Below are 144,179 nucleotides of genomic sequence, written 5' to 3'. Positions count from 1 at the left end.
GGGAAACAAAGTCAGAAGGAAATGGCAGATAAAACTAAATTTACTTATAATCTGCAGCCCATTGACAAATACTTGAGGCAGGCAAAGTAAAAGGTTTCTACAGGAACTCCTTACTGTCTTAATGTTAATGCTTTGCTAGAGGGAAAACCACCTTAGTTTGACAATTGCTAAGCCTCCAGTATCCTGTGAGTCTTCTTTAGCATGTGAAAATCTGACTAGAAAATTCCCCTGGACTTTACCTTCCCCAACCCCATAATATATAACCAGTCTCTCCCCATGGTCCCTGGGCAGCTCTTCCTGCCCACAGGTCCTGTCTCCATTCTTCAATAAAATCATCTTTTTGCACTAAATATGTCTTCAAGAATTCTTTCTTTCGGGGCGCCTGGGTGGCGCAGTCGGTTAAGCGTCCGACTTCAGCCAGGTCATGATCTTGGGGTCCGTGAGTTCAAGCCCCACATCAGGCTCTGGGCTGATGGCTCAGAGCCTGGAGCCTGTTTCCGATTCTGTGTCTCCCTCTCTCTGCCCCTCCCCCGTTCATGCTCTGTCTCTCTCTGTCCCAAAAATAAATAAACGTTGAAAAAAAAAATTAAAAAAAAAAAAAAGAATTCTTTCTTTGTCGTTGGCTCCAGACCCCAAAACCCCCACCATTACCCAAAAAAACTCATCAGGAATATAATTTTCAAATTACAAAAAAATCAAAGATAAAGAAAAGAACACTGAAAAAAATAGGAAAAAAATTCTTACCTATAAGGAAAAAAAAAAAAAAAAGAATTATTCTCCACTTCTCCTCAGAAACCATCCAAGCAAAAATAGAGTGGAGTAAAATATTTAAATTGTGAGTGAAAAAGTGTTACCAGCCTTGAATTCTATACCTTGTGAAATTATCCTTGAAAAATGAAGGAGAAATAAAGATGTTCTTGAAAGGGCGGGCCTACGCCGGCCGACTCCATCTTGTTCTGTGTCCTTCACCTTGACCACACTTCCTCCCCTTGAGCAACCTCCCGCTCACCTGCCTAACAGGACTCGGACCCTTCCCCAGCCAATCGGCTGAGGCCAAGCCATTACCTCACCAACTGCCCCTAGGCCCCAATAAAACCTTTGTCCTTTTGAAACTGGCTCTCTCTTCCTGGTATCTCACCGCTGTGTCGGTGCAGGTAGGGGATTGAGCTCGAGCTAGCTCGAATAAAGGCTCTTTTGCTTTTACATCGGACTCGGCTCCCTGGTGGTATTTGGGGATCATGAATTCTGGGCATAACAGTTCTCAAACAAAAATTGAGGAAATTTTTTGCAAGGAGACATGCCATTCAAGAAGTATTAAATTATTTAAAGAAAAGGAAAATGATATAGGTCAGAAACTTTAATTTATTTATTTATGACAAAGGAAGAGTACCAGAGAAGGCATAAGTGAAGGTAAAATAAAACCTTTATTTATTTTTTTAATTGATCTAATAGAAATATTTGTTCAAATTAATAATAGTAACAATGTGTTCAATTATATATGCTTATAAATGTGTGTATATATTCTTATGTAAGATTATATATAAGTGAAATGAGTAACAGTAATGATATAAGAGACAGAAGGAAAAATACAATTTTGTTAATATAAGATACTCATGTTATCATAAAGTGAAGTATTATTATTTGAAAGTAAATTTGGGTTAGACATAAATGTACATTGCAAACTTTAGGACAGTAATATATATATATATATATATATATATATATATATATATATGAGTAAATATATATATATAAATAACATGCCAAGAAAGAAGAGAAAGTTGTATAAAATGCTTAAGAAAATTAAAAAATAAAATACTTAAAATCAGAAAAGGCAGTAAAAGAGACACACAGAGAAACAAAGGACAAGGGCAACAAATAGTAAACAGTAATGAATATGACAGATATTAATTCAACTATATCAATAATCACTTTGAATGTCAATAGTATAAATGCACCAATTAAAAGACAGAGATTGTCAGAGTGGATCAAACAATATTACCCAACTCTATGTTATCTAAAAGAAAATCACTTTGTTAGGGGCACCTGGGTGGCTCAATTGGTTAAGCAGCCAATTCAGCTCAGGTGATGATCTCACGGTCTGTGGGTTCGAGCCCCATGTCGGGCTCTGTGCTGACAGCTTGGAGCCTGGAGCCTGTTTCAGATTCTGTGTCTTTCTCTCTCTCTCTTTTCCTTCCCTGCTTGCACTGTGTCTCTCTCTGTCTCTCAAAAATGAATAAACGTTATTTTTTTTTTAAATAAGAAAAAAGAAAACCAGTTTAAATATAAAGGCATATGAATTAAAAGTGAATAGTTGGAGAAATATACACCATGCTAATGGTAATCAAAAGAAAGAGGAGTAGCAATATTAATTTCAGACAAGGCAGACTAAAAGTTAAGGAAAATTAACAAAGACAAAGAAGGGCATTACATAATGATAATGAAGCCAATTCTCCAAAAAGACTTAAATCTGAATGTACCTAACAACAGAGCATCAAGCTCCATGAGGCAAAATCTACATAACTGCCAGGAGAAAATGCTAAATCCACCATCGTAGTTGGAGACTTTAATACTACTCTATCAGAAACAGGATAGACAGAAAATTAGTAAGAACACAGTTGACCTCAACAACACCATCAATCAACTGGATAGGATTAACATCTGTAGACTACTTTATCCAGCAACAGTGGCAAGCATCCTCAACAGAATACTAGCAAATTGAACCAAACAATGTGTAAAAAGATTTATACATCATGATCAAGTGGGTTTACCCCAGGTATGCAAGGCTGGTTCAACCTTCAAAAAATAATTAATATAATCCATCACATTAACAGACAAAAAAGAAAGAAAAATCATGTGATCATATCAATAGATGTGGAAAAAATTATTTGAGAAAATCTAGCACATTTGTGATATAAACTCTCAGTAATTTAAAAATAGAGGGGAACTCTTTCAATTTGACAGAGTACGTACAAAAACCTACTGTACCTAATGGTGAGAAACTTGAAGCTTTCTCACTGTGATCAGGAATTAAGCAAAGATGTCTCCCCTCACCAATCCTTTTCAACATCATACTGAAAGTCCTTGCTAATGTAATAAGGCAGAAAAAAAGAATGAAAGGTGTGTAGATTCAGAAGGAAGACATAAAACTGTTTATTTAGAAGATATGATCGCCTATGTAGAAAATCCAAAGAATTAATTTAAAAAACAACGCTCTTAGAACTAATAAGTAATTATAGCAGGTTTGCAGGGTGCAAGATCAATACACAAAAGTCAATTGCTGTCCTATATATCTATAATAAACAAGTGGAATTTGAAATGAGAAACATAATAACATATTAGCAATCAAAAACAAATACTTTGGTACAAATCTAACAAAATTTATACAGGATCTATAGGAGGAAAACTACAAAACTGTGGTGAAAGAAATTGAGGAGCTAAATAAATGGAGAAATATTCTTTGTTCATGAATAGGAAGACTCAATAAGACTCAGGATGTCAGTTCTTTCCCATTTGATCTATAGATTCAATGCAATATGAAAAGGCAAAAAACCTGGAATAATCAATATTGAAAGAGAAGAACAAATTTGGAAGACTGATGCTTCCTGATTTCAAGAGATATAAAACTACAGTAATTAAGGCAGTGTGGAGTGGATTAGAGAATAGATAAATAAATCAAATAGAACAGAATAGGGAGCCCAGAAATAGACTTCCATAAATATAGTCACTGACATTTGACAACGAATAAAATATAATAAAATGGAATGAAGACACCCTCTTCAACAAATGGTACTGGAACAAGTGAACATTCATGTGCCAAATAAATAAATAAATAAATAAATAAATAAATAAATAATTGACCTTACACCCTTCACAAAAATTAACTCAAAGTGGATCTAAGGGTAAAATGCAAAACTATAAAATTCCTAGATATGAGAAAACCTAGATGATCCTGGGTATAGCCATGCCTTTTTCAGATACAAAGGAACAACCCATGAAAGAAAGAGTTGATAATCTGGACTTCATTATAATTAAAAACTTTTTCTCTTTGAAAGACATTATCAAAATAATAGAAGAGAAGACACAGACTGGAAGACTTGTAGAAGACACAACTGATAAAGAATTTCCATCCAAAATATGCAAAGATTCTTAAAACTCAAAAATTAAAAAAAAACAATTAAAAACCCAATTAAAAAAAAACAAAACAAATCCTAACAGAAGACATACAGATAGCATTAACGTGAAAAAATGCTCCACACCATTTGCCATCAGGGAAAATGAAATTAAAACAAGGTACCACTACACACATATTAGGGTGGTAAAATCTGGAACATTGACAACATTCTGACAAGGATGTGGAGAAACAGGAACTTTCACAGATTGCTGGAGGGAATGCATAATGGTATAACCACTTTGGTAGACAGTTTGGCAGTTTCTTATAAAATTAGACACTCTTAACCAAATGATCCAGCAACTGCATTCCTGAGTATTTCTCCAAAGGAGCTGAAAGTGTATGTCTACTCAAAAACTTGCACATAGATGTTTATAGCAGCTTTATTCATAATTGTAAAATAATGGAAGCAATGAAGATGTTATTCATTAGGTAAATGGATAAACTATGGTCTATCCAGACAATGCAATATTATTTTTTTTTAATTTTTTTTTCAACGTTTATTTATTTTGGGGAGAGAGAGAGAGAGGGAGACACAGAATCGGAAACAGGCTCCAGGCTCTGAGCCATCAGCCCAGAGCCCGACGCGGGGCTCGAACTCCTGGACTGTGAGATCGTGACCTGGCTGAAGTCGGATGCTTAACCGACTGCGCCACCCAGGCGCCCCAACAATGCAATATTATTGATCCCTATAAATAAATTAGCCATGAAGCCATGAATGACATGGAGTAAACTTAAATACATATTACTAAGTGAAAGAAGTCAATCTGGGGGCATCTAGGTGGCTCAGTGGAGTAACTGTCCGACTCCTTATTTCAGCTCAAGTCATGATCTCATGGTTTGTGAGTCTAAGCCCCTCATCAGGCTCTTTGCTGTTAGCATGGAGCCCACTTCAGATCCTCTGTATTCCTCTCTCTCTGTATCCCTTCTTCCTCTCCCTCTCTCTCTCTCTCTCTCTCAAAAATAAATAAAAATTAAAAAAAAAAAGAAGTCAATCTGAAAGACTACATACTGTATGATTCCAACTGTACAACATTCTGGAAAAAGGCAAAACTATGGAGACTATGGAGACAATAAATATTAGTATTTGCCAGGATTGGGAGGGAGGAAAGGACGAATAAATGGAGCACAGAGGCTTTTTAGGGCAGTGAAATTTAATGATATTATAGCATATGCCATTATGTGTTTTCCCAGACCCATAGAATGTACAACACCAGGAGTGACCCTTAATGTAAAGTATGGGAGTTGAGTAATTATGATGTGCCAATGTACTTTCATTCTGGATTTAAAATTTTGATGAATGATGTTGATGGAGGAGGAAGCTATTAATCTGTGGGGGCAAGAAATACATGAGAAATCCCTGTACCACACTCTCAATTTTATTAAAAAGTTAAATTGCTTTAGAAAAAGAGGGGTTTTTTTTCTAAAATTAAAAAAAAGCATAATCAAAAAAAAAGTACAAGAAAGGAAGATTACATAAAAACTCATGGTTAAATTTAGGTGCAAAATTTTTAAACAAAACATAGACAAACTGAATCAATCAAGCTTTTAATAAAAGGCAAAAGAAACATGACAAAATTGGATTTATTTTTGCAATAAAAGTGTGGTGTTATCTTTTAAAAAATCAATACAAAACACCGCATCAGCATATTAATGGGGAAAAATTATATGGTCCCCTCAAAAGATATGCTGGTAAAACTAAACATCCATCCAGGATTTCTTAAAAAGAAAACTCTTGGTGAATACAATAATAAATTAACTCCCTAAATTTAATAAAAGCATGCAAAATAAATAAACAACTTCCAGACAAAAATATAATTGAGACATTTTCTTTGAGACAAAGGACAAGATAATTCTCATTTCTTATTAGAAGTGTACAGGAGTTAAAGCTTTTGCAGTAGGCAAGAAAAATAAATAATGTTTAAGAACTGGGGAGAAAAACCTAGGCTTTTACTCACAGATGAAAAGATAGGTTATATAAAAAATACAAATGAAATTATAGAAAAAATTATATAATTAACACAATTCATAAACGTTGCCAAATCCATATATAACCAACAGAATCTACAGAACAAAATGACCTTCTTCAAATAAACGGTTTTTAAAATTCAATGGGAAAATAAATAAAGTGTATGAACAAGCTCTTTACACATAAAGTAACATAAAGGGCCAGTATATATAAACAGAACCATATATATTTTACATATATAATATATATACATATATATTAAATACGTATGTATTATATATGAAATACTTGAATGTACCAGTCATCAAAGAAATGCAAATTAAATCAATAGGATTTTTTTCACATATGGACTGACAATAAAACTAAGGCCATGTATTAGGAAGAATTTGTGGAAATGAGTATTCTCATACATATTTGATGAAAATGTCCATTAGCAAAATCCATTTGTAGGACAATTAGATGGTACTTCATAAAATTAAAATGTCCATAAATTTAGACAAAGCAATTCAAATTTCTGGAAACCTATCCCATATTAACATTCACATAGAAGCATGCAGATATAGTCATTGTTTCACTGATTGATTGATTCATTCATTCATTCATTCAGTAATCATTTATTAAGTGTCTCTGATAGTAGGACCTATTTTAGGCACTACAAAATTACCAAAGAATAAGATAAAGAAGGCTTACCTTATTAATCCAGAAATCTTAGAAGGATGGGGGTGTTAACAAACAAACCAATAAATAGCACAATTACTAATGATCATGAAAGAAAAAAAAACAAATAATAATTGGGGGTTTTCTTTTTTTGGAGGCATTAATAAATATATTGATGAGGAAGGCAACACTATCTATGAAGAAATTATGGCAGCTGTCCTGTGAGGGATACTCCAAGAAAATTGGGTTCACTGTTTATAATGGGAAAAATGGAATCCCAGTATAGTATTGGCCAGATGAAGAAGGCATATGGAACTAATATAAAACCACAAGGAAAGGGTAGTAATCAGAGTATTGCAGGAAACTTGCAGGAAACTGAAGCAGTTGGCATTTTCTTATGATATCCCTAGAATGCAATAAATAAGCAACCTGTATGTGCTTGACATTAATAAAGAAAAAAAAATCAGTTCAGTGGGTAAAAAATTACCATAGTAGAATAGACTTAAGTCAATTTATGGCCTTAAGTCAATTCATAGATGATGAGTCCTTTGACTAGAGGCTTTGTGGAAGATCCCTGCAGTGGTACTCGTAGGTATGTTAAATGAACATGTGTACAAGCCTTCTCCAGGGAGATATACAGCCATTTATTTGGATGCCTTATAACTGGATACAGATAAATAACCAAATCTCCAAATCTAAGTATAGGATGAATTAACACTGAAGTTCAGAACACAAGTACATCTGAGACCCAACTGACAGAATGGGAGGTCAAATGACAGAATTATGGTATATGTCTCCCCATGGATACTATTGATCCACAACCAATCCTGTGGTTATTTTTTCAGTCCCTGAATGCAAAGTTAGAATTCTTACATTGACCTCCCACTATTAGGGTAATAAAAACTTAAAAAAAAAAAAAAGGAAAGAAAAAAGAAAACCTCTTGGAACTGCCTTCCCCCTTTTTACAAATAGAAGATAAAAAGCAATACTACATCTGTAAGGAAACTGAGGATTTTTACTACTATTTGAATATTTAAGAGCTGAAGGGCTGGTGATTCCTATCCTACCCATTTTTACCTTTTCTGTTTGACAGTGGGAAAGCCTGATAAATCTCAGAAAATAACTGCAGATTATTATCAAAGCAATGTTGGACATGTACACAGACAATGACGATGGTATATGGAGTATCTGATAAATTTCAATAGGAGAATCACATGAAAGACTCATTAGTTTGGGAGGAAAGCTGTGTCTACTTCTGTCAAAAATTATTCTACTGTTGAGAAGCAACTCCTGGCAATTTACTGGGTTCTGGCAAATACCAAATGTCTAATTAAAGAACATCAAGTAAATATGCAGCATGAATTGCCCATCATGAACTAGTTTATATCTACTCCATCATTAAATGGAAATGCTATGTATGAGACCAGGTCCAAAAGCACCAAGCATTTAAATTGCATGAGCTGGTGGCTCAGAATGATGACTATTCATGCTGCTCTCCAACTCTTCCTAAACCCATAGCCGTGGCCTCAGTGGGGTTTCCCTGTGACCAGTTAACAGGAGATGAAAAATGCAGACCTGGTTAGAGGAATGTGGATGGCCATAGAATTACTGAATTACTGAGGATCAGTGGTGAGTGATATACTTTCAGGCAGCATATCTGGCTGTCCACTCTTCCTAGAAGAAAAGAAGTTTTGAGATATACTGACATTCGTACTCATGGGTAAGAGCTGAGGGTGGCTGCTGGACATATAATTGGAAAAGAAAGGTATGAAAACAGAATAAGTAGCCTAAAGGAGAAGTATGCATGAAACTTTCAGGATAACCATAGAGTGTGAAGATATTTGTGAATGGATGAGCAAAGTTCAGGAATCCTCAAAATCACCCTCACTTCTGACATGGATTTTAAGTTTCAGGGGATCCCAAGAACACTCTTAGGCTGAATAATTCAACAGAAGAACCAACAGAACTCATAAATGGCATTATACTCACAGATATATTTTATTACAGCAAAACTATACATATTAGTATCAACAAAGTCCAGGAGTCGCCAAACACAATCTTCCAGTTGTCCCCTCCCAGAGAAGTCATTCATACAGTACCTTTTTAATTTTTTTTCATAATAAATGACAATATGCACTGAGTAGTGCCAAACAGGGAAGCTCACCTGAGTCTGTGTTTATGGTGCATGCCAGACACAATTCAAAGTGTTTTAAAAATAAAAAGTAAAAACACATCCACTTGTCCCATATAGTAACCTGATGAGATAGTAGGATTTTTTTATCCCCATTTTATAGTTAAGGAAACTGAAGCATATAACCTTATCAAGGTCACAGGTAGTAGAGACAGAATTATAAACCCATGCCATCTGGCTAAAAAAAATCTTTATCTTAGCTACTATGGTATGCTGATTGAATTACTGGAGTGCTGCTCTCATTTTCTTGCAAATAGGCTTAGCTTCCTGGAACCACTTTGATAGAATCTTTCATTTTAGAAGAAACTTCTGCTTTGTATTTGGGTAACCGAAAAACTCAAGAGATTCCTCCTTTTTTTTTCAAAGAGGGGGTGGTATAAGAGAGGATTTTCCCCATAGTGTTTTTACATCGCAACCTTTAGAGAAATTATTTGCTTATTTAAAATGGAAATGCACAAAACAGCCATTGTCTAGATTGAAGTTTTAAAAGAGTATTGCTTTTTTCATTTGGCTGAAGAAAGTGTAACACAGCAGTGAAATTTAAGTATGTACAAAAAAAAGCCTCAATTCCACTAAATAATAGATTTTTTGATAATTGGAATTTTAATGATTATTTAAAATTTCTGAATATAACATTCATGTCTTAAAAATTCTCACTAGTCAGTGAAATATTTTTCATTCAAAGTAGTTGCGTGATCTGTCTTTTGAATAATAGTAAATATGGCTCACGTTTATTTTAAAATGTCAGAAAAGAGTCCAGTTGACAATATTAATAGAGTAGAAAATCCATGATCACAGAACCTTTTCTGTCAAACATGACAACCTTCCAAATTACTTGTCAAAGTGGATCTCCACGCAAGCTGACATGAACTAAGTAAGTTAGGCAAGTTAACAGTGAGTGTAAAAGTGAGATAAATCTCAGAATTTCAATGATACTCATCACTGTACATACCTTGGAGCTGAGTAAAGAAAACAGAGGAAAAGCTTACTTACTTCCTATAACCTCCTAAGAATGAAAAGTATATTAATACCAAGTTCAGAGAAAGGAGATTTTTAACACATAACTAATGTAATAATTCAAACAATACTACAGGGATTTATTTTATCATAAGTGAAAGAGACTGTTAACAAGATGTCAAATAAATCATGTTTATGATTAAACTACACTATAAAGATGGCATTTACAATTAGGAATATTAATTTCTTTTCTAAATTCAAACTTTAATTCCTGAAATCAAGGAGTAGGAAATAAATAAGGAATAGTTCCATGAGATAATCCATCATCCAAATATATTATAATTGCTCAGCATATTTTTTAAGTTTATTTATTTTGAGGGAGAGAGAGAGAGAGAGAGAGAGAGAGAGAGAATGAGTGGGGGAGGAGCAGAGAGAGAGAGAAAGAGAGAATCTCAAGAAGGCTCCCTGTGCTCAGTGCAGAGCCTGATGTGGAGCTTGAACTCATGAAACTGTGAGATCATGACCTGAGCTGAAATCAAGAACCAGATGCTAAACTGACTCAGGCATCCAGGCACCCCAGCAGCAGCATATTTTAGATGCAAGATGAAAGTAATTCTTAAAACTTAAATAATATTTCATGAAATATACAAATATAGGTTCTGAGACAGAGATTAGAAGATAGTTTATTATTATACTTAATATTTAATGAAGACTGACAATGTGCTAGATACTCTTTTGTCATCTTATATGAATTATTCACTTATTAATCACAATAAACCTATGACAAGTTCCTAATTCTAGTTCCAGTCTTATATGTGAAACTGGGGTATCAGAAAATATAAAAATTTGCTCACAGTGGCCAATGGAGAGCCAAGATCAAGATACAGATGTCACATCCTGCATTTTTAAGCGTCAACACAAGGAAGACTGATGTTAAAGATTTTACATTATTAGATTTTTGTTTTGAAAAAATTATCCAAACACATTCCCAGTCTGCAAATTCATCAAATATCTATAGAAGTTTTATAATAAATTTTAAATTTACCCTAAATCATTCTTCCTAAAATGCTTATTAAAAAGTTAGGGCAATTTGGGGCACTTGGGTGGCTCAGTCAGTTAAGCATCCAATTCCTGATTTCAGCTCAGGTCTTGATTTCATGGTCATGGGACTGAGCCCCACATTGGGCTCTGCACTGAGCTTGGACCCTGCCTGAGATTCTCTCTCTCCTTTTCTATTTGCCCCTCCCCTCCTTAAGCTCTCTCTCTCTCTGTGTCTCTTTCTTTCAAAATAAATAAATATTTTTTAAAGTTATGGAAATTCTTTCATTATATGATGAGGACTAAGTTTTATGCTGGAAGAGATCTTATGACTATTATTTCAAGAAACTGAGCATTATGTGTCATGTGAACACATACTGTGAGCTTATCCAGACATAGCAGAAATTGAGCACGCATAAAACACAGACAAATAAGTCATAAAAAAACTTTAAAAGTACTGGGAAATTCAGATTTCTTCCCACTGTCTCCTGTGAAGTACATTTCTAAGACATTACAGAATCATTTTGTCCCTCCCTTTTTCTGCTTGTATAATAGTTATTTTGTTATGCACATTAATTCGGCGAGAAGTCCAGATTTCTTCTTGGTGCAAAAAGAATTTACTGGCAGCAGGGAAAACGGGTACTTCTCAAAGCTGCATAATAGCTGTGCTTTAGACCCACAGGTCTATAGTCAGAGGGAAATAAAGCAAAGTAAATAGCTTCCATTTCCTGGGCATCACCTATGACAACTATGACATAGTGTACTAGCGATTTTAAAACATCATTTCATTTAGTGCTATAAGAAATTCCTGCGGACAAATGAATTAGTGTGCATACCTAAGTGTACCTACCAGATGGCTATAATTTTCCAACACTAAAGGAAATTTTAATTTATAAACAATTCTGAGTCAGAAGACACATTGTCTACTTATTGTGTATTTCCTCCCCAATGCCTCAATCTAGAGCTCTGCCTGGCATTGATAGTCAGTAAATGCTCTTGTTACACCCAGAACTTGTTTTAGTATGTTTAAATCCTTAATGAAAGGTATCAGTATTTTTTTTGCGTGGTCTTTAGCTTTTAATTCCTCAATTATAATAGTAAAGAACAAGAAGGCATAGTTTAGATTCTTTTTCAAAGAGAATTAAGATAAAATATATCGGTAAAGACCTAAGTTATGTATATTTTTTTAGATTGCTTTAACAAATATTTAGAAATTCTACAATATGCTGGTCATTGTGTGTGGCACTAGAAACTACCTATGTCAAGGCATTCACATCAACATCATGGATTGTGTGTGCATACATGTGTGTATGTGTGTTTGGGAGTGGGGTGCAAAGATAAAACTTAATAAAATAATCATGTCTAATACATGTAAGGATAGATACTATATTGTTTGATGAGTTAGTGTTGTCTTTTCCATCTCCCAGATTTTCTTCTTTTTTCTGCCTCCCCTTTAAGAAAGTAGAAAACGCCAAGCTTCATGTACTCAGGGCAAGTATATAACTGGAAGGAAAAGAATGATAGCCTGCCAGAATTCTCAACCCTTGTTTTGTAAATCCAAGATCCACTGAGCATAATGGGGTCAATTATAAATCAAAAAGAATCTTGCAAAAGCATGAGGCAAGTTGGGGTTTCCTTTAAACTACTGTTTGCCTTCGGTTGGTGGGGACCGGAACTAGAGACACAAGTGTGATGGGACAGTGCCCTATAGCCTCCAAAAAGAATGGCTGCATGGGAATGGAGAAACAAGTAACCATTGTCACTGTTCGTTGGTCATCAGATTCAGAAGACATTTTGTCACGAAAAGCATGGCATGGGAGCAGCTAAAACTTGGCAAGCAAGTAGATTTCTACCGTATGTGATGGCATTGGGACTGTCAGCATGTCCATCACAGTCACCAAATCCTGATATCCAGTCACTGGGTAACAAGTAGGCTCTCAGAGTATGGAGGAACATGAGGTCAGGGAAGGAGAAGCTACCATGTTGAAGATGGAATTTCCTGTGAAGTTAGAAAGTTAAAAAGTCAAAGTAAAGTAAATTAGAGAGGAAATAAAGTGGTATTTTGTACACATCTTGGCTTTTAGACTGCAAGTAACACCTGCATGACTATAAAATAATAAAAGTATGTATGAAGTACATAACAAGCAAGATAACAGGAATGATTAATGTGTTGCAGAGAAGGTGACTGATTATCCGAAAAAGACTTGCAAGATGAGTAAAAGCTTCCTCAGCAGTGAGAATAATACATGCAAAGTTAGAGACATCCCTAATACCAAACTAGATCTCAGTACCATGAGCAATCCATTACTGTAGGACTGGAATATAAAAATCCACAAGCAACTGGTTTTAAGAGATGTGGAATTTAGAGATAAACATAAATCGAATGAGCAGGATAATATTCTACAATAGCATTTGTTCTTAAAGTGTTCTTGACGTGTGGCCAAAGGACTCCTAGTGATTCCAACAATTTTCAAGGGGTCCACAAGGTCAAAATATTTTTTTTTCTCGTAATAATAAAGCCTTTATCACTCTATTTCTCTCACAAGAAAGTTTTTGATGCTTACTGTAAATGGGATTGATTGATTTCTTTTTTTGGAAATTTTTTGCTAGTGTATAAAAATGTTACTTATTTTTGTGTGTTAGTTTTGTATCCTACAAATTACTGAATTCACCGATTAGAGCCAACAGATTTTAGCTGGATCTTTCAGATTTTCTACACATAAAGTTGTGTTTTCTGCAAATAGAGACAATTTTATTTATCCCTTTCCAATTTTAATACATTTTATTTATTTTTCCTGTCTGACTGTTCTGGATAAGACTTCTAATACTATGTTGAATAGGAGGAGTGAAAGTGGACACACATTTCTTGTTCCTCATTTTAAATGAAAACCTTTCATCCTTTTACCAGTATGATGTTAGCCGTGGGCTTGTCATATGAGGCCTTCTTTATGTTGAGATATGTTCCTTGTATGCCTAATTTGTTACAAGTTTTTATCATAAATGGATGTTGAATTGTGTCAAGTGCTTTTTCTGCATCTGTTGAGGTGATCATATTATTTTCTTCTTTCACTCTATGAGCGCAATATATCACAGTCATTTACATATGTTGAACCATCTTTGCATGTAAGGGATAAATCACACTTGATCCTGGTGAATAATCTTTTTAACAAGCTACTAATTCTGTTTGCTAGTATTTTATTGAAAATCGTTGCATCTCTACTCATCAGAGATATTGGTCTACGGTTCTCTTTCTTAGTAGCATCCTTTTCTGTATTTAATACCAGGGTAATGCTGACCTTGTAAAGTCAATTTGGGAGTGAGTGCTCGTTCCTCTTTGACATTTTTGGAAGGCTTCAAGAGGATTAGTGTTAATTCTTTAAATGTTTGGTAAAATTCACCACAGAAAATAATTTGGCCCTGTGCTTTATTTCATTGGGAGATATTTGTTTCCTGAACCCATATCCTCAGTAGTAATTGGCTTACTCAGATTTTCTATTTCTTCTTGATGGAGTCATGGTAAGTTGTATGTTTTTAAGATTTTTTTTTCCCAATTCTTCTAGGTTATTCAATATGTTGACATATAGTTGTTCATAGAAGTCTTTTATGATCCTCTGAATTTCTATGGTATCAATTGTAATGTCTTTTTCAATTACAATTTTGCAGATTTAAGTCCTTTCTCTCTTTTCCTTGTTATCTAATTAAGGGTTTGTCAATTTTGTTCATCATTTTTAAGTTACAACTCTTAGTTTGGTTAAACTTTTGTTTTTCTGTTCTCTATTTCATTTATTTGTGCTCTAATATTTATTATTTCCTTCATCCTGATAACTTTCATGTCACATTGTTTTTAATTTTTCTAGTTCCTTAAGGTGTATGGTTAGACTGTTTATTTGGGACTGCTTTACCTCTTTTTTATAATTTTTTTTATTTTTTTTTAAATTTACTTTAAGTTTCAAGGCTGTATTTAACTTCCACTTAGTTAACGTAGAGTGTAATATTAGTTTCAGTGTAGAATTTAGTGATTCATCACTTACATACAACACATAGTGCTCATATGGGTTCCCTCCTTAATACCCATTACCCATTTTCACCCTGCCCACCTCCCCTCCAGCAACCCTGTTTGTTCTGTTTGGTTAAGAGACTGTTTTGTGGTTTGCCTTTCTCTTTTTTCCCCCATGTTCATGTGTTTTATTTCCACATACGAGTGAAAATTCCACATATGAGTGAAATCACATGGTATTTGTCTTTCTGTGACTGACTTATTTCTCTTAGCAAATACTCTCTAGCTTCGTCCACCTCATTAAAAATGCAACATTTCATTCGTTTGATGGCTGAGTAATATTCCATTGTTATGTGTACCACATTTTCTTTATCCATTAATCAGTCAATGGAAATTTGGTCTCTTTCCATAGTTTGGCTATTGTTGATAATGCTACTAAAAACATCAGGGGGTATGTATCCTTTTAAATCATTATATTTGTATCCTTTGTGTAAATACCTACTAGTGCAATTGCTGGTTCTGTTTTTAACTTTCTGAGGAAATTCCATACTGTTTTACACAGTGTCTGCACCATTTTGCATTCCCACCAGCAGTATAAAAGTTGTCCCCTTTCTCCACATGCTCATCTATTGTTTCCTGCATTGTTAATTTTAGTCATTCTGACAGGTATGACATAGTTTCTTATCATGGTTTTGATCTGTATTTCCCTGATGATGAGTGATGTTGAGCATCCTTTCATATGTCTGTTGGCCATCTGTACATCTTCTTTGGAAAAATGTCTATTCATGTCTTCTGCCCATTTTTTAGTTGCATTATTTTTTTCTTGAGTGTTGAGTTTTATACGTTTTTTATAGATTTTGAATGCAAACCGTTTATCAGATATGCCATTTGCAATTATCTTCTCCCATTCCATAGGCTGCCTTTTAGTTTTGTTGATTGTTTCCTTTGCTGTGCTAAGATTTTTATCATGATGAAGTCCCAATAATTTATTTTTGCTTTTGTTTCCTTTCCCTCAGGAGACATATCTAGTAAGAAGTTGCTACGGCCAATGTCAAAGGATTTTGATGGTTTCCTGTCTCAAATTAGGGCTTTCATCCATTTGGAATTTACTTTTGTGTATAGTGTAAGAAAATGGTCCAGTTTCATTATTCTGCATGTTGCTGTCCAGTTTTCCCAATGTCATTTCTTCAAGAGACTATCTTTTTTCCATTGGAAATTCTTTCCTCCTTTGTTGAAGATTAGTTGACTATGGAGTTGTGGTTACATTTATGGGTTTTATATTCTGTTCCATTGATCTATGTGTCTGTTTCTGTGCCAGTACCATATTGTCTTGATGATTACAGCTTTGTAACACAGCTTAAAGTCTGGAATTATGATGCTTCTAGCTTTGTTTTCTTGTTCAAGATTGTTTTGGGTATTTGGGGCTTTTGTTTTTTCCATTTATTTGTGTTATCTTCAATTTCTTTCATAAGTGTTTCATACTTCTCAGAGTGTAGAACTTTTACTTCTTTGGTTAGGTTTATTTCTAGGTATCTTATGTTTTTTGTTGCAACATTGATTTTGTATCCTGAAACTTTGCTGAAGTCATGTATCAATTCTAGCCATTTTTAAAATTTTTCTTTACATTTTATTTATTTTTGATATATAGACAGAGACAGAGCACAAGTGGGGGAAGGGCAGAGAGGGAGACACAGAATCCGAAGCAGGCTCCAGGCTCTGAGCTGTCAGCACAGAGCCCAATGCAGGGCTCGAACTCACAAACCGTGAGATCATGACCTGAGCTGAAGTCAGACGCTTAACCAAGTGAACCACCCAGGTGCCCCTATTCTAGCCATTTTTTGTTGACTCTTTGGGGTTTTCTACATAAAGTATCATGTCCTCTGCAATTAAAGTTTAATTTCTTCCTTTCCAATTCGGAAACATTTTCTTTCTTTTTGATGTCTGCTGAGACTAGAGCTTCCAGTACTATGTTAAATAACAGTGGTGAGAGTGGACATCCCTTTCATGTTCTTTACTGTAGATAAAAAGCTCTTGGTTTGTCCACTGAGGATGATATTAGCTGTGGGTTTTTCATATACAGCCTTTATGATGTTTAGGTATGTTCCCTCTTTCCTATCTTTCTGAGGGATTTTATCAAGAATGGATGCTGTACCAAATAGAAATGCTTTTTTTTCCATCTTTTCAGAGGATTATATGGTTCTCTTTTATTAATGTGGTGTATCATGTTGATTGATTTGTGAATATTGAACCACAATAGTGGTGAATGATTCTTTTAATGCACTGTTGGTTTTGATTTGCTAGTACTTTGTTGGGAATTTTTGCATCCATGTTCATCAGGGATATTGGCCTATAGTTCCCTTTTTGGTGGAGTCTTTGTCTGGTTTTGGAATCAGGATAATGCTGGCCTAGCATTGTGAGTTTGGAAGTTTTCCTTCCATTCCTGTTCTTTTTCAAATAATTTGAGAAGAATAGGTATTAACATTTCTTTAAATGTCTGGTAGACTATGATCCAGCAATAGCACTGCTAGGAATTACCCAAGGGATACAGGAGTACTGATGCATAGGGGCACTTGTACCCCAATGTTTATAGCAGCACTTTCAACAATAGCCAAATTATGGAAAGAGCCTAAATGTCCATTAACTGATGAATGGATAAAGAAGATGTGGTTTATGTATACAATGGAATACTACTTGGCAATGAGAAAGAATAAAATCTGGCCATTTGTAGCAACGTGGATGGAACTGGAGAGTGTTATGCTAAGTGAAATAAGTCAGGCGGAGAAAGACAGATACAATATGTTTTCACTCATATGTGGATCCTGAGAAACTTAACAGAAGACCGGGGGGAGGGGAAGGGGGAAAAAAAGTTACAGAGAGGGAAGGAGGCAAACCATAAGAGACTCTTAAATACTGTGAACAAACATTGGGTTGATGGGGGTGGGGGAGAGGGAAAAGTGGGTGATGGGCATTGAGGAGGGCACCTGTTGGGATGAGTACTGGGTGTCATATGGAAACCAATTTGACAATAAATTATATTTTTTAAAAAATGTCTGGTAGAATTCTCCCGTGAAGCCATCTGGCCCTGGTCTTTTGTTGGGAGATTTTTGATTACTGATTCAATTCCTTTGTGGACGGTTGGTCTGTTCAAGTTTTCTATTTTTTCTTGTTTTGGTTTTGGTAGTTTATATATCTCTAGGAATTTATCTATTTCTTCAAGGTTGCCCATTTTGTTGTCATATAATATTTCCTAATATTCTTTTATAATTGTTTGTATTTCTGTGGGGTGGTTGTGATTTCTCTCATTAGTGATATTACTTATTTGGGTCCTTTCTCTTTCCTTTTTGATAAGCTTGGCTAGAGGTTTATCAATTTTATTAAGTTTTTCAAAGAGCTGGTTCTTTGGTTTCATACATCTATTCTACTTCTTTTTGTTTTTGTTTTTGTTTTTTTTGTCTATCATTTATTTCTGCTCTCATCTTTATTATTTCCCTTTTTCTGCTGACTTTCGGCTTTTTTTGCTGTTCTTTTTCTAGCTCCTTTAGGTGTAATATTAGTTTGAAAATTTGAGTTTTCCTTGCTTCTTAAGGTAGTCCTTTATTGCTATATTCTTCCCTCTTATGACCACTTTTACTACACTCCAAAGGTTTTTGACCATCGTGATTTCACTGTCATTTATTTCCATGTATTTTTACATTTCTTCTTTAATTTCCTGGTGACCCATCAATTCATTAGTAGGATGTTCTTTAACCTCCATGTATTTGTGTTCTTTCCCAAATTTTTCCTGTGGTTGGCCTCAAGTTTCATAATGTTGTGGTCTGAAAATATGCATGGTATGATCTCAATATTTTTATACTTGTTGAAGTCTGATATGTGGCCTAGTATGTCATCTATTCTTGAGAATGTCCCATGTGCAATAGAAAAGAATGTATATTCTGTTGCTATAGGATGAAATCTTCTGAATATATCTCTTGAGTCCATCTGGTCCAGTGTGTCATTCAAAGCCATTGTTTCCCTATTGATTTTCTGCTTAGATGATCTGTCCATTGTTGTAACTGGCATGTTAAAGTCCCTTACTATTATTGTATTATTATCAATCAATACCTTTATGTGTGTTTTTTTTAATTAATTTATTTATTCTTGACAGACAGTGAGCACATGAGCAGGGGAAGGGAAGAGAAAGAGAGGAAGAGAAAGAATCCCAAGCAGACTTCTCACTGTTGGCGCAAAGCCTGATTCAGGGCTTGAACCTACAAACGGTGAGATCACGACCTGAGCCAAAATCGAGTTGGGTATTTAACCAACTAAGCCACCCAGGCGCCCCATGTTTTTTATTAATTGTTTTATATATTTGAGTGTTTTCAAGTTGGGGGCATAAATATTTATAATTGATAGATCTTGATAGACTCCTTTATTATGATATAGTGCCTTACTTCATCTCTTGTTACTGTCTTTGGTTTACAATCTAGTTTATCTGATATCAGTATTTCTACTCCTTTTCATGTCCTTTTTCATGTTCATTTTCTTTTCATATCCATTTTCCTGGTAATTGTTGTTCTATTCCCTCACTTCCAATCTGCAGCATATTCTAAAATGAGTCTCTCAGAGATTCAGCATATGAATAGGTCTTGTTTTTTTTATCCATGCTGACACTCTATGTCTTTTGATTGGATCATTTAGTCCATTTATAGTCAGAGTAATTAGTAATAGATGTGAAGTTAGTGCTGTGTTATTACTTGTTTTATCATTGTTTCTAGAGATTTTCTCTATTTCTTTCTAGTATTTGTAACTTTTGGTCTTTATTTCCCACACAATGAGTACCCTTTAATATTTCTTGCAGGGCTGGCTTAGTGGTCATGAACTCCTTTAGTTTTTGTTTGTCTGGGAAACTCTTTATCTCTCCTTCTATTCTGAATGGCAGTCTTGATGGATAGAATATTCTTGGCTACAGATTTTTCCCATTGAGCATGGTGAATATATCATGCCACTCCCTTTTGCCCTGCCAAGTTTTGTGGAGAGATTTGCTGCTAATCTTATTTGTCTTCCCTTAGGGACTTCTTTTGTCTTGTTGCTTTTAAGATTTTTTCTTTATCTCTATATTTTGCAAATTTAACTGTTATACGTCTTGGTGTGGACCTGCTTTTGTTGATTTTGAGGGGAGTTCTCTGTGATTCTTGGATTTGGAAGTCTGTTTCCTTCCCCAGATTAAGAAAGTTTTCAGCTATAATTTCCTCAAATAAACCTCTGCCCCCCTCTCTCCCTCTTCTTCTGGGACTCTTATGGTATGAATGTTATTAAGCTTAACTGACAGAGCAACCCAGGCACCCCAAGCAACCGACTCTTGATTTTGGCTCAGGTTGTGATCTCACAGTCATGAGATCAATCCCTGCGTGGGATTCTCTCTCCCCTTCTCTCTTTGCCCCTCCCTCACTTGCACTCTTTCTCTCTCAAAATAAATAAATAAACTTAAAAATCATGCATATTTCTTATGTCTGTTGTGGTTAGATCCCTGTTCATGACCTTTTCTTGCTCTTTCTTTTGAGATGAATTCCTCTGTCTCTGCTTTTTGTCTAGGTGTCTCTCTCCTTCTCTGTGTTAGGAAAACCTGTTATGTTTCCTGCCCCCGAGAGTATGGCTTTATGAAAAACAGACCATATATTGTCCAGGGCCTGGAGCTTCAGGAAGTGTCTCTGTTGTATGCTGCATGCACTCTGCTGCTATGTTATGGCTGCTCTGTCCCCAGGTCAGTCTCCTGCAGAGTTTCTCCTTGCCTGCAGTGGGGAGTGTTTAAACTTTGGCCAGAGGATGTAGGTTTTAACGAGGTGTGTTCTTGTCTGCTTTTTAAAAGAGACCTGATGTCGGGCGCCTGGGTGGCTCAGTCAGTTAAGCATCTGACTTCGGCTCAGGTCAGGATCTCACAGGTTGTGAGTTCGAGCCCCACATCAGGCTCTGTGCTTTCAGTTCAGAGCCTGCAACTTGCTTCGTATTCTGTGTCTCCCTCTCTCTCTGCCCCTCCCCCACTCTTGCTCTTTCTCTGTCTCTCAAAAAATGAATAAACGTTAAAGTAAAAGAGACCTGATGTTATTTCCACTAGAGCTGAAGCTTTGTAGAACTCTGTGGTCAGTATGGTCAGTAGCCATGGTGCATGGGAGGGGGGAGGGTGTGTGTGCTGCTCTTCTGGGAGAGGGGCCTGGGGTAGTGGTTCTCAGGCACACTTGCCTGAGAAAAGTAGTACCAGCAGAGCACTGTGGGGGTGGGGCTTGGTGTAAGCAGATTAGGCAGCCAGTGTTGGCACAGTGCTGTTCACTGAAGTTAGTTTATGCTGAGGGATGGGGTAGGGAAATGGCACCAGCCAGCCCCTTTGTGCCTGGAGACGGGGATTTGTGCTTGCTGCTGTCAGGAAAGCCCTCCTGGACGAGCAAACAAATGCCCTTCTTGTGTCCTAGGTGTTCTTCAGATTGCTGTTTTCATAATGTCTATGTCTGTGTCCAGGTTGCTTGCCTGCCTGGAACAGCACAGTGCGCTTTGGGCTCTCTCCCACCCAAGCCTGCTATCTTTTGTAACTTCAAACTTTAGGGACCTGGTGTGGCGGGACCTGTGCTGGTCTTCTCGGGGAGTGACTACCATGCTGGGATTGATGCAGGTTTGACCTAGAAGGGCAGTCACACTAGATAGCAGGAACGTGAGGGTTGGAGCAAAGCACACTAAAGAGCCAGTGTCCAGTTTAGCTGTCCTCAGCAGGTGTCTCTGTGCCTGTGATGAGGGGTGGGAGAGAGAAATGGTCCCTGTAGGCTCCTTTGTCCCCAGAGAGGCAATACTACCTCTGTCAGATGTGTTCCAGAAAGGGGGGGACTGTCTCTCCCACTGCATCCAAGGTGATCCTGAGACAATGCCGCCTATGCCCCACCCCCTGGGGTTACCTGTTTGCCTTCTCTACAGGAACATTGCAGTGCCCTCAGAGCTCTATACCAGCCATGCATCAGACCTCTAAAACTTTGAGCTCCACTCGTTGTAAAAACTCACAAAAATCAGCCTCTCCCCTTTACCCGGCCAATGGCTTCAGGAAAGCGTTTTCCTTGTGCAATTTCCTGTGTCCTTCTCTCTCTTCTCTCTCTTTCTCTCACTCTTTCTCATTGCCTCTCTCCCTGACCAGGGCTTGCTCTTCTCCATGGCACCCAAGATCCATTTTTCTCCATCTCTGTGCCTCTTACCTTCCATGACATGACCTTCTCTCTCCCTCTAGTTGTGCAGTTTGTTCTGTCAGTCCTCAGATCAATTTTTTGTGTATTCGGAGTGATTTGATACTTACATAGGGATAAATATCCCTCAAGGGAAGGGCAAGCCGAAGGTCCTCCTACTACTCTGCCATCTTAGCTGCTCTTGACTCTTGATGTAGGCATTTATTCCTATAAACTTCCCTCTTAGAATTGTTTTTGCTTCATTCCGTAAGTTCTGCTATGTGGGGCTTCCATTTTCATTGGTCTCAAGAAACTATTTCCCTTTTATTCTTTGATCCATCAGTTGTTCAGAGAGTGTTAATTTCAACGTGTTCATGAATTTTCCAGTTCTTCTCTCGCCATTCATTTCTAGATTTATGCCACTGTGTTCAGAGAAGATACTTGGGGTATAATTTCAATCTTATTGAATTTTATAAAAATTGTTTTGTGGTCTAATATGTGGTCTGTCTTGGAAAATGTTTCATGTGCACTTGAGAATGATGTGCATTTTGCTGTTGTTGTACAAAATGTTCTGTATATGTCTGTGAGGTCCATTTGGTCTATAGTGTTCAAGTCTACTGTTTCCTTATCGATTCTGTCTGAATGATCTAGCCATTGTTGAGAATGGGTATCAAGGTCCCTCATTATTATTCCATTACTCTTTATTTCTCCTTTTACTTCTGTTAGTTTTTGTTTTACATATTTAAGTGCTCTAATTTTGGGTGCATAAATATTACAACTGTTATATCTTCTTGATGTACTGACCCTTTTATTATATAATGACCTTCTTTGCCTCTTTTTACCATTTTGTTTAAAATCTGTTTTGTTTGATATAAGTATAGTTTATAGTTTTCTGATATAAATATACTTACATAAGTACAGGTATATTGCCTTTTTTTGGTTACCATTTGGTTGAAATGTCTTTTTCCATCCCTTTACTCTCAGTCTATGAGTGTTTTAACATTAAAGTGAGTCTCTTATAGACAGCATATTATTGGACTTTGATATATTTTTTTAGCCTATTTAACCATATGTCTTTTGATTGGAGAATTTAATTGATTTAAGTTTAAAGTGATTATTGACAGGTAAGGACTTACCTATTGGTATGTTGTTGTTTTCTGGTTGTTATGTAGACCCATTGTTCCCTATTTCTGGTCCTGTGTTCTTCCTTGCGTTTTCATGTCTTTTAGTATCAGTACACTTTGATTATTTCCTTGTGTTCTGTTGTGTAATTACTACCAAAGTTTTAACCATTATTGTTTTAAATATACTTTCTGTTCCTTACTTTCTCTTCTTCTGGAATTCCCATAGTGTAAATATTATTTATTTTCATGGTGCCCTCAAGTCCTTTAGGCTGTCTTCCCTCTTTTTCCTTCTTGTTTTCTTTGTGTTTCTTTGACTAGTTAATTTCCAATATCCTATTTTCCAGGTTGCTGATTCTTTCTTCTGCATGACAGAAGTCTACTTTGAAAACTCACTATTGAATTCTACAGTTCAATTATCATATTTTTCAACTCTAGGATTTCTTTTTTGTTTCTGTTTTTGATGGTTGCTATTTCCTTGTCAAAATTCTTATTTTGTTCAGGCATTGTTTTCTAAGTTTCTTAATTTATATATTCTTTGACAGTTCATAGATCTCCATTTCTTGAGGTTCAGTTAGTGAAGCTTTATTCATTTAGTTTGGTGGTATATTTACTTGATTTTGTGTGATCCCTGATCCCCTACATTGGTATTTGTGCCTTTAAGTAATGGGACTCCTCTTCCAGACTTTACAGGTTTGCTTTGGCAGAGGCCATTCTTCACCAGTCAGTTCAATTTGGGTTTCTGAGTATGTCTGCTGATAATGCCCTTGGGCATCTGAGGCCTGCTGGCATGGGCTGTTTTGAAGCTAGGCAACTGTTTGAGTTCTGAAGACAGGAATGGGGGGGGCGGTCTCACTGACAGAATAGTTAGATTAACACTACTCACTACCCAAGTGAGGCTGTAGGATAGACTCTACATTTGTGAATACTCTCATCAGACTTACTATATATTTGGGACTGAATACTATATTTAGTAGTAGATAGGGTTATGGATTAGCTTCCTTGCTAAGATAGCAAACCAGGGCCTACGGCCTGTACAGCTTGCTTTGGGATGGGCCCAAATCAGGGCTGAATGTGCACTGAGTTCTTTGGTCAGATGAGGCCACAAGTTTTGTTCTGCAGAGAGGAGAAGACAGGCAACACTCTCTGTTCAAGGACCCCTGTACAGAGTCCCACTGTTGAATTAGCAATGCAGCTTCCTGCGTGCTCTTACTAAGTGCTCTCTTTGGACAGGCTGAAGGCTATATTTAACAATAAGCAGGGCTATGAACTAGATTCCCTAACAAGGTGCAGGCAAAATAGCTCTAAATCTGGTGAAACTCTTTGTTGTCTAAAGTTAAGCTGACCTGCACCCCAATGTCCCTGGTTATAAAAGGCCACTGGCTTTGCTCTACAAACTACTGGCTCGGTCTGCATTTCTCTTGGCTTGAACACCGAACTGCATAGCTTTCAGGTGTTTTTGCCTGTTCTTCTGGCCAGAAGGGGCTGAAGACATTCTCCACAGCAGGTAGGACTATATATCAGCCTCCTTGTCTAGATGGGAGGGGAAGGAGCCATTCCAAGCTACTCACCCAAACAGGCTTTCTGTTTGGTTGGGGCCAGGAGCAATGCTCAGCCTTCTATGCATTAATTCTCCTGCCTATTCATAGCACAGGAAGCTGCAACATTGGGTACAAGTTTTGCTCTAGGAAAAAACAATTCTTCTTGTCTGCTTGTCAGCTCAAGTGCCACTGGGCTGAACAGCTTCATAAGTTGTCATCAAGCCTACTGGTCGTATGGGCCTAGAAGGCATTCTCTGTAGTGGGTTTAGCTACAGCTCATCATCACCTTGCTTGGCTGTAAGCATCTTGGGCTCTAGGCTAGCAAATGCCTCCTTTGATGACCTGAATCAGGCAGATCTGCACCCCCCCCTCAAGGTCTCTGGTCAGAGGGCACCCCTGACTAGGTTCTGCAAATGAACAGATGTGTTATCTGGGATTACTACTTGGGCACTACAGGTATGAGCTCAGTCTGCCAAGATCTATGTGCTGGTTGTTGTAAGCCCCTCCCCACCTTCTCTATAGCAATAGAGAAGACTCTCAGAGATGGCCCTGCAGATTCCCTTGCAATCTCCATGATGCAAGAGCAGAGTGAGGGCTCCCACAAAGCAACCTATAATGCTGGGGAAGGCTGGTTGACCTCCTTGTTGTCTTTTCCTACTGGAATAAACAGAGGCTCAAGGGAGAGCTATTTGTATGGTGTTCTGGTATCCTGGGGAAGAGACAAATGTGGTCAACGTGTGGCTGTTTCCATTACCCTTTTAATGTAGTTTGCCTTGGTCTCTAAAGTGCAAGGATACGCTTCGGCCTCACTGCCATGTTCTAGAATTCTCTCAATGATATCTTGTTCTTGAATAGCTGTCAATTGTTCTTCTTGTGATGGGGGAGCAAAATCAAGAATGACCTGTGTTGGTATATTGGTGATGGCATTCTCTTAAGCACGTAACTCAATACACATTCTCAGTAGCTGTAGTTTCGGTGCTGAAATATACTGTTTTCAAAATAATTAAATGAAGAGGCACCTTATGAGCTTACTATTAATTGACAATATAGTGAGTATAATAAAATTACACTACTAAACTATCAACCTTGAATAATGTGCCATGAACTTGCATTCTGCAAGAAGAGGAGACTTAGCCCTTACCTACCAAAGATGAGTTTAAGGTTTCTAATTCCTTAAAAATGTTCTAGAAAATTAAGTACTAGCCCACCCTCTATGTGAATTCTCAGAGCAATTCCTCAGGATGTCATTTGGAAAATAAGGCCTTAAATCAATTCAAATTATGCTAGTTGGGACCACACAAAAGGAGGTTTCCGTTTTTTTATGTATACACTGTGTGAACACAAAAACATCACATATAATTGATGGCAAAGAGATGTATACATATACATCTACCTTGTACAGAAACACATATATATGTGTATGTGTCATGTTTACAATGCTAAAAAATATTTTACAGCAGTGGTAAGCTAAAGTTTAAAAGACAACTAAATGTAGAAATAATTACAAATATGTGTCTGAACAATTAGATAGATTTGCAGTGTAAAAAGAAAAACAAATGGTTCATTTGAAATATCAATATCAACAAAATTCTGAAGGAAGCCAAAATAATATAAATATTTAAAGAAAAAGATTCTTTTTTTTTTTAAACATTTTTTTTTTCAACGTTTATTTATTTTTGGGACAGAGAGAGACAGAGCATGAACGGGGGAGGGGCAGAGAGAGAGAGGGAGACACAGAATCGGAAACAGGCTCCAGGCTCTGAGCCATCAGCCCAACGCGGGGCTCAAACTCACGGACCGCGAGATCGTGACCTGGCTGAAGTCGGATGCTTAACCGACTGCGCCACCCAGGCGCCCCAAGAAAAAGATTCTTAAAAGGTTCAAGAGGTCTTCCTCATTTTGATGTCATTATTTAGAAAACTCAGTCCTAAATAAGACAACAGTAGAGGCCAGGAGACTAGGTTCTAATCAACATTTTACCATTATTTCTCTTTGCCACTTAAAACAAATCAATTAGGTCTATCTGAATCTTAGCTACCTCCCCCTTAAGATTAGGAAATAGATTAGATGATTTCTTTTCTTTTTTTTTTATTTTTTCAATATATGAAGTTTATTGTCAAATTGGTTTCCATACAACACCCAGTGCTCATCCCAAAAGGTGCCCTCCTCAATACCACCCACCCTTCCCTCCCTCCCATCCCCCATCAACCCTCAGTTTGTTCTCAGTTTTTAAGAGTCTCTTATGCTTTGGCTCTCTCCCACTCTAACCTCCTTTTTTTTTTTTTTCCTTCCCCTCCCCCATGGGTTTCTGTTAAGTTTCTCAGGATCCACCTAAGAGTGAAACCATATGGTATCTGTCTTCCTCTGTATGGCTTATTTCACTTAGCATCACACTCTCCAGTTCCATCCATGTTGCCACAAAGGGCCATATTTCATGATTTCTATAGTTGCCTCTTGTTTTAGCAGTCTATGATCCCAATTACATCCTGACTTGACACCAAAAATCTTTAGAGCAAGATAAAGGCTACCAGTTAATGATGATGTGTCCTTTATAAATGATATTCCCACAAACATAAGAGGGGTAAAATCTTGAAGGTAATAGAATGAAAGACTTATACTTCCCCAGAGAGCTACATGATTCATTTCCTCAGTTCATTCAGGGTTGGCTGAAATACCCTTCAACAAAAAGACCTTACCTGAACACCCCATGTAAACACTCACCTATTGTTCACTGAACACTACCATTTTTATTTTTCTTCCTCGTGCCCCTTATCATGGCGCATTTTACATTTTTAATATTTTGGATGTTTATAATTTCCCCACTAATATAAACTCCATGAGAGAAGTCTTTTTTTGTCTTGTTTTAATCCATAGTAGTGCTGCCAATATAATGATGGCTAATATATCAAAGGAACTCAATGAAAGTTTGTAGATTGGATGGTTGATGCTTTCAACAATAAGTAGACCCATGACTGGATCATTGAGGTGTGTTGACACTGTGTAGAAGAAAATAAGGCTGAAAGGTAAGCTAGAACATATTATGGAAGGGTTTGTACAACATTCTAAGACAAAGTTGTTCAATAACAATTTCTGTGAGGATAGAAATATTCTAAATCAAGTAGATAACTCTAAACATTAGAATAGAATATTCTAAATATTCTAAATGTTAACCAATTCAGTAGTCAGTAGCCACAGTGGCTTTTGCATACATGAAATGAAGCTGTGATTGATGAACTTAATTTCTTTTACTTACATTTAATTAAGTTTACATTTAAATGTGAAGGCTTGCACGCGGCTGTGGCTACTGTCTTGAGCTGAGAAGTTTCTAAGGCACTTGAAACTTATTCCAAAATCAAAGATCTATGGAAAATTTGTAGCAGGGAAAATAATGGGATAAAAGCTATATTTTTGAAAAATAATAGTGAAGGTAATGTTTAGAATGAATTGGATAGAGAGAAATGGAAAAGTAAAATAGGCAGAAACTGCAAAAAACTGAATGTTAGCGACTGAGGACCCAAATAAGAGTGGTGATAGGATGAATGGAGGGGGAATAAATGATTGGGAAACATTGAAGAGACAAAATAAACTGGATTTTGAGGTTTGTTTTGTTTTGTTTTATGTCTGCATCTCAAACAAAGGTTAAGAGAGAGAGAATATCCATCATGATTTATGTTCAGGATGGAGATTTCTAGGAAGCCCTCTCAAGCTCACTCCTGCCATTCATGGGCAGTAGGGATGTTAGGATCTCCTAAGCGTTCTCTTCTTGTCTTCCCAAAGTGAGTGTGTAAAACAATTCACATCTTTCAACATCTCAAACCCCTCTTCACCGACATTTTGGTGTCCTTCCTCTATCAATGGAAAAAATAGCCTCCCCATTCCTTTTCTGTTGGGTTTTGAGACTTTAGAGGTCTCTTCCAGTAAAAGTACCATAACTCCTACAGCACAGGGAAAGGATGAAATAATAGCAACAAACGGCCTCAGAAAACAAAGGGGAGGGGAGTGTGGAGAAGCAGGAAGACTGGCCTTTTATCAAACGATGCCTGAAGCATGTGCATTTCAGCTCATCCAGAGTCTGCTTCTGTAACGGCTCAGGGATCAGGATTGTCATGATTCTCCCCAGGATTCGACTTTCATACTTTGGAGCAAATGATGGATGTCCTTCCTATCATTCTTCTAGACATCACCCATGAGCTATCTTCTGCCACTGCAGCACCATTGGGACTTCCCTTTTCAGTCATGCCTGCTGAGTCTTGGCTTCGCCAACTCCCAGCGTCTTGGGCAGGGAAGCTGTGAGCCAGGATTTTGATGTTTTTAACTGTGACCCCATGTTTGCTGCTACAGGTGATTAGAATGATAGCAACACGACTAACAAAGGAACACAGGTAGTAAAGAAAAAACATACTAATGTCAAGAAACATTCACTGCTAAAAATTCAGATCACTTTGAATAGTTTTTAAATCCACATGCCAAAGTATCAGTCACAGTCCAAAAAAACAAATCTATAAATTATAAAAAAAAAAAAAAATTGCTTGCTTGCCTAGTTGGTCAAAAAACAAGTCCAAAGAAATTCTGTATCCAATTTAAAGTTGACATTAAATTAAGACTATTTCTAACATTAGATATATATCTACATGTGTGTATACACACATACGCACACACACGTATATATATATATATATATATATATATATATATATGTTCATTTAAAATATGTTTGTAAGCACATACACATATAAGTTGAAAAGTAATTTAAGATTTAAGTTGTTATCAAATAAATCTTTGTTCCTAATTCCTGTAGAAAGCCATCTGGGACAAGCAGGCACATGCTTTTTTTTTTTTAAATGGAGGGATACATTTTTCTTTTAAGCTCACATCTAAACAGTGAAACCCTTTCTATCACAACACAAGGAAGACTTCTCCCATATTGGCAACTGTTTTTATACGGTTGGCAGGTTTCAATGGGTCTGAACTCATATGAATAAATTCCAGCTACTCCACTGGGTGAAAAGCTCTCACACTTCCGCTTTTAAAGATGAAGTAGAAAATAACTGTCAGATGTAAGAAGACCAAAGAGTGATTTAATATTTCATCAACAAAGAAGGCTTGACCCTTATTTGCATTATTAAAATCTTAATCTAACAAAGTCATATAATGGGACAGTGAGACTTTAGGAGCAAATAAAATTCCTTGGCAGACCAAGAATTCTTGCCACCTGTATCTGAAAGCGGGAGAGAGCATACTCTGCGTTCAGGCTCTATAATAAGTACATTAAAGTCAAAGGTGCATCTATATATCCCAAGCTAAGTAAAAATGAAAAGAAATGCCTGAGGGCTCATGTTCTGAATAAAGCTGTCTATATTTTGAGAAATTTCACTTTCTATGGACTTCTAATGATTACAACAGCAGGAGATTGAACCAAAGAGACTCAAAGGAAATTGAAAAGCATGATTTTAAGGGGAAACCCTAACACCCAGTAGAATGATGATATAGATTACTCAGATTTCAATCTATATCAACTAGTAATACAATGTATTTGTATTTAGACAACAGCAGCATGATAGAATATAATCCATCTGAGAGACTAGCATATAATAGCCAACTTTTCTATTGTTCTTTTTCTGAAAGAGATGTAATTATAATTACAAAGTACAAGTAATTTTTGAAAGAAGTACATATATTCTAAGATTTCAAACCTAGGAACTACAAAAGATTTTTCAAAATGAGAAATCATACTAAAAAACAACCATAGGTAGGAGCATGGGCAGAAGACAGCTTACAATTTAGTGGCTAATACTGGTCTAGGTTCAGTCTTATTTTAAATAACTAAATTATCATTAGAATTCAGCATTGTATGAATAATATAATGATTTCTAAGAATTAATTACACAATAAATTATGCATAGCCTTATTGCTAGAAGACAAATGGGGATTAGAACATCTCACAAATTGAGCACATTTATCTGAAGATACTCCATTAAACTAGATACTACACTTTAAATTTTTTCTCAACATTTATCAGTTAATTATTATATTTTCATCTCTTTGTGTTAATAGATTCAAAAGAGAGAGATTCCCACTTCATTTTACCACTTCCCTTGCCTATCCCATAACTTCAGACATGTAGCCTTCACCATTGGTTTGGAATTAGTAGAAGCATTTAGAATTACTGAATCTGTTTTTGAAGAATAATTCCTGAGATATAAGGTTGGAAGTCATCCCCTTACAAATCTATAAATATGATTTTCAAGGTTTTAAAGCAAATAAAACTTATGTATTCTAAAACTGTAATAACTTAACTGTAAATAAATATCTTCTTAGGAATAAACTTTCAAAACAGCAACCGTAGTCAAAAATCTACTGCAGACAAATGGTAAGTGAACTTCTCTAACTGGATCTTTTTTCTGGCCTTGACCATCTTACCTTTTTTTCTCTTATCTAAAATACTTGCTAAAAAGTATTAAACAAGGGAGAAAGTTTATTTGCTAAGCAAATTGTCCTCGAAAGACTCCCTATGACTCACCCCAAAATTCCTCAAAGAAAAAGAAAATACATTACATTAACTAACATGAAAAACAACAGGAATAACTTTCAAAAGGATTATAAATGTAAATAATTTTATTTGAATATGGATAAGGCAAGAATGCTCATAGGGAGAAATTTGGAAGTAGTTTAAATTAGAGCAGGGTTCTTTCACTTATTTTTAAATTGGCGATGTCATTTAAAATACGTGAATCTGTAACTTTAAAGTTTGAAATTGCATTTAAAGAGAGACATCGAAGGAATCTGAAAAAAATGAAGCTTCAGTACATATTTTTAATTTGTAACTTCTTCATTTGTCCTTGAGTATATTAGTTAATGTCATCACTCAATCTCGTAATCTCCATCAATAATATGATAATTATTATATATATATTAATAACTTTTATGATATATAATTGAAATATCACATGTCAAATATTTGGTAAAGGTAAATTTTCCATGTAGTCAGATACCTAATATGAAGTATGACCGACACTGAAATCAGTTGGGGAGATTCTTTATACAAAAAGCAGAGTAAAACCAATTTTAAAGCCAACCCACTTTTATCCATACTTACTGGATAGCTAAGGCCCACTGTAAACAAATTCCCCAAGAAGAGTAAAATGAGCAAATTAAGACTGGCCTCTAAGTTAGCCTAGAAAAATCAACAAACTAAATGTACAACACACCTGAAAATGAAAGAATTGCTTCTGATAAGCAAGGCTTGTTTAAAGTCGAAATATACCATGTCTAAAAAAGAATGCCAGTCAGAAAAGGATTTGGTTGTTTAAAGAAACAAACAAACAGACAAAAAAGGATTGCAAACAGAAACATTGGTAGAAAATAATAGAAAAATAAAAGTTTAAAGCCCTAATCATAAAGAAAAAGATAGATTCAAATGACTACATTAAAAAAGAACTTCTGTTCATCAAAACATACACTAAAAGAGAACAAAAACAACTATTATATGGTAGAAAAAATATTTACATTACATGTAATAAAAATGAGCTCCTATCCAGAATTATAAGAAAAAAGAAATAATAAGGAAAGACAAATTGGAAATGGGAAAAAGAAATGACTGTCAGTTCACAAAAGTACAAATCCAGTAAATTTATGATACTCATTGGTAACTAGGGATGTTTATGTGAAAACTGTCATGGAATTTGGCTGCACACTTATGAAATTATCAGATAACTAAAATTTCAGCTGATGCCATGGGTTATTATGAGCAATAGGAACTCACATAAACTGCTGATAGGTAAATTGCTACAATTGCTTTGAAAATATGTTCTCAGGGGTGCCTGGGTGGCTCAGTTGGTTCAGCTTCTGACTCTTGATTTCAGCTCAGGTCATGATCCCACAGTGGTCGTATGGAGCCCTGTGTTGGGTTCTGTGCTGAGTATGGAGCCTGCTTAAGATTCTCTCTCTCCCTCTGCCCCTCCCCCAGCACACTCTCTCTCTATAAAAATAAAAATAAGTAAAAAAGAAAATATGTTATCATCTACTAAGCATGTATCTCACATAAAATTGTGCAATTATATGAGGATAAATATAATAAAAATGTTCATAACAATAGTGTTTGTGATAGCCCAAAAAAGAGAATTTAACAAACATATGCAACAAAAATAAAATGTGTAAGTTGTAAAGAAAACAAATTAACTATAGCCACCCTCAATGATATGTATCATTCCTATAAATGCAGTATTATTTTAAAAGAGCAGAACACTTGGGGCGCCTGGGTGGCTCAGTTGGTTAAGTGTCTGACTTCGGCTCACATCATGATCTCGCGGTTTGTGAGTTTGAGCCCAGCGTCGGGCTCTGTGCTAACAGCTCAGAGCCTGGAGCCTGTCTCAGATTCTGTCTCCCTCTCTCTCTGCCCCTCCCCTGCTCATGCTCTGGCTCTGTCTCTCAATAATAAATAAACATTTAAAAAAATTTTTGAAGAGCAGAACACAAAATAAAATATGTAGTCATGTTTCATTTATATAAAATTCAAACATGTATAAAACTATTATTTTGCTACATGAATAGCAAACATTTTTTTTTAAAAGTAAGGAAATTATTGCCATAAAATCAAAACAGTTCTAATGAACAAAGATGGGGAGATAATCATTAAAGGAAACAGTATATTTTCAGATTGCTGGGAAAGTTCTATGTCTTAATGTGGGTGGTGGCTACTCAGGTGATCACTTTATTATTATTAATTATATTGTATATGATGCATTATATTTTTTTCTGTCCTTTTGCTATGTTTTACAATGTTTAAAATTTTTTTTTAATGTTTTATTTATTTTTTGAGAGCGAGAGACAGAGTGTGAGTGGGGGAGGGACAGAGAGAGAGGGAGACACAGAATTCGAAGCAGGCTCCAGGCTCTGAGCTGTCAGCACAGAGCCTGATGCAGGGCTCGAACCCACGAACTGTGAGAACATGACCTGAGCTGAAGTCTGAAGCTTCACCGACGAGCCACCCAGGCACCCCTATCTTACAACTTTTAAATGTTTTTAAAATTGTGGCCATGTCCATTGTACTGGGTTGAAAAGTAATCTCCTAAAAAGGTAGGTCTACCTGGAACTTCAGAATGTGACCATATTTGGAATAAGGGTTTTTGCAAATGGAGTTAAGATCAGAATCCCTAGAGATCATCCTGGATTAAGGTGGGTCCTAAATCCAATAACAAATTTCCTTGCAAGACACAGAAAAGAGGAGACACAGAGATACAAGGAAGGCAGCCATGAAAAAATGGAGGAGGAAACTGGAGTTACATGGGTGTAGGCCAAAGAAAACCGTGAGCCCACAGAAGCTGGAAAAGGCAAAATAGAATTCATCCCTAGAGTCTTTGTGGGAAGCCAACACCTTGATTTTGGACTTCTGGCCTCCACACCTTTGAGAGAACAAATTTCTGTCATTTTAAGCCACTAAGTGGGTGACAATTTGTTACAGCGTTCTGAAGAATCTGATAAACGCATGCTATAGGAATATTGTACACCGAGTCCTTTCCATTTCGGGTTATGGAATTGGCCTTGGTGACAATTCTGAGTCCATCATTTACAACCCTTGAACGATTCATAATGTTTCTTTAACCTCAGTTTTATCATCTGTCAAATGAGAATAACATTATCCATCTGGAAAGGTTGCAATAAAGGGAAAACAAAAGCATGAAAAAGACCTCAGTACACTGGTACATGTTAAGGGCCCGGATAATTATACACATTTATATTCTCTCTTCACAATGCACCACAAATAATGGACTTTTCTTCAGAAAACGCCATCATATGAGAGATGAATGAATTGACTAGTTTTAATAATACTGTAAAATTAAATTAGCTTGCCTTAGTCTCATTTCAGAAACACCTAGCAACTGGTCCCAGCAGAGGCTTAACCACATGAAGTAAAGGAGCTTTTCTAGTAACACAGCTCTGCTCTCTATTAAATTACTTATAATTGGGTTTAAATACATTCTCCTAGTGTACATCCGTCTTTCACTGTTAGTCAATAAGAAATGATACCAGAGAAACAGACATAATATATTCAAAGAATCACATTCTTCAGCAACTGAAAAGTCCACTTAAATGAAGACTTTTTAGGAAATAAACTATCGGCCCTTCTCCAAGGAGAAAGCACACCCTTTTCCTATTCTGTGCACTTATTTGAACCTCTAGTGTAAAGAATAAAATCATCTGAAAATATTGTCACCGACTACATAGACATCCATGGTATCATTTTCACATAAACAAAATTAACTGTAATTATAACATTATCATAGTTATTAAATTGTGCTTGAGTGAAAATTTTAAATGATGAGAGATCAAACAAAAATAAAAAATAATGAAATGTAAAACACAAATACTAATTCCCTCTTTTAAGGCAGTATTTATAGTTCAAAGAGGATTGAGCATTAATTTAATTTAAAATGTGATGATCAGTTTCTGCTTTGGAAACACAACTAGAACGTGTACCTTTGGCACCTAACCTAGGTTCCTGGTAAAATTGTTTTGAAATTTGTCATCATTAGGAAGGCTTTTTCCACCAAAAGCTTGCTCATGCATTGTCCTTTCTGACTAAGATTATCCATTCACCTGAGCTCTTTAACTTCCTAACTAAAAACAAAGGTAATTAAGTTGGATGGTCTTTAAGAGGAGAGATCCTGTTTAAGTAAGAAGAAATAGGTAGATTGTAATTATGAGTGGACAAAGGGTCCCTTAGGTGTAAAAATTCTTAGCGCTAGTATTTAGCAACTCTGGGTCTCAATTTAAGTCATTTAATCTTTCGGGCCTAGCTTATTTGCTTATAAAATGGGGATGATAGATGCAAGGAGTTGGTGCATATAAAAGCATTCAATACAGCACCAATACCTAGCATCACTTAATACATATTAATTGGTCATCAGCCTTACCACACCCTGCATTCTTGATTCACCACATTCTGAGTTCACTTCATTCTCCACAAATCCTAAATGTTTGGACTACTGTCCTCTCTCCCTCGTCTTTCATCCAAGCCTTTTGAAGGATTTGTCTGTTTCTCTTTAGTTCCTCATCTGCCATTCGTTGCTCAATCCACAGAAATCTGACTTCAAAATAAGTTTTTTAATATACACGCTGTGATTCATACATATCCACATTTCAAAATGCAATCTATATGCCAGTGACTTAATATAGGACTGTGACATGCATACTCCATTTACCATTCCCTTATTTCTATTTAAATATAAAACACCAATTTTTTTTTTTTTAGCCTTCCATGTTACCATACAGAATAAAATATAATATTCAGGACTTCCTGGTAGTTTGGTGAGATATGACTAAATTCTCATAAAAGAGATATAAGCAGAATGGGGTGAAAGTCTGGCTAAGTCTCTTTAAAGGGAGGAGCTCTGCCTTCTTACATTTTGCTACTGGAGACACCACTGTGATGAAGCATTTACACCAGAGACTTTGGAGTAGAAGGAGTGCCACACTTTCAAATGGCAGAATAGAGATCTGAAATAAGTCTCGATGAATTTTTAGTGCTCACCTCAGCCCTAGCTGCCTTCCACTATGCTTCTTCCACAAGAGTGGAATAATTCTCTATCTTGTTTACGCACCTGTGATGTGGGCATATTCCTGTTCGCCGTAGCTTAGCTAACTGGATCAATTCTATATATTTACACCAGACCTTTCTGATGAGTTCCCATCCTACATTACAGATTATTTAACATTTCAAAAGATCCTCAAGGCTAATCCATCTGAAACCAAAACATCTGTCTCCCGCAAACTTCTTTCCTGTATACATCATGCCTCAATTAATCATACCAGTATCTGCCCCCTTATTCAAAACCTACATTTCCTAGGAAGCTTCCTCTCATTTGTAATACAGAATAGTCAATGATACCACCTTGAATTGACTTGACGTCATCTCATTTTTGAGCTTGCCCCTATTTCAATAGTATGTTCTTATCTCTACCTCAATTACAGAAATTTAATATGACATGTCAGTATGCTTACTGAATTCTATACATTTGAGTAGGACATTTTATGATATCGGCCAATAATATCAATATTTTTATAAGCATTAACAAGGCCTAAAATGCAACAACATTGCATTTTACAACAACAGTGGCAATTATTCTATCAACAGGCTAAACACAGATACCAATACTATGATAGGACATCTCATCCATACATTTTTAACATTTGAAACCAAGTACTATAGAAAATCAATTGAACGCTCTGGTATGATCAGTGATGCACTTTTACTGATGAAGGAATTCAATCAGTATATAAATATATGTATTTTTAAATCATCTTTATTCTAGTGGAGGAAAGATCAGATGTGAATACTGTAGTCAGCAGGTAATAATTTTTCACGAGAACATTTTGCCACTCATTTAATGTAACCAGTCATTAGTGTGAATTCACTAAAATAAAATAATAAAAATTCCGAACTGCCAGTTTTACAAATTGAAGTTATATTATGTGACTTCCGGCTGAACATGGTTTTTCCTCTGTTGCCTCTTAAAACTATTAAAGTGACAAGTAAAAAGGGACGCCTAGGTAGCTCAGTGGGTTAAGAGTCTGACTCTCAATTTCGGCTCAGGTCGTGATCTCACAGTTGTTGGAATTGAGCTCCGTGTTGGCTCTGTGCTGACAGTATGGGGCCAGCTTGAGATTCTCCCTCTCCATTCCTCCCTCTCAAAATAAATAAATAAACATTTAAAAATAAATAAAAAATAAAGTGACAAGTAAATGAATAAAAAAATACATATACATAAGAGAAAGAGAAGAAACAGCAGATGAGAAACATCAGGAAATTCTTTTGGCAAAGGTGAAGAAGATGGATACATGATAACTGACATAGGACAGCAAAGAAAGCCAATGCTGAAGTGCCCTCACAGGAAGAAAGTCATGTCCCACTTCAAAAGGCCACTGAATTTTTCAGGAATTGAATTTACCAGTAGTAACGCATATAGGATAAAACTGAAAACAGGGAGATTTGTCAAAAGATGGACTAGATCACTTCTCAGATCTTTCTAGCCTTCCCACCAGTCCTAAAAGTACCCCTACCTCTTCTTAACACGCATTAACTTTATGGAGATGGTAAACAAAAAATACTTTATTGGGGTGCTTGGGTGGCTCAGTTGGTGTCTGGTTCTTGATCTGGGCTCAGGTGATAATCTCACGGTTCGCTGAGTTTGAGCCCTGCGTCTGGCTCTGCATTGACAGTGCAGAGCCTGCTTGGGATTCTGTCTCTCCCTCTCTCTGCCCCTTCCCTGCTTGTACTCTCTCTCTCTTTTTCTCAAAATAAATAAACCTAAAAAGAAAAAAGGCTTTTATCTCTGGGTCACCAGACAAAGGTGACAGAGGTGAAGGTGAGGTACCCCCCAAAAACCAAAAGGTTTAACATGAAAGTCCGCATAGTCAAAAGTTGTATTCCCCAGCCCATTTCATATTTATCTGGAAGAGATTAGAAGATTCTGTTTTATGCAGATTAGTTGAGGATAAATGATCCCTCGACATTGATATTTAAAAATCCCTGATTAAATGGCTCTCCCTACTGCAAGGGACAGGTACCATTCCCAAACTGACCCTTGTATGCTGAGCATGTAATGAACTCTTTTATTCCAATCATTTAAAGCAACATTTTAGTTCTGTTTTTAAAACTGAATGGATTGTCAATGGCCATCACACAAAAAATAATACTGTAAATGAAAAACAGTGAACAAATTCAATAAACAGAAAATAGGATCAGAGAAGAAAGAGAATAAATAAAGGTGAAGGATAATAATTCAAAAGAGGGGTGCCTGGGTGGCTCAGTCAGTCGAGCGTCCGACTTCAGCTCAGGTCATGATCTCAGTTTGTGAGTTCCAGCCCCAAATTGGGTCCTGTGCTCTCAGTGCAGAGCCCACTTCAGATCCCCTGTCCCCTCCTTCTCTGCATGTCCCCTGCTCATTCTCAAACAAATAAAACATTGGAAAAAATTCAAAAGAAAATATTTTTTCAGATATTAAAAAGGTACATTCAGAGTAAAACACCTCTTATAAATTAAATATATGATAACAGAAATGAAAATAACCACGTGAAGACTTGGAAGACCAAATTGAAAAAAAGTTTAGACAGCAGGAAAAAAATCACAAAGACATGGATAATAGGAAAATGTAATAAAATTAAGGCACCGATTTAATTAAGTTTCAAGAAAAAGGAGTGTGGGGCCCAAGGAATTTAACAAAAACCCCCTACCCCTGGACAAGCAGAGCAAGACTAACTCCATTTTGTGCTACCCCCACCATCTCATGTATAACTTGCCAATTCTGACCAGAGTGATAGGCTAGTTCAGACAGTTACTATAGGGTAAATTGTAATTCAATTGGCCACCTGTGTGTGGACTGGCATGACTATGCAACTTTCTGTGTGTGTTACGATCTCATTGGCCACTGGCCCCTATAAAACTGCTACTCCTCTTAACCTAGGGGTCCAAGTCCCTGCTCCGCTGTGTCGGGTATCCTTGGGCCCAAGCTCGAGCTTGCAAATAAACCCTCGTGCGTTTGCATCCGTATCGGCTCCTTGGTGGTCTCTCAGATTTGAAATCGGGGGCATTACAGGAGAACAACAAAATAGAAGAAAATAAATTTAAGAAATACTATCAAAATATTTCCCCAAACTGAAAGATTGTATGTGTGTATAAATATATATATATATATATATATATATGTATGAATATATATAAATATATATATCTTTAAGCACACACACACACACATTTTACAACGCAAAATGGTCTAGTGAGTCCTGAGCCTAATGAAATGTCGTATTTTGTGTGGAGCAACGCACAGGTTGTATCATCTTAAAATGTCAGAATACCAAAGATAAAGAGAAAATCCCAAAATCTTCTGGAGACATAAATAAGCACAATAGGTCCCATCACAAAGAGCTAGATTTAGAATCAGAATGTCAGATTTTTCAAGAGCAACTCTGGAAGGGGGAAGAAATGGAATCTTCAACATTTGGAAAAATATACATTTTTAAACTAGAATTATATTTTCAGTCAAATACAGTGTTCCATAATGCTTTTAGAATTGTAGGCTCTCAAAAATGTTAACTCCCAAGATCCCTTTCTCATATGTTTCTGGAGGACATATTCACCTAAAATTAAGGGATAACCCGGAAGGAGAATAAAAATAAACCGAACACAAGAGCTACACACAGGAAATATTGGGATGATGGTGAAGGAAGTCCTGGATTGATAGCGGTATCACTGACCTACAGCTCAGAAGCTGCAGAATAAAATAAGAAGCTGGCAGTGAAAAAAAAAAAAAATCTAGAAGATTATCTGATGTGTACGTACTGAGAGAATTTCATAGTGTATCTGGAGAATTTGGAATGATAGGTACATACAAATTAAAGGTATAATTTATCATCAACTCCAGAAAAAAAAAAAAAACAGTTGAAGAAGAAAGCAATTATTTTCCTAGTGTATGGCATTTAACTCAGATATAAAAACATTTACATACTTGTAATAATGTAAACACCAAGTAATGTTTTTTTTTTTTTTTTTTTTTTAAATTTTTTTTTTCCAACGTTTATTTATTTTTGGGACAGAGAGAGACAGAGCATGAACGGGGGAGGGGCAGAGAGAGAGGGAGACACAGAATCGGAAACAGGCTCCAGGCTCTGAGCCATCAGCCCAGAGCCCGACGCGGGGCTCGAACTCCCGGACCGCGAGATCGTGACCTGGCTGAAGTCGGACGCTTAACCGACTGCGCCACCCAGGCGCCCCTACACCAAGTAATGTTTTAACCAAAAATTATAATAAGACTCTAGTGGGATAATGGAAGCAGTAGGAGCATGTTTTTATATGTATACCCAGATTGTTAAAAGAGCTTCTACTCTGGGACATTAATAGCTAGAAGCAGCCTAAAATTGAGAGGTCAAGAAATCTAAATATCAATGAGATGTTTAGATATGTAACTAAAACTATCAAAAAAAAAAAAAAAGCTTTTAACATTCAAATACTTGCCTTCAGTGACTGGGTACTTTGGATGGGGAGATGGGGAGGGTGGGAGCAGAAGATCTCTGTATTTTATACACTGAACTATTTAGTTAAAATGTATACAAATCTTGATTTTGACTCAGGTTATGATCTCATGGTTCCTGGGATCGAGCCCCACTTAGGGTTCTGTGCTGACAGCACAGAGGCTGCTTGGAATTCTCAGTCTCCTTCTCTTCCCCTCCCCCGCTCACTTCTCTCTCTCTCTCTCTCTCTCTCTCAAAATAAATAAAGAAAAAAAGAAACATTAAAAAACTTAAATTAAAAATTAGTTATTTTTAAGAAACTGTAACTTGAAATATGTTAAAACCTAAAACAAGGCAATGTTTCTTAGGAACATCAATACTATAATTAATAAGCAAGTTGAAACTGTCATGTCAAAATGATTGAAAAATAATGCTTTGAAAATTTTCAGCTATATTTAAAACTTTGAAAACTGCTTGATCTCCAAGTATGTATACTTTTCCTATGTAATTTTTTACGCTATTTATTTGTTTAGCGTACTCTTTTCCACTATATCAAAAAAGTCCAATACTACACTGAAATTTTCAGAAATTCTACAGTAATCGAGTGTGAATTAAGATATGATAGATGCTAGACAGCAAAATCCCAAATGCTGGCATAAATTCTGCCTTTGAATCAACCTCAACTAAAAAGTAGCAAAACCGAAAACAATCTCCATAAAAATCCAATATGGTGCAACATAAAAAAATCACTCCTAAGAAAAAAGGAAGCAGTCTTCATCATCTGTCTGAGGTTGAGGTAGGAAACACGCAAACAAAATGCTACTCATTCTATTACTCCTGCCTTCAATTCTGCAATTTACACCCCCCCACCCCGTCTTATGTTCATTTTAAGAAAAGTCATTCTTTGCTTTTTTATTAAAGCGAGAGGGAAATGAAAACATTAATGAGATTGGCCTGGTATAATGCATTTGCAAAAGTGAAACCTTAAAGTGAAATCGAGTGGGGCACAGGAAATCAAATGAGCTTAAGGACTTCACTATAACCAGGGAATAAAAGGTTATTCACTTTTGCAAAATCAAAGCGGTTTCTGACAAGTCTAATTAATGCATAAAATTATTGTTTTTTGCAATAGACCTTTAAACTATTTCTACTCAGCAGTCCCCAAATGGTTTCACTCGGAGCTACTGGAGTTACTGAGCTGAAGTGGCAGCTGCTGTTTTCCTTAGTTTCCTTCATTCCGTAAAAGGAGTGGTAACTTATACTTGGCTTCAAAACACTTCTCCACTGACAACTCCCTGTGCTTTGTTTCTCCCCGAAAAGTTTAATCTCATTTAGGGTATTCAAAGGGGAAAGAATCAGGTTCTTTTTAAAAAGTAATTAAAAGCATGATGCCTTTAGATTCACTTGCTTCTAAATTAGGACTGCCCTTTCAAAGAAATATTAAGCTGAAACAGATAAAGTTCATCTCCGTAAATACTACAATTATCTGGGGATAGAAGGATCTATATGTAAGCCAAGTTCTCCACACCTGTGGTTTAGCAATATCCACTCGAAAGAAAGATTAAGCAGCAATCAAAGTGCATTTTGAACTATTCATTAGATGTCAAAACATTAAATCCCTTACACTTAAAGATCGATGAACTCTATTTTCATATTTGAATACTTCTTTATCATAAAAACATATTCATGCCTTTTTGGTCACAAAATATGATTGATATTGACCCTAGATTTGGCCATAGAGAGGCTTCAACAAAATATTACTGAGACAAAAGTATACAGTCTGGAATTTTTCAGTGAGTCATTTAGAGTGAATAAAACTAAATAAAATGAATGGGGGGAAATGTAAAAAGGTAAAATATCCCCTGATTCAATTAACTAAAGGCAAGCTCCCTCTGACTTTTTACAACTAAACATTCTTCTGTGGATACAAGTAGGCTAATTAAATAGGAAGCTTCATGCTTCTTAATTACTCACATTTCTCACAGAAAGATATTATGTGAAATTTAACAGTCATTCTATAGAAACTAAAGTGCACATTTCCAATTTCACACGATGAAATTGTTGGAAACAAGATATCCACAAGTTAGTACGTACAAGATATGGTATACTGGACTGAGCTCCTTGTATGTAAATGAAAGAATGATTTAAACATGATTCTTTTAACATTTAGGGTTATAAATACATTCACTAATTGCACTGTAAATCCATACAATATAGGAGAGTCTTTATAGAATAATAGGTTTGCAGCAAAACAGGTATGGCAAATCAGTAAGCTAAATATTTATGGAGCATCTTTTTCAAAAAATAGATTAAATGCAATCTATAATGGCGTAATTTATTCATCATATTATAAAAATAAAATAACCCACACAAGATAATTTTCTTTACAAAAGAACTGGAAAAATAGCTAATCAAAGGGGCTCCTGGTGGCTCAGTCAGTTATGATCTCACGGTTCATGAGTTTGAGCCCTGTGTCGGGCTCTGCACTGACAGCATGGAGCCTGCTTGGTATTGTCTCTCTCCTCTCTCTCCCTCTCTTTCTCTCTCTCTATCAAAATAAATAATTAAACATTTTAAAAAAAATAGCTAATCAAGGACTTCATAAACTTCTTAAATATATAAAGGATCATTATCATTAATGTAATTTGAAATCATTTTGAAATGTATTAAAAATGTCTCTTATTCTTATTAAACAACATGTAACTTTTTCTCTTTGTCTTCATTGTGTACACCATCACATGTGTAGCACTTACCTGAATTCACCCAGATTTCTGGTTCTTTGCTTCCAAATCTAGTGATACTTCTGTGCACATCTTCCCTGTCATCAAATGGTTGACTCACAGCTGTATGTCATACAGCTGTGAACTAGAAAGAACTAACCAATGGCTCTTAAATCAGGCACTCAGACTAGCCATATCACCTTACCACCTTTCACAGGAATTTCTTTAACCAGAAAAAGGTTTTGTATGCACTTATAGCACAATGTCCCAAACATAGAAGACTTCATTGCACATTTTTAAACAAGTGAGTAAATAAATATATGACATTAGCAGAAAATAAATAAGCTTGGGAGATGCGCATTCTTCTAAAATAAAACTAGGAAAATTAGGCAGGAGAACATCTTTCAGAGGATAAAACAAGAGCATTTTGTAATCACTGATTTTGCATTCACAGAAGACATTACTTGTTCTAAGACCACTGCTTGTGTAAGAATGGTATTTTTGCAAAGGGCAATGAACGTGGACTCTTAGAGCAGTCAGCTTTGACAAAGCTTTTTGTCATCAGTGTTCATGTGAAACTTACTTGCTCAAGTGACAATAACTACGTTTTCTTTTTTGCCTGTATTTTTATTATTGTTTAGTTATTCCCCATGGAAGATAAGGGTTTTGTTAATGTAACCAAGAAATTCTTCAAATGTCTCCTGCTGGGGACTCAACATCTTAAACCACAGTTTTGCCTCCACTGACATGTTCTTAAATCCTACCTTATGTTTCTGCCAAGAGAAAAAAAAAAAAAAAGAACAAAAAAAAGAAAAAGGAAACCTACTCTATATCCAGACTTCCCTTTACACCTTTACTTTAAAAGCCTTATTGCCATTAGAATGACAAAGTTATTTTAGTGGGTCTCCCACTAATTTAGTGTTTGGGGCAAATTGCCTAGTGGGAAAACATTCAATTTAATGGCTAATGAGAAATCTACTTTAAAGCAACTCCTGAAGGAAATCTTTAAAAAGAACAGCTTAAGTTGTGTTTGTTTTCTCTTCCCATGGCAAAACAACCATAGTCATTTACTAATAACCCTCTGTATTTCATCTCTGAATTCCATAACCCTCACAAATTTCAGAGGTACTCAATTTAAATTAAAAGATCCTCTTAACCTATTCAACGTTTCCTATTCTCCATAGCACTTTTCACCTTCTGAAAAGCTAGATGACTTATTTATTTAATACGTTCATTTGTTGTTGTCTCTACTTACACACACCTAAATGAAGACAAGAACATTTGCCTGTTTTGTTCGCTATTGTATCCTAAACACCTTGCTTGGCACAGATGTTGAATATGTAGTTCCTGAATAAATAAATGAATTAGTCAACCAAAATTTCTTCCCATTTTTTTTTTAATTTCAAGTTGAAGTTACATGAAGCATTACAAGTTATTAACTACTGGGGGGGGGCTATATTTAATAAACTTGAGTTCATAAACTTGAAATCCAGATTATCACATAGGACCATGCAAGCACAACCTAAATAAATGATTTTTTTCCTAGGCTCTAACCACACATGCAAAATAAGTCAGCTGCACTCATACTGCAATACCCATTGATGTTTGTTTACCTTTTTATTAAACATATGCATCAATAGTGGGAAAGATTGAGATCTCAACTAATATAATAATGGAAAAATTCTTAGACATACTCCATAGGAATACGGTAGCTCCAAGCATATTTTTTTCAGGTGAAAAGATGCCCATTCTTAACATGCTATTTGATTCCAAAGCTATTCAAGAGTAAATTATTTAAAAATAAAGAGGCTACAACCTGGGGCCCATTGCATTTCTCCGGCCCAAACAGGAGATTTGGGGTTGGTCTCCCAACATTTTCATGGCTTCAATTTATTTTTCAAATGAACTTAGCTCAATACATTTAGCTGATGTCTTCTTGTATTTCTACAGGTTTATGTCTATTTTAAACTCCAAATGCTTAAGGATATTCATACTTCCAAATGCTAGAGAACTACATCTTACCAAAAAACAATAAAATCCGTTGGCAAGTACTTAAGAAACATTCAAGTTTTGAGAACTTATCTTACTGACCTTGAAAGAGAAAAAAAAAATGAATAGTTTCTCTCTGAATTTCTCTAAGTCTACTTATTTCTTATTAGAATTAATAATGCTTAAATATCAGCTTGAGAGAACCAAATGATCCTAAAACAATTGCCCAGCATTAACATGAACATTTGCAAGCAAGCATATCTATTTGAAAGTTACAAGCTACTATATAGGCCAAAATTTGCAAAGTAATTGGCTGCATTAAAATGAATAAACAAGTTATGGTGGGGAAAGGGACAAACAAAGCAAGTCAGCAAACAGACATAAAAAGCCACACTGGAGGGGCGTGTGGGTGGCTCAGTCGCTTAAGCATTGGACTCAGGTCATGTTCTTGCAATTCCTGGGATCCAGACCTGCTTGGGATTCTCTCTCCCTCTTTCTCTCTCTCTCTCTCTCTCTCTCTCTCTCTCTCTCAAAATAAATAAATGAATGAAAAAAAAAAGACTCTGGAGAAAACACACATACAAAGTAAATACCGCTTACTTGGTTAGCAGTACAGTGGTTAGTATTCATAATGTCAGCCCTACACTGCTAATTATTGACTTGACCCTTAGCAAGTGTCTGAATCTACTCCATTCTCAATTACCTGCTCTAAACATGAGGATTTTGAATTAGATAAGATGACTTTAGTTTAGAAGGGAAAGAGGTTAGTTTACAAAGTTCAATAGGTAAAACAAAACAACAGGAAAATAGCAGGGCACCAGAGTTTGACCTGCTTGCCTCTTTGGCTCTCACCTCCACTCTCTCTGCCCCATCTTCCAACCCCACGTGTCTCTCAGTAACCTTCCTAAAACCTCTGGATTCACTTGTGAAAAGTTCTGGAAGGCATGGTGTCAATAGACCACTTTACTGCCTAAGGTTCTTATTCTCCATGAGACGACACACTCTGGCTATTGATCATCAATTTAAAGTTTTCTCTTTCTCTATATCATGTATAATTTTATTATACTCATGGATATAATGCTTTTGGAGTGGATATGAGGCATAAAGAATAGCAATTTTGTACTTATTCTCAAAGATAGATATCACACCTCAAGATAGTAAATCAAGAAAGTATTGAATTTTTACAACTTAGCAGTCAAAACACATTTGCTTGTAACTTTTAAAACAGAAGAGGTAGAGACAGAATAAAAAATTCTCTTGTCACTGGCTTGATATGTAATTCTAAGAAGGCTTTAAGCTTTAAAATTCTGATGTTAATATTAAGTCAACTGGTCAGTGACTATTACACTCTTTGTAATGTATCTTTAATAACATTACAAACAATACTTTGTATCTGTCAGAATAAACCTGAGATTTAAAATACTTTCCAAGAGCATTCTCTTATTTGTGAGAGTTTATTTGATGTTCTTATATTAATAACAAAGAGGAAGGGGGAGTTTAGAATGGGAGTTAAAATTGCAATAAGCTTAAATATGAAATTGCTAACCAACTGAGATATCTTCTATCTACCTGCAATAAAACATAGAATTTAGCTGTGTATACTGCCACCTATAATTCACTGAAATATAACACATTCTTCTCAGATAAAAAAAAAAAAAAGAAAATTTGCAAATGTTGCTGAACACAATATAAATCAGCAGGGACTCTGTGATCATCAGCAATTTAAGAGAACAGCACCATATTAAAAAGATATTCTTAAATGCTGTGACCTTTACTTTTTAATCCATTTTACCCACAATTATTAAAGTTGGAATAAAACTATAAAGTCAGTAACATTGCTGCCTTTACACCTAAAATTCTTCATATGTAAAATTTAAGTGCACAGAAATAAATTGTTCTTGTTAGACTCTCCAATCTATGAATCAGATCTCATGCTCTCGTGCATGCCCTTATTTTAAACATAAAAATGTTACATAAATTATGAGAAAACCAGCTAAATCCAAACTACTAATTTTAAGGGTGAGGAAGAAGGGAACTTTTTAAACGGGCATTTATTTTAAAATTGTAAATGAATTTTCCCATCCCAGATTAATTTGGGTGTGCTATTAAAAAGAATTATGACGAAGATCAGTAGATTTTTAAGATAAATAAATCACATGCTCTTGGTTGATATTTACTCATTTTTTTGCCTTTCAGAGATAAATATTATTTTATACATTTAATTCTAGAAAAATAGTTACTCAAATAAGGAATGCTATACTAAAACATAAATAACTGAAAAGTCAAAAACCTTTTAGACAAATATTAATGTGAATTTCAGTAAGAACCATAAAACAACTAGTAACTTAGTTTTCCAATCAGAAGACATTGTCAAAGCTCTTTATGCAGGTTAGAAATACTCTCCAGTCGGAATGTGAAAAACGGGTTATTATCTCAGGACTCTCTAACTGAAACAAGCCTCTTAGAGTTTCTGGGATATCAACACTAAAAATTGGGAAGTTTTAAAATCCTGTTAATGAGGAAATTATTGAAAGGGTAACCATCTTAATTCCCGTCTTCCCACATCAATGTCAAAAGGAACTCACCATGTAGGGGCACTTGGTTCAGTCAGTTAAAGGCAGACTGTTGATCTCTGCTCAGGTCGTGATCCCAGGGTTCATGAGTTGAAGTCCCATGTTGGGCTCTGCGCTGACAGAGCCTCTCCCTCCTCTCTCTGGGTGTGCACTTGCTAGCTCTCTTTCTAAATAGATAAATAAACAAACAAACTTAAAAAAAAAAAAAACAAAAACAAAACACCTCATACTGCAATTAAGAGAGGTCCATATAATTACAACCTTGATTTCCCCTTCCAGAACCTCCATCTGTTGCCACCATCAGTGGTTTCAGTCAACAGGGGCTCCTAGGAGTGAATGAGCAGGTCTCAGGAGAGGGCTCCTGCTCACCATTTGAGTGCCTCACTTCGTGGGAAGAGCAAAATTTCTGCTGTCTCTCACATATTTGTTTGGGAAATTCTCTTACTTGCCTTCAGGAGTGGACCTGAACAGCACAATGGTAAGCCCTGTAACAAGAACCTGGAGTGATGTAAATGTTCCACATGTGAAAGGATTCCAATCGAAAGCACCAATGGAGCCTCTGAAACAGAGCATCTGAAACGGAGCACCTCACCCATGCACTCTAAGGGACACACAACTGAAGAACTAGAAGGCTGTCCCCGTAAATCCCCTATTTACAGAAGAGCGAAACTTCTCTTCCAGCCAAGGAACATCTGCAAAGAATCTATCCCCCTTCTTAAGCCAATAAACTCACTGCTTGGACTCTGGCTGGACTCCCTGCTCTTTGGGCTCCTCCCAGATAAATGCAGCCTCCCCAGGCACTCAGACTTTGCAAAAGGTTCCTACCTTTCGCCTTCCCTGTGCAATGCTTCTGCTATTCCTGAATAAACTAAATTTCTGGTATTTGCACTTTCCTCCATTTACCTCCTTTTTTTTTTTTTTTTTGACAGATGCTATCATAGATCTAGTTAGCCCATGGTTTTATATTTTTTTAATTAATGCTCAAATCCAGTGGGAATTCATCTTTGTATATCACGAAAGATGAAAAACTAAACCTTTCTTTTCACAACAGACACGAAATTTCTCCATTTTAAACCAAGCAAACTTCTACATCACCTGAAGTTGTGTCATCTGCCCTGTTTCACTGATATGTTTTTATTTTCTTATACCAAAAAACATAGTTTTAACTACTATACTTTTTTTTTTTTTTCCCTACCGTGTGTACTTTACCTTTATACTTAAATCCTTTCACTCTGGTCAACTAATCCTGACTTTATTAGCCTGTGAAAAACCTCACAGGATTACTCTTAATCTTGCATGTGCAAAATAGTTGTGAGCCTAATTACAGAATTATATCCAAACTCCATAATATCTAAACCATAACATAATATAAGTGTCATAATATGGAATGAAGAAGCTGGGGAATATGGAAATGCATATATATATAATATATATATATATATATTATATATATATGCAACTAATAGCCTTTTTTTTTTTTTTGAAGTGACATAATTCCATTTCAGGAGATTGAAGAAATGAGAAGCTAGGAGCAAGACAGTGTCCCCTCTGGCTTGAAATTCAGTATATTGCTTTGAGTCCACAAAGTTAATCAACATTTCTTTTTAAATTAACCCTGAAATACTCTTCTAAATTATAGTATCTCCCGATTCTACCTAAGGCAGCAAATGTTCTCCCATCTCCCTCTCTGTTTACCCTTAACATCTAACATTCTAATCACAGAGGACTCCTTCTTACCTTATCATCATGACCTTATAAAAGAAATAAAACAATCCAGAATATTGGCTTTTTTGCCTACTCTATTCATATTCATACAGTCAATGCAGTAAATAGAAAATAAGATTAACATTAGACAACAAAGAAAATCATAATGATAGCAATTGGAGAGAGAAGACATGCATTTCATTAGTGGAAAGTAAGAGATAAAGTGTTTTTAACACACTCGTACCATGGGCTTTCCGTATTAGGTTTCTTAGCAATAATCTACTTGAAAAGACCTTTTTCAAATACAGATTATTAAAAACATATATTGTGGAATTGAGTGAAGTATCTTAGAAATATCTTTTAAGATGAATAATAGCAGAAAGTGAAAAGGTCAAGCATTCATGTGTTTAGCAGCACATCTTTATTAAGTACTGGTTATGCAGCCAACAATTTCATCAAAAATGTGATCATTCAGCTGAACGTTTGTTAGGTTCCTTGGGCTTAAACAGTACTCTCTCTTATCCTGTTCAGCAGAATGACAATATGTTCTTGGTAAATTCAATACTTAGGTAGTCTGACTAGGCAAGGTTAAAAAATGGTTGGCGAAAATCAGCAATCAGCACTTCATCATTAGATTAGCAACAGCGGCCAAGGTCCTCAAATATATATGCTAATGAACAAGCAATAATATTAGGTTTTATCATAATTCTAAGGATAAAGTTGGCTATTGGCCCAAATCATACCCAAAGCATTACTCAGGTATGAATGCTGAATGAGGATCTCACCCTTCTCTGCTGACCTTAAATTTGGTCAAGTTCTTGCACGTGGTGATGGGGAGGGGAAAATCTAATGAAATAAAATTAAGGCCTCCTGACATTGGAGATTTAAGCCAATCTCCAATGAGATTGAGTCCAAAGCCAGGATAAACTGAGTCCAAAGCCAGGATGTTGCCCCGTAATTGAAAAGATTAATTTGCTGCTTGATGATCTCTGTAAGAAAAGCTTTATGCTGTCCCTGCCTTCACTTCCTCACTGTGCAAGTCCTTCTCACTTCAGATAGGTCTTTCTACTAACCCGTATCACTGTTGTCTTTAAAACAGTAACAAAACTGCCCTTTTCTAGAAATTTTTGCTTACCTAATTGGTGTTATTCTAGTCTTTTCTTTATTCTCCGTGCACTCAACATGTATAGTCATTATATGTTTTAACAGGTTTATTTTCCTACTGTTCAATGTTCAGATCTGTTAATGTATATTCTTTATTTATCACATTGAGCATGAATCCTTAAAAAAATATACCCATGATTTAAATTTTTGGCTTTTTAAAATTTTTTTAATGCTTATTTTTGAGAGAGAGACAGAGATAGAACGTGAGCAGGGGAGGGGCAGAGAGAGAGAGGGAGACACAGAATCTGAAGCAGGCTCCAGGCTCTGACCTGTCAGCACACAACAGCTCAATGCGGGGCTCAAACTCACCAACCCCGAGATCGTGACCTGAGCCCAAGCCAGATGTTTAAACCGACTGAGCCACCCAGGCTCCCCCTACATTTTTTTTTCCTATTATTTCAGTATTCCTATGGCTGTGCTCCTATCATAACAGCACCAGTGCATGCTTTTGCTTCTAAACTTATAAGAAGCTACTGAAGAGAATACTAACAGCAAAACTAGGCAGAGAAATTGCAAGGAGGAGAATGCTAAAGAGAAAGTCAAATACAATTGAGGCTTGACACTCAGAATTGGTCATTCTAATAAACTCATTCTATTTTCAGTCACTGATTTTCACTAATTTGTTTTTAATTTTGAGAATTTTAGTACTCAACGGCATGGATAGAGTAGAAGGTATTAAGGCTTTACATCAAGGAACTGGAAGAAAGATAAGCGAATCTATCAAATAAGAGTACTTTAATCCTAAAATTGCGACAAATATAGAAGAAAAATATTTTTGCAACGAAAGAGCCATGTTCTTATCAAGATGATTTTAAAAATCTATCTACATATTAGTATTATATAAATTAAAGCTTATAGAAAATGTAAACTTATCTGGAAAAAAGTAAATAAAAGTTTCAATATAAAACATGATTATGAAATAAAGGTCATTATTGATTTTTATGTCTTGGTGCCTAATTAAAATTTTGTTAGTTTAGTCTTCTTCATTCATTATTTGCATCCAATTCTTCAAAATTATATTATAATTTCCGTAAAATAGAAACAATGTTAAACTGTTTTTGCACCTCAAAGTAAATTCTTTAGTTTGTGTTTCATGAAGGAAATAAAACCACTAGGAAAATCAATGCCAATTATTCTCCATAATTATCTTATTTCAGGATACCTCATTCAAAACATCTGGCTATCAAAATATTTAACACTGACTGAGAGTCTACTACAGGCCAAGAATTTTACATATAACATTTCAGGTAAGCCTCACAATGACTCAACAAGGTCAATATATCATCATATTTTAACAGATGTTCAGCATGTTTGACACACTTTGACAGAGTTTCAAAGAAGTTAAGTAGTGTGCCCAAGTTCACATATTTTGAGAAGCAGGGATTTGAGCCCAATTTGGCTTAATTCTCAAGTTTATGTTCTTCATAATTTACTGTATCATTGTCTGCCATAGTTGGGTGCCTTTAGAAATGAGTCACATATAGAACCTACCCTGTAGGGCATCCAATACACATACCCTGAATTACCAAGTACTCTTCTAAAAGAAACACAATATTGTTCCTCTGTCAGTACTTATTATCAAAATAATAATACATATTTTACTTACAGTAGGTATATAAGATTCCAAATCATCTTCTTTTGATTATTTCTTTCTGCATTTAAGAGCATTTTAAAGTTGTTTCTTTCCATTTTCTGCCGGCACAAGATGGTCAAATAAATTTGTTTAACTTTGAAATTTCAAATTAAAACAATCTTTTCTGAGCAACATTGAAGAAGTTAGTATCAAATGATAGTTGAAACAGAATTTCCCTTTTAAAGACCAGAAATATATACAAAATAAACACAGATATTTGCACTGTATAGACTGATTACACTTTTTTTTTTCCCTAGCTTTTAACAAACTCTGAGAAATCAAGGCAATGCTTCTGGGACCGCTGATCAACATCCTATCTTTCAGGACTGAGGGAACTGGAGATGCATTTCTCTTGGGCACGTGTGTTGTATCAATTTCCATTTTCAATCATTAAAACCTACAATTTCCATTTCAGGCTGGACTGCATGAGAAAGAGATGGCTGCTTATAGTCTATTCACTCTAGTAAAAAAACAAAACACAACAAAACATTCAAGTTTCGGTTTCCTGACAATGCCCTGTGCCCCCGCCGCACATGCACACACACAAAATACCTCCTTAAATACATTTCCATGGCTCAACTCAATGATGTACTAGCCATTTGACTATGATGAAAGCTGTATTCTTGTCAGTACAAAATCTGAATGAACCCCACTTCTAAATTAGTTTTTTTTTTGTTTGTTTTGTTTTTGTTTTTTTTTACTGTTTAAGTAAATCTAACTCGAACTAGAGAAACATCGTGTTGTAGAAAAATGAGCTTCAACATTAGCATCAAGAGGTCTGGATTTGAGTTTTGTATTGATTTGGTGAGTTGCTTAAATTCTGAACATCCTTATTATCTTTACCTATGATATTGAAATGATAATACCTTTAGATATGGGAGGTTATGCTAACTTATGTAAGAATGCTTGGAATACATTGGCTCTTTAAAGTTAATTATCCAGTTTCACTTAAAAAAAATCAAAACTGTAATAAAATAAAGAATATTACAGTATAGTGTTCCCAGGCCCATTTAAATGAGGCATCATGAAAATCAAGTTTCTAACACAAAAAATTACACTAACTAGCCAGTCAAACTGAGATAGATAATTTTTTTATTGAAGTATCTATTTGTTCTGTTTACTATTATAATTCCAATTACTAATTACTAATATAATTCTCAAGTTATGTTTGATATTCTTTGCATGGTGACTGTCTCCAATAACATTTTCAAACTCTTCAGAAAATAATGCTGTGGTTTGTGGATTATCAATGTGGATGCTTGTGGATTATCAAAATTTGGATTTCATTCTGTATTTATAAACTCAAGGGGCTTCCCCTTAAGAAAACAATTTATACTTGCCAAATAAACACTAGCATTATGCTGACTGTATCACTGTCAGATAAGAAGCAAACACACTGGTGAAGAAAAAACACAGAATTCTAGATACCTTTTTTCTTACTCAGACAAACTTAATCAGGGCTTGCAATTAATTTTTGAAATTGTTCTGAACCGATCTAAATGTTCAAACCTTCATTTCTACCTCTGGACCCCATCAGTAAAACCCACATGGCATTCATGTTAGCAAAACAGCTTGCTTTTTAAATGTGATGTCTTGTAGTTCTTACTCACAATCCTAATAATATCATTGATTTCAGTAAACTTTCAGTAAGAGTGATACGAATGCTATCAAAAGCAAAAGCTGTGATTCATTTTTTTCTTCTTCTTTTTCTTTTTCTACCTGGACAATTAAGATTAGTCCTAACAATGTGAGTGTAGAGGCCTCTGGGTAATTAGAAGTTTCCTGGGGTTAAATGTGTAATACAGCAAAGATACTATCTTCTCTTAAAATTCTACCCACACGCTAAAATACTTACATAAGACACAAATGGTTAAATAAAAGTGCTGGGAGCAGTCACCCATCATAACATAGAGGTAACTAGATTTTTTTTTCCAGATTCAAAAAACAAGCATCACATAAAATTTTATCTGATTGATTTTTTTTTTCCTGTAATTTAAGATGGCCAAAAGAACTATTCTGTCTACTAAGGCCAAAATAAAACTAAGGCATATGACCTTTTTACCAATTCAGGTGTGTCTTTAACACACTAAGGAAGTAAACAATGTTCTGGAAAAATAGGATGAAACAAAGATGAAGAAGATAAGAGACATTTTTGAGAAATCAGATTTTTCAATATCCAAAGCAATGACAGAAAAAGGTAAGATGCGATTACACACTTTGATTTTCAGAGAAAGAGGTCATGACATAATAAGGATTGTCATTCTAAATTAGATCTATTTATTTGCATTCTGAAAGAAGGTGTGGAACAAAACATTAGTTTCCCAAAGACTATTTATCACTCAGTGATACAGTATGTGAAGGAACTGACCAGAATGTTAGTATGTTAAATGTTCACCACCCACACTCGGGGAAAAAATATATATCTGGAACCCATATCGGACACCATTGCCTAATTTAAAAATATTCCTGGACCTCTTATTGATCAATATCTCTTATAGAAAGGATGAGAGTGTGGCATCTGAACTGAAACAGTATTATTAGAAAATGATATCGTGAGCATTAGGATGTATAATTCATGTTGCTTTCATTTGCTCAGACCATTGTAAAAATCCATAAATCATTTTCTTCTTCATGTATTGCTTAAGTGCAATTTGTCATTTTGCATTAGAGGGCTGCTTCAGCTCATCAGTGCTTTTAATTCACTGTTTAGAGTTTAACAAAATGCTGGCCCTGACTGATAACTGAAAAGACACTGAAATGTGAAGCCGTACCAATATTAACGAGGTTAAACAAAATGGAGAAGAACATTTCTACTTTGAATATCAAGTAATGCTTTAATGGAATATCTAGTATTCCCAGTCCCCAAAATATGTATTAGTTTGTTCTCTGTTGAGTTGAGAGCATTACAACACAGTAACTAAGGAGTTACCTAAATGCTTAAAATATGCTATCAATCTTTTCTAGAAACTTAGTCAACATTGTCTCTATAACTAGATGAACAAAAATATCAGCGTCCCTGGCTTTGGCTCCAAAACTTTCCACCTCTAAAGTTAGGTTGCACTACCACAAATAAACCTATTTCATAGCCATAAGAGATGCAACGCAGTCCAGGTCCTTTGTGATTGCTCTCTGCACTCTCCTTGCTGCGAATGGCAAGTGCCAGGAACCATCTACCTCAATCCTGGCCAGGTCTGGTGTTTGAAAGACTTCTTATTGACAATTTAAATTTTTTTCTTTCATTTCTTTAAAAAAAAAATCTTCTCTCAAAGCTCTGGGCACACTGCAATAATAAGAGGATTTAGAAACAAATTGCTTTCAAGTCAAGTTAAATCACTGCAAACACTCATTTATCCAACCGCTGGTTAACAAACTTGTTTCCCTCCCGCTTTTTCCACAAAAGGGTAAGAAAGAAAGCAACCCTGTTACCTAGTTTCAAAGTTTCTAACTATGTATATAAAAAGCATTTGTGGGATCCTTTGCACCCCCCAACTTCTGCTGCACTTAGAGGCCAATGAAACACACGAATGTGCATTATCACTCTCATACACCAACCAGGACTTTTATGAAAATTGATTTTGATACACCTCTCGAAATAATAATTATTGCTTTCCCACTCTGATTTAGGATGCAATTTGTTTTAGCCCAGACGGTTGGCTCCCCTGGAGAAGGTGTTGGAGGTAGGGGTAGGGAGGTGCTCCATAGGTATCACTGCTCCCTTCCGGGTCCAGTAATGGGGGAAGGGGGATAGAGGGATGCGGTTTATTACACGATGTTCCGCACTTCAAAGAGGTCGTGAACCCCACCACCGAGGCTCTTATTTACTTAATCATGGCTTCACTAAATTCTGGGGTCCACCGAAGGACACGTAAAAGAAAAAGGAATTAAGAGGCATTTTTAAAAGGCTGTTGTTTTGTGGGTGACGGGGTGGGGCCGTTTTATGGTTCCAGGATAAAGAAGCGGAAAAGGCTATTAATGCCAGTATCCGAATCTTGTTCGGAACAAAATGCTCTCGCAGTTGTCTTTGGCTGGAGCTACCTAGAAGGAAGACAAGGCCGGGCTCGGGTCTGTTCCCCCTAGCAGAAGACCCCGCTGTCACCCTGAGGGTCCAGGGGAGCCTTAGAGACTAGAAGTTCGAGAGGCGAGACCTCCAGAGGGCCCGGGCCGGCGTCGCCTGCGCGGACACAGGCCTCTATGACCCAAGAAATCCTGCAGAGCCCCCAACAGGCGAACCCTGCAGAATGGGAGCTCCAAAGCAAAATTCTCTGGCTTGCCCTATGCTGCTTTCGCCGCTAGGAGACGCCTGTAACCCACGTTTGCGAGAGAGTTCCCGGCTCAAACACAACAGCTCCAAAAAAAAAAAAAAAAAGAAAGAAAAAAAAAAAGCAGCTCAAGTGTTACAGTGGATGTAGTGATTATTTACAGGCAAATCTGGCCATCTCTCCACGTTCTCATCTCCACCTCTGGAAGCTCTTTGGCTCTCAGAGAACGCCTCAAGTCCGCGCAAACTTCATCTACGTTTTGAAAACACAAACCCTCTTCCCCAAACAGTTTCAGATCTGCATTGTCATTCAGCCACATGTCTCTCACACGCAAACACGCGTGCACACGCGCGCGCACACACAAGTGTTTCCATATGTATAAATGAAAACATTAGAAAATTACCGTCATTTTAAAAAATGCTCCAGGATTCTGATGAGTCAGCTAGAAGAGCTCAAAATATTTCATTTCAGTCCTGCAGATCTAAAGAAAAAGGGGGGAAGGGTGGAAAGTACAGATGCAATGCCGTTATTAATATTCAGATATACTATAATCTCCTTTTCATTGATCCACAGGTCGTTTTTATAAACTGCCATTCCATTCTCAGCAGTAGACGTGATGCTAAAATCATTTTAACTGCAGCGGTTTTCTCTTGGCTATGGCCAGTAGTCAATTTACTGCAGCTGAAAAAGGATTAGCCATTTTTGCTGGCATCCTTTCCTTCCAACCGCTCAAAGGCACGACCCATCTCCATGAAAGAGCCCGGGGCGGAGGGGGGGTGGTGGCGGATGGAGGGGGGGGGGCAGGGCAGTAGACACGCACTCTCGGGACTCACAGAGGCATGCCTCCGTCTGCAATCACGCCCGTGGACACTTGCTCTGTTTAATTCCCTATCACGAAGAGATGAAAACGTACCTCGGGCTTGGGGAAATGGTCCGCCTTTTCTCGAAGGTTGTGTTGGTGTTACCCTCGGGTCATTCATTACCAGGAAGCCGCGAGGGATCATCCTATATTGTGGCATAAGAAGACTAAACTGGGGCAGCTTTAGTGAATCAACAACCCCCGTACAGCCCATTAATTAGTATAAAAACATGCTTTAAAAAATCTTTTTTCTCGGAGAATGGACATTCATTCCACTCTCTAACAAGAGTTCGCGCTGTATTTTAACTTCACAAGAAGTGGATGCATGCATGCTCTGCTTTGCCCCCGCGCCACGGCAGTGGGCCCTCAGAGTTCGTCAAGCGCATCCTTCGAGATCCGGGTGGGGGGGTTCGGGACTCCGCTGGGGCTTTCACAGACCTGTGTTCCGGCATGGGGGAGGATGGATGCGAGCGCCGTCAGTGTGCGAGCGCCTTCGCTGATAACCGCAGAGGCACAGACTCGGGCCCCGCATGTGCTCAGCCCCTCCCCGCCTACCCACCCCCACCCCTGCGCGTGTTCTCAGCAGCCCCGCTGTTTTCACCCAGCGGTCTTGCCCCAAACTGGGCAAGAATCGCTGCCCGGGTCTATAATGGGGGCGGGGAAGGGGATCTCCAAATGTCACAAAAAGCAGAAAATAGCCCGTGCGCGCCGCCGCAGCGAAGCACTTGGCAGGGCGAGGCGCAGGGATATCCGAGGCGCCTTACAGCGCCCAGCGGCGTTCGGTTGCCAGCGAGTCGGGCGTTAGGCTGGCGTGCTTGCAGGTAGTGCTCAAATGGAATTCCTCAGTCATTGATCAAAGCGTTCGTAGCCCTAACTAGGTCCCCAGGGGAGATAATCTGTTTGGTAAGAATGTTACGGATATACACTGAAGAAGGGCAGAGGCACGTCTAACGCGTCTGCACATCTATAGTAGCTGCCAGCCCACATCTCCTGGCATGAATTCCTCGGCTTTTCAGGACCCACCTCCGCCCCACGCCCCAACTGCCTCACGCCGCTGCATCCAGCCCCGATAGACCCTCCCGCTTAGTTTGACACAACCCATGTTATATCCCTTTTTTTAAATCGTACAGGCAGTCTCGGCCAGAGCCCCTTCGTTAGGTAACCCCTGTCAGTTAGCGGCCCCTCTGCAACTTTTCCCCTTCTCGGTGATTTATTTCCACGATCGGTAGTAAAGGAAAACACCTTAAAGGAAAAAGAATGTTAGCGTCATTGGAAACCCCGCTCCTGGGAGAGGATACCGCTGCTGTTGCTATTATGTTTTCGCATTTGCTGATGCAAACAGGGGAACCTCTCTATTCCCTCTCCATTACCTGCGGCTGGGGACTGGGAACTTTCCGCGGCAGAGTCCCCAGCCAGCGCCTCGGGACCTGCCGGGCTGTTCTCGCTCTCACACTCACACTCACCCCGGCAGCCCGCCCGAACGCGGGTTCCATCCCGCCCCTCCCGGCTGCCGAGTGACGCTCATGATTGACAGCCATATCTGCCAGTTAGCGGTGGCTCGGTGGGTGGTGCTCCTCAGCGATTGGTTGGCAGAATGAGGGCGCTGCGCAAAAACAGAAAAGCGGAGCGCTCGGAGCTCAGAAACTGCCAGCCGAGATCACAGTCTCTAGGACTGAAGCAGGAGGAGGGAAAGACTGGAAGGAAGAGAGACAGGTTAGAGGGAAAGAGGCTTGGGAAGAAAACAGCAGGAAAGAAGCCGCTCATCACACTTCTAGAGAGGCAAATGATGCTGGAGATGAGGACAGAGAAAGACAAAACTATGAGAGCCAAAAAATACAAATAAAACGAAAGAGGAGAAAATGCCAAGAAGAACATCCATCCGGAGAAATGAAGAGAATGAAAGTTTTATGCTGCAGAGCCGTTCTATGTTTTTCCGGCAAAAAATTCTCTTGCTGTTTTTAAGCCCTTTTGCATTTGCCAGCCGTTGACATTGAGGCATGTTCAGCGGTGCCAGCAGCGTCTCCTCTTCCTTCTCCTCTTCCTCTTCATCTTCCTCCTCCTCATCTTCCTCCACCATCACCATCACCACCACCGCCACCACCACCACCACCTCCTCCTCCTCCTCCTCCCCCTCCTTCTTTTCCTCCTCCTCCTTCTCCTCCCATCAGCAAGAAGACAAACCGAGGACAGTCTTGAAATATCGAAATTTCCTCCTTGGGATTTGCCAGCGCCGCGTTGCGCCAAGACTGTCGGAATAAAGGACGCTGACTATTGTATTATTATTTTATTAATTGGTCAGTGGGAAGATTACCGATGAGGAAAGGGGACGCCTGTCACCCTTCCTGCGCTAAGATTGAAAAATGAGGCTGAGTTGGGGGAAGCCCTAAAATGAAGCAAAAGGAATAAGATTTTTCAGGACAGAAAGCCACAGGAGCCCCCCACACAGCGCACTTTTATTTGTTGTTTTTTTTTTTAAGATTTTTTTTTTTTTTTCCGTGGTGGTGGGGGAGGTGATTGGGTGGCTGACTGGCTGCGGGAAGCTGCTTCCTTTCCCTTTGGAGATGATTGTGCTATTATTCTTTGCCTTGCTCTGGATGGTGGAAGGAGTCTTTTCCCAGCTTCACTACACAGTGCAGGAGGAGCAGGAACATGGCACTTTCGTGGGGAATATCGCTGAAGATCTGGGCTTGGACATTACAAAACTTTCAGCTCGCAGGTTTCAAACGGTGCCCAACTCGCGGACCCCTTACTTGGACCTCAACCTGGAGACCGGGGTGCTGTACGTGAACGAGAAGATCGACCGCGAGCAAATCTGCAAGCAGAGCCCGTCCTGCGTCCTGCACCTGGAGGTCTTCCTGGAGAACCCCCTCGAGCTCTTCCGTGTGGAGATCGAAGTGCTGGACATCAATGACAACCCCCCCTCCTTCCCGGAGCCGGACCTGACTGTGGAGATCTCTGAGAGCGCCACGCCGGGCACCCGCTTCCCGCTGGAGAGCGCATTCGACCCAGACGTGGGCACCAACTCCTTGCGCGACTACGAGATCACCCCCAACAGCTACTTCTCCCTGGACGTGCAGACCCAGGGGGATGGCAACCGATTCGCCGAGCTGGTGCTGGAGAAGCCGCTGGACCGAGAGCAGCAAGCGGTGCACCGCTACGTGCTGACCGCGGTGGACGGGGGAGGAGGGGGAGGAGGAGGAGAAGGAGGGGGAGGCGGCGGGGGAGGGGGCCTGCCCCCCCAACAGCAGCGCACCGGCACTGCCCTACTCACCATCCGAGTGCTGGACTCCAACGACAACGTCCCCGCCTTCGACCAACCCGTCTACACTGTGTCTCTACCAGAGAACTCGCCGCCGGGCACGCTCGTAATCCAGCTCAACGCCACAGACCCAGATGAGGGCCAGAATGGCGAAGTCGTGTATTCCTTCAGCAGCCACATTTCGCCCCGGGCGCGGGAGCTCTTTGGACTCTCCCCGCGCACTGGCCGGCTGGAGGTGAGCGGAGAGCTAGACTATGAAGAGAGCCCGGTGTACCAAGTGTACGTACAAGCCAAGGACCTGGGCCCCAACGCGGTGCCCGCGCACTGCAAGGTGCTTGTGCGAGTACTGGATGCTAACGACAACGCTCCGGAGATCAGCTTCAGCACGGTGAAGGAGGCGGTGAGCGAGGGCGCGGCGCCCGGGACCGTGGTGGCCCTGTTCAGCGTGACCGACCGCGACTCCGAGGAGAATGGGCAGGTGCAGTGCGAGCTGCTGGGGGATGTGCCGTTCCGCCTCAAGTCTTCCTTCAAGAACTACTATACGATCGTGACCGAAGCCCCCCTGGACCGAGAGGCCGGGGACTCCTACACCCTGACCGTTGTGGCTCGGGACCGGGGCGAGCCGGCGCTCTCCACCAGTAAGTCGATCCAGGTGCAAGTGTCAGATGTGAACGACAACGCACCGCGGTTTAGCCAGCCGGTCTACGACGTGTATGTGACCGAGAACAACGTGCCCGGCGCCTATATCTACGCGGTAAGCGCCACAGACCGCGACGAGGGCGCCAACGCCCAGCTAGCCTACTCTATCCTCGAGTGCCAGATCCAGGGCATGAGCGTCTTCACTTACGTGTCCATCAACTCTGAGAACGGCTACTTGTACGCCCTGCGCTCCTTCGATTACGAGCAGCTCAAGGACTTCAGCTTCCAGGTGGAAGCTCGGGACGCCGGCAGCCCCCAGGCTCTGGCCGGTAACGCCACCGTCAACATCCTCATCGTGGACCAGAACGACAACGCCCCTGCCATCGTGGCGCCCCTGCCTGGGCGCAACGGGACTCCAGCGCGGGAGGTGCTGCCCCGGTCGGCGGAGCCAGGCTACCTGCTGACCCGCGTGGCCGCAGTGGACGCAGACGACGGCGAGAACGCCCGGCTCACCTACAGCATTGTGCGGGGCAACGAAATGAACCTCTTCCGCATGGACTGGCGCACCGGGGAACTCCGCACCGCGCGCCGGGTGCCGGCCAAGCGCGACCCCCAGCGGCCTTACGAGCTGGTGATTGAGGTGCGCGACCACGGGCAGCCGCCCCTGTCCTCCACTGCCACACTGGTGGTGCAGCTGGTGGATGGAGCCGTGGAGCCCCAGGGAGGGGGCGGGGGCGGTAGCGGGGGGTCAGGGGAGCATCAGCGCCCCAGCCGCTCCGGCGGCGCGGAGACCTCGCTGGACCTCACCCTCATCCTCATCATTGCGCTGGGCTCGGTGTCTTTCATATTCCTGCTAGCCATGATCGTGCTTGCCGTGCGTTGCCAAAAAGAGAAGAAGCTGAACATCTACACCTGTCTGGCCAGTGACTGCTGCCTCTGCTGCTGCTGCTGTGGCGGTGGGGGCTCTACCTGCTGCGGCCGCCAAGCCCGGGCGCGCAAGAAAAAACTCAGCAAGTCGGACATCATGCTGGTGCAAAGCTCCAACGTACCCAGTAACCCGGCCCAAGTGCCGGTGGAGGAGTCCGGGGGCTTTGGCTCCCACCACCACAACCAGAATTACTGCTACCAGGTCTGCCTGACCCCTGAGTCCGCCAAGACCGACCTGATGTTCCTTAAGCCCTGCAGTCCATCGCGGAGTACGGACACTGAGCACAACCCCTGCGGGGCCATCGTCACCGGCTACACAGACCAGCAGCCCGACATCATCTCCAACGGAAGCATTTTGTCCAACGAGGTAAGGCTGAAGCGAAAGGACCACCATCTCTCATCTCCTCCATCTGAAAGCCTCCTCTAGCCCGGCCCTTGTATCTCTGGTGCACTCTGTATTTATATTTAGGATATTAACTTCTTTGTATCTTTGTGGGGGCAGGAATTGGGCGGGGGAGGCTATCCCACCCCTTCGTATGTAACCTAAACTTCGTGTTGTCCCTAATTTTCTGCGCTCCACCCCTCAACATTTACTTTCATTTCCTCCCCTTGGTGCTTTGCCACCTTGGACCTTCCTTCTTCCCTCGGGACGTCAGGCATCGTTCCTTTAAAATCCTAACCCCTTCTCAGTCCTTTCCCTTCTCAGTTTTCTGAGGGTAAAGGGAAAAGTAGGAGGGGGACCGAGGGAAATGTGATGGAGGGACTTTCTGGCACCGGCAAAGGTCTTTTTCTCTTTGCGTTTGTCCCAGGCGTTAATAAAGTTAATGCTGTTTGCTTTGTTTATCGATGCTTTCAGTCGCGTGTAAAAGTAAGCTATAGATTGTTTAACTTTGCACAGTCGTCTAAACTCGAATGCATGTTTTAGCGAATAACTTATCAGATCCTTGTCCCCTGAACTCGGGTTGCAGAAAAGCCTTCAGTTCTGCTCTGGACAGCATTTACAGACGCTCTTGAAACCCAAGGCCCACACAGTGTGAATTTGAATGAAGTTACTTTGGCACAAACCCCTGTAAGCGTAAACTAAAGAAAGGCTTAAACAATTGTTACCTTAAATATATCTTTTAACTAATAATCACCTCTTGCCACTGTTCTTGATAAATCACCACTGATGGCTTTCTTCCTCAAAGAATTTGGCTTGTCAATTCCGATTTCTATTTAAAAGATGGAGAAGTGGCAGAGTTGGAAGGTGGGAGGGAGGGGGAGAACAGGGTTGATTTATGTATTAGAAAGTTTGGACCGGAAAAGGTGTGTGGATGCCGGAGGTGGGGGGAGGAGAATGCAGAGGGCGTTTGGAGGGGGAAAAGAATGGGGGGGGGGCTTTATGAATTCCTTTCTTGGCAGGTTATTTTATTTGAGTCTTAGATATTATTAATTGACTTTCATGAATATTTGTACAGTTCATTTGTATCTTAAGCACATTTTGAAAATAAACAACAAAATAATTCCATAAAATATCCAAACTTTTTGCTTATTGAGCGTGCTGTTTTTCTTGTGTCAACCAGTATGCACCTAAACACTGTTTTAGGCCACTGAAAGAAAGACTGTAGAGTTTACCTAGGTTGACTCTATTAGGGACGATAGTTTATGAGCCCTAGCTATGAGGTCATTTGCATTCTCTCCTTAAAAACACACATACACACGTTTAAAATTGGCTTTTTATTTTTGGAATTTTTTTTTAACCTTTACTGAAAGTCTAGATTGAGTGTCTCTGCATATCCCCCCACCCCTTACCCAGCAGTCACTAGGGTGAGGTCTTAGAATAGCTTGAAAATGCATAAAAATGCACACAATTACTTAAACTAGACTCAGTTCCTTACCTCAAAAAAAGGACTGGTAGTTAAACCCTTAGCATTCAAATGCTCTTGATTTATTTATTTTTTTTCTAGACTAAACACCAGCGAGCAGAGCTCAGCTATCTAGTTGACAGACCTCGCCGAGTTAACAGGTATGGACTCTTTTTTTTTTTTTTTTCCTACCTTGGTGTGTGGACAATTTACAACCTACTAAAATTAGGAATTAGGGGTATTATTCAATATTAAAATATAAAATGTATAAAGCATTTCCAGTTAAGGCAGAACATACATGCTAATTATGTTGGGGTTCCTAGACAATACATTAAAATCTGGGCATATTTCATTTATATACAACTTACTGAATATATTTGAATATCTTATCAATTTACACGCCTACGCTGCTTCTGATAGTCTCCCTAACTGTTCCAGGTGGATACTCTCTTTTATGAAAATCATATAAACATATACATAACTCTAATCATAGAAAATGGCTAAACTAGATACACCTTAAGGGCTCAACCACCTGCTATGCTCAGTTTTAAAGAGCTAAGTTTAAGGTGATGAAAACCAGCTTTATGCAGAAATAAAGGCAACTGAGAGGTCTATGAATCTGCAGCACCATTGTTGACCATGTGGTGGCAGAAGAATGTTTTCTGTGTTTCTTCACCTTTTTTATTCTAATATTCACGTTTTTGTACTTCTAGTTCTGCATTCCAGGAAGCCGACATAGTAAGCTCTAAGGACAGTGGTCATGGAGACAGTGAACAAGGAGATAGTGATCACGATGCCACCAACCGCGGCCAGTCAGCTGGTAAGTGTGTTCAAAGAGCAATGCTGACTTTTATGGTTTTTGTTGTTGTTGTTGTTGTTTTAAATAAATCTAGAAAGAATGATGTCCTAGGTAATTTTCTGTAGGTTTAATGTTGGTAAATCCACAGAAAAAATGGTGTCATGTTATGTTGATAAGTGTATATTCAAAGAGGATTATAAAAATTTGATGTTCCTTCAGAGAGGTAAAGCTAGAGATGTATTGTGAAATATGTTAGAATATGAGCTATTTCTTCCTTATGTTCTTTAGTGCAATTGTATTGCATACAAAGAGCTATAGATTTCTCACCTGGTCCAGTCCTCAGTCTTTAGTCAATTAAGGTATTATTAGACTTGTTTATGGATGAGGTAGCTGAAGATGAATGAAATTGATTGAACTGTACAAAGTCACAAGAGAATAATTGGATGATTGGGAACTAGAATCCAAATTTCTTGCTTTTGAGAGCAGTGCATTTTGTAAGCCACCGAGTATTGAATGGTAGAAGGAATGGTGATGAAAAGTCATGAATAGCCTGAAAGCAGGGTTTCCAATGCTGGGTTCTTAGGCTTCAGGACATTAGGAAACATTTGATAATGTGTATTTTCTCGAGCATCCTAGATTTCCTCATATTTTCAATAAGGCCCATGACCTGTCAAAAGTTGAACCCTGTGTGTATTTGTATACGAGCTTAATGATAGTCACTGATGGGGTTGCAATGTGACACAGATGTTTTACATTGTTTATTTGCTTTACTTTTGTCTATATAAATTTAACTGTTAAGTTTTATAGGATGCCGATAACTCTGCTTACTAATACTTAAAGAAGACACTTTAAAGATAAAATACGTACCTTACAATGATGAAAATGATTTCATATTTGAGGTTGGATTAAATGAGGTTGGATTTTCCACTTCGTTGGCCTTTCAACCAAGAAGGATAGGGTGATTGTTGTTTTTTTTTTTTTTTTTTAATTTTTCTTTTTTGAAGTTTGTGGTTTTCTGACATGCGAAAAGAAATGGAAAGGCAAATGAATTAACTTTTGTGACTGGTAAAAATGTCCATCATTGGGCCATCTCTGGATTCAACTCTGGTCACATGCTTTTGAGCTCCATTTTGGTTAATGATGTAACCCTAGAGTGAGAGAGTCCTGATTCTCAAGGTAATATTGGTCCTAGAGAGCACACATTCCTTAACACACTCGGTGGACCTCTAAACTGTGCTGAGGCAGTGTGTCAAAGGGCAGCCCACACCCCACGGTCGCCTGGCAGCAGTGGTTACTGCAAGCCTCCCACTTGGCCAATGTGTGCTGTGTCTGAGGCTGACTTAGCCTTGGGAAACACAGGCAGGAGGAGGGGGGGAAAGGCTGCTCAAGGGTCTCTTTATATTGCTGCAAGTCATTAATATGCAGACCTAATGAGACTTGAGAACTGCCAAGAATCCCCGGAGGTCCCTGCCCCTTGCGGGCCTTCACGCTAAGTGAACAGAGCATCTATTTAGTGTCTGGGAACCTGACAACAAACCAGATCTTGCCAGAAGTTTATATTTGAGTACAAAGTCCCTTTCATTTTTGGCCTATATATGGCATATGATTTATTGTTATCTTTAAAAAGCTGTACATGTAGAATTGCTCATTCCTGTTCTTTTTCCAGGGTTTCTAATTTAAGTTAGCCTTTTTTAAACTTTTAAAACAAAATGTTTAATATTAAAACAGAGTATCTGGTGCATGTTTCCTTGGGTGCATTTTATTCTTTTCCCACTCCCCCACCCTCTGCTTTGTTTTGTTGTTGTTGTTGTTGTTGTTGTTGTTTTTCTGTAGCACTCCAATCTCAATGAACATTTCAATTAGTTTAGTCCCTCAGACATAATGAGCCATAATAACCTAACCAAAGAAAGAGAAACGAATAAACATCTGCAAAAAGTGCTAAATTTGGAAGATGGATGAGAATATATTCTTATCAATGCGTCTTCCCAGTAGCTGTTTTATTTCACAGGCACTCACTGTTGCCATTTCGGTAATGTCTCTTTCAAATTATTTGAGATGTCAAAGCATTACAAGGAAAATTAAAATGCTACATTGTGTACTGGAAAAATTTCCAAAAAGCAAGGCAGTTTGTATTTTTCTTTATCAGTGGTAAAATTTGCCTGTGTCTTTACATTCTTAAACACGAAAAGTATCACAGAATTAACAATTTACTTTTGTATTTCCTTGGCAGTTACAAGGCAGGCACAACATACTGAGTGCGATAATTGCTCTTTTAGAATTGTAATGACACGCTTGTATTAAGAAGTAATCTCACCTTTGTGTGCTGAATTGCAATCAGATTTAATATGTCTAATTTTATGGTAAGAATGATTTTGAAGTGTTTTCTTTTTTTAAGTATGAAACCCTAAGTGCAGAGAATTGAAATCCATTTACTTAATGACTTTTTCCAGTCCCTACTGATGTTGTGTCCTATAAACTTCACACCAAGTGGCTACAATATTTCCTAAAAGTTAAGCCCATTTCAGGGAAATAAGTACATCTGTTTTATTTTCTTGTAATGCCAGGTACTAATGATCTTCTAGTTGTGTAATATTTAGGAAATATTATTCATAGCACGTCTATATCCAGGTTTAGGATATGAAAAAAAAATTCATACACATCAGCAAATCTCACTGAGCTAGTTTTTAGGGGAAGAACACCAGATTGCCATGGAAAAATAACATTAGAAAGATACAGACTCTGAAATGTCTACTTCAGTGTGTACCTTCTTCCATATTTCATTATATACACTATTTAGCTCAGTGCTTCACCTGTTTAAACTTGCTAACTTTTTATTTATCCCTGATTTCTTTTTCTGTTAGCATTATTTTGTATTTATTTATTTCGATATGCCTTCTATTTATTCTACTATGAATAGTTTTCTTTTTTGTTCTTTCTCCACACCACCCCCCCCCCCCTTGCTTTTCTCCTTTCTAAGCCATTTGGAGTCACCAATCTTGTTCATAGAAGGGCTTTAAACACGGAGGCAGCTGCACAGAGAATCACATAAGCTTTTTCAGTTTTCTACTGCACCTGGCTCCATGTGTGAAATTCTTCGGCTTGACCACTGCTCTGTGGCATTTTCTTTCTATAGCCTTGTCAAGGTGCTTTCCGTTTTTTTCAGTGTGCTATTGATGTATTGGTTAGATATGGCAGAAGTCCAGGGAGATGTGGTAAATGTATGCATAAACCATCACAAGAGGAAAATCTGATTAATCACAGCTTAAATAGCCACAAATAAGTCAAAGTGTACTTAAAAGAAATATGGTTTCAATTTGGTTTATTATATCATGAGATTAAAATATCTTTTTCTGATTTGGAATACTGATACAAAAATTTTAGTTGCATATTCTTAAACATTTTAACATTATTACAGGCACATCTAAGGAGATATATTTAGTTATAAGAATTTTTTGCCTCGCTTATTAAATATTTGTGATATGCACACTATTAGACTTATCAATTTATTTCTAATATCTGTGTCCTCTTAAAAAATACATTGAAAAGGACAACCTAATAAATGATTCTGTTAATGTTACGTGTTATAGTTTACCTGAAAATTGTCAAACCTCTCTTCCTTGTACGTTTGACCTTCAGTTACAAGGAAACTTAGACTAGGTGTGTTAATTTTAATTATTGAGATCGATGCAGGATATGCGGTCAAAATTTGGCTACATGTTAAAAAAACAAACTGACTGGAGTTGCCAGTATTTCCAAACTTGTAAAGTATACCATGAAACATATTCAGCGATTGCACCATTCTTACAAGACCAACAAGACAATTTTTGATTTATCATCAATACAAATTTCCCTTTCCCAGCTCCACTCAGAATGTAGATACTGGCAGATTAGCATCTGGATTTGTAAATAAAGTGAATTTATATGATTGTTTGCAAAAGCTTATTCGTGGTACTGGTGAAAATCTGAACTGCCACTTGATGCAACAGAGAGATTTATAATTGGAAAAACGCATATGACAAAATATTAGAGAAAATGGAGAAAAATATCAACACACTGGAAGATTGATAAATGAGGAGAAATTTTGATGCACATGTTTTGATTTTTTCATGAGTGAATCATGTTAATAAATATCTGCGTCCAAGCTATCTTTTCCTAAAACTTATGCCAATTTTTGCGGTTATAATTAATATCTCTCCATTTTTTTGTTGTTGGTAAGTGGTTAAAGGAAGACTGGAAATTTCCTCAAAAAATTAAGTATTGATTTTCTTTAAAATTAATTTATTGTGTTACGAAAAATTAAGCATTTTTATGATGTCTTGGTGCATGAGAAAGAAATGCACACATAACTTTATATTGTTACATTCATCAGAAAACAGCACAAACTGAATACAATTATAATATTTTTGAAATCATGATTTGTTCTCAATGGTAATAGCACTGCCTCTGACTATAAAGAACAAGTTACTTGCCAGTTCAAAAATATGTATTTTAAAATTTGTCTAAATATATCTTTGCATAACAAGCAGTCTATCACGTCAGCTGTCATGCCTTGTAGAACAGATTATTTCTGAGAAGTGGGAAAAATAAATAACTAGGAGAAGAAATTTCAAGTAATGTATATGTATGTGTGTATATGTGTATATATATATATGTATGTATGTATATGTGTATATATGTATATACATATATGCATGTATATACATATATGTGTATATGTGTATGTATATGTGTGTGTGTATATATGTGTGTATATATATATATATATATATATATATATATATGTTGAGATGATTCTTAGAAATTACGAAAACTTCAAAACTGAGGTTTGGCCTGTATTTTTCTGCTAAACAAATCTCACAGGTTCTATACTTAGGGGCATTTGAATGAGAAAATATAAAAATCACCTTAAATTTATTTTCTCTGGGGCCTTCACTTTGAGCTATTAAAAAATTCCAAGGGGAATGTGAAAAGCATATATTTTAATACATCACCTGTCCCGGAAGACCTGGCATTCCTGTATATCATGTAGTCATTTATCACAACAGAACTTAAACATACTTCTGTTTATTTGGCCATTAAACAGTATATTTAATGGGACTGGCGATAAATGAAAGAAGGTAACAAAAAAAAAAAAGAAAAGAATAGTTAGTCATTCAGTGACTCCCTCAAGTGAGGAATGGTAACAGGTATATTTACTTGGTTCTCAAATCATGTATCTAAAAGACAAATGATTTGACATGTATTGATGTAGTTTTTATGTTATTATTTTTTAATTTTGCTTCTGAGTCTGACATTTTCCTCCTGAGAAACTGGTACACTTGTTTTGTCAGTAAAACTGGTGGAGTATGTTCATGCACAATTTGTAGCACTTTATCTTTCATTCTGGTTACATATAGCTGTGTGGTATTACTGTGGGAATCACACTTTTAAAAGACTAGTTCATGAATTCAGTAAGAACATCATTTACAAGTGTTTTCTCTGTCAAGTAAAATTGTTCTTCCAGCATAAAACTTCATCCTATTTCTCATTTTTCTTGTTATGCACATGATATCATTTTTGTACGGGTTCTCGACTCATGAGAACTTGATTACATCGTCTGAGAGAATGTTAACTAGTTTCTAATAATTAAAGAAGCCGAAGACCTGAAAACCAGACACTTCAAGAAAAGAAAATGGGCGCAACTGAGTATAAACTATTTAATTAAACAAGTTCTACTAAAAGTACCTCCTAACACATACAACATCTTAATAATGTTGAGAGACTAGTTTATTAAAATTTTTCTATAAGACAGATGATCACATTTAAAATTAGGAGAGTACTTGAGAGTATAGCTGCTCAAAAAGATGGGAATGATTGTTAATGGTATCATGTGGTATATTTAAAATGATATTCATCGGTCATGTGAGAAAAAACTGTATTCCAAATTTTGCATTAATACCCATTATTATTATGGTTTAATAATGTAGTATTATCCTAATATTTGTATTAATTCCACCAACTTCAAACTTAATTATGATTTGGATTTAATTTTAAAATAAATAATTGCTCACAATCATTTTACTTTGAACAGTAATTCCATCTATCAAAAAATCTTTTTTTTTTTTTGCTCTATCATATTTCAAATAGGGAGCGTTTCTAGTACAGTATTCAAATATAAATCTCTTTGGTTCTATAGCTTCTACCAACCTAGGATGTCAATGTGTATCAATTTCTTTCCTTTTTCTTTTTCTTTCTAAATATCTCTGTGAAGAAATAGGGAAAAAAAAAACAAAAACAAAAAAAACCAAAACCTCAGCTACCCTGGTGTCAAAAAAACACTGACATATTTTACATGCTTTCTTAACCTGGTTCCTTATCCAGGTTTCAGCTCACGTTTAAGTTCCTCAACAGTTCACTGATCAGTAATTTATTTCAAGGCTTATGCATGACAATTATCAATGGAACACTATAATCGAAGCCAGACTCGGCATTATACATAGTTTAATTTAAAATAAAAAAGTCATAAAGTGAGATTAATATATGATAAGAAGATTCATTTTATTTCTTTAAACATAATTTACATAATTAACTGTTCTTATCTGCAAAATACTTGTGGACAATCTAGAAGATTCATACTCTGAAAAAAATTATTTTCTATACTTTATATATACAGATGTTAATATATACACACACAAACACGTAAAGCAGTTTGTGACAAAAGGCCATTAGGAATTTAAAAACCAAAACTCAAGAGTTCAAAATCACTCCTGATATTTGTAAGAAGAAACAATCAGATGGGTTCATTAAATAAATATGACTCTGTTGATTAAAAAAGAAATTCATCGTTTTTCCAGACTGCTCATGCATTTGAGAGCTTCTTTTATGCAGAATAATCATACTTGAGTTATTTTAAATTGATCCTGTTTAAAAACATGCACAATAAATGTGTTAGTATGTTTAGAAAAATATTAAAATGTGATTATGGTTTATGTACTTGTTTTTCTTAATAGGGGTAGTTACCAAAATGAATGTCAAATAGTATTCTATAATGCTCAAAATTATTATGCTTTGCCTAAGAAACTGAGCTTTCTTGAGTCACAACCAGATAATATTTAATAGTCTTGTCAATCTGTGGGAGACGATGAAACTTGAAGGTGTCATTTGAAATCTTAGTATCCTAGGATTAGTAAGGAAACAGTTCTGTGTTCACTAGGACAAGCGTTTCCAGTGTGAAACAAGTAATAAGGTATTTGTCAATAGTATCTGCAGCTGACTCACATTACACTTGATTACCTTGGTTTCACTAATTATAGTCATTTGTTCTGGGTTTGTCTGCAGTGGCGAATAATAAGTAGTAATATGGGCTACCAGAATGTCATTGAGCTATACCTTTTAGGGTCATTTTCTGAGATGCTAAGAAAGCATGCTCTTGGCCACTCACAAAATGTTGTTTCATTCTTGTTATTTATTGGTTTATCAATATGTGTGCTGTATTTCTCTTGGATTTCACTTTCTGTTTAATGTCTAGATTTCTTAATCTAAATATCATCATTTGTGCTTTACGTATTTCTGATGTTTTTGTCTCTAAGGGAAAAATAAACATGTTGGATGCCTTATCATCATTAGAGATTATGGATTATAAAAGCTTTATACTTATATTTTTCTCTATTATGAATTTCACCAGAGATTTTTAAAAATATTCATCCTTTTTCTACTCACCATTCCCTAGTTTTTGTTTGTTTGTTTTTTTTTTTTTTCCCACAGCTTTTTCCCAACTCTGAGAATTTTAGAAAGATCTATCTACCTTAAGGTCCTCTTTGCTAGAAGAGTCTAACCCTTTGCACAATAGTACAAAGACATTTTTGATGTCTATGAGGTTAAGGCAAGAAAAATTTGTTAAAACGCATTCACCCAGCACTCTTTATGCTACCTGTAATCTTTCACATTAGTGAAACCTGGATCCATAGTTTCCCTTTTGTTTACAGGCATGGATCTCTTCTCCAACTGTACTGAGGAATGTAAAGCGCTGGGCCATTCAGATCGGTGCTGGATGCCTTCTTTTGTCCCCGCGGATGGACGCCAGGCTGCGGATTATCGCAGCAATCTGCATGTTCCTGGCATGGACTCTGTTCCAGACACTGAGGTGTTTGAAACTCCAGAAGCCCAGCCTGGGGCGGAGAGGTCTTTCTCCACCTTTGGCAAAGAGAAGGCCCTTCACAGCACCCTGGAGAGGAAGGAGCTGGATGGACTGCTGTCTAATACACGAGCGCCTTACAAACCACCATATTTGAGTAAGTATTACATAAAAGCCTTTATCAAAGTATTCCCTTTGAGGGAATAAAGTTCAACATGCCATTCTTCTTAGTGAAAATAGAGCTCAGGTTGTTTTTCAGAAACAAAGATAAAAGTGACTCTTGGATGCAGGCAGTTCTTTACTATGGAAAAATGAATATCTTAACAGGAAGACAGGTTTCTGTGTTAGGACATGGTTGTTGACAACAATCAAACATAACTTTTGATGTTGAAAACATTTTTCAAATGCATTTCATATTTCCTTTGAATATTGCTCGCTTGCTTACTTGATTTCCATGTGTTTTGAAGGGCTTAATTAAGATGGAAAAACATCTCTTGACACTTGAGTCACTGGGAGATCTCATTTTTTTATTGATGCCAGCATTTTCACATAATCATCCTTTTCCCACAGTGACATTAAACATTTTAGGCTAAATTAAGAAATCAGCGCAGCTATCACTTTGACCATTCAACGTGATTTAGTAATATGTTCATATGGTCAGAATCAGAGGAACTATGTGATGGAAACATACGAATAAAGCAATATTCTTCATTTACTTAAAATAATACATTCTTCTAACAATGGAGATGTTCAAAACTGTACTCCTCTCTTTCAATATTGGGACCATCTTCTCTAAGTGGATTATTTTATACAACCACAGTGAAAGTAAAAATGCTTAGAGATTCTGTAGTATATTTCTTTGAGGGTCTTGGTAATGAAATTATCCTATTATTCTCTGCTACATAGGAATCTTTTTTTTCTTTTAGTTAATCGGTAAATACCACTGACAATTCAATAGTTTGGTCAAACCACATAAACTAATACTTGATAAGGATAAAACTCATAAAGACTCAATCAAAAGATGACTTTTATTTTGTATTGCAAATCTAACGTACATGGTGTTTTCTTACTTTCATCCCCTAGTACAAAAAAAAAAGAAAAAAAAGAAAATCATGGGATCATAAGCTAGAAACAAAAATAAAACAGTTTGCAGATGTATCATTACTTTCATGACTTCAGGAAGGGGAGGGAAATAGAAAAAAAATACCTAAAGGAAAGACAAACTAGAAGGACATATATTTTAACTCATGAATGTAAATATGAAAGGCATGTATGGAATACACCGAGGACAAGACTACTACTCTAGACATTGATAAAGGCATGGATCTGCCATTGGAAACATACATTGTGATGGCAACACCGATTAAACTGTTTTATGAAGGATTCAATTCAACTTTTCAGATTTCTTGGAAATACCATTACCTCATATCATTTCAGAACCAAATAACTACTCCTGTCTATAAACTATTGATATTTATTTTGCTTTATTTTTTGGCGTTATAAAATGCAAGGAGACCACATATACTTAGAAAGTATTGAAATATCCAACGTCATAACTGATGAAATTTGGATGCTAAAGTCCTAAAGTTTAGCTCACACATCTACACACATTAGTGGTTTAAAATAACCTAAAATAGTTATTATGTGTGTTGCTAGAAATCAAAGAATTCATATATCATTTAATTAAGAAAATTAAGATTTTTTTTCCATATTACTCAGATATGGTAGAATAAATTAGTTTTAAAAAACTATTTTTTTTCTGTTTTAGCCAGCTCACACCACTCAAAATTTAGGATTTGGGATGAAGCGTGCCCTAGGTGAAAAAGAAGCAAAAATATAAGTATTTTGTTGTTTTTACTTATACTCTCCTTAGCTATTTGTATGACTTCAACTTTTAGTGTTTAATATTAACTTAAAATTACATCATGAGCCCGATATTAATAGACATAGTCAATTTTATGGTTAATTTAATATATAAACTATAAATCAAAACCATGCCTGACCATTTTGCCCTCCAAATTCACATGGTGGTAGTCATTCATATTTGTATTATTTATCATCAGGAATGGAAGTATTCTCATCTTCTAAATTGAAAGCATGTCCCTTACGTAACTAAATTAAAATTTTGACATCTATAACTTATTTTGAATCAGAATGTTTAAATAATTATTGAGATAGAGTTTTATTTTGCTAAACATGCATTTAGTTCTTTAGTAAACATAACGTACATTTTGATGTTGAGAAAAACAACTGTATATTTGGTTATTTTTGTAGAGCTCTAAAAATAAAGCCTAATGAAGCTACCACTGCCATTTATAAAATGATGAGGAAATGGTAATATGCTTAATAATACAAATGAGATCATTGTCTGTGCCCAAGGACTTCCCGTTTCTATACTTGTGATTGCAAAATTTAAAATTTAAACTTGCAAGAAACCAACTTTTACATAAAAGTACGTGTATGCACATGTTAAAGAAAGTTTCTGTGTTTCTTTTTTTAAAGAAATGCTCACATACAGCTATATTTTTTCTTTTTTTTTTACCAATGTGTAAGAAAAGATCTGTGAAGAATATACGTGATGCATTTAATGAAATGAAAGTTCGTTTTTAAATCAGGAGCGATTTTGAAAGTTTCTATTAATACTCGTTAGTCATGAACACCTTATGAGCTTGTTTGCTCTTATTTTTGTTACGATATTGTGGTTTGTTAAAACTCTGGTAAAAACCAAAGGGATACACTGAAGGACTGAAGAAATAAATGTAAATATGTAGAATATGGTCATATTCAAAACTCAGTGTTTAGATTTATCTTAAAATGCTGATGAATTTTAGTTTGGCTTTACCTTTTTTAGAATAATAAGAAATTCTAAAGTATCCCTTTAACTTTTAATAAAAGTTAATCATTGTTTTGAACACTTATTAAAATGAAACACAAAAAATATTACCTGGACTTTAAAAATAACATCACATTTTATAGTGAAGAATTCATGAAATTCTTTAGTATTATAGACACCTTATATAAAATCAGTCTTTCAAATGACACATTCTGAATAATATCAGCAAATAAGGAGCATAAAAATAGTTTAAGTTCCAGAATAGTTGATAAAAGCTGTATTATCAAGGTAATTTAGAAAAACCCAGTAGTTAAAACAATTATGTTATCTTTGCAATCATTCTTGCTTATGAGTTTGGCTACACATTTTGAACATCATCACTTAACGATTGATTTTGTCAGTGGATGAGACATATCTTTCGGTTCAAATAAGCCTAAATGAAACAAAGGATTTCAGGATTTCAGCATTCATTATTTGGAAATTTGATTTCTTGTTGATAAACATTATCAGTGCCTAAGAATTAGCAACAGTCAAAAGACAATGACCAATGAAATTTCATCTAAAATATATTTGTGAAAATCTTTTTTTCATTAATTTGAAAGGTCATGAGATAATAAATTATGTTGAATGAAATGAAGAAATACAGTGACATAATTAATTTTTAAATACTGTATTCATGAAATATTCTAGGTTTCTAGAACTGTAAAGAACGATTTACTGAAGTGTCATGGTCCATGTTGCCTTCGTATTACACGTCATTTAGACCAGTCCGTGCATGCCAAAAAATTACGAGCTGCCTCCTGACCTAATTTTAATTTTGCCTACTTTTTGAATCCCCTTCAAACTTCAATTAAATTTGCTCTTAACACAAGAAAAGGTGTCAGAACTTTTGAAACATTCCATTTGAAAAATTGCTGACACTTTACGTAGACTTCTTTTCAGTAAACGTCATTTTGAGAAAATTCTTTTGGGCATCGATGTTATTTCTATGGTGCACTTCAAGTTTTCAGTTGATTAAAATTGTAGAGCATGTTTTGTTTAGTCACATTTCTTTCAATCCCTTCATTATCTCAATCTGCCTTCTGTGAGTTTTCTTAATCTGTTGAACTCAATAGTGTGGTAAGAGTGTACATAGGATTCAAAATAAACAACTTCTCTTATTGGCACACAGCACCCTCATATTTACATATCTTCATATAGTGTTTTCTCTGGGATTTGTATATTCCTATAATGTCATAAACATAGCATCACTTTTTCAAATATTAAAGTCCACAAAAAAGCATTCTTGTATGTGGCCTTTTTAACATCCCTGTCTCCTAGCTCCATACATCACTAAATAGATGCACATCTTTTTCAGGATTATTTTTTTCCTAGTACTTATGTTAATTTCTGTTCCCTTTGTCTCCAAGTTGTGTTACTTTTCTATAATATCCTATTCCTGAGACTTTTGCTCCTCTCACTCTTCTCTATAAGAATAGCTCTAGATTTGTGAGCCTAACTTTCTCACTTTTTTAGTTTATCTCTTTGTGACAAATCTGTAGTCTTTGAATCACACCAATCCTTCTATTTTTCATTAAATTCCTTTGTTTAGTGATTAAGAATTGATCTTTCATAATCGACATAATTTACGCACCTCAACTCCATGAACAGGAAACAAGTGATAACTCAATCCCAGTTCATATTCTCTGCATATCTATTGTTAGATTTAATGTTCACTGAATTTTATGATATTTTACTTCTTTGAAAAATGATCGTCTGTTCACAACTGGTATCATTACTCCAGTTAGCTGATGCAGCAGCTGCCTGGAACTTTCCTGTACCTCCAGATAAATGAGATATGATAATATTATCTTATTTCTTCTTTTGTTAAGTAATGGTCTACCTCAATTAATATGATTTACATCGGAAGCTGTAAAAATCTTCTGAGGTGAACAGTTCATTTGTACATCTATACATATGGCAATTTCTGTAGGCAATTTGTTTTTACTTATTCAGACATCAGTGCTTCTCTGTGACTTATCACATGTCATTTAAAATGTGTGCCTTTGGGTGCATTGGAACTAGTTAGTATCCAATACTCTCTTGGCGTATTGAGACTCATTACCCGGCTATGCATATTATAAATGCTAAATAATTATGTGATGAAAAATGAATGACTGGCTGAATGAGTGTTTTTAAAGTATCCAAATAATCTTTAATGCTCTCATTATACTTTTCATTTACACACACGTCTGCAGTTGTTTTTAATCTCCAGGCAAACTTTCTTCTCTTCTAATTTTTAAAATATGTTTTAAATTAGTTGTATTTCTCTGGTGCTATTACCTCCAAGTTTTTATAAGGGGAAGTAGATCGTGAACTCATTCAAAATATTGAAATGCACCCAACCAAGGTGCTTTGTTATGTATATAGGTGGAGTTTTTCTATGCTTTGAGGCTTCCCTTTGATTCATTCTAAGAACTTATATCCTAAAAATGTGTTAAATTTGTTTCATACCTGTTAGTTCTCTTACAATTCTAAGTACTCCCCTTTCTTACCAGGTCATTGAGATAAGCTTGTTTGGACATATTTTATTTACTAACAGCTCTCATGGTTTCGGTCCCATCTTTCATTTCTTTGTAAAGTTAATAGATCCAAATTTTCCTCTGGTATCATCACTTGTTTTTCTTATATAATTCCCATGTAGGAATTACTTATTTGCATGTTATTAACTCTGTTTTTGAATTCACAGATATATAGTTCAATAAAATATATATTTAAGGGTATATAGAAAAAACTTAATTGCTAAAAGTAATTTATATCTTTATTCAGTATTTTACACTCCATGTGTGAGTGTCCATCAGTTATTTAAAGCAGTTTATTTGGTGCATACTTTGCATTTTATTGAGCATTCAGCATATTAATATTATTTATATACCTGATTTTATATTACAGATCATTTCCACCCTCTTTCTTATTTTGTACATTGGAAATAAATCCATATAAGCATTTGTCTGCCATGTGAGCCTAACAAAGGAAGATTATCAATTAAAATATAAATAGAATTATTCAATGAAAAGGATTATCTACCTGGGATTTTTTTCTGCCTCATCATACTGAAGATGTGTGGGTCAAAATTTAAATGCATTGAGTTATAAAGATATTGTAAAGAAGTCTGGATTATATAAATTCAATTGCTTATAACTATCATTAAACATTATTCAATACTCAATGTGCCAGACTTTTTTTGGGTGAGTCTGCGTCTTCTGAAGTCCTTTTAATAGGAATTAGATAGTGTCATTTAGATAATAGAGCTTGGAAACTGTTTTGTACTCTGAGGTTTAGTGTTTAAGATTAAATAATACTCTCAAATCAAGACTGAACTTAACATAATGTGAGTCAATTTAATGTTTCCCAAAGTGTAATAAAATCCTGGAAGTTTTGTATCAAGGTTCATAAGACTTCCTAATTACTGCATTAGTGGCCCCTAATCACCTACATCAGTTTAGGTGGGGACAGTATAGAAGATTTGGAAACACTGAATCCTGAAAATGTAATTACATACAAAAGGACACGGATGAAAACAAATTATAAGCTAGAAATTTTCACAGATAAAATTCAGGGTTTTATTTCTGATTCGTTAACTGATACATTGCATGAAATTATATTTGTACCTTCTACCTAGGCACATACTGTATTCTTTCTCCTGGAGATACATTTCTTTTAACTGTGAGGATTGAAAAGAGTATATGTGAACTTCATTTCAACAAATTTTTTATAATCTGGCCAGTAGAGTGTTATTAAATAATCAATGACAAAAAACCCAAAACCAAACCAAACCAAAACAAACCAAACCAAAACAAAACAAAACAAAAACTACCACTGACAGCTTTTAAGTCATTGAGCTCAACAATGAGCTTAACAAGTGATTGTAAATCCTTTTTCTGTGTTCTGTAGTCATGATTCTGTTATATGGATGCATTTATGCATATAGACATCCCATATAGAAGCATTATGTCTTTAATTTAATTTAATTTTTAATTATATCTATCAGTTACCAGAGAAAGAACAGAGCATGATTATTTAACTAATGGCTACTTCAGTATCAGAAACTGTTAAACATGAAAATTTGGCACTTTTTGAGAAACAGATAAGTAACAATCGGTTTTGGTCCGTTTCTTTATTTTTTAGGTGCTTGTTGTACTTTTTGAGGACCAGTTCACATTGCACATTAAAGCAGAATTGACCTGTAGAGGAAATAGGTGTCTGTATTACGAGGAAAACATTATTTTTATTGTTTGCAAAAATATTGTAATGAATAGGACTTTTTTTCCTCTTTTAATGTTGCTATCAGCCAGAATCTGTACCAGATTCCAAGTTACCTGTGCTGGATATTTAATCATATATTTTATACTTCCTAGAAAAGTGACTTCGTTTGTGATCAAGTGTCCTAAGGTTTATATTTATGCCAGTCACTATATTTCAGCTGAAAGGTGGCCAATGACTGCATTATTCCATAAAAAGCATAGTTGTAAATGTGTTTTTGTTAAAATCGTCAAATAAGTGCCTTAGAGAAGATGAAAAGACCCAGGCCTAGGAGAAATACATAAATAAAGCCAGTATCAAATGTATATTTCTTGAGTTAAATTTTGAATCACCCAGGATAAAGAAGTAGCTATGGGGAAGGGTCTGTCTCATAGCTCACTGAACATATCATTGTGTTTTGTCTCATGTACAACACATGGTAGAAAGTTCGGAGTCAACAACGGCAACAGTAGAATAAGCATACATGTTGTCTTGATGGTATATACCTGATGGTGTACATAAGATGAAATATCTCACTTGTAGGTTTAATCAAAATAGTTTTAGGAATAGGTCCATAGATAGGAAGGTTAATGTTCTAGTTTGACAGTTGCTATCATTTTATTCTTAGAAAATGTATAGAAAATCTGGAGGCTAACCTGTAAAATTAGTATAAAACCATGGTACTTGTTTTCCCCACTGTTGATAAACCTTATACAAGAACTCGTCCCCTTGCCAGTTACTAATGGTGTGGGTTTAAGTTTTGTCTGCCAGAGAAATACTCCTCAGACGATTACACTGGAGAGCATGAAACCTAGTTTTGTTTTGGTAGATGTATCTTAACATTTTTTTTATGAGAACTATGGTAATAGAAAACAATACTGCTCGGAGCTCGTAGAGTTCCACTAAATTTTACTTTTAAACATTTTAAAAAATGATGGGTAATTTCAAGCATATAAAATAGAGAGAATAGTACTAAACTCTCCATGTTCTCCAGCCTAAACAATTATCAGATTTTGGCCAAATTTATTTCATCCAAATGCTAACATGCTGTCTTTTTCCTCACAGTTTTAGAGCAAATCCAGGGTTCTGACTGCTTAATCCATTACTATTTCAGCGTATGTTTATTAAAGATGAAGTTTATTTTTAACATCACCACAAGAACCTATTCCTCTTCAACAAGAAAGTTTTTACTATCATTGATTGTCTAATTATTCTTCCCATCTCCATAATTTTCTCACAAATATTATTTACACTTACAATTAATTTGATTCATGCTTGAAATAAGTTCCATACATGGCAACTCATTTTTATTTTTAAACTTTTTATTAAAGTATAATATGCATATAGAAAAATACAAAAATCACAGATGTATAACTCCAGTTTTTACAAAATGAGCTCACGTGTGTAATCAGTGGCCACATTAACTGGCTCGAGTAGCCAAAACATTACAAGTACCTAAAAAAGTCCTGTATTCTGTCTTCTTCCAGCTATGACCACCCCAGGGGGTGCCACTATCCTAGCCCCTAACCAAATTTAGTTTTTCTGGGTTTTCAGTTTTATATAATTTGAATAAGTGGAATAGTATAATGTATTTGTTTCACTAAAATGTAATAGCCAGTTATTCTCTCTGTTAATACAGGGAAAGCAATCAGCAGAGCCTAAAATGTGTAAGCTAAAAAGACCAGTTAACATGTATTCTCCTTGAACATGATTTATCTTGCTATTTTTTGGAATTCTTGTCATGTCTAGTCTTTCAGAAATGCTTGGTACCTGTCTTTATATCTTTATTTTTGATTGAAACATAATCTGTTAACTTAGAGGTGTTTTATAGAAACAAATATTTAAATATATTGATTTGAATACCAGATTAAAACGAGAGTAGAAAAATCGTAATGTCTGTATTTCACATTTCTTTGAGTCTAGGTTAGAGGACTGTGGCAAACTGGCACCCATGATGCTGAAGGGAGAGTTAATAAAATAAAGACATTAACATTTTAGAAAATAGCATATCTGACTAGAGTTTAAAAGGATTGAGGGACTGTGAATTGAGAAGAAAGGGGAGAGGTGACTTAACAAATGTTAAGTGCTTAAACAAATACTACACAGATAAGATAGTGATCGGTTAATCTGTCTTTATTGAGAGCAGAAAAGAGAAAATGGATCTATATTGCATCCTGAGAGATGTAAATTGCACATTATGGGAAATATCCTGACCCTGACATTGGTATTTTCTCCTGAGAGATATGGAAACACTTTACCTCGAAAGCTTTACAAACTACAAACGTAGGCATATGTCAACTGTGATTTGGTAGAATGGCACTTTCTAGCCCTGTGATGTACTTCCTGCAAAAACACTTTTCCCGGCATTGGGGCTGGTGAAGGAGTGAAAGGGATGAGGCTCAATTTTACTGGAGGACAAAGGAAAAGCAATTGAGGAAGCCTAGGTTTTTATCTATTTCCTTCCCTTCCTGTTTCTATATAGATGACTTCTTATTCTTTCTTAGAGATTCTGAAAGGGAAAAAAAATTGGTTTCTTAAAGCCTTTGATTCCCTCTCACACAATGAATTGCAATTGATGATTGACTATCCAAGAACAGAAATTGAGAAATCATAGTTTTAGAAGGAAGTTTGGGGAAATGTGTAGAGGGCAAAAGCTAAGTGTAAATGTTTATTAAATTATTGAATAATTAATTATTGTTTATATGAAATATATAACATAGATTGTGTCTATTAAAAGTATGCATTACAACTTAAAAAATGTGAAGCTTCACACTATATATGATAATAATTTATAAAAGGAAGACAGATGACTATAGATTTTAAATAGCTTACTTTGTCAAATATTGAATCTTTATCAAGCTGACTTATTTCTCTTATAATAAGAATTTTCCCCTTTTGGTATCATATTATCTTCTGCTGAATTTTAAGGAAATCCCTGGTGTCAGTTACTGTGAAATGGCTCACAATTAAACAAAAAATGAAACAGCCGTTAATAATGATTCACAGTCAAGTTGCCTACTCCTTAAACCTAGTAGTCATACAAGCTTTCTTAATTATATTGGAAGATATAGCAAGCTGACTATCTGTGATCATTACATTTTGGGTTTTATTTTGGAAAGTAAATGGAGCATTAGCTTGGTAACATGAAAGCAGGAGTTAATTCTGCACTTAAGAAAATAAAATGAGGGGCACCTGGGTGGCTCAATTGGTTAGGCGTCTGACTCCTTCCTGCTCAGGTCATGATCTTGCGGTTTGTGAGTTCAAGCCCCGCTGACAATGGGGAGCCTGGAGCCTGCTTCAGATTCTCTCTCTCTTTGCTCCTCCCCTGCTCACACTCTGTCTCTCTCTTTCTCTCTCAAAAATAAATAAACATTAAAAATAATTTAAAAAAAGAATAGAAAATGAAAAGAACAGTGTAACGGTAAATTGTATTAGCTAAACATTAAGTCTAAATTTAATAACAGTACTAGCTACTACTGAGTGCCCATTTTGTAGGCACGAAAAGATGAAATAAGACACAATAATGGCACTGATTTTGTAAATATACAACCAGTGTTGTAAGGGGATAGCTCTTTTTATCAATCAAGGGTCATGAAATATTTTTTTAATTAGATACATTCATATTTTATGATTATATAAATATACTTAATTTTATAGAGACAAAGGGATTGTTTGGTATTAGACAATGTAGAAATGGCTTTTGTTGATGGATTGGAGTGAATTCTAACTCCTTTGAACTTGAATTAAGCTAAGGATTTGGGAAAATGATATTTTTTTAAATTATATAAGGAATGAAGACAATTATTTCTCAAATTATAAAAATAAAATATTGACTCATTAAAATTACTAAGAAACTTATTTTTTTTAATGCAGGCTTACTTAGAATTATTTTTAGGAAATACTTGACATTAAATAATTTAATTTTCATCTCTCACATTTAAAATTGAGCCTGGGATCTAGGGACATAATCCTTGAGAACTTCAATTGCTTGCTTTGTAGGAATTCTTCATAGAAATTATATTTTCATAATGCTAATAGAGAAAGTGTGCTGATATATCTAATATGGGGAAATGTTATCTTCCTCTTAAATAAAAACATTTAATGTAGTTTATGAAGGGCATATTATATTTCTTTGAAGTTAATTTTAATTCTATACCCTTCATTAATCTTTCAAAGTTTTTCATATTTCAATTACTTTCTAATTTCAGAGGATGTCAATAGGTCCTACTATTTGCAATACTATTATTTATTATAAAGTAGTGCCATGGCAGTTTAGAACTGTAAAAAAGTTTTTAACCAGCTGTTTTAGGCAGATCTTCCCAAGCTACTGACAAAAACAGTATGACACACATTCAAGAAAATTTACAGTTGAGCACCAACTATGTTCTAGGCACAGTGATTTTCAGTTTTGTTTGCCCTTGAGCATAGATCAACATACTCAGATCAGGTCATCTCAGTGTCACCTGCTCTGCACCATTCCAGAAATACGCAAAAGCATTTTTAATTATTGATATCCTCCCACGCTATACTTCATGCTAACTACCAGCTCTCTTTTGAGATAATTTTGTAAAAAACAAAAATGAATAACCAAAACTTGGCATTTTCCAACACTAGTGAAAAGTTCTCAATTTCCTTTAAAATGTACATGAAACACAGCCTACTTACCTAGTTGGATTGTGGTCTTAGCAAATACTTGGAAAATATTCTAGTCTTATTATTTTCAGGTAGGTTTTCCTAAGCATCACTAATTTTTTTCCCATTTTGTCTATATGAGAACATGGAATTTTTAACTCCAGCAAATATCACTTTCTGATTTTGTTCTTAAGGTATGTGCATACTTGCTTTGGACTCATAGCCTACTACATAATTACAAGAGTAGGTCTTTCTGTCTGTCCTCATATCAGAGATGTGATGTGGTATAATTAAGAGCTCTGGTTACAGGGCCAATCTACCCGGAGTTCCAATACTCATCCAGCCAGTTACTAGCTGTGTGACCTCTAGAATTCATTTAACCTTCCTGTAACTCATTTTCCTCATCTGTGACATAGATCCTCGAAAGCTCATTGTAGAGATTAAATTATTTATCATATCTAAAGCAGGGAGTGCCTGGCCCAAAGGAAGCACTCATTAAGTGTTCAAGGCAACCATATATTCAGTTAAAATTGGAACAATGACATCAGCCTGAGTATGGAGAAAATTAAAATTCTGGCTTAAATAGAACTAATTATGCTTTCTTTTACTCCCAGAGAAAAATCAGACTCCAAATGTTCTTTTCACGATATATCACTATGTTACATCTGCAGTATATATTCTTCCACATAATACATATGTTTTCAAAGGACAGCATCCGTATTTTTCTTTTTCATCTGTAAAACCAATGAGACAGATTGAATAGAACCAAAGGTATGATGCCCACTAAAGACTGGGTTGTATTCATTTTGTGGTGATGTTAGTCACAGAGCATGATTATAATTTAAAAAAAAATTATATTCTCATTATTTTACTTAACTTGTGTATTTACAGTGAGTAAATATACTTGATCATATACAACAAGCAGTTAAAATAATTTGACAAAGAATACATTTTTGAGACAACAGATTCTTATTTCAGTGTAAGAAGCAGCATATTATATTTGAAAAAAGAAACCTTACGTTTCTTGGGGCTCCCCGCCCCCCTCCAAATTTTAAGTGGTACAAATAGATGCCCGTATCTAATTTGACATAATCTGCATTTCGACAATTATACTAGCCCATTAGAGTAAATTCTGGCCTTAGGACATTGTTACTCCAAAAAGTTCTGATATCTCTGTGTAGATGACACAGATGCCCCCAAATCATCACACAAAGTAAATGAGAACAGTCTGCTACTATGTGAAAATAGAGTCTTTCTAGAAGATATCCCAAAGACTCTGCCTGCCGTAAGTCAGTATTTGACATGCAGGAACTCCAATATTTCCCTGCCTCTTTTTCTGCCCTAAAATCCTATTATCTGATAAACCGAATTCTCTCACCCAGCATTATATTTATATTTTTGTAACTTTGTCTTTTAAAAATAACATAAGACTAGCAAATGATCTTACCTAGCCTCGTTTGGAGAAATTCTTAAAAGACTATCCAAACTTTAGTTTCTGTTTATGGTTTATTCGTCGGGCTGTCTTACGTAGCTCTCATGATTTTATGTTTCTCTGTTTTCTGTCCTCTGCCTTCCTGTACATATCCCATATATACTGCCTTATATGTACATTGCTATTTTGCCTGAATAACAAGAGACCTAACAAGTAAGTTTTAGTGCCCGATTACAATCCAGCATTATATTTTCTTATGTCTTTTTATGTTCATGCCTCATATACAAACAAAAATTTCTCATCTTTTTTTATAAAATGGTGAAATTTCCTCCATTTAATAGTACTTTTGCCCAACTCTGGCAAAAATGAAATTTTAAAGCAGATTTAATTGTTTGTTTCATTTACATATCTGTGAATGAAATTGCAATGTCAACGGCAATTAAGCATTTCTCTCTTCTCAAAATGCAGTTTTTCGGTGATTGTACTTTAAGTTTCTTATCTCATTAACAGGTAAATAAGATGGTTACTTTATTATAATAAATGTCTTTGGCTATCTTTGGAGAAGATCTCTTAGAGTATAACCAAGGAAGGATTTATAGAGCTCCACTTTGGGGCCATTATTGGAGCACTATCTGAATGATTTTAACTGATAAAGAAAAATGGCATTCTAGGAGGACAAAGTTGAATGAACAAAAATGTGGAACTAGACAGCAAATAAATATGAAGAAGTGAGTATTCTGAGTTGCCAAATCTATAAGATAAATCCAGAGGGAATAGTGGAAGTTAAAGTTTGAAAGTTATGTTTAAGATGGATGAAGACGTGTTTTGAATGATAACGCTAATAATGATAGTAGCTAAGAATTGTTAAGAACTTGTCAGCCCAGCACTAGTGATGAACTAGTGATTGAAGCCTTACTCAATAAGCAAATGAAATAAGTTTTCTGTCTCCATTTACAGATGATAAAATTAAGAAAAAGGGATGTCCAGTAGCTTGTCCATGGTCTGATGGCTAGTGAGGGAGAGCTAGGCTTTTTACTTGAGACCACCTGATTCTAGAGTAAGCATTTACTTGTAACCAATTCACTACTTGAATCCCAGGCTTAAGAAATTGGACACTATTCAGAGAGAAGTCAGGAAGGATGTATTGTACGGTATTGTTTTGCATTTTGTTTTATCAGCAGAGTGTATTCCAGTCGTCAAGCTTCGTGGCAATAAGACCCCGGAGGAGAATGACAACTGAAGTTTACCTTTAGAGAAATTAAAAAAAAAAAAAAAAAAAAAAAAAAAGGAAGTATTAGAATTCTAAATGTAGCAATAAAAGATAAAATAGTTATCAAGGATGGTTGTGAAATCTTCTGAATGAATGTTTGGGAAAAGGTTGCATCCCTCTTATATACAACTACTGAAGGAAAGGGAATACATTTTGATTGAAAAACTAATAACCAACCAGCTAGGAACACCCTTGAAAGGACAGTTCAATCAAATGGAAAAAGATGAAAAATTATGTATCAAAAGCAAAATATATATCAAAAGTCTGAAATTTTTTACACAGTGTCACAGTTAATTGTGAGACTGTAAAAAATGTGTACTTTTTGTATCAAGATTCTTGGAAGTGAAAAGTAGATACAACGTAAGGTGATAACTGAAAATTCTAGTAGGCAGAGATATGACAGGGGTTAATTTTGGATAGGAAAGATTTGATCAAATGCATGTGACCTTTAATCACTTAAAATATATTATTTTAAATGCAACAATTAAAATTGTTCCTGTGTCTTCACTATTTCTGTGAATTGCGGACCCAGATGTTCTTAGGGTGAGCTTTACTTGCGAGTGTCTCTTTGAAAGAGTAAACTCAGGAGCCATATTTTATTTACAAAATTTCGGTTTTATGGTTATCAAGTAAATTTAATGTTAGGCTATGAGCATCATCTGCCTTAATTTTTCTTTGTTAAAATGTGTGTGAAAAACATCCCACACTTTTCTCTAGGCGCCTAGTTTTATTGCTGCTGACACTACGCGAGGCTTGAGATTTGGGACAGAATCACTTCTTTGAGCAGGTCCTTTCACCAATTTTTGTCTTTCAAAATTATCTTTAATATTGAATTATCAGCTCCAAAACACCCAGGCAGTCATTTGATTGCAAAATAATTTATTACATTTGGGAGATTTAGGGTGGAATGCAAATTATTTCCAGATCTGTAAAGTATAAACCTCTCTGCTGGACTCTGTGAGGAGACACAGGTATACTTTCTTTTGCATTCTCCAAGCCCGGTCCTATGTGCTTAGTTCACCAAAATTAATGAAGATCCCTCTGTTTTTTCATCTGGCTTCTACTGTTAAGTAGAGTATTAATTTATGTTTATAGACATTTGACTTCGATAGTCCTCTAAAATTTTTGAGAAGCTCCCTGTTGTGACCACAATAATGATCAGTAGCTTTATAAGCTTTTTATGTTTAAACCCTGCCTGTAGTTTTGCTGTATGTCATTCAGTGATTGTCAGCTTCTTGTGATTTGACACATTCTATTCTCTTTCTGGAATGCTCTCTCACCTACAAAACCACTCCTCACCACATCTGTTTGGCCATCTCATACTCGTCAATTAAGATTCAACTCATTTTACTTTTTATTTTTTAATTTTTTTTAAGTTTATTTATTCTTGAGAGATAGAGACAGAGCATGAGCAGAGGAAGGGAAGAGGGAGGGGGAGACACAGAATTCGAAGCAGGCTCTAGCCTCTGAGCTGTCAGCACAGAGCCCAGTGCAGGGCTCGAACCCACGAACCGTGAGATCATGACCTGAGCCAAAGCTGGATGCTTAACCCACTGAGCTACCCAGGCGTCCCTAATTTTACTTTTAATAATGAAGCCTGTCCAAAAAGAGATATGCATTCTTCTTGTAACTTCTTCTAGATTTTTATACATCATTGTTATTTTTAAAATATCTTGTAAAATATTGTTTTTACCACTGAATCGTTAACTCTTTTGGAACAGAATTCATGTGTATTCATTTTAGAGTCTCAAATCCCAGAATGATGTCTACAGCAAAGTAAACACCCATAAATGCTTATAGACTACATCAATGAATCAATAAATGAAACACCTTGAAACTAAGAGAGAACTTTTTTTTTTCCTGTTTGGTTATCTAGGCATCTTCCCGACTTATGCAAATTAATAGAATAGTAATAATCTCTTAATGCCAAAACAAACAAACAATCCCCCAAACCTAACCATTTCTATTCCTAACATACTCGCCCCTGGGTTTCATCAATTTTTAACCTTCCATAATTTCTTTGTCCTTTTTATTCTGGTCTTAACTGTATTAGTCTTTTTATTCTTTTTTTCTGATTGATTACTTTTTCTTTAAAAACTCCCTAAGCCTCATGTTTCACCATCACCAACTGCTCGTTTAACTAATATATTGTTTCAATGGTTTGTTGTATATAATTTACAAACATATTTGTAAAAATTAAGTCAATATAAGATAATTAAATATGAACATAAAAGGAGATCCACTTTAAATACATGATTATGGGCAAGGGCAGGAACTTGTTAATAATACAGGATAACTATGGCTACAAGCAATTTAACTGACTTTCCTTTAGGTTTGGGGGGTTTCCATGTAACTAACAGTTTTTAAGTCTTTGTTATCTTTACTCATCATCATTATTGCAAAAGTTATTTTCAAATTGTTTTCTTAGACAACTCTTTCTCTATGGCCTTGTGGCAACTGACTGTCTCATACTTCTTTTTTCATAAGGTAGAATTTTGATTTTTTTGTGTGAGAACTTTATCGTAAGATATGTAGGTAGGTTTGTACATTTGTCATGTTTTAATAATGATATAGATATCTTATATATAAACATACACTGCCAATACTATTTAACCAGAATCTGTTGCTGCCCCAGCAAAGATCGATTATTTAAAATTTGAATTTTTTTCTAGATTTATTGTGGTATTTTTCATAAATACTAAGTGTCTAATATGATTTTTATTTATTATGTGGTTAAATATTTACAGTAATTAAGGTGAATCCTATTTAAACAAAAGTGTAAAGTTATGAGATGTAACACAACTATTTAAGGATCCAAATCTTGTCATTTAATTAGTACATAACTAAAATTATTTTAACCTTTAACAAGCATAATGTGATCTTGTTTCAACAATTCGCATGTTTGCGATTATTTTAAAGGTGAGTATAGTTCACTGCATATCAGTTTTCAAATCTTTAATTATCTGATGATAGGTTAAATTGAAAGGGCAAAAGGGAGGTGGTTTAATGAGTTTCTAGGAGATAACTAAAATTAAAATGTATACATAGGCTTAGATTTTAGAATAAATGATTAAAAATTATGTTACTATGCACAAAGAGAAAGAAGATTTGATCTAATATGCTATATCCACATCTCATAAAAACAAAGATTTCATTCAAAACCAAGGTTACAATTTAATCATGATACAAAGAAATAATTTAAATGACAATAAAGATTGCCTTCGTGTATGATATTAAATTCATTACATATGAATTTATATTGTAGATAACTGCATTTCATTTCTCTGTCTTTTGAATTTTATTATTTTTATTTATTTATTTTCTTCTTTGAATTTTCAATCTTAAATTAAAAAAAATCGTTATCTTAATTGTAAATCATTGTAGACTGAAATACATATGAAATTTAGGAATCATAGTGTTATAAAATAATTAGAAAATGTAACGCAACATGTTTTTCTAGAAAACACTGTACCATTTACCTCAGTAGTAACTAGTGTCACCTGTGGTGTCATGAAACAGATGCTTTAGGATAGGGCTGCCAGGTTTAACAAATAAATGACATGACACCTAAATGTTGCATGGAGCTTATGTATACTAACAAATTATTCATTATTTACTTGAAATTCAAATGTAAGGGCATTCTGTATTTTATCTGGCAATCCTGCTCAAGGCGTTATGGAAGCCCATACGTAGTCTTGGAGTTTCTGACATGGTTGAGTGTGAGGGTTGTTTTCTGAATACAGAAAAAACAGTGGTCAGCTTTCACTTCTCAGTATGTCAGCATTTCAACCCCTATCTGAGCCTGCAAATTCCTCTTTTTAATCTGCTCTTTGTTCACACATAGAAGCAACTGAGTTATGTTAGGGGAAATCGGATCATTAAGTATATCAAATATACAGCCATATTTTTATACATAATTTCTAAGCTGTGTGTATCGTGTGTGTCTTTTTTGAAAATAAATTTGTGTGAATTGTGTCATAAGTATTTTATTTCCCAGTCCTGAAGATTTTGCATTTATTTTCATGGCTTAATTATCTAAGGTTTTACTTACATTATTTTGAAATTGTATTTGGCTTAAGTAGGTTATTAGTGGTTAATAAATTAGATGCATAGCTATATATTTTTAAATGAAGGTTTTATGTATTTGTTTTTAAAGTTTTTCCTATCTTTCATTGCTGGAATTTATGATTACTTTTCATATAAAAGACAAAGGTGCACACATCACTAGTAATTGATCTAATATTGTGGTACAATGATGTTTGTTGCAGATAGGTCTATGTACATAAGATCCTTATACCTGTAGGAATGACCGATCCCATTCAGGCATTTTTCATGTTTTCTGCTTTGAAAATGAATGCTAATTGCAGCCTTACAGGGAAACAACTAATTTGATCTCCTTATAATGTTTTGAAGAAAACTAGTTGAAATACAAGCGTCTAAATGTCAGTAAATGTTATCGCTCATAATTGACAAAGAAAAAAGAAGAACCATTTATTCTGTAAAGGAGTATAAGGATATCCTCTTAGAATTTTAGATACATAAACTAATGGTATTTGTGTAACTTAAGTGAAAGCATCCTTTGTCATTATTAAAGCAAGATAACTGAGTGGCTTGTCTTCAAGAGATATTTCAAGGGTACTTCTTTATTACCAACATAAAAAAAATGTGGTTTTCAAATAACTCTGGAACAAATCATAGTGTTCATATTTTAGTGGATTATGATAAAGGATTCCAGAAAAAATGTTCGATGATATTATAAACATAGAGGGCAATATATATTAGAGTTCCATTGCCTAAATATATGCCGATGTGGGATGGAAGTATTAAAAAACTAACTCAATCCCCAGCTTTGATTTTAAGATACCAATGATGCAAGGTGGTTTTATTCATCAAGAGAGCCTGACAGAGTGGCCAATGTGTGCTAGGTATTGTCGCCTTCTACTATTTTTCCCCTCTCAGGGAAAATTTCTTAAGCCTCTAAGGCATAATTTTCCACATTTCTAGATGATTCCTTCAATCTGTAACTTTTATGCAATACCTTGTCATATGGGTTTTTATTTTTTCATAAATAATTTAAAAGCTTAATGGTTTTAATCTTTCAAGAACAGATATTTAGAATACTGACCACTCTTGTGTTTAGATGGAAAAATTATGCATGATTACTGTGTTTTTAGATATCTAGCTTGAATCAATTTAGATAATGATAATAATCAAAGTGTATTGTCTAATTAAAGGAGCTGATACATGATCACTGGTTTTTGCTGTAGAGTTCAAAGCACTCTTAATTAATTTAGCTAATTAGAATTAAAGATTTTAAAAACAAAATTCAGTTACTATAATTGTACAGCTTTCCTGTTAAAAATAGTAGTGATAGTTGACATGGTCGCAGTAACCCACAGGGTAGATATTTTCTAGTGAACCAGTTGTAAACGTACCTTTGTGAGAAGGTCATTTTAAATAACACATACCCATATGCACATAAACACACGCAAGTATATAGAAATTTCTAAAAGCCTATGGATCCTCTATCTAGAAAGAACCCATGATGTTTCAGGAGACTCACGTCCTCATACAGAGTTGTGTGAGGGTCATGATATATGTCATAGTTGTGGACTGTACTTGTGGACAAATAGAAGCTCCTGTTTTGCAGGTTGTTAAATCTTTTAAATAACGATAAAGTTTGGCTTGAAAATAAATTGTGAGCGATGAATTCCTAAATTTTCCCTGGTAGTAAATTCAGGGCTTTGTACAGTACATCAACCTCTACTTGATATTGGGAGCATATTCCAGCTTATAAAATAAAGTATCTTTGTACATAACCATTCTTAGTGAGAATACGAGTCCTAATTCATTTTTAATCCATAGCCTCAAATTGGTATATAGTCTTTACCACAAGTGAAATATAGCAGTATTGGTTACTTTGGATTTTTAGGGGGGATGGTGACTGTTGTTAAGTAACAGAAATCCAACCGAGTAAATTTTAAAGATCTAATTGGCTTTATTAAATGATTCACCAATTGGACAGCATCCGATCTGGCAAATACAGGGGGCCCCTGAGGAATTTTACAAAATGGAAGGTTTTTATAGAAGAAAGTTGGGGCAAGAAAGTTATTAGCAAAACGAAGGGAAGGAAGGAAAGGATTGTTCCCGGCAAGGCTGCTTTCCCATAGCGGGGGTAAGAAAGGGATTTATCATGCAAATTACCTCATCTTCCTTTGGGGAAGAGAGAGGGCCCTTGTGTCCCTAATCGCTAATCAAAAAGAAAAGTTTCTTCTGACTGACGATTAACACTGGATTTCTGGGAGGGAGAGGTTGAAACTGCAAATAGATTAGGTATGAGGCTCCTGTATAGGAATTTGGTCCAAGTGATGCCATTTTGAAAGATGAAAACGGCAGGCAATGGTTTTCTTTTTAATATTTCTGAAAAGAATATGCTCAACATGCTTGTTTTCTCTCAGAAATGATCCATTTTGCTCATTCTTGGTGTAAAATTCTATACCACAAAACTACACTTGCCAATTACCTATCTCTGCGAACACCCATGAATTTAACTTTTAATAAACATTTATTAATTGTAAACTACATTGTAAGCATTACATAAATCTAAAGACTAAACTAAACACTTGGATTTAATACATATCTGTCGCATGAATGTTCTGAAGGCTTGTTTGAGTCATTCATTTTATAAATTTTTCTTTCTAAAAAACTAATCAAGTTTACATATGGGAACCACTTTCTCCAGATGAACTCTCGTTTTCTAAATGTATTCTATAATCTCTTAGCTCTGTCAACCTAAAATAAAGAGCATACTGTTTGATGAAAGGAAAAAAGGAAATTTAACATGAGGATGGTGTGAATATTACGAAATAAATGTAAGACCTCAAGATTATGCTGCACTAAGTTAGTACTATTAGACAAAAGACAATATATAATAACAGAAGGCTTTCAAGCTTTTTATAATTCATAATAATTATAACATTTAATCAGTTTTTGCCTTATATGGATCTTAAAATTTTAAACCTTTTTGTCATTTTTTTGTGAAAAGGAAAGCATTTACAATATGGACAATGTACGATTATATCTTAAAATATAAAAACAAATATAATACTGTTCAAGTGGGAAGATAAAAGACAAATCAAGCAGTGACCCACTTTTAATAGTAACCTCTACTATGCTTATCTCTGGACTTTACTGTTAAACAGAAAAAAAAATACATTTTTAAAGAGAATCCTCAAAAATGTCTCAGGAATAAGATAGAGGAAAGTTAAATGAATTGATTATTCAGCTGGACAGATCTCTAATGGAGACTTCCTTTTAAACGATCTTTCAGTTTATGATATGCTTTTACTCAGGACACAGAGGGCAGGTGTTTCTGACTTCTAGAAGGGGTAATGGGCTTTAACTTGTCTCTGCTAGTTTCACTTTACTTATAAAGAAGTGTCCTGACCTTGAGGCTCATTAAACTTTTGAATGTGCTCTGGAGTAGGTTACTGATCTCAGTATCTGGAAGTTTTTCACTGCACTGGAGTCTCAGTCATTTGGGATATTTGAAGGCTGTTCTTTCTTTCAGTCACAGAAGTAGGTTAGATCACTTCACACGTTTATATATTTCTTTAGCTTCTGTGGTTCATACTGTCATAAAGTATAAAGGATAACTTGCTTCCTGTTATGCAAATATAGAAATGTGAATATTCTAGTTATTTAATTTTTATTTTAATATATTATACTAAATTATTTTTCGGCAGGCAAATTATAATATTATTCATGGTATAAATAGATTATCAGCACTTTTATTTTTACAATTATTTCTGCAGCATACATGCTTATAGTTATTCTTCTTACGTCATTAATCAGAATTTGTAAATGTCCCAAAGTTTAATATCATACTTTACAGATGATCAAAGGCAATAACAGGATGACACAGTATAAAGAAAAATATGCATCGGGGCGCCTGAGTGGCTCAGTCGATTGAGCATCCGACTTCGGCCCAGGTCATGATCTCACGGTTTGTGAGTTCGAGCCCCGCGTCAGGCTCTGTGCTGACAGCTCAGAGCCTGGAGCCTGCTTCGGATTCTGTGTCTCCCTCTCTCTCTCTGCCCCTTCCCAGGTCATGCTCGTACTCTGTTTCTGTCAAAAATAAATAAACTTAAAAAAATTACAAAGAAAAATATGTATCATAAAAGTGTCATTAAAACCTATATGTTAAATATATACATACCTATAATGTTAAATATATGCATACATACATGTATGCAAAATTATAAAAAAGGAGATATTTGAATATCTCTTTTCCATTAAGAGTAATTTTTTCATCCATAGTTCAGAAAATAATATAAAGGTCTTAAATGTAAGATTTTTATGACTCACTTTGAAGAATAAATGAAGTGAATTAATAAATTGATATAAAAAGAATACCAACAGTCCTTTGCCTTTACTTTAGATTTGACTGAAAAGAAAATCTTTCATCTGTATCAAGTGACCAACTCCTTATGTATGCTGATGAATAACTAGGGGAAAAATGCATTTGTGAAGTGAAGAGAAAAAGCAAAAAAAAAAAAAAATTCAAGTACGCTTTCATAATTCTAAAACATATGTAGAATATATCATAAAGCATAGAGATTCAGCATATTTGACCCATTCTCTCTAGCCTGAAATGTTTCAGCAAATGCATACCCATAATAGTTAACACTGCGGAATAACTGTCCTTGGCACTGACTCTAAAGTGTAATAACATTGCTTTTATATATGTATATATATTTGTGTGCTGCATGTCCAACATTAACCCAGACAGCCCCCAAGGACAATGAATATTCAGTATTCAAAATCAGCTCTTAAAAGGCTTGAAACAAAATGTATGTGACTATAACTTTAGTAATAATATTTCATTTTCTCTAGTTTATCTGGCACTACTTCACATTTGGGAAATTTGATGCTGAAATAGAGGAAATCTTTCCTTCCCATCCTACTTGGTTCTGACCTTCAACCTCAGCCTTTACGCTTGTCCTATTCAGATTTGCATTCCTGGCTTAACAGAAAGGTGGGAGGTGGTAATTTAATAAAAGGCGGCTATATTATTCATACAACTACTTGAAATAGGTGCACTTTAAATAAAAGCGGCACACAAGTAACCCTAAGCAGTAACTAAAATATGCATTTTAAATTTATGTTGAGATTTAAGGTATCAAGTATAATGTGTGCTAAACTTCTGTGTTCTTAAAATCCTGGACTATTTCAGTAAAAACAATTTGTGTGTGTATTTTGACTACATGAAATAAACATGTAATATCCACGCTAAAGGGTTTCTCCATAAGTATTTTATAACATAATGAGAAACATTTGACTGATTTAAATATGTGTTAGGTTGACTAATTTCTGCCTTATACTGCCATGTGCCTTTCGGTATATTAATTTTTACACATAATAAATTACTCTATAGGTTGTGGATAGGTCACTCGAGTTTGTTTTGTTCTCGAACTACTAGAAAGTTGTTTCTTATAAATCAGTAGTTTAAGAAAAAAAAAAGTTTCATCTTGTAAGTAGTATCCCCTCCTTATTTTGAGAAAAGTAGTGTTATTTGCAGGATGTTCGTGTGTCCTGAGTTATCCATGAAAGCACAAGATTATGTCCTGTGCTTCCTTTTACTCACACAATTATTTGGATTAGACAGTAAATTATTTGACCCCTGCAATTATTTGTTCAAATTCATTTTACAAACCTGAATTTCCATGGTGCTTAGTTATTGTCATTTACTGAGGCATTTTAAATTCTGATTGGTATAGGGGCGCCTGGGTGGCGCAGTCGGTTAAGCGTCTGACTTCAGCCAGGTCACGATCTCGCGGTCTGTGAGTTCGAGCCCCGCGTCGGGCTCTGGGCTGATGGCTCAGAGCCTGGAGCCTGTTTCTGATTCTGTGTCTTCCTCTCTCTCTGCCCCTCCCCCATTCATGCTCTGTCTCTCTCTGTCCCAAAAATAAATAAACGTTGAAAAAAAAAAATTTTTTAAATAAATAAATAAATTCTGATTGGTATAAACAAAATATATTTAAACTATATATATTCACGTTTATCATGAAACAGGGAATTCGAATTCAAGGACATAGGAAGATAAGATTTGATTGCTTAAAAAGAGGAAAATTTCTATTTTCTTTAATAGAATATTCTCTATAGCATTATGACCAGGTAAGTTATAATAACTACCATATAATCCTGGGTTGTAGCTAACTGGTTTTATAATTCATGATATTATGTTACAAAAATATATATATTTTGATTGCTCAATATGAGTTACCACCAGGGACATGTAAATATTCATTTTCACTTTATTTCTGTCAATTATGGTGCCTGACTTTTCCAATTTTAGTTGATGTGTCTGCTAAATGGTGACCTAGGGAAGAAATGTTTGGTGATTTGTTCAGAAACTGAATTTGTGAGGAAAAATAAATGTGAGAATTGGAGAAATAAATTAAGAAAAATATATTAACTAGATAATCTACTTGAAAAAAATGAAATACCACAGAAGAAAAATTATTCTGATCAGTATGTTCTTATGTTCGTGTTAAAAAAAACAAACAAAAGAAACAAAAAAGCCAACTATTTACCAGATTGAGACAATCCAGTTATGCCATTTAGTGTAATTCTTAATTTTTAATTATATTTTAATTTATATATGTATATATATTATTATAATCGATTTTACACAACAGAATTGCTTTTTATCACAATTGAACACTATTTTCCGCACATTTTCATTATATATCTATTACGTGCCAGATGCTGACCTAGCCAATGCAGTTTCTGCTCTTATTGTGCTCATTGCCTAATATAAAGATTATAGAAAGGTAGGAAGAAATATCCGTTATCATTATAAATAAGTAAAATACTTAAAATCATAAAATCTAACTGATTGGATTTGGAAATTCTACCTCATAATTCAGTACATTTTATAAGACTGGACCAAATTCAATATCTTTTTTCCTGTCACCCTTTTATAAGAAAACGGATTCCTTTTAGGGAATAAATTTATTATTATTATTATTTTTATACACATTAAAAGGTTTGGTTTTTACATAATATAAACGATGAAGTAAAGTAAAACCAGAAAATGTGAAGCATTTTTTAACTTTTTAATTACATCAACATTTTCTAGTACAGGTTTCTGTATGATATGTTGATTTAATATATATAATTTGGAATTTTTTCAATTAAACGTATAACCAGTTATTTGTAGATACTCTAATGACTCATTCTAGAATGTTTACAGGCCACACTTTTTTTTTTTTCTATACTCTGATCGTGCATAAGTAATGAAGTGGGGATTGTTCTGTATGTAACTTCAAAAGTTTAATCTCCACATAATTGGTGCTTGATATATAAAACATACCTTTCCCACACAAAACTCATTTTCTAAAATACCAAAATTGACATTTTTAGAAACCCACGCAACGGATTGACTTGACAATTAGAAACCAAGGCTAACACTGAAATACTCTGACACGACGTGGGTCTGGTATAGGGAGACGACTTATTTCCAGTTGTATTTGTTTCTTTTCCAGTAACGTGCAATTCTAAACTCCCAAACGCAGGCTCCTTTTCTTAGAGTATTTTTCTTTCTTTTTCACAGCACGGAAAAGGATATGCTAGTCAATTCTACAGGATTTACCTGAAGCAGCATGATTTGCACAAAGTCGACCAACAAAAGCATCAACTTTTCAACTTCATTATCTTGGCCATCAGTTAGTTGTGTGTAACCGAGTACTAGATTGCCGGCGGAGTCATCGTGGCCAATTATAGGACCTAATTGCTCTCAGCAGGCCTGAGAAATGAGTTGAAATGTGCAGAACTGTAGAAACTTTAGAGGCAACTGCTTTTGCCTCTCCGATCAGTGTGTGCCTGTTTACAGCACTATATATCTTTCTCTCTCCAAATGTCACTGAGCCCTTTACATGTTTATATTCACCACGAGAAGCCAGTCATAAAGATAAAGGAAATTTGTGCATTATAAATGCAATATCACTGTTTTAAACTTGACTGTTTTATATTCTTTTTGTGTGATCAAGTGTTCCCCAAACTATTCCAACTTTACAAGACAGATTGTGATTATGTTCTTTTCACCTGTGGGTTATAAAAAATGTTGTATTCTGAAGACCCACAAAATATCAAAGACATTCTGTAGTTTATACACCGTGTTGCAAAGTGTTTACTGTACTATTTCAAAGCTTCTAAATAAATATAAAATATATATATTATATTATATAATTTTCCTAAAATGTGGTACAACTCAGTTGGTTTTTAAATGGATTCATACAGTCCACATCATATAGTAAAGTGAAGGTAATTCAGGGTCCCAAAGATAAACTTACTAAGAAAAGAATAATCATTAATAGTTTCCTCCCAATTTTCATCTTATACAACCCTGTTTTTCCTTGTTTAAAAGAAAATGAAGCTCTAAGCTACACAATTTTGTCAAGAACTTGTACTGAATTTTCAATGCCAAAGATATAGCTGTCGATGTTATCAGAAGAGCACTGAATATGTAATATCAGAATATCTAACAATCTACATTCTTTCGATTCTATTTCTATGGCTTTGAATTTAGAATCATTTAAAGCTTTTATAAAGAATCTATAAATCCACCTGTATTTGTTGTTAGAAAAAAAAACAAAAACAAACACTGGGTGTCTGTACATTTTGTGGTGTAAAATACGTAATTGAGATTACTATTTTAAGAAGTCCTCAACCGTATAACTCACACAGAATTTTATTTTACATAGTTTTACATAGTTTTGTGACTCTTACTAACACATGAATATAAAATCTATTTATAACTCTATATGAACATATAGAGATATATAAGTATCTGAACTGGTAAAGAGTAACTATAAGATATAAGTGATCTCTAAATTTAAAATAAGTTAAATAAATTTGGAGATAGAAATATGGTACATTATTGTTTCAGTATTATCTTACATGTGAAGATTTTATAGCTTAAATATAGTCAGTGTTTTATTAATGAGAAAATTCTTTGAGTCAGCCTTGAAAAGTTAAGCTTGCCTTTTATTTTCATGTCCACGTAGTCAATTATTAAATTCCTTTAGATGTATTTTCCTTTCTTTTACATAGTTTTCTTTTTACCAGCTGTTTTTTATTGCTTAATTAAGAGAGAAATTAAGAGAAAAAAATCAGAGGATGTGAGATAATCTTAGCAAAAAACAGAATTCTCAAAGCTCCCTCCTAAGAAAGCCTTCAACATTTCTAAATGTTTGCCCAATCCAAATTACAGATCAATTTTGACACATTTACCTTAACTGCTAACTGATCTTCTGGATTCAGTGATAGTTTGAGCTGTGCTATATTATTAAAGAGCAGACTAAAGCTTAACACATAACAAATGTTTCCCACCTAGTTTTATGGTCATGTAAATGGGAATATTTTCCTTCGAATTAACAATAAAATGCATACATATTTTCAGAGGACCTTGATATGTAGATTTGAGTGATATCTTGGCATCACTCATTTGACTTACCAAATGACAGAGATTAATATGTCGTAATCCCAATCATTTTATCTATTGAAGTATGTGTAATATTCCAGTCTTTTGGGGACCCTTTAAAAACACGTAAAACCAATCCATCGCATATGACACAAAAGCACATACGTTCACAAAAGTGCAGCAGTAACATTTTCTCAAACTTTTGGCGCTACTTCATTAAGATTTTGAATGATAGACTATTTTAATAAGGATATGTTTCTATATAATTTAGCTGGAAAAATGTCTGTTTGTTGTAATTGCTTTTTAAACAAGAAAATGATTTTCTTGTTGAATCACTGCTTTAATTAAAACCTTTCATTCATCATTTTCCAATTATGGCCGAAAACACACATCCATCTGCCTTATCACATGCATTAAAAGTAAGGTTATATTCATTCCATGTATTATGTTTATATTCATTCATTCAATGTTAAGAAGGTTTCTTTAATTATTTAGACTTTTATGTCATCGTATATCATCTCCCTTGAACAAACTTCTTATGCCATATATTTACGCATTCGGTTTTTATATATCATAGTAACAGTTATTCTAATTTACATTCTAATTATTAAATCATATCATTAATCAACAAAAACAAACAACAAAAACAAGAAAATTTTGCCCAATTTGTGGGAAAGATAGAATTTGCTAAAATGCTAAACAGTTATTAATCATGTATTGTATCCAGAATAAATCAGAAGTTACCAGAGAGTAATGATATAATTTTAGCTAATTGGCTAGGATGTTTTCTACCAATGAGAGGGGGACTATAAAATAGAAAAGCAACCAATCAATAATAAAGGTTTACAAAAAAACATGTATTAGATTACCACGAAAAGGAATTTTAGAATAGTTTTTCTGTTTAATCCAGTCATCTTAATGCCCAGTCTTACATAATTTCATACATATCAAAAAATACTATCTAAATTATTAGATGACATTTCATCAATAAATTACTTCAGAAACGAATGATCATGACATTTACTCCTTGATAAACACGGTTCGTTCTAAAGTAGTAAAAATGTCAAAATATTTTCCTGTGGAAACAGTGTCTTAACGTTTCAAAGGTATGTCAAACGACAATTTTTAGAAATATTTCCTCCACGTGTAAAATTCTAATTCTTATCTTGTAAACATAATTTTGTGAAATCATTTTAAATCAATATTTAAGTATCACATCATAATTACTTTACAGATATAATGGTATCACTCTAAGTGTATCATCTTTCTTGGGAACTATTGAGAAATATGTATATTTTGTTTTTTGAAGATATTAAATGCAATGCCTTTATCAAACATTGCAAATTAAGTACTATAGTAGAGGATTTAAATATTTTAATTACTCCCGTTTCCTTTTAATTTCCTCCTGTTTCATTTCTTAATAGTGTTATAATTTGCCGCCGGATCTCCTGTACTGTAGAAACCTTCTTATTTCTTCAATAAGAGGAAGAAAAAACATCCTCACAATTCTCAACATAAACTTTAATAACTGTCTATTAATTATGCCGTTTTAACTTTACAAAAATAGTTTACTGGAGTAAAATTAATATTTAATACGACTACTGACTCAGAATGTTGCAAATGTTAGGCAGCATAAAGAAAATTACTTACGGTGCTGACTGATCATAGCACTGTTATTTGTCATGACATGTGGTTTTCTTTCTCCCCCTCATATTTCTATGTGTGCTTTTAATACCCGAGGAACTCAAAAACATTTAAAATCTTGGTATACTTGATAATTTTTCTGAAAATCTTATATTTTTCATATTGCAATTTCTTGGGTTCTTTATCTTTTTCAAAACTCTAATTTTGTAGTGGTAAAGGCTTTGCACTTAACATCCTTTTTATGTTCCTTTTTAACAAGGAAAAACAGAAAATGACAAAATTCCATATTTTTTATGCCATGGAGTAGTAAAATTATTTTATATATATTGTTAGCACTTCAAGGACTATCCCTCTGCTAGGTCGAACAAAATCCTTATACAGTAATTTGTGAAGCTACTGTTCAATAGAATATTTTTGTTTCTTCTAAAACTTGGCATAGGTTTTAGATTATAGCATTCTATGAGAATGCTGGGAGATGGGTGCCGCCAGAGTATTGCAGGCAATAATATGACTAAAATTCTAATATCTTTAGTGTGCATGCATGTATTTCTAACCACTGTTATTTTTTAAGTATTTGTAAAATTAGAAAAATGACTTTTATTTCTTGAAAACTTGTCACATGCTTAGTTTGAAGTTTTACACTTCAGACGTTTTTGAGTTGCGTGCAATTTTTGCATTATTGACGCAAATATTAAAATCTCGCATGAGACTCAAAAGCTTCTGAACGATAGAACTCAGACTTCCAATACATCCGTACATCATAGAGCTGAAAGTAAGCAGGGAATTTCAGCTCTAAACACATTTTCAAGACAGTTATCTGTGAGTGAAAACAGGGTATTATAACAAAAGATGAGTTTAAATCTTAACTATAGTGTTTGTTACTGTGAATGCTATAATAATACATAAGTAAAGTGAGTGTAAATGTAATATATTATTTTATACTGCTGTATACACATGAAATAAATAAAACTAGGATACATATTATGCCATTTTTCCATGCATGGATCTTCCACTGACGCCCGTGGGAGCTTTGAATAAAAATCAGTGGCAAAATATGGCCCTAAGTTTAAAAACAACTAATGCTGATTTAGTAAATTCAGTCTTAATATAACAGGTCTAAGGGGACATCTGTTCAAAACTGAGTCTCATTCGAAGAAACATATGCTAGGTTTAAAGGATTTTGCGATATTTACACTTTTGAAAGTAGGCATTTAATTCTATATGATTCTCATGATACCCACAATGAATATTTTAAATGTATATATTTTTCCACCTATTGTTATATTTTCTTCTTAAGTTTTTTGACTTGTAGTAATACCAAGGGCCCACAAGGAATAATGTAGATGTTTGACACAGGATATGAGTGCCTTCGAGCAATAAAAGGAAAATATTTTATCTAAAATTTTAGACACAAATTATTTCATATTTAAAATCAATGGACACATAAGAAAAAAAATAAAATTCATATGGGTATCATATTCCAAGAAGAAAACATAAATTAAGGTATAGTGTTTTTTAATAATGATAATAATCTGGACAAATCTTACAGAAATTTATATTCTGAAATAACTAAAAGGTAAAAGAAAAGTGTGCTTTGTAACCTAATGTGTGGTTTACGTAACCAATTTTCTTGAGTTCAAACTACACATACCTGGACAGAAACTCATTTTATGAAGCAACAAGGGATAGGGATAGGACTAGGTATTTCTCTTGCTCTTTATGTCTAATAAAGCCAGCCCTATGGTGGGAAAAAAAAACTAATAAAAATATACAGGAATGATTCTCAAGAGAATGTTAACAGCGATAGTTACAAGTTGCTTTGTTCCCCTAGACCTGTCCCTCCTGTCCCTTACTTTTACCCTTTCTGGGAATCATATCATGGACTCTTCTATGTAACCAAGATTATGAATTTTCAGACGTAAAAATTAAATTTTATTAAATTACACACTTCTATTAAGGTCCAACAATGAGGAGAGGTAGGAATGCATAGTAATATCTGCCTTCATGAAAATTCTAGTTTGCTTTGAGAACCAAAGAAACTATAGGAAAATGTGAAATAATTCAACAGTCAAATAATTAAGTAATCAAATTTGTGGTCAAAACCCAATAGTGGGTCACAAGAGTAATTCAGTGTATTAAGACGATAACATAAAAATAAAACTAGAAGTAAATAGAATAGGAAAAAAAAGTAGAGTAGAAGAGTATGAAAACACGTCACTCATGGTAAAAACAAATAGTTCTTTGTGAAACATTTTTTTTCCGATACATGTGTAAAATAGGTCACAATGTGAAATATATTTCTCGCTGTGAATCATTACCCAAATGTTTGAAAAGCACCGCATCGTATGATCACTATTTCAAATTTAAATTTCTTTAATGCTATAGAAAGTCAGGGGAGATCTTTTCAAAAAGTTATCTCACATCTGAATTTTGATCTTTACTTTTGTAAAATACGAAGTACACTTAGCTGTGAAATTCTTATGAGAATTAGGTGAACTGACACGTGTGAAATGCATAGCACAATGCTAACGCACATTAAGTGGTGTATTTAATTATTAATATTGCTTTTCATCACTTTGTCGCTATTCTTGATTCTCAAAAGTATGGAATACAGGCAACAAATGGAAATCATTCCTTTCTCAAAACTCTAGTCTGCTTCTGAGTTGTATTTAACCAGCGCTGATTGCAAAATTGCAAGATGAAAGTTAACTTGCCTTTGGTATCTACTCATCAGCTCAGTTCACCTTTGCCTCTCTATTTATTGGTGGTATGGAGTCCAGGAAGTAAAACTCACAGCTGCTGAGCTCCAGTCGTTTCCCTCGCCCCCCTTTGCAACTCTCAAATAGCCCTCTATCCCTACTATTGAAAAATATATATGTATGATTGCACTAGGATATATTTACCTGATATTTCCCCCTTGACCCCCGATGTGCTTTTTGAATAACTTTCTATTTCCATGCAAATAAATGTTTGTTGGAGTTACTGAATAATTGACAGAATCATATTTTTTTGCATATGATATATCATAAAATGAATCTGGACAGTGTTAAATAACAAAAATTCAATTGAGTAAATTTTAAAGTTCTAACTGGCTTTATCGAACAATTCAGAAATCTGACATCTCATCTAGCAAGTAGAAAAGAGCTCCAAAGGGCTACAGAAAGGGAAAGGTTTCATAAATCCAGAACAAGGGAATCATAAACCAAATAAAGGACTATTTCAGGCAAGATAGGTAAGATCGCCTCCCTTTGGGGGCTAACAGGGACTTATTATGTGGATTACTTCACTGGTGCTGAGCAGAGAATTCCAGACTGACTAAGGTTGCATTTCTGGGGAAGGTTGAAACTACAATTAGGTTAGGAATAAAGCCCCTGTTTGGCAATGCGGGCCTAGCAGAAGCAACTCCATTTTGGATGTGTGGTTTCCTTTTCAACAATTCCTTCCTTTAGATCAGACTGTCAGCTTGACTGAGATATGTCATCAAAATTGAAGGCATTAGCACCCCTCTCGGCTACCACTCGCAGCTTTTGTTGTTTCTTTGTGTGGTTTCCATAGGTCACTGTTCCAGGTTCATAGTCCTTAGATTCATCATTCTCTTTGCTTCTTTTTTTGAAATCCCAGTCTTGGGGACATCATTTTCTTGGTGGCTAGCAGCTGTGAACATACATTTAAGGCTTTTGAGAGAATACAATGCACTAGGGAGATTATTATGATTATAATAGGCAGGATAGTTTTTAACGTGTGGCCTGCACTTTGGAGCCATGGTCCCCCAAACCCAAACCAATCAAAATCAAAAAAGTCAAAGAAAGACCCCCCTAAAAGAGTCACCTTTTTAAGCCAAGTGGCTTGCTCAATGATCTTATATAACCAGGTTTCAACTTCCACAGAAGTATTAATCCAGGTACAGCACATTGGTGTTGGCCATAGCACTGATACCTTCTTGCTGAGCTTAAAGATAATCAAGGGCTGGGGCGCCTGGGTGGCTCAGTCGGTTGGGTGTCCCACTTCGGTTCAGGTCATGATCTCACAGTCTGTGAGTTCAAGCCCCGCGTCGGGCTCTGTGCTGATAGCTCAGAGCCTGGAACCTGCTTCAGATTCTGTCTGTCTCCTTCCCTCTCTCTCTGCCTCTCTCTTGCTCATGCTCTGTGTCTCTCTATCTCAAAAATAAATAAAAAAAATTTTTTAATTAAAAAAAAGGTAATTAAGAGCTATCTTGTCCTTAAGAACTACCTTGGTCAGAAACATCTAAAAATTTTTCTTGGGTAGCTATTGTTTTAGCATCAGATTCTACAATATCTTCAAGAATTAGGGAGAGGTTTCCCATCATATTCTCATTTACATTTACTCCTGGCCAAGGAAGTATGGCCCTGCCAAAGGAAGCAAATCCTGAGTCACTAGTGCCTCCTGAGAGGTTCTTTCTAATTGGATGGCATGAATTCAGGGGAGTCAATTCACGAAGTATCTTAGTTTGTGGAAAATTAGAGGCACAGTTGGATAACCCAAGAGGCATGGCCCAGTTATGTACCAGCCATAACTAGGTATTCAGGTCCAAGAAGAATGAAAAGTATCATAGACAAAGACAAAGCCAATTAGGGCACAAACCATTCCCATTAAGGAGGTTCTGTTAATGGATTCGTTTACAGAGATTAATGCATTTACCCCATTCAACCCAGGGGTCAACGAGGTTCTCAGCACATTCAGAAAGTAAATCTCATTGTCTGAAATAGATTGCAAAGATGGGTGCTGCTGAAGAGATTTCTTAGTGGGCAGATCTGATCCAGATGCTCATGGCAATGTGGGAGTGGGATTGTACAAAGATTTACATAGGTATATGGGTCAAACTGCTTAAATACAGCTATAATTGGAGAAAGGGAAAAAAAACAAGGCACTGGATATTCTGATCATAAAAGTGGAACTTGGTAAGAGACTTCCAAGATTGACGAGTTCATCCCCATTAGCATTGGTGTAGGAAATATGGATGGGGGTGTTGTGTATCTTTCCAGACCAATGTCAGAGTAAAGGAAAGAAAGAGAAGGAAAAAAAAAAAAGCTTTCATGTTCAGTTAAAGTATGAAATGTGGATCTGGTGTCCTGGGTAGAAGGAGCCTACACTCATGTCAGCTGCTTCTATTCCTCGTCAGTTTGATTTGGGGGTCTTCAGCTTCTGTACAGGCCAAGATGTCAGGTAAAGCCTTCTTTAGCTGTGAGATGTGTACCTTAGACTCAGTGTCTTCTAGATTTGCAGCAGTGTCAGTGGTCAAGAAGACTCAGTAATGTTCTTTCCAGTGGGGCTCAGGTTGATGTTTCCAGAATACCCAGTCACTAAGCTTCAGACAATGACCAACAAACAGAATCTTTTGAATTGAGATCTTGGATCCCAAGACTTGGAAGTCTTCTTTAATTTGTTGATACTTAGAAATGTTAAATAATGATCGCATATAAGACACTAAATAATACATTATTGACATATTTATTAATATATATTAATATAAGACATGAAATACTTTTGGTAACGAGTCATACTATCATGACAACAAGGGATCAGCAGAAAGTTGTATACCAATAGACATTGGTCTACTGGTGACTATCTCATGTAGAGTTAGTTTGTTTCCCGAAAGGGATCTGCGAGCAGTCAGCAAGGCCAGAGGCAATACCTTAGGTCAAGGGAGTCCAGTAGCTCCAACAAGTTTAGAGATTTTCAGTTTGAGGATCCCATTAGTTTTCTCGACCTTGCCTGATGACTGAGGATAATAAGGACAGCAATCATTCCAAGAAGTCTGCAAGATTTTCATTAAGGCTTATATGATTTATCCAGTGAAGTGGGTGCCTTGATCACTGGAGATTGTGGAAGGTATGCCCCAAGTGGGAAACACAGTCTCTAATAATCTCTTTGCCATGGCGAGAGCATCAGCATTGTGGCAGGGGGAGGCTCCAAACCATGTGGAAAACATAAATAAAATAAGAAATACATATCAATAACCCATAATAAGTAGCAGTTGAATAAAGTCCAGCTGCCAGTGCTGAAAAGGACCAGAAGGATTAAGTCTGAGGCCTCTTGGAACAAAAATAGTTTTTCCAGTGTTATGGATCTGACAGGTTAGATGTTGGTAGTAAACTGTTTTCTCAATTGTATAGAAGTTGCTATACCAATGTCTATTCATAATTTGAGTCCTCTTAAATGCACCATGGCAGATAAAGGAGTGCAAAAATCCAAAGTTGGGGTTTACTAGGGAGCCAGGGTAAACTATCATCTTGGGTCTCCCATAGCCCCAAACTGTTTGATTTAAACCACTGTTTGCCTATCTTATTATTATTATTATTATTATTTTTTTTTTTTCTGAATCAGGAACAGACAATTACTATGTGCCAAGAACATCAGGATGACAAAAAAGTCTGACAATGAGGGTTAATTTTTTGCCAAAGCAGAATAAAGTCCACCACCTGAGCCACAACTTTTAAGATTCTGTTGCTGCTGTCTGTGCAGGAAAGTCAGCTAGGGCATTTCCTTGAGATTCAGGTTCAGTCCTTTCAGTGTGGGCCTCAATATTGATAAGAGAAATTTCAGAAAGTAAAAGAATAGTTCATTTACTTCTCTGTTTTTGACTGGGGTCTCAGAGAGCATAAGAAAACCCCTTTGTTTCCATAACATCCCTCAAAACATACTGGCTGTTAGTATAAATATTAACAGTTTGTCCTTCTGATAACTGACATGGTCTGGTGAGGGCCTGGGATCTGCTTGTTGGTCTGACTTCACTTGTTGGGAAATTCCCCCTTTCAAATAGTCCTTATTGGAAAGCAAGCACCTGGTGAGCTTGGAAATGTCTTTCTTCATTTCTACAACATGACCTGTAAACATCAAGATTACATCAGGATTAGTTAAAAGGGTGCCCTGTAAATCTGCAGTACTTAGTATCTGCTCTATCAAATGGATTTTTTCACTGGTGGTTCTAAATGTAGACTTGTTGAACTTGTAATTTCTTAGCTCGGCAGACCCGGTTCTCTAGAGCTGTCCTCGGGTTGTTCAAAATTATTTTATTTTCCGCTTTTCTCTGTTAATCAATCGCAATTTTTATTTCCTTATTTTGAAAGCTAGGGTTTTAAACTTATCAAATAAAGCAGTTCATATTAATCTGTGACTAAATGTCTCAGAGGGAGCATTTCTATTTTAAAAGAAATGTATCAATCCATGTAAAAACTTCTATTGAGAATATTGTGTAATTGAAGACAGTTTTTGTTTTGTTTCATCTTACATATTTACTTTTCTTTGAGAGCAGTTGCTAATCATTGGGTCATTGCTCAACCAGTCTGCCTGAGCGTAAGAAACATTTAATGAATGTTGCAATTATCTAATTTGGAACACAGTCACCATCCTCTTTTTCCCTTTATCATTGTGAGTGACTCTTCTTTTAATCATGAAAAAAGCGAAGAAAACAAGCGTTGGTGTGGTGAATTGCATAAGCCTGAAACTGAATTGTATCCTCATAGTGTGAGAGTGTTTATATTCTTAGTTGTGTTTCCTAATTAACAATGGAGAGAATGGCCAACTTCAAGGTTTTCTGGCAATACATTTTTCTCAAAATTGATGATGTGTGTGTGTGTGTGTGTGTGTGAGACGGAGAGAGGTATTAAGCAACACAAAGGACACTCATGGAGGAATACATGAAGGGAATAATCCTATATGCAAACACACACATTCTGTGCCCATTTATTAATTAATATTTAGACTATCAGAAAACCTGGTCGATCTTCAACAAGCTACCATGGACTTTTCTGGTTTTATTTTTGTTTGTTTTAATTTTTTCTAATGTTTATTTGTTTTTCGAGAGACAGAGAGAGAGAGAGGGAGAGAGAGAGACTATGAGCAAGGATGGGGCAAGAGAGAGGGAGACACAGAATCGAAAGCAGACTCCAGGCTCTGAACTGTCAGCACAGATACAAATGCGGGGCTCAAACTCACGAACCTCGAGATCACGACCTGAGCCAAAGTCGGACACTCAACCGACTGAGCCAGCCAGGCGCCCCTACCATGGGCTTTTCCACTGGTGGGCAATCAATAGTCAATTTCTTTTGCCACTCTCTGATAAGAACCCTTATTTTATACTGGGTGACAAAGACCACAAAGAGACAACACAATGTTTATAATAAAATGTACCAAGTAAAGTTGAACTAGAGAGAGAAAGTAAGAAATGTGAGGCCAAAAAGAAGGAAAGAGAATATAACCATTGTCTTCCTTCATTCTCCAGTAAGTTTTAAAAGACTGAGAAGCAGTTATGATTTTCAAAGTTCATGTGGTCGTATACATATATAAGTTAAAACAAGGAGAAAAGTAATGAAAATAAAAGATGGTTGAGTATTTCTAGTTAAAATACAATAAAGAATGAGGTAAAGCGACCTGGTATACCCTAGAAAGGAATCAAACACAGAAAGGATATATAAATTTTATTTTAAAATCTAAGAATACCAAGCTATCTCATTGGAATGCCTCTGTAGATGCTTGCTTTGTGTGCCTTGTTTCTCTGACAAGGATGTATGGATTTACATGGCAATGTGTGCAAATATTACTGGGTTCAAAGGCGTCTCAATCATCTTAAGAAAATGCATTTCCAATTATACGGACCAGTACAGGGGAGAAACTGGGAATACTGTGAACAGATCATGCAGAATCAGGTGACACTGGCATAACATTTCATAAAGCTACATGGCAAGTTTACAACACTGATTATTAGTCAAGAGTATTGCTGCTGAGGTGGGAAGAGTGTTTTCTATCGCACATCAATTGGGTGAAGTGAACAAAGTATATTAGTATTTTTATTTAAAAAAAATAACGTTTATTTATTTTTGAGACAGAGAGAGACAGAGCATGAATGGGGGAGGGGCAGAGAGAGAGGGAGACACAGAATCGGAAGCAGGCTCCGAGACATAAGCCCAGAGCCTGATGCGGGGCTCGAACTCAGGGACCGCGAGATCGTGACCTGAGTCGAAGTTGGACGCTTAACCGACTGAGCCACCCAGGCACCCCTATTAGTATTTTTAAAGTTTACATATGAAGCACAGTTTTAGTTTAAATGTAATACTTCCTTTGGCACTCTAGAAGAGTCTATTCCAGTATTAGATATAATAATAATGAAAAGATGAAAATAAATGCTGCACATAATGTAAAAGCATTACTAATTTAGATAATGTTATGAGATGATTCATAACATTAAAAACAAGAAAAAGGGGGGGCACGGGGGGGCCAGTGGGTTAAGCAACTGACTCCTGATTTTGGTTCAGGTCATGATCCCAGCGTCATAAGATTAAGCTCCACCTCCTGCTCTGTGCTGAGCATGGACCCTGCCTTAGATTCTCTCTCCCTGTGCCCCTTCCTTGTTCATGCAGCTCTCTCTCTCTCTCTCTCAAAATAAATTAAAAAAAAAAAAAAAAACAGAGAAAAAAAAGAAATTGGGATAACAGGATCTATTGTAAATCTTTAGCTAAGAAGCAAGTGAGCACAATTAACTTTCAGTCTGGACTAGTAAAAACGGAAGAAGAAGGACACAACTGGGAGACATTTCAGAAAACAGATTATACTTGCTCCCTGACTGATGAAGGAGAGGGACAAGTAACTATGACGGGGGTTTTGTGTGCACCTGAGTGGATCATGCTGTACTTAAATAAGGCAACATAAAAGAAAGAAAAAGCTTTGTGAGAAAGGTAATCTTATTTGTAGCAGGGTTTGCTAATTTCCTTTTATCATTCAATTTTTTGCTATGCTTGCTATCCAAGTGGAAATTGAACTGAGTTATATTTAAACATACCATAAAATTTTAGATTTTTATCCTTATATCAAAAGTAGTCTCTCTACTGTATTCTAGTTTATTCTCCATGTAGTAATATAACTAGAATCATTTAAATTATGTCTCTTAACCTGAATTTTTTCATTATGTTTATGTAGAAATAATTACATATGTAATATGTAATACATATGTAATATGTAAATTAGAAATATTTTTAAAGGTTTTCTTTTTTTCCCTTGTGCAACTTTGGCTAGTGTATATGCCAAAAGGGGTCTTGACTAATTTAAAAAGGATGCAGATTAAGTCAAAAACCCTCTCACTCTTTTTGCGACTCATGCATGATACTACATAATGAAGAGGAAGATACATAAATAAAAATAAAGTTATAAGAATCATAAAATCTATTTATTTATATTTCCTTTCCATCTAAGTTCAACTAACATTTTCAGCAGATTTTTTTTTTTTAATCAAAACACCTTCATGGTGCTTGACCTTTATTCATCAACTACTATCAGCAATGAATGTTATTTTCTATGCTTTATTTCTTTTTAAGTGGGTCCCACAGAATAATAGGCTTTTAGTGCAGAGCAAGTCTTTGAAAATATTCTGGTCCTTAACCTACTTATGAAGAAAATGAGACCAATATAGACCAGATGATGGCAGAGCATAACCATGAACTTAAAGCCTGAACCCTATCTCTTGACTGAATTCCTCACCTGTGCCAGGCTGCATTTCTAGTCCCTGTGTCTTATTTTAACTTGAAATCCTAGAAGTAACTATATTTAAAAAATATAAAAATAAGTTATAGCATCTAGAACTCCACTTCATATTTTTAAATTTCAATGCTCCCCCTATGCCACATGCTCATTTCTAAGGATGGTTCACATGTATAAGGCACCATGAAATGTGGCCTAAGAAACTAGACAGTTTTGACTGTCCTTTTATGGTTTATATTTAGAATAAAATGTTGTTTTAACATATGCATTTTTATTCCTCTTAACAACATGCTATGTTGGCAGTGAATAAGCAAAACTAAAGTCAAACAAATATGAGTACATCTCCCAGAGAAATCCCATATAGCAACTGCCGCTTCACCAAGAATAGGTCTGAATAACTGGACTTTATAAAATCATCGTCAACTAAGTTCAACTAATTTAGTGAAATACTGAAAGAAAAAGAAGTTAGATAAAGGGTGGTTTTAGTCATCCACTATTCACCCTGTTGGAGAGGGAGAGATTTCCATCCTAGGGTTATGGGGATGGAGAACATACAACATCTGACACTGGACAGACAGATGAAATTGACAACAATTTATGAGTTATTATTTTCACAGGCTAGGGAAGAAGGATATCACACGAAACACAGGGCGACACTACCAGGGGCCGTGAGAGGCAGGCTTTCTTTTGGTATCAAGAGGGAGGGATTCTCTCTGGTTCCTGCTGGAGGATGTGACCAGGGAGAATTAAGTGGAGCTAGCAGGGAAATGAAACCTCACTACTTAAGAATGAACTGGGCCTGGTTCCCCTGTCCAGCAGAGCTGTTCGGCTCTTTGGATCTCCCTTTCCAGAAGGGAATGAGGGAGGTAAGATTAGACCATTCAAGGCACTCTAAGATAGGCCAGATGTCAAGGCACCACATAATATTGAGCTTTAATTTTAGTCCTCATATCAAATTGACTCCCCGATGTCTTGACATCAATTTTTATCTTGGTGATGAACTGAGATTTCTAGGTAAGAGAAGTACCTCTCCAACACATGAAGTAGGCACTTGACCTGGAGGAAGAGGCAGTGTGATGAGAAAAAGAACTATTTTGAGTTGCTGTCTAAGAATTCCACAGTATGATAACCCTGCATAGACCCAGAGTCTGGACATTTAGATAAGGACCTGAGCTTAGGATTCCCATCAAAAGTTCCTGCTTTGCTTTTCCCAGGACACCTTTTAGAATAACCACTTAGAATCAAGCCAGTGAAAAGTTAGTAATCTCCACCCCAACCACCTTATAGGTGCCTACTACCCTGCTCTCTGTCTCCTTACTCGTGGCCTGGGACAGGGGACTGCCCTTTCCCTGGCTCTTTGCCCCCCACCCTGAGATTTGTAACTACTAAACCTTGTGATTTTATTTCCTTTGTGTGAGTGTATTGAAACTGTGTTATTGATCAAAATAATCCTGGGTTTTACTTCCCCAAAGTGGGAGCTCAGATGCTAAGGGAGCTATCTGCCAAACTTGTATGGGTGACTTATGCCTCCTCATTCAGCAGATCATAAACTGCATTTTTTTAATTTAATACATCAGCTATGCACCCCCCCCCAACACAGAGGGCCACATAGTGAGGTGACCTTTGAAAACATGAACTTTAGAGGTCTTCCCTTTATGACCAGTAAAGGAAATTAAGGAAGCTGGTGGCATTAGTATAGAGACTGCATGTCCCCATGGCACGTGGATTGAGACTAAACCATATCTGTGGCAATCATGGGGGGTTATTTGCTCTATTTGGAATTCTTTGAAGGGGACATTAGGTATATAGAGGGCATGGAAGTTGTATTGAATGTCTTCTTCAAGAGTCCAACATTGTCTGTTTTGAGAAGTGAAATGAATGCCTTGGCCACTATCAATAATCTCTGAAATTCCAAAGGGGATGAAGAGTATACCGGCAAAGCCTTGAATTGTGGCTTTAGTACAGGTAGTGACATCTGTTACCTTGATTTATATTTTGGGTCTCTGTGAGACAAGCGGTTCCCAGAGTGCTTTACCTCAAAGGAAGCAATTCTTATGTAATACACCAAGAGTTTATGAATATGTACGTATGGAGCCATTTTCTGGCCAGGGTATGTGGTGCTAAGATGACTACCTGATGTATGGCTGACCCTTAGATCCTGTTGTTTTACAAGGACATCCTTAATAAAGAATGAAACCCAGAAACATTCCATCAAGTTCCATCATATATGAGAAGAGTGGCAATATGGCCCATAAAGTATATAAACTCCCTTTAATTTTTCAATCGGTTGCTCCTAAGGGGCTCTCCATGTGGCTAAGGGGTCTAGGAGAGGGTTGATCTCCTCTACCACCATGTCATGTGTCAAGGAACTGAGGAGAGGTGGGGCTACACCACCCTGCAGATGGGATATGTCAGAGGGTCAGATTTGACTCCAGCTTGTAGAACGGAAGGCTTGATAACTGTGCAAAGCTTGTGAGCCGTGCAAAGCATGGAGCATGTTACCTCCACGACCCAAGGCGTAATGGTTGGCTTGGTATGGAGGAATAGATGTGCAGGGTCTGTGAGAGACCGTTTTCAGAAGAGCTCAGTGGGTGGCCAAGAACTACCACTCTAATGGTATATAGTGTAAGGCCAAGGAGAGCAGTTTCCTTTATCAGAAGTCCACGGGAAACTTACAACCTGGTGCAGACCTTCTGCATAGGGGAAGAGAAAAACCTGGCAGCCCAGCAACTCCTATAGACAGCTATCTCCTTTTCCAGAGTTAAACGATGTTCCTAAGGTCAGGGTTCACCTCTAGTAAAATCCTCCTGTCTATGGTGCTAGTCATGCAGTCAAGCCCTATGATTAGAAAGCCCTTTGGCATGCTAGTAGCCAGCAGCACTAAGACAAGCCCAGGCACATTGTCTATGGACTTTTATCTTATTTTTTTTTTAATTTTTAATGTTTATTTATTTTTGAAAGAGACAGAGCACAAACAGGGGAGGGGCAGAAAGTGAGGGAGACACAGAATCCAAAGCAGGCTCCAGGCTCTGAGCTATCAGCACAGACCCCAATGCCACAAACTGTGAGATCATGACCTGAGCCAAAGTCATATGCTTAACTAACTGAGACACCCAGTCATCCCTGCTAGGGCCTTTTCATTGAGAAGGCAGTTGTGCTACCTCTTCCATTGTTTGGGGAGGAACTGGGTACCCAATGCTCTTTCCCCTTCCCCTTCTTCTCCTGGACTTTATAAAGTCCTTCTCCTTCCTCCTCCTCTTCTTCTTCTTCTTCTTCTTCTTCTTCTTCCTCCTTTTTTTTTTTTGTTTCATCAGTGCCTGGTCCATGGGTTGCCAGACATGTATACCTACACTTGGAGATCAGGAAAATACTTGGGATAGCAGCACGGGAAACAGTAGCACAGGAAATGGGCAAGGTAGCTGCCATTGCCTGAGCGACTCTTATTAAGTGACTTATTAAGTGACTTAGGTCCCATGATTAATCTTCTGTAGGGTAGTGATGTCCTTCTTTTCCACGAACCACATAATGAGCCATCCCTGGAATCCCTCTGATGGTGTGCAATCACAGTAATGTCCAGATGGCTATCCAAGCAGCTAGTAATGATTCCCAAGTTAGATCCAGTGACCAGAGAGCTCTAGCTTATTCCTTGGTAAGTAGAGCTGAAGAACCAGAAGACCAGGTATGGTGCTGTGTTATCACTGCTTTTACAGGCAGAGGTCCTAGAGACACCTGCCAAATGTAGACTAAAACTGACAAAACATCATGCTGAGGTATAGGGAATTAACCACAATTCTCTTCTTTAGAACAAGAGCATTTTGGGGTGGAAAGGGAGGGAAATACCCACTAAAGACAACACAGGGTCCAGTAGGCTGAAGTGCAAGTCCACCAGTAACAAGCAGTTTAGTCCCAGACAGCCTTCCCTGTATCATGAAACCATTTAGTTATCCAAGAGAAGTTAATTCAAGCTGACTGGGTCATTGTTGGATCATCTTGTTTAAGGTGTTTAACTTGCCTCCTAATCACTCCATTGGTGAGGGGAAAATTTCTGCTCCAGAGTAATGGAATTGGAGACTATGTAGCACCTGACATAGGACAGAATAGACCAACAGCAATTTGTTAGTCTCATATAATCACAACCCTGGGGTGGAAGGTGGCAGGAAGGATCCTGCACAAGGCCTCACAGGGCTGCACTCAGGAACAGAGTGAACAACCAGGGGTCATGGAGGCAGGTCTTTGTAGCATCAAGAGGGTGAGGTGCTCCCTGATTCTGATGAGATAGGATAGGCTTTTTGAATTGGCTTGTTTTGCAAGTTAGTAGGGAACTGACACCCACCTTCACCTGAGCCCTTTGGCCAGTAGGTTGTCCTGCTAGGGAATATCATCTTTGGGAGCAGAATGGAGACAGAAACTTGGAGTTAGGTTGTTTCAAGTCTTCCTGGTTATTCTAGATGTCAAGACAACACATATATTGGGCTTAATTTTGGTCATACTGCAAGAATGAACAGTAGGCTGTTTCAGAGGACCAAAATCCCTGAGACCCCTTGAAGGATGTAGGTCTCAGTCACTAGATTCAAACCAAATTTGTCAGATATTAAGCTTTGATTCTTTGAAAGGTTTTCTATATATTTTTTTAAAGTAGAAAATTTTCCAAAGTAAAACTAAACTAAACTTTTTATGAACATAGGTCCCCCACCTCCTATGGGATTCTTATGGGAGGGTCTCTTTGTCATCAAGTTCTGAAATTTCATAATATCATGTAATTTGATGTGGACCTGTTTCCATCTGAATCGCAGACACTTATTAAGTTTCTTCAATCTTTAAACCCAAGCCTTTCAAGTTTTGGATTTTTTTTTTGAATTATTGCTTTCATCATTACTTCCATTTTTTTCATCTTTTTTATCCTTTATTATTTGAATATAGAACCTCCTTTACTGACCTACCAATATTCTTCATGTTTTCTTCCCTACTTTCTACAGTTTTTTAATCTACTTTCTCAGTGATTTTCTTATGTTTATCTTCCAACCTTCTATAGAGTTTTTAACTTCATTATTTTATTATTTTAAGTATAAAAGTTCTTCATGTTTTCCCAAAATTCTTTTTTAAGGTATTTTGAACTCTTTTCATGTATTCAATATTTTCTCTTATTCATCTGAAAATAGTGATGATAGTTTATATTTCATTTCATTTTCCCTGAATAATATCTCTTTCCAGGAATTATGGTGGGGGTTTTTTGCAGATGTCTGGTGACATTTACACTTAGCTGTGTACCCATAATTAAGAACAGTACTCTAGGGGCTCCTGGGTGGCTCAGTCTGTTGAGCTTCTGGTGATAATATCACAGTCCTTGGGTTTGAGCCCCCCATGGGGCTTTCTGCCGTCAGCACAGAGCCCGCTTCAGATCCTTTGTCTCCCTCTCTCTCTGCCCCTCCCCTGCTCTCACTCACTCTCTTTCTCAAAAATAAATAAACTTAAAAAAAAAAGAGTAGGAAGATAAGTTACAAACAGAGAGGGAGGCAAAACATAAGAGACTCTTAAATACAGAGAACAAACTGAGGGTGATGGGTGTTGGGGGAGAAAGGAAAGTGGTTGATGGGCATTGAGGAGGGCACTTGTTGGGATGAGCACTGGGTGTTGTACATAAGTGATGATTCACGGGAATCTACTCCTGAAGCCAAGACTATGCTGTATGTTAGCTAACTTGACAATAAATTATCGAAAAAAAAACCAGTATTCAAAATTGCTGAAGGTAAAACTGGTTTGTGTGGAAAACTTGTTGAATATGTTTGTCTATAGGGTGATCTTGCTGGATCATTTAGTTAAGGAAATCCCAGTGTAAATGTGTTCAGTATATTTTTCTTCTTAGGCTAGTTAGAGATATTCAGGGAAGTATTTTTGGGTCTTCTGCCTGGGCACATGCATTCTGAAAGTTAATTGGGGAAAGATGTCTGGAATACTCAAAATCCTAAGTTTTCTGGGTATGATGATCTCACATTAAACTGTACCTGCTGTCTTCTGATGTAGGCACCTCTGTTTTAACCTCCTTCGAGAATAAATCTCCTGTCTTCTAACCAGAGGGGATAATTGATCACCTACTTATGCACAGTGGATGAGGGAAACCTGGGAGTCTAATTGCCTCTAAATGACATTTTTGATCCTTCTTTTTATTTTTATATTCACTCCCACTTCAGAACTAATTTGTTCTATTAATTCCTGAGACTTTGGAATATTCTGTGGGATAAATCAGATTTTTTTTCTTTAAACTCTTAACTTTCAGCTCAAAATTAAACACTTTCAAAACTAGTAAGTCGATAACATTTTGGTGGTCCACTTCCAAACTTCCAAAATTTTGTTACGGTTGTTTTCTCACTGTTGTTGTTGGTAGTGGGTGTTTTGTTTTATTTTGTTTTGTTTTTTGTCTTTGAATTGTTCTTGTAAATTTTTCCATATAAAATGTTCTTTTCGTTTCTGTGAAGTTTTATAAAAAGTTAAGTTTCATGCATGAATTCATCCCCTCTCTCTTTTCAACTGGAACCTTAAAAATAAGCTTTGCACATAATAGCAAAGTCTGAAACAGAAAGTGATGAAGAAATCTGCTCTTAGATTATTAAGAGATGGTGTAATTCTTGCTGGAAGTACATATTTATTGGTTGCTAGGATTATATAGATTTGCTTTACATTTGGTCACATTTAAATTAATATTTAAAATTTTTTTAATGTTTATTTATTTTTGAGGGAGAGAGACAGAGTGAGAGTGGGGAGGGGCAGAGAGAGAGGGAGACTCAGAATCCGAAGCAGGCTCCAGGCTCTGAGCTGTCAGCACAGAGCCCAACGTGAGGTTCGAACTCATGAACCATGAGAACATTATCTGAGTCGAAGTCAGACTCTTAACCGATTGGGCCCCCCCAGGCCCCCCTGGGAATTCATAATTTAAATAAGATATAAATAATGCTCCCATTACATATCAATGAGTGAGATTATAAACTATGATATGGAATTTCTATTTTCCCAAACGTGACTATTACAACAACTTAGTTTTCACTTTTGGCTTGTAACAACTTTATCATTATCTCGAGATCTAACAAAATTTTAGATCAATAATGTTAAAGCCAAACGTGTCCTATGTGTTGTTGTATGTAACAGAACAGTCGACTGTCTTTAAGGTTACATTTACATATGAAAAAAAAATAACTGGAAACCTCATAGTGCTTTTCTCTTATTACGTTGGTTTATTCACCATATTATTCTACTTTGAATAGTGCCTGAAATTAGTGTCCAAATCGTATCAGGCAACTTGCGAGCTTTAGTACTTGAGGTCAATGTAATTACACTGTGCATGACAGAAACTAGGCCATTTGGGTATTGCCTTTGCCACCAGCAATTGGCACCTGAGTGTTAATGAGCCGGTAATGAAGAGCTGGCACAGACAGACGCATTTTACTGTTTGGGACTAGGATAACCATATGCTCCATAACTTCGGTGCTAAGTATTTCGCTAGCTCCAGAATTTACAGAATTTTGTTTGGGAGGTTTTTTTAAAAAAAATTTTCTTATGTGATGATAAAAAAAAAAAAGATTAAAAAGGGTCACTTTAAAGATTGAAGCAACTGTACTTGTGATTTTCAAGTTATGAAACATTTGAAAACTACTAAGATCATATTTGGAGAGCAAATATTTGGAAAAAATAAATTTGTGTAGTCACATTTACTTTCAGGTTAAAACCATATTCACAGGACTTCTATTTTGAAAAGTCTTTCGTAATATAAAAAAAGTGCCCAAAGCAACTTCACATGGATGTATATACACAGGGTAGGCAGCCCCTGGAATGGCCCATCGTGATTTCCATATCCTGGTATTGAACGCTTGAGTACCCCCCTTCCCTTGAAGCTTGTTGAGATACGGAACCCACTTCTATGAAACAGAATGTGGTCCTGATGTTAAGTTATGAAAAGGTTATGTTTTCCATCTTGGGAAGCTTCTTATACACGCTCTCATTCTCTTTTGGATTGCTTGCAGAGATCTGGAGGCAGCTCTGTGGTGAGACCCACGCGGCGCGAGATCAAGGCCTCTCAACAAACACATGAGTGAGCCCTGAAGCAGACTCCCTTCCCCAGGCGGCATCTTCAAAGGAGACCAGAGCTTCTGCCAACATCTGGAGTGCAGTCCCAGAAGAGACCTTAGTCAGAGACACCCAGTTAAAGTGCACTAAGAATTTTGAATCATACGAATTTGAATTTGGAATATATTGTTATGCGGCAATAGATAACTAATACAATATGGAAGTGAGAATCCTATTGTCTGCCACAGCAATATGAATTCTTGATGTTTTCTGATGTGATGTGTATAATCGAACAATATGTATAATGTACATGCATCGTTTCTTTGCCTTCCTCTCCAATTTTCTGCTCTCCTTTCTTCCTCTTCTCCTCCCTACCTCACACAAAAGTCCCCATCACTTTCTTGATTAAACTCCTATTGGCTTAAAAAAAATAAAACTGTTCTCATCAGATGAAAAATGTATTAACTTTTGTGAATTTTAGTTGTGGGAATTACTTCTAATTTTCTTCTTTGAAAGAGTTTGCTTTTCCATCGAACCCTCTGTAGGACATAGAGCCTTTTATATGCAGATTGATATAATTATGCTTTGAAATAGCTTTGAATTCCCTGTAGCTTAAACTGAGAACATGAAAGGCCAAATGTTATATCGAACTGAAGGATATAAAAGTGCACGTACATCAATCCAAAATGAGATATAGAAATGAACAGCTCTTTACACAGTGATGTCAGTTTTTGACAGATTATTGAAGGATCTTCATAACTGCCAAGACTGCTTTGGGTAGCACGAAAACTCTGCCTGGGGATAGTCTTATCAGTTTGTATTTTTTATTCTTTCAATACCAAAAGGTGAGTAGATGTTAAGTGAAACAAGAGAAATACTCTCTGACAAAAGCTTTAACTCTCTTCCCCAAAGATGACATCTGGCCCCACATGGTAAAACATAGTATGATGAGATGATGGAATCATCCACCCAATCTGTCACCCTAGAGATGGCAGCCTAGATGAGGAGGTTACATTTTCGGAAGTCGACAGAAAACCCACTTGGCAATCTTCACCTCCGTAGAGATCCAGTGACAGACACGGGTCTCTTCTGCACAGGAGGGGAGTTTATTGTGCCAGTGACAGACACATCAAGAGGATTTAAAGCGCCCACACTCTTCCTTACAGCTAGCAGGAAGATAAAAGCATAAAAGGAAACCAGTGCATTTTCTATGTTCCAAACCTGAAAATCAATACTATGTTTATTTACGAGGAGAATCTAAAAACCCTAACTTTATGTTGAAAGAGTACGCACTGCTCATTTTTAATATCCCAACCGCTTTGCGTTAAGTAAAAGTACATCTTAGAAGTGTTCTTTGGAGCAGTCATGAATAAAGATTTTTTTTTTTCTGTTTAAAGGGCACATTCTTTCTTGAAATTATAATCCAAACAGAAGAATGAAATATTCATCTCATCTGGTTTTGTCAGTAAAGGGAAATATGTCTTAAAATTGAAGATGAAAATCGCCTAAACTCTGGTGTTTCTAGCTTGTGCAGAGATACTAAGAAAGTATAATTGAAATCAGAGCAAGAGGGGGGCAAAACTTTGGACAAAATAGACGCTTTGATACTAATACTGATTCAAGCAGAATTGAGAAGATGATGAATAGAGTATTTATGTGTTCAATACAGCTAGGGAATTGTACTGTGTTTGGCATTTTGCAAAGCTTACCACTGATTAATCTGCAAAATATATATGAAAGGAAATGATAACTCAAGCAGTAGTTGAGAAAAACATAATCATTAATTAGCTTTGGCGCTATAATTTAAAAATATATATATGTGTGTATATATATATATGACATGTAACTTAATGTATATATTAGATTAGTACCACTCTTAACTTTGATACTGTAGAAAATACACAGTGTGCAAGAATCAGCAGGATACCTCTGAAATTATTTCAAACTGGATTCTGCTAGGTCTACTGCTGAAAATCATGTGACCTAGGTAAATTTCTGAAGTTGATCTGGAGACTCAAATCAGTTCTCATATCTAAATTAAGGTCAGGAATCAAAGTTGAGTTGGGAATAATTTAAGAAAAAAACAATCCCGGGGTGCCTGGGTGGCTCAGTCCGTTAGGCGTCCTACTTCGGCTCAGGCCATGATCTCGCGGTTTGTGAGTTCAAGCCCCGCATCAGGCTCTGTGGGGACAGCTCAGAGCCTGGAGCCTGCTTCGGATTCTGTGTCTCCCTCTCTCTTTGCTCCTCTCCCGCTCCCTCAATCTCTCTCTCCTTCCCTCTCTCTCTGTCTCTCTCAAACATAAAAATAAAAATAAACATTATTTTTTTTTTAAAGAAGAAAACAATCTTCATTTTCTAGAGAGAATCTTTTATGATCAGGGTGGGGGGCATACTCATTCCATAAATTCATGTGAAACTCCTTGCTGAGTGGAAGTTCTGGATTAGCATAAAAAACAAACTAAAAAAACTCTGTCAATCCCGTGAAGGACCTACTAAAATGGTTCTAGTTATTAGTGATGGAGAATAGTTATATTCTAAGTTATATTGGTGGGTGTTATAAATAATCTTTTCTTGATAAAGGTGATAAACGATCGCTACCATGAATTTTTTACAATTCCAAATTGTTGCACAAACCAAGGTAAACCTATAGGGCTCACATTAAAATCAAAACTATGATGCTTTTAAAGTTATAATGAAAACGAATATTTCTTAAATATTCCATCTGTGACAAGTACTGTGCTATTCATCACAACATTTATATGAAAAAGTGATATTTTTAATCAATTTACAGATGATGAAACTATGAGAAGCATGTACACTTGATTATTTCTTAATTATAAGGCTAGTGAGTGTTGAAACTTAAAAGTAACTTCTGACATATGGACCCCTGCTATCAGCTACCTTAAATAATATGGAAAGAATGGGGCACCTGGGTGGCTGAGTCGGTTAAGTGTCTGACTTCAGATCAGGTCATGATCTCATGGTCTGTGAGTTCGAGCCCCGCATCGGGCTCTGTGCTAGCAACTCACAGCCTAGAGCCTGCTTTGGATTCTGTATCTCCTCCCTTTCTGCCTCTCCCCTGCTTGCTCTTTCTCTCTCAAAAATAAGAAACATTTAAAAAAATTAAAAAAAATAATATGGAAAGAAGAAAAAATAAAATGAGGCAATTAAGCATGTTATGTTTCATTAGAAATGCCCCAAATAGATACGTGCCAAATTTTAAATATAAACCAAGATATATATATTTCTCTCACATTTAAACCACGTATCCTTGTGGTTTAAACAAAGCGTGTATTACACATATTAGAAATGAGGAAAAAGATGAGCAGATTTAAATTGTAGGTTGTATGCTTTTGCTACACCTTTAAATTACAATTCATACAGACTCTGTATGCATATGTGTGTGTGTGTGTGTGTGTGTGTGCAAAATGAGGTAGGAACTTCATGGTCACAATACTGGACATGAACAAAATAGTATAGAATAAAGTTCCATAGAATATGCTGCAGTAAAATGGGATTTAGAGATCTCCTTGTCTAAAATTTCCCAAAACGTGTTACATGAACTTCAGTTTCGCTTCATTGAAAGTGGGGGAAAAGGGAAAAGTATAGGAATCTTGGTTTTCATTTTTTAAGATGGCAGAGAGATTCCAAGCAGGCCCTGCCCTGTCAGCATGGAACCGGATGTGGGGCTTGAACTTACAAACCTGTAAGGTCATGACCTGGGCCAAAATCAAAAGTCAGATGCTTAACCGACTGAGCCACCCAGGAGCCCCAGGAATTTTCAAGTAGACATTGCATGCTCAAAGATTTATAATTCACCTTGCCATGTTAAAAGTCTCACAGGAGTCTTACAACTTACAAAAGTCCTGTTTAATGCTTTTTAGCCAAGTATGTGCATATGTATACACACACATATAAATACAGACCTGCATGTTATACAATATATAAAATGCAATAAACATTTTACCTGATGATCTAAAAGTATATCATCCTTCAGAAATGCTGTGAAAAACAGTGTTTTTTGTTTAAAAACAAATTATTTGTAATTGATTTGCATGAAATCAAGGCTCATAAGGAACTTTTTAAGACACTGATAAATGGTATTCATTACTTATTCTTAATTAAAAGGAATCGAAAACACACTTTAATGGAGAGAGGGGAATTAATATAAGCATTGGAGGAAATGATAGGTTTTTTTTTTTTTTTTAGCCTTTCTAATGGGAAGCCTTTCTAATATGATTTGTCTAGTTAATGTTTGATGTGTGCAATTATCAGGAATACCAGATCATGTAACTACATTTTCAAGTTTGAATAGTTGATATAGGGTAAGGATACCTAGATTTCCAATTCAAAACCCAAGGGATATCAGAATTAACATAACATTTGATAAAAATGTGGGTTTTTTTCTGAAAAATGGTTCTTAGCAAATTGGATAATCTGACAATACCTTCTATAGTTAGTTAAATTTCCTCGAATCAGGCATCACACAGTCTAGGCTTTGCAATGCCATCTCATTTCATACTATTTTCTATTCCTTCCCTGCTCAATGTTAACCCATCACTACTCTACTCAAGCCTGAACCCTAAGCCTGTCTCACCCATACATTTCAGGGGTGAGCTTGCCTCCTAATTTAGAGAAATAGTTTGGCCATAAGAAAGGATCCTGTAACTTCTTCTAAACGTCTCATAGTCTCAACATCATCTGCATCCATCTTTACGTCTTAAAAGGAAAATTTTTGTCACTGTTTGTCTTTGTCAAGACTTGTAAGCGACAGAATATCAACCTACACTGGCTTAAGAGGAAAGGAGTACTTTGGCTCAGGTAACTGAAAGGTCTATGCATGGGTGTATTCAAGGATCCAAGTGAGAAACAAGACTAAGTCTTAAATTTAAGGTTGATCCATTCCCTTGCGATTTTAATCCCATTTCTTCTTGCTTGCTCTTTGGACATCTTTCTCCATCAATTATCTCTTCCTTTCTTTCCTCCTCTCCAGTAACATTTCATGTTTGTCTCTCGGTATATAAACATGTCCAAGCTACCCTAACTTAAAAATACACACTTACACAACATCTGGATTGATATATGTGTGGTTTCTCACTTTCTCTCTGTATATCCTAGCTCAACCACTCAGATGTCCCTGCACCTCAAACCCTCATGTTTCTCACGCCGATTTCTCAAACTCAACACACCAGAAAATTAAAGCCTCACTGTGGACCCTACAGAATTTGTCCTGGTACTGCTGATTTACCTCTGCCACAAAAGTGATCAAGGTACTCTCCAAAGCTAGAGCCAAACACTATTTAGTCTCTGAGAATCCTTGCTTTTCAGCTCTTCTGTTCACACTTAACAGATTTTCTGGATTCACTTCCAACTTAAATGAGCCAAGGCCTCCTCTTACTAAAGGAATGACAGGCATAAGTTGCTTTATTGCCCTTCACAGATAAGTAAATTTTTTAGAAATTGAAGATTTGTGGCAAAAGACCCCATCAAGTCTTGGGGTCCCATTTTTCTTATGGCATTTATTCACTTCATGTCTTTGTGTCACATTTTAGTAATTCTCCCAATATTTCCAAATTTTTTATAGTTCCTATTTATTTTGGGAGAGAGAGTGCATGAGGATGGGGCAGAGAGAGAGAGAGAGAGAGAGAGAGAGAGGAAGAAAGAGAACCTCAAGTAGGCTCTGTTACTGTCAGCACAGCGCCCAATGCAGGGCGCCATCTCTTGAACTGCGAGATCATGACCTGAGCAGAAATCAAGAGCCAGACGCTTAACTGACTGAGCCACCCAGGTGCCCTCCAAACATTTTTGTTATTATTGTATTTGTCACGGTGATATGTAATCAGTGATTTTTCTGTGTGTGTGATCAGTAATTTTTGAGGCTACGATTTTGAGGCACTATTGACAGTACCCAGATAAAACAGAAAATTGAGTCAATAAATATGTGTTCTCACTGACCTACCCACTGGTAATTCCCCCACCCCTCTCCCTCTCCCTATTCCCTGAAATACTGAAATTAGGCCAATTATTAACCCTATAATAGTCGCTGAGTGTTCAAGTGAAAGGAAGAGTCACATGGTTTTCACGTTAAACCATAGCTAAAATGATTAAGTTTAGTGAGAAGGCCTATTGAAAACGGAGATGGGCCAAAAGCTAAGCCTCCTGTGCCAAACGGTTACCCAGAATGTGAATACAAAGAAAAGGTTCCTGAAGGAAATTAAAAGTGCTTCTCCAATGAACGCATGAATTATAAGAAAGCAAAACAGCCTTATTGCTGATTATGGAGAAAGTTTCAGCGGTCTGAATAGAAGATCAAACCAGCCACAACATTTCCTCTAACCGAAGCCTAATCCAGAGCAAGGCCCTAACTCTTTTAACTCTATGAAGGCTGAGAGGGGTGAGGAAGCTGCAGAAGAACAGTAGAAGCTAGTAGAGATTGGTTTATGAGGTGTAAGAAAAGAAACTATCTCCACAGCATAAAAGTGCGAGGTAAGCAGCTGATAGAGAAGCTACAGCAAGTTGTCTAGAAGATCTAGATAAGATAAATAAGAAGGATGACTAGTTAAACAACAGATTTTCTGTGTAGATGAAACATCCTTCTATTGGAAGAAGATACCACCTCGGCCTTCATAGCTAGAAGGGAGAAGTCAATACCTGGTTTCAAAGCATTAAAGGATAGGGTGAATCTCTTGCGAGGGGTTAATGCAGATGGTGTCTTAAATGGAAGCCAATGCGCATTTATCATTCTGGAAATCCTAGTGCCCTTCAGAATTATGCTAAACCTACTCTGTCTGTGCTCTGTCAACGGAATAACAAAGCCTGGATGACAGCACATCTTTTTATAAGATGGTTTACGGAATATTTTCAGTCTCTGCTGAAATCTACTGCTCAGAAAAAAAAAAAAAGATTCCTTTCAAAATATGACTGCTCATTGGAAATGGGTCTGATTATCCAAGAGCTCTGATGGAGAGGTATATAACAAGATTCATGCAACGCAACGTCTATTCTATAGCTCATGGACGAAGGAGTAATTTCTACTCTCAAGTCTTATGATTTAAGAAATATATTTCATTAGGACATAACTGCCAGAGATAGCAATTCCTTTGATGGATCTGGATGAAGTAAATCGAAAAAGTCTTCGAACAGGGATTCTAGATGCCACAAGGAACACTAATGATTCATGGGAAGAGGTCAAAATATCAACATCAACAGTTTGAAAGAAGTGGATTCTAGCCCTCATGGATGACGTTGAGGAGTTCGAGACTTCGGTGGGAAAAGTAAGAACAGGTGTCGTGGAAATAGCAGAAGCACTAGAATCAGAAAGTGGCTCCTTGACGGAAACCACTAGTGGTGAAGATGATGTGAAGGTTGTTGAAACGACAGCAAAGGATTTAGAATACTGTATAAACTTCATTGATAAAGCAACAGCAAGCTTTGAGAGGACTGACTGCAATTTTGAAGAAGTTTCTTCAGGTAAAATGCTATCAAATAGAAATCATTCATGAAGGGAAGAATCAGTAGATGCAGCAAACCTCACTGTTGTCTTATTTTCAGAAATTGCCACATTTTCAGAATTGCCAACCTTTCAGCAAGCACCATCCTGTTCAGTCAGCAGCCATCAACAGCGAAGCAAGACCCTTCACCAACAGAAAGATTGTGGCTTGCTGAAAGCCCAGATGAGAGTAATTTTTAGTGATAAAGTATTCTTAAATTAAGGTAGGTACCTGTTTAGACATAATGCTATCATACACTTAATCGATTATAATACAGTGCAAACATAACTTTTTATATAAACTGGGAAAACAAAAAAATTCACTCGACCTGATTTATTTCAGTATTGGTTTTATTGCTATGGTGTGGAACTGAACCCACAGTATCTCTGAGGTATACCTGGAGCCTGCTTCTGCTTCTGTGTCTCCTTCTCTCTCTGCCCCTAACCCACAAACATTCTGTCTCTGTCTCTCTCAAAAATAAATAAACATTAAAAAAAAAAAAGCTACAGCAACTTATCCAGAAACTATTGGCAGTTGCCTTTTGTCTATTTTATGTTTAAGATACCAAAGAATATTTCAAAATATTTTTACCTCTAAAATATTTTAACACCATTGACTTACTGGATAAAACATAAACAACTTCAGTGCATATTCTGACCAGTGAGTCAACCTTTCTTTTCCCTAACTTTGCGTCACATTTTTCAGTCTAGGAACCCTGAGTTGTATTTCTTAGTTGAACAAACCTCCCTCAATCTCTTTGCCCTGGGCATTTGATATTCATTTTGTGTGGAACAGTCTCAGTCACTTTTTCAAAGAAACCCCAATTCATTCTTCACTCCTTAATCATTCAAATGCTGATTATTCTGTGACATCTTTGCTCTAGATAAATGTCTACCCTTCTTTTACTTGATTCTGTTCCACTTCTCCTAGAAGTAACTTGAAAATAAATCGAAGAATGACTTTTGCCATTATGTTGTTTATAATCTAGATATATCTGAGAGTCACATGCAAAATGCTTAAGAATGAGGAAGACAATTTACAAGCATTGTCTAAGTAAGATATGTTATGAAGTGGGGCGCCTGGGTGGCTCAGTTGGTTAAGCATCCAATTTTGGCTCAGGTCTTGATCTCACAGTTCGTGGGTTTGGGCCCCATGTTGGGCTCTGTGCTGACAGCTCAGAGACTGGAGCCTGCTTCAGATTCTGTGTCTCCCTCTTTCTCTGTCCCTCCCCTGCCCGCTCTCTGTCTCTCCCTCAAAATAAATAAACATTTAAAAAAAAGATATGTTACGAAGTGAGAAATTATGGAGTAAGTCTATGTAGAGTTTACTGGGGATGATTTATTTATACAGATTAGTTTTAGAGATTACAGAAAACAAAGGAAAGTATACTATGTGTGACTAGTTTATCTCTATTATCACTTATTAGTAATAAGCTGTATGTATGCTCTTTATAAATCTTGTATTATAGTAAAGACCGCTTTAATTAATTAATTAATTAATTAATTAAATTATTTGAGAGAAAGAGAGCACAAGTGGGGGAAAGGGGCAGAGGGAGAGAGAGAGAGAGAGAGAGATAGAGAATCTTAAGCAGGCTTCATGCTGAGCGTGGAGCCCAACGTGGGGCTCAATCCTACGATCCTTGGATCATGATCTAAGCCGGAATCAGATCAGGTGCTCACCCGACTGAGCCACCCAAGTGCTCCAATTTTGTTAATGTAATGTTTATACATTAAAGAAATATGTTGAAAAAGTGACCATTTTAATATAACAGCCATAGATTTTAAATTGTTTATGAATAGTTATTATTATTATTGCTGTATATATAAGTTACCATCTTATCTGTACATTGTCAGTGAAGTACAGACTAGACTTTTTAGAACATTGAAATAAAAGGCATTTTGAGTTTTCTTAACCATGTTCATCAAAACTATTTGGGAAAGATTTTTCTATTTCCAGCGTTTGGCTTAGCAGTAATGATATCAATATCAGGAACTATAAAGAATTAATTTTTATCATCCTAGGAGTTTGGCACTTTGTCCAATATTTAGTATACTTTAAATATTTATTCTGAGTTAAAAGCCTTTATGAATGAAGCAGTTCAATTCAGGTGATGATCTGCATTAATCTGAGAAGTAACGTGACTTTTTTCATAGAATGTTATAAAAGCAGAGAAAGTTTATTTTGGCAACAGAAGGAATATCTGGATAGGTTTCCAACTCTTTGAAACTGTATCTCCATGGTGTGACTTAATTGCCTTTAGCGAAATGATATGAGTTCTTTGAATAACTGTTTCCTTTAATTTTACAGACACAATTATATTTACAGTTGACCCTGAACAACTTGGGTTTGAACAGCAAGTCCACTTATACGTGGATTTTTAAAAATAAACACAGTATAGTACTGTAAATGTGTTTTTTATTCTTTATGATTTTCTTAACATTTCTTTGTCTCCAGCTTACTTCATTATACGAATGCAGTATATAAAACATAAAACATACAAAATACGTGTTAATCAACTTTTTGTGTTATCAGTAAGGTTTCTGGCCAACAGTAGGCTATTAGTAGTTAAGTTTTTAGGGAGTCAAAAGTTTCATGTGGATTTTCAATTGTGTAGGAGTTCGGTCCCTCTACCCCCATGTTATTTAAAAGTCAATTGCCAACTGTACATATAATAGTTTTCAAAGAATGTTCATTATCTATTTTTATTTTTTTGTTTTATTTTAGTGTTTACAAAAACAAAATATATGAAATATTTGCCATTTTTTCTTATGGAATCTGTTTTATTATTTTAGTTTTATCTTTTTTTAAATTGTTTATTGTTTATTATTATTATTATTATTATTATTATTTTAGAGAGACATAGAGAGAACAAGCAGGGAAGGGGCAGAGAGACAGGGAGACACAGAATTGGAAGCAGGCTCCAAGCTCTGAGTGCTCAGGACAGAGCCCAACGTGGGGCTCGAACTCACAGACCACCAGATCATGACCTAAGCTGTAGTCGGCCGCCCAACCGACTGAGCCACCCAGGTGCCCCAGTTTTATCTTATTTTTTGACATTTATTTATTTAATACAATGTCATTTTTTAATAAATACAATTATTTCATTTAATCATAGAGAAAAAATGGCTTCAAGAAGGAATTCCTGTGGGTCTGTTTTTTTTTTTTTTTCTTTAAGGCAGAGGAGAAGCTTGAAGAGACACAATATCTTTAGTTGTAGAAGTAGAGGGGTCAGTAAATCCGCATTGTGTTCAGTTGATAAAAATGATAGTTGGGGAAGGCAAGTAGTAGCAACATCTCCGAATTGCCATGGGGGGAGGGAGAACGATATTTCATACTGAAGGAGGTTTCTACCATTCACTCACTGAGATCTTTTAGAAAAATCTCTGTTCAATGTTTGGTTCTGCCACTTTCTATTGGTGTAATAGTGGGTAATTTCAATGATTCTCAGAGCCTACTTGGGTAAATTTGAGTTTGTAATATCTTTCCCCAAACACTGTTACATGGACAAACTATAAAGTGGCAGTAATTGGTAGATTTTTTTTTTTCGTTGCTATGGTGTTAATGGTGACAAGGATAATTTTCAAGTGAGCCGCCCTACCAGCCCTGGGCTAAGATCATGGGATTCATTGATGGGTGAGGCAGCTTTGGCAGTTCAGAACATCATATCCAAATGTTCCGTTGCTTGCATGAGTATTCCATGATCATGAAAAATACTATGATGCAAACTGGCTAAGCTTGTCCAAATTGTCTTCATCTGGTCTGAAGGTTTCATCTTCTCTTCATTTCAGGTGGAGCAGAATAATATCCTTTTTTCCTAGAAATAAACACTTAGATAAGCTTAGAGGACATCCAAAGAGGAGTTGTATTCCTTCATTTGGTCTTCAAGTATATCTTATGTACCAGACTCTGTTTAAAGGCAATCACAAACGAGGTTTACAGAGTCTCTGAACTGTAACTGAGGCAGAATGGCATCAAAATTTTCATCTATGAAGATAAGAATAAGGTCAACATCCCCAAGTTATTGTAAAGTAAATTGCAATTGACAATAAGAAAGATTGTAAAAGATAGCCAAAGGTATCTTAAAATTCCCAGGAATTTTATTTGCCTTTAAACTTTGCTCAAAAGCTTGTTTAATCTACAACTAGTTAGCTATACCTTATAACTCATACATATTTAAGGACTCCTCAATAATCATGATACTAACATTTGTTGTACATTAACTATATCCCAGTCACTGTGTTAATCAATTTACATCACACTTAATTTTTGCACCACATACTATTGGTCAAAGTACATTAGAAAGAAAGAAATCCTCTCTAGCTATTTTAAGCAGGAGGGAATTTATTACAGATTGTTAAGTGTCTCACATAATCCTAAGTAGAGTTAAGGAAAAGAGATCTTTGGGTGAGAATTTAGGAACCCCTTTTAATGCGACATTGCAAGAGCAAGTTTGTAAGAGAAACACTGTCTTGTCCGTGATCAGCAGGTGTATCAATTCTGTCACTGCCATAGTCAGGAAAATGCCGTTATCAAGAAACCACCACTGCTTTGGAGTAAGAAGCTTTAATGAGCAAAAAGTTCTCTAAACTATATAAACGAATGAACATATCATTTTGTTTACAATATACATGTAAGCATACAGCCACTAGGAAGAATCTATCTTCTGTATAGTCAAGGATAGTGTGCTCCGTAGCATTATTTCCTAATAACTATGGAATATGTTTTTTGAGCATATTCTCTGGTTTGAGGTTTGCTGTGAGCTCCATAGTAGACAAACCATTCTTCAAGTCTGAAATCAAATCTGAAATGAAGCAAAACACGAGTACCCCAATGAAATTTTTATTAAATTATATGGGCTACAAATGCTGACTTTATTTTCCCATCAAAGCAAGTTAAATATCAATGGTAATTGATCTACGGACTTAAAATGCCAAAAGAAACCTCTGATAATGATAAATTCATTGATTCCTTTAATAGTTAACTTAGGTTGTTCAGAGGCATATTTTTTTTGAGAGTCTATTTGACTTTTATGTATTTGTATGTTACAGATAACTTAAGCCATCAATGTCATTTGATTCACAGAATTTAAACAATACAACTTTGATATTTCATTACTTGCTATAAAAATATCCTGGGCCATCTAATGAATTGTAGACCAAATTATGTGTTTAATAAGGAAGACTACTGAAATCTTTTATGCAAATCTGGTATTATATTTGTCATTCCATATCTCTTTTTTTATTATCAGACATTGCATTAGGCTACATGTTCTTGGCTAACAAATATGAAACATGATGGAATATATAATACAAGGCCAACCTGAATATGTACGAAGATTGAAGAAAGAAATAGAGCTGCCAAATGCAGATTGATAAAATTAATATTCTTCATTTAGTGAATATTATTAGAAAATTGCCAAAGATTTTTGTAGGGGAAACATATTAAAATGTTTACATTATATAGTATGCTGGATTTCCTGTGAAATATATGTAAATGTATCTCTATTATATAGCTCTCTACTCTGCCTTCCAGTCTTTCTGTCTTCTTTTATCCAGGGCCCACTGTTCTCTGTGAGTATACCTTTCCTGGATCTTTCTGATGAAGATACAGATTTAGTTTGTGATTTTCCGTGTCCTATTGTAATTAACTCTCTGTAGTAGGTTTTAGGATAGCAAGGTCTGCTTTCACTGCAACATTTTTTTTTCCTTGTTAAAATTGTAAGAAAGTTTCAGAGGGTTAAGGTTAACATTTAAGAGTAAAGAATTGTATAATCCACAGCTTTAGAATTTCACCCATTTATGTTGCACAACTAATACACACACACACACACACACACACACACACACATATATATACATACACATATATACCACACACATGCCTACATACCCTTCCTTTGCATCATACATAAAAATCAATTGTAGATTGATGTCATATTGTAGAAGAAAATATCATGCAGTATCTTTGTGACTTTGAAGTAGATAAGATTTTTTAAACAGACCTAATGAGAAGTGAAAATAATTTGGACTGCATTAAAAATAAGAATGTCTACCTTCAATTCACACTCGACACAGAGTGAAAAAACAACCCATACAACGGAGAAGATTTTACAGTACGTGTATTCAAATAAAAGACTTTTAAATAAATTAAGAACTCTTACAAAGTAATAGTGAAAACACATAAATCCAGTGGAAATATGGGTAAAAGATTTCAACAGATATTTAACAAAAGAAAAAATCCAAATAACCAAAATGCAGTAAACATACAAATGGTGCTAACTGTGTTGGTCATCAAACAAATGCAAATCAAGACCACAATGGGATACATTACACATTCACTGCAATGGCTAAAATGAAAAACAGATAATACAAATTTGGGGGCAAGATTGAGAGCAATGGGGATTCTCATACAGTATGGAAATATGGGCAATATTTGCTAAAGAACATAAACATATTTTAAGATCCTGCTCTATTTGTAGTAAACATATACTCAGACATACAAATACACAATTAAAACAAAAAACAAAACCTGGGAAAAAAAAAGAAACAAACAGGTAACTCTCATAAAAGAAAACAGAAAGCAAACTAAAACTATTCAAATGGCTAACAAAAATAGATGGCTAAATAAATTTTAGTTATAGGTATACAATGAAATATTATACAGTAATGAGAATGAATAATCTATAAGTACATATAATAATGTGATAAATGTCACAAACATAATGTTGTGCTACTAAAATATGACACAAAAGAGTACACGTTGTAAAATTCTGTGTAGATAGGGTGCAAGAAAAGACCAAATAATATATGATGTTAGAATTCAGGGTAATGGTTATAGTTTGTTCAGTAATATCTGAACAGGCATAAGGAAGGATTAGGATCTGGTACAATTCCAGGTCTTGCTTTAGGTGCTGATCATTCAGGGGAACTTTGTGAGCGACCCCATGACGTGCAGTTTTCTCAATGCAGTTTAATTTCAGCAAAAATTCAAACATACCAAAGAACACAGTTATTCCAGAGACATACAAAAACACGAAACCCCTTTTCAGAAATGTGGGGGAATTCTGTTGTGGGAATAAATGCAGAAACAGTTAGTAGCTAAGAGAATTTAAGGACAAAAAAAAAAAAAAGATGACAAAACTAAAACAGCGTTTGTGCATGAGTTGCCGTGTAACACGGAGGCACACATTCAGCTGTTACCATGTAAGTGTAAGTCAGAAATATCCCTCATTAAATAGAGGAGTCTTTTCTCTCATTGAGAGAATAGTGAGTGCTACTCTTCCAGACTCAGTAACATTTATTACCAGTTGTCATTTCGGATTTTAAAAATAACTGGAAATGGTAAGTTAAGGATGGATGGTTTGCTCCTGATGGAATTATATCCACTGACAATATGTATTCTATTTATTGTGCACGAGGTAGTCATCTTTAGTCGTGCTGTTGATTTGTACCCCGTAGGCATACTATGCTGCAGAACATGTGTGTGCCAGAAGCAGCACATTTTACGATTTCCTAAATTAAATTGAATTTGGTTCTCCTATCACATTTACCACAGTCGGGAGATGTCCAACTAATGGAGATCCTTCCTCTTTTTCTATTCCTCTTTTGACAAGAGCAGAGTTGTGCATGTATACTCATATCGGCAGAAAAACTTTAAATGTAATAGAGAGTTTTCTAGTGCTCCAAGAGGAGAGATTCAAATATTTTCTCACCAGATGCCGACCTGTCCTTTTAATTGCATTCTGAAGAATTATTCTTTTCTGATTTTCTCAGGTTTTTTTTTTTTAACTATAACTTCTCTCATTTTTCTTCCTCCTTTCCATCCAATATTGGTTTTCTCCAAAGTTCTCCTCTGGCCTTTCCATCATCTCTTTCTACATGCTCTGCCTGAAAGGTATCTCTCCACGTCCACATTTTTAAACTCATACCTGTATGCATCTTCAGACGTGATGGTTTATCTTAGTTCCAATCCAGGTTAATTACCGCCTATTGATTATCATTACATCCTGGCACTTTACTGTTCTACAGGCACTTCAAAATCAAGATGAATAAAACCAATTTTATTGTTATACCTAATGTGTTCCTTCTTCTGAAATACCGATACGAAACTAACTTTTTCTTATAATTCATCACCAAAACATAGGTTCTAGCTCCAAGTCTCCTTAATACGCCTGTCCTCTTCCATCCCAGTATATTCAACCTGATTGAAGCTTCTTTGCATAACTCACTGTGGCAGAATTTTCTTCTTCTTCTTCTTCTTCTTCTTTTTTTTTTTTTTTTTACTGGTAGCAACCTCATTTCTTCCCTAAGACACAAGGCATCAAACTCACCTGTTGGAAAGGCATAACTATCGCATTCCTTGTTGACTCAATTCCATCAGTGAGTCCCCATGTTAGAGCAGGTGAGGGATAATCTCCTGCCCAGGTGACATCTTTTACAACCTCATCTTGTACTATTTTCAATCACACTCTTCCACCCAGGAAGAACTGCTTGCCACTTCAAGTTTCCTTGTCTTTTCCCAAATTAGTTTGTCTTGCCTAGAATATTTCTCCTTTCCACGCACATGCACAATTTCTCCTCTGTCTCCTAGATTCGGACAGTTTTCACCTGCCCCGGGTTGTCTCTCCGATAGGTTCAAGTGCTGACAATACAAAGGTACATGAAAAGACAAAGTCCCTGCCTTCGTGGAGATTCCATTCCATCCAGAGTTGGAGAGAGACAACAAACAAGTGAACACATAAAATAAATGAGAAAATCACATGTTATTATACACGCTTGGAAGTAAATAAAAAAGTTCAGGTACTTAAACATAACTAGTTGGGGAAGGAATTTTAGAGAACGTCCTCTATGGTTTGAACAGAGAACTTGAACTGGGGCTTTGTACCAGTCAGTAATGGCATTTAACTATAGTAGCATAAAAATAAATAGATAGTTTTGGGGTGCCTGGGTGGCTGAGGCAGTTAAGTGTCCCACTCTTGATTTTGGCTCAGGTCATGATCTCATGGTTTGTGAGGTAGAGCCGCACATCAGGCTCAGTGCTGTCAGTGTAGAGCCTGCTTGGGATTCTCTCTCCTTTTCTCTCTCTGCGCCTCCCCTGCTGTCTCTCTCAAAAAAAAAAAAAAAGTAAAAAAAATTTATAAGGGCACCTGGGTGGCTCAGTCAGTTAAACATAGTGTGGAGCCTGCTTAGGATTCTCTCTCTCTCTCTCTCTCTCTCTCTCTCTCTCTCTCCCCCTCTCCTGCCTGGGCTGGCTCTCTCTTTCTCTCTCTCTCTCCCTCTCTTTCTCTCTCTCTCTCTCTTTCTCTCTCTCAAAATAAATAAATACACTTTAAAAAATAAAACAAATTTATTAAAAAAATAGGTAGTTTTTTTTTTTCCCATTGAGAAATCTAGAAGTAGTCCTTTGCTACAGTGGTTTAAGTGTTCAGTTATGCAACCAGCGACAAACTTATTGTTAGCTTGTTGCTTTCTCCCTCCTGCTTGCTGCCTCATGGTTACCCAATAGCTTCTTCATTTCCATCTATCCCACCTCTTTTCAAAGCAGAAAGAAAGAAGGAGTAGTTACATTTGTTGTATGTTTTTAGAGAAACAACAGATTTCCCAATGTAGTGTCCAACAGATTTTTGCCTACATTGTATTACAACTGGGGAATATATATGCCCTAATAGACAGGAAATTAAGAAAGCATACAGTTTTTATTATACTTGGCTTGGAATAGGCATCATCTTTTCCTCCATGTAAAATTTTAGGCAAAAAGACAGGAGATAAGCATACAGAATTGGCAACTATTAGTGAATTCCTAAGACCTTAGTTTGGGAAATAGCTGGTCACATCGGGCGCCCCAGCCAGATAGAAACTTCAGAGCAAGCACCTGAGATGGAAAGTCTTTTCTGCATCTGAAAAATAAAGGCAGGCTATCAGTGGCCGGATAGAAGTGAGAAGGACAGGGTGTGGTAGTGACAGATTCAGAGGTACAAAGCCTACCTTGTAATACCTGCCTGCTGCACAGGATCCTCAGTTACTTTAAGATGAGGAAACCACTTTTTATACAATTCTTTATTCTAAGTACCTTTCACAGTCCTAGGGTAATAGTAAGTTTCTTTTTTTCTTTCCTATGAGTGAATTAAGGGTAACGCTTTATATAAACATATGAAAGAGCTCTGTGATTTTCTTATTTATAAATAACTTAAACTGTATTCACAGGAACTTATGTTAATAGGTCAAAGTCATCTCGTGACTGGTCTTCTTTATTTTCAGCATAGATTTCTCTAGAATTAATCATGCCATTTGAAACCATAGAAACCTAATTTTAATTGTCAATCGCTTCAATTCCATAATTCCTCTTTATGTATGTTGTCTCAGTTTGCTTTGCTTTGGAAAAATAAGTCATATAAAAATATATATACAGCATGTCAGTTCTTAAGTATCAAAATAATTTCATAAATTTTGTTTATTTTTAACTGTGGAGTTCTGGTCATATTTGATATTTCACAGCTGTGAAAAATTCACAAATAACTTTATTCAATAGTATTTGATTAAGAAATTACAGACTCTGATTTTTAAAAGTGGCCACTGAAATTTGAGTAAATGGCCTATTGAAACAAATGCTACACTGAATATGTGATGCATTAGCCCTAATTTGGGTGGTATGCAATTTTTATCATACAAACTGAAAAGAAGTGATTGACCCTATTATTTTCAAAAGCAATATGCTAAATTGCAACTAGTGTTACACCTTCCATCAAGTAGTATATTTTTTTTCTTTGTAACTGTTCTTTTGAATTCTTTTCAAATATAAAGCACAAATTCCAATGAAGAAAATATTAGCAGTAATTTTTCTTAGAGTCAAAGTAGAGACTAGTTGTGGAAAAGTTTATAATATGCTACAGTTGATTACATTCAGTACCACACTATATGTTACAACATTCGCAAAGTTTTTTTTTTTGATATTTTAATAAATTCCACAAAACCATTGAATGGTTTTCATTTTATGTTTCATTTAATTAAGACCAAAATATGCTTAAAGTGTGTGTGTGTGTATTTTATATACATGTGTGTGTATTATATATATATATAATACACACACATGTATACACACACATATATACACACTGTATAAACATACACATATATACACAAATACATATATTAATATATATATATACATATATATATATATATATATATGCTTTATTTAATTTTTTCCATGTGAGTCTTAATATAAAGTGTCCTTGGTAAATTTTTGTGTAATTAATAATAAATTACTTATAAAGCAGGGAGTTATTTTCCAGGTTCCCATGTACCTTACACTGAAGTATTTTGAAAGTCTAATTCTTGTTTCTTGTGTTTCCCATCTGGTCTTCTTACATTATCATCCTATGATCTGTTTCCAAAATAATGCTGGGAAATGGAGTGTTGATTTCTTCTTTACTAAAATATATTTTCATTATTTTTGAAGTAATGAAAACATTTCTATTTTTATTCAGCTAGCTGACAACACCTTTTTCCATTATTTTATTTTTAGCTGGCTAAGTTTAAACTTGACTGTGTGCCTTTTAAAATTCAAAGTGAAATAATCAGACCATTTTACTTCCATTTGCCATCAGCTGAAGGATTAGTTACTTCAACTAGAGGACAATATAATCAATAATGGCTAAATTTATGCCCAAGATGACCATCCTTGAAGATATCCTTTTCTTTCTTGGAAGCATAGTAAAGTCTATCATAAATTTGGCCAGGAAAAAGACCCTCGATTCCTTTTAAGTGTCTGTCACTGTCTTACAGTCTGTTTTTATGGAAGGGAGGTAAAATAATAAATCACCAGCCATTAGTCATGAAAGGTCAATCATATATTCCTAAAATATACTATTATACCACTTAAGGTCTAAATAGTTTTCATATATATTCAAGGAGACTATTTCTTGTCATTTTCATATTAAAGAGATCACAAAAAAAATACATATTAAAACTTGGAGTTATCAGGATAATTTAGATCTACATGATTTTCCTGGATTAAAAAACACAATTGATGAGGTTTATACTTTCTTTTGTCATGAAAGTATAATTTCAATCTTCATATGCTTTCAGAGTATGCAAGTTTCAGTACCTAATAAAGATTAAATAATGATTCTAATACGTATAATATTTTCCAGGTTTGCAAGCAATTGGAAATGAAAAGCAAAAATTTACTGTGCTTATGATACTCATTCTAGAAACATGAAACTGCATCAAATTTCAAGAAAAGATAAAAGTGACATAGTATATTCTCTTATAACTGGAAGCAAAACCTGTTTCATCTTCATGAAATGTTACATTAGGGTAGTCTGCAAAAACAAACAAACAAACAAACAAACAAACAGAACCCTAATGCATACTTATTAGTCTGAAAATAAAACTACTTCATTAAGACGTTATTTTCTTCAATTAAACATTGGCATTCCCTTTGGTACCATAATATGTATCTTTATAACTTTATGACTCCTACCTCTTCCAAAGCCAAACAAATTCAAATACATTTTTTTTTTTTTACTTCATTAGTCACAATCTTGTTCCTTTCTTCCAAATTAGAGTATGGCGTTTCCCAGTGAAATATTATTCTGGTATTAACTTCTTAATTCCCACAGGTATGTTCCAGAGAAGATCCCATGTAAGAGCCCTTCATATAAGTAAGGACTACTGGGAAAACTACATTAAATCTATTTCCTATAGACTAAAGACCTTGGCTTTTTAAAATCATCTGTTGCTGTGCCACATCTTGCAGTCTTTTAACTATCTTTCAAACTTTCCTCAAAGAATTTTCTTTGGAAGTACATTGTTCAAAAAAGCTACACATTCTCCTATGAAAACTTTGACCATTGTTCATGATGGCAGAAGAAATGCCCTATTGTCTTCCTCCATCTTGCATCACTATATCAAAATTTATTTCAATGTTTTGCATTTCAATTTTATGTTTGTGTCCTCTGGCGTTATTAAGTCTCCACTGCTCATTACACACTGCTCTCTTGGTTTTCACGACATTGCATCCTATTACTTCTGTAGGTGTATTTCTGTCTATTTCGACTCAGTTTCACACACACACACACACACACATGCGCGCGCGTGCACACACACACACACACACACACACACACACACCCTTTTTCCCTTATTTTTACATTTCTTTTCTTGGACTCTGCCTCTGGTAGAGGCTCTTTTTACTCTTGCTGGGTAAATATAGTCACACTTATGTCTTAAATGATCATTGATATAACTATTCACTATGGATTAAATTTCAGTGTTCCTCCAGACCTTCCTATCCTTCTAGACATCCCCACATGGATGTCTCAAGATCTCTCTCCTGTTTTTTCCTTAGCACCTTTAGATGATGGTATTAGCCAACCAAAATGTCAAAGTCTGAAATTTGGAAGCCATATTTTATCTAAAGTGTCATTGCCTTAGTTCAGAGAGTTCCCTTAGATTATTCAAATAGCTTTCTTATCCTTTTCCCCGTTTCTAGTTTCATACCTCCTTCTCTTCCTTTTACTGCTGACTTTTTCAGTTTATTGTTTAAAATATTGCCACAGTATTTTCTATAATATTCCAATCAGAAGATACACTGTACCCTTTGCCTGGACTACCCTTTCAAACTCTCTGTTACTAGTTTCATGTAAAATATTACAAAATGTTTCCTAACTGCCAGGAACTCTCTAGAACATCCCACGTCTTGTTTCCATTAGACTTATGAATACCATTCTCTTGGATGCAAGGTATTGATTGTAATTCTGGAATATGACTAGACCCCAGTGCCTAGACTCTAAGGCAGAGACATTATTCTTCCATATGACCACCTGAAATGCTTAGTGGAGAGCACTGAGCAATAAATATTTGTCAAAATCAGTGAAATAAATGAACATATAAATAAATACATACGTTCTTCATAGGCAGAGCTTGTCATGGTAAACAGCAATGACAAGACACGTAACACCCGGAACTTAAATTTTCTTGGATATTCAGCGGTGTTATATGTTTGGTAAGTATTAACGCAATCTCAGTTTACATGAAATATTTCACTCTAAGAATTTATTCAAGGAGCTTTCTTTTCAGTGAGGGAAATGCTCAGATTTCTTATTTATGTCATCATTCATCCTCATAAGGTGTAAGCTTGAAGGATAATTAATAATAAATGAGTTAATTAGGAGACTATATGAAGAGTTAAGATTAAGAGTAAGGGAACTAGGTGTTGCATCATTTAGTCAACAAATACTCTGAGAGTACATACAATTGGTCAGGCACTGTTAGGTTACAGATAGATGCACAGCTGAGACAGTACAGACTTCCAGGTTTCCCTAAAGTTATAGATTTGACTATCAAACTTATTACTTACCATTTTCACTTGGAAGTCTAGTATGTAACTTAAATTTAATGTGTCTAGAACTAAGATCTGGAAATTTTTTTCCCAACCCTTGTCGCTATGCATATCTTTCTCATATCAGTTAATGAAACTATTGTCCACATGTTTTCACAAGTTAAATATCTGGAAGTCTTTCTTTATTAATTCTCTTAGAATTCTAGGAGCATCTGGCAGGCTCAGTGGGTTGAGCGTCCGACTTCGGCTCAGGTCATGATCTCAGAGTTCGTGGGTTCGAGCCCCACCTCAGGCTCTGTGCTGACGGCTCAGAGCCTGGAGCCTGCTTTGGATTCTGTGTCTCCCTCTCTCTCTGCCCATCCTCTGGTCTTGCTCTGTCTCCTCCTTTTTTCAAAGATAAATAAACATTAAGAATTTTCTAAATCCAATACAATAGTCAATACATCAGCTCTGCTTTCAAAATATATCTTTTGGGATGACTTCTTTGCCACACTAATTTACTCCCAGATTTCTGCAAAGTTATACTAATTTTTCTCCTGCTTCCATTGTTTACTATATTGCATCCTCCACTTAGGCACTGGAAGTCTTTAGAATTTGATTTGGACCATATCACTACCTTCCAAACCTTATTTGTCCTAGCCTAACTTAAAATGTCCATTGGTTTGTCTTTGTATCCAAATTAAAATCAGTTTTTAAGTATAAAGGCCCTATTAATATAGCTTTTGATTGCCTAGCTATGTTTTCTAACACTCTCCTCTTTTTCACAGAGCAACAGCTACAGTGGTCTTTAAAACATCAAGCCTGACCCATTTCCAGGCTTTCAAGAATGTGAAAAAAAAAAAAGAGGGGCATCTGGGTGGCTCAGTCGGTTGAACGTCAGCTCAGATCATGATCTCACAGCTCGTGAGTTCCAGCCCC

The 144,179-nt window shown here is 36.1% G+C and overlaps 1 protein-coding gene across 3 annotated transcripts; it reads left to right on the top strand.

Annotated features, from left to right (window-relative positions):
* The first annotated feature begins 59,374 nt into the window (after nucleotides 1-59,374).
* Nucleotides 59,375-121,801, top strand: PCDH10 (protocadherin 10). 3 transcript variants are annotated; one of them, XM_047854844.1, is made up of 5 exons: nucleotides 59,375-62,915; nucleotides 64,495-64,553; nucleotides 65,106-65,212; nucleotides 73,156-73,461; nucleotides 121,386-121,801. In XM_047854844.1, the coding sequence occupies exons 1-5, from the start codon at nucleotides 60,285-60,287 to the stop codon at nucleotides 121,451-121,453; spliced, it is 3,171 nt and encodes a 1,056-aa protein (XP_047710800.1). In that variant the 5' UTR covers nucleotides 59,375-60,284; the 3' UTR covers nucleotides 121,454-121,801. The 3 variants fall into 3 exon arrangements, with proteins under 3 accessions (XP_047710800.1, XP_047710802.1, XP_047710801.1); XM_047854846.1 differs by lacking the exon at nucleotides 121,386-121,801 and adding an exon at nucleotides 99,370-99,915; XM_047854845.1 differs by lacking the exon at nucleotides 121,386-121,801 and adding an exon at nucleotides 79,069-79,281.
* Nucleotides 121,802-144,179: the final 22,378 nt, after the last annotated feature.

The sequence above is a fragment of the Prionailurus viverrinus genome, chromosome B1 (genome assembly GCF_022837055.1).
Source record: "Prionailurus viverrinus isolate Anna chromosome B1, UM_Priviv_1.0, whole genome shotgun sequence".
Lineage (NCBI taxonomy): Eukaryota > Metazoa > Chordata > Mammalia > Carnivora > Felidae > Prionailurus > Prionailurus viverrinus.
Note: the sequence above shows the minus strand (reverse complement) of the source record. Positions and strands in the feature narration are given on the sequence as shown.

What these genes read in the sequence shown, in the direction of transcription:
- PCDH10 (XM_047854844.1), top strand. Translation starts at nt 60,285, where the DNA reads ATGATTGTGCTATTATTCTTTGCCTTGCTCTGGATGGTGGAAGGAGTC. An exon ending in GAAGCATTTTGTCCAACGAG is followed by an intron (nt 62,916 to 64,494) that starts GTAAGGCTGAAG and finishes TTTTTTTTCTAG; the next exon opens with ACTAAACACCAGCGAGCAGA. An exon ending in CAACCGCGGCCAGTCAGCTG is followed by an intron (nt 65,213 to 73,155) that starts GTAAGTGTGTTC and finishes TTTTGTTTACAG; the next exon opens with GCATGGATCTCTTCTCCAAC.